The following is a 142262-nucleotide window of genomic DNA, read 5'->3' as shown; positions in this document are numbered from 1 at the left end:
ACACAGCAGTCCAGAACAGTGCACTCACATCCCTGTTATTTTACGTTACTGAAACAATTCAGTCGCCTTTCCACAATGCACACAGGCACGTACAGAGATGGGCTGGTCCCTCAGTGCTGATAAATTAGTAAAACGCGCTGCTCGGGAGGTCAGGGGTTGGGTTCATGCAAACATCCTCAAGTTTAAATGTTTCCCCAAAGCTGGCCTGAACTTTGCACGACCTTCCTTGGTCTGGAAATGCGAAGCAGCCGGTGCTCCTCGTGAGATTACCAACACGTCGTGAATCCAGCAACGTCCGCAGCACCACCAGCAGAAGTTGCTTTTCCTGGAGCATCCGGCCCTCGGCTCCAGCTGCTGACCAAGACCAGGAGGGCTGGGCTGGGCTGGGGGTTGTGGCCGAATGCCAGAAATTGCTTCAGATGGCTTCCAGGTGGTCTCTGATGGCGTGGACGTGGCCTTCAGATGTTTCTCCACCTGCTGTCAAGATCCAGAGACCACAAACAGAGGGGAGAGATTTTGTTATCGAGCAGAAGCCGCCTGCCCTCATCTCAGGTCAGTGTTTTAGTTATAAGTTGCTTAACAGCGTGCACTATTTCTGCTCTTGCTTCTAACAAGCAATTTGCCACTTTGGCTGTTGCCTGGAATGCCAGAAGATTAACAATCTCTCTCCTGGGTCCACAAAATCTCCTTTTACTGCTGAAACTAATTATGCTGTTAACCACTAATGCTGCCGAAGGAGAGCTAATGAGTTGCTAGACGGTGGGCGTTTTATCTCCCGTGCACAAGGAGCTGCAGCGACACAACGTGCGGCACCAACAGGAAACTTGTGCAGGGGCCGCAGGCTGTCTTGAAAAAGGGAAAAACAGAGAGGAGGAAAAGCCACAGCTCCAAAGCACCTCTCCCCATCTCCATCACCTGCGATGCTCAGAAGAACAGCCATAGAGATGGAAATGAAAGGACATCCCGTTGCTTTTACACCCCCAGGGCGCTGTCAGCCTTAATGAGTTAATATCGTTAAGCCCTTCTGCTATCATCAGCTGGGAAGTAGTGGAAGGGAGGCGTTTCTGAAAACAACCCCCCAAGACAGCGTTTGTATGTTCTTGGAACAATTTTTCTCCAGCTGTCTGCTGCCTCTCCACCTTCCCCCAGGAGATGTGGCCTGCACCTTGCACCGCTGCCATTGCTGCTGGTTTTATTACTACAGCCATCACCATTTCTTAATATTAACATTAAGTGGCTTGGAGAGCTAATCATGGTCCTGACCCCTTCGTGCTTGGTGTTGCACGAGTGTTGGCACAGCTGTGAGCTGCCCTGGTCCCGGGCACCCTCCAGTGCACACCGAGTAAAGCCTTGGCTTCGCCATGCTTGATGCTACCTAAAAATCCCCTACACCCGTCCGTAAAGCTTCTGTGGGTTTGCAGCCACAGAGCAGGGCAGAAGCGGTGTGCAAGGAGGTGAGCGAGCTGTCCCCTTGGGGATGCTGAGCAGGAGGATGCCCAGGAGAACCTGCATGATTCGGCTCCCCCTCGAACAGGTTCCTGCAGCAGGACAGGCCGCTTCTCCCCATCGCAGCAGCTCTCTAAATTACTAATTTAGGAACTAAATTACCACTGCACTGGAGTTCAGAGGTGAAAATCATCAGAGGTATTGGCGATACTGCAAATTTTACATTGGACATTCCTCCCCAGGCTCTCCATACAAATTCTTCCTTGTCCCCACAGCAGCACTGGTGAGGAAATGCTCCCAGGGGCAGACCCACAGCTGGGGAACGTCTCCAGCACCCTAAATCTGCACTCACACCTCCACCAAGCATCCCACCTGGCCCCACAGCAGCAGATTTCCCTGCGTGTCACCCATTTTCGACCTCCATATTCACAGTGTTAATTATGCCCAGCACAATTAGGCTCGCCCTCGCACAACAGCCTCCACGCCTGCCTGCCCTCCTGCCCCGTTCATGAAACTCCTCCAAATCCTCTGCGCCCAACTTTCCACTCCATGCAGCCTTTCCTCATTTTGAGCACAAGAACATTTTTATTTTTCATTCTTTGATGGATCGTTCAAAGGCTTCGACAGCCGTGTTTGGGTTTTTTGTAACCTTTTCTGAGCACTGCCTACTGCTCTTGTTTACAGCTGGGGCTTTTAGTTGCACAACAGTTCCTCCATAAAAGCATTAGCTCCTCGCACTTGGGTTGAATGCTTGGCTTGAATTCATGTCTTTCTATATGTTTTTATGCATTTTCTGCATCTGGCTTGGCTAGACGGCAGCTCTCTGCGTCCTGGGGAGAAATTGCCTCTTCAAGAACATCCGCTGCATTGTTATGATGAATTTTGAAGGAAGAGAATGAAGCGCGCAGAGCCAGCAAGGTAGGAAAAGGAGGTCGAAACACTTCAGAGACTCACACAGCCCTTGCAAGCTTCTGGATGTGGAGTGGGGAGCATTTGCGAGGGGGATGTTGCTGAGGGGAAAGTTGTTTTCCCCTAATTTACCCTTCCTCATTGCCTTGCCCACGTTCCCAAGGGACCTGCAGGATGCTTCCCCTTGGGAAGGAGGACTGGTCCCATCGCATCGAACCAGCAGTGGTAAAGATGTCACGAGGGAAACAGCGGGGTTGAAATGGCCCAAAAACTGCACATGGGGAGTTTTATCAGTATATGATGGTGAGCAAACCTGCAGGCGGCTGGACTTGAACGAGCCCTGACTGAAAAAGGTGGAGGGGAAAAAAAAAAATCAAAACAAAACAGCTTTTTTGGGATGGAGGGAGACACTGAAAAGCTACATTTTCCTCATTCTGGCTGGACCCAAGACAGTTTAGCCCAGGCACAGTGCTGCTGGGCCTCCTCGGACCTGCAGCATCCCATTCTGTCTGGTTTGGGTCCTTGAGCCAAAACTCCTCTCTCCTGAGGCAGTGCCATACACTGACAGAGATCAGGCTGTAGGGTAGCAGGGCAGGGACTTGTAGGGCCACACTGCCATTCAGCCCCTGTGCCCACCCCCAGACCATTACCCCAAACACCGCACAGCCTCTCCTCTCCCTGTGCCTCTTTCCCTTCTTTCCCAAGCCCCACAGCCAATTTCTGGCCCTTGGGCTGGTTTCTTCCCTTCTCCTCCTCTCCATTTGCTTTCCCGTCATGTTTCCCCTTTAGCCCATCCTTCCAGCTGCTGCTATAAGTGCTATTGCCCTCTTCCCTCTGAGCCTTGTTAGGTGCTTACACGAGAACCGAACTCTCCCGAAATGTCAGGGAGCGCCACGCGCTTGAAAATCCAGCCCCGCAGTGCCCTGGAAATCTCACTGATTACTGCAGAGGTTGTACAAACACAGGGAAATACAGCGAGCCTGCCCTCGGGTGATACCCAGCCTTGTACAACAACAAGCAATGAACAGCAAGGGCAGAGGGAAGCCATATGGGTGTCGGGTTGTGCTGTGTGCCTGGTCAGGATGGGCTGCCACCTCGAAGTGAGGTCTTCCCTAGTAGAGGGTCCTTTGCTGGAGTTTCTGCTTGTGAGATGGAGCAAAAACTCCCACCTGCAAAGAGGAAAAGCCTACAAAGTGAAAGCTGGTTGAAAGCCCTTGACGGGTCAGAAGTTGTCCCTGCACAGCAGAGGAACCACAAATTCCCAGTCCTCCCATTAAGGCTTTTCAAACCTTTTCCTCTGAGCCAGTCGTTCTGGGAACATCGCACATCCTCGGTGCCAGGGGACAAACCCTGCTGTGCAGACTTGAGGATGGCAGCCAGGGAATGGGTCCCATGACAGGTGAGCCTTTTCAGCAGGCTGGGCACGATGTTCCCCAGGGCCAAGGGTCTTCTGGGTGCTGCGACTCCCCTCTCCTGCTGCACAGCATCCCCTGTCCATAGAAAATTCCCATCCTAGAAAATCCTAGATGCCCGTCCCCATCCTAGAAAATGCCCAAGTGGCCCTTCCCTTCTCCTTGTTCCTTGGTATCTCTTTGCCCCTCTCTCTCCCTGCTGCTTGCACTCCTGTTTTTCCATATCTCCAGAGCAAGCACCCAAGGTCTTCATTTGGGATAGAGGAAGGTGCCTCCATGCAACCTCATCCATACCCGGAGCTCTCCACCAGCCTTATTAAAAATGAAAAAATTGATGACTTTAATCCCAAGAAAAGCCAGATTTCTCCTGTTTTTCCACACAAGCCAGAGAGAAACAGCCCCTGAAACTTCAGGGCTTTCTGGCCATAGCTCACATTACTGCAGGGGGAAATGGCAGGGGCTGGTTTCTACACTATTAGTGTGTGGATGCACAATGAGAGAGCCTGTGCCAGCCCAGGAGAGCTTTTGGTCCAAGCAGCCAAAGAGCAGGAGGGACCTGAAGAGCTGGAGAAGCAGGACCAGATCTCCTGCTTGGCAGCCCGGCAACCTGCTCACCCTTAATGCTTCCTCCGAATTTTCCCCCGATGTGGGCTGTATGGCCACGGATAATTGTTGACTTCACCCCTCTGCAGGACACCTGGGGTTTGAGCTTTATGGACTTGCAGGACAGAGCTCTGCTCACAGCGGGCTTGCTGCCTCCTGAGGAGTTATATTTGCTCTTCCTTTCCCCACTGTTTCCTTAACCTAAAATAAAACGTCCCAGACTGAAAAAAAAAAAAAAAAAAAAGGAGCGTGTTTTGCTCCCAGTGTCTGGACAAACATCTCACTTCCCAAGCCTTAAATAGAGCTAATGGGACGATCTGGTGGGAGCTCGCTGAGATGCTGCAGCTTCAGAGGCTCATGAGAAATGTGGGGCAATGCAGCCCATGGGTCTCCCCCATCCACCCTGCCAGACCCACAGGAGAGGGCAGCCTGGCCATACCCCATGCCACGAGCCTTGAAAAATCAGCCTTCCCCTGGCTGTCCTGCTGTGCTTCTTATTACAAACGTGTGGCTCTAATTAGCACAGCCCGTGCTGCTCACAGCCCCTCCTCGGGGACAGCTGTGGCCACAGACATCTATTTCTTCCCACCAAAACCCAGCATTCGTGTGCCAAGTCTTCTGCTGGGCGGGAGGGCTCCACGCTTTGCCCTGGGTGAGAAGCAATGGTCTGGTTCGGCATTTTGGAGTAGTTTTTTGTTGGGTTGGTGGAGAGGATCCACCTACACCATCCTGCGTGGGGATGGCACAGCTCCTGGGGTGCAGGCACGGGTCCTTCCCCAGCCATGGGCACCTCCAGGGTCCCAGCAGGGCAGGGAAGAGAAGATGCTTTCCTTGGCTCACCACGAGGGCAGCTGGTTCCTGTGGTCTGTACCCAGGCTCATCATTCCTGCTTTCCTCTTCCTCCTAATGTGACACAGAAAAGGGTCCCTCTCCTCCTCTGTGCCTGTCTGTTTACACCAGGGACTCTCAGACAAAAATACAACCCCATCCAACAACAAAAGTGCATTTCTACTACACATCATGCTGTGCTCAGCACCAACAGCAGCCCAGAGCACAGCTCCCAGTACAGCTCTGTGGCAGATACCTGTGCAGGAATCACAGCCCCATCGCCTCAAGAGACGAAGGGGCAAGCAGAAGGAAATCCTCATCCATGGCTCAAAGCCTGGCATCATTCCCCTTCTAAACCAACCCTGCAAAGTCTCGCCCCTGTGCTCTTTTATTTTAGTTGCCCTTTTATATTTTTGGGGGGTTAATCCCCTTCCAAGCTGGCCTTGCAAAAATAACCTCACTTCTGGAAGAGGAGAGCAACTGCTTCTGATTTACTGTTTGTTTACCATCAGGACTTAAATTACACACTCAGGGATGAACATGGAGGGTACCCAAATTACCCTGACTCGGCTCCATCCAGCGGGTGAAAGCCTGGGAAGAACAAGCATCATTTCCGTCAGCCCCAGGGCAAAAGTATTTAAGGGCAAGTTCTTATCCAGGGAGAATCCCACAGTGCTCTCCAAGCTGTCCTTGCAGCCAGCTGGCTGGAAAACAACCCATACCAACTGATACTGAGGCTCAGGACCATTTGGTCCCTGCTTCATTCTATGTCTCAAGGCTGAGGTCCTCGGGCTGCCCACGCTGCCTCCTCCCCTTCCTCCCATACATCTCCCTGCTGGTGGGGCTGTGTGAAGCCCAAAGCCTTCATCTATTGCAAAAACATCTGAAGTCAACACGTGCACCACGTGCTAAGCCAGGTGCCTGAGCTGCCCAGCGTGCTCTTGCGTTTGGGAAAGCCTGGTGAAGTTGTCCTAAAATAAAGCGATCTGTTTTCGAACATTTCCTTTGCGCAGCTCTTGTCATAAAGTGCTTTAAAGGCAGGCTGTAAAAGCAGGGCAATACACCCCTGATCATTAATGCACTTCCAAAAGATGTTCTCACTTCTTTGCTTTGCTTTTCACAGCCCAGACGACAAAAAGGCTGATGTGAGCAAATCTAAAATTAATCACCTGAGTGTCTTACAGGCTCCCAGGTAACGAGGGCAACTGCAAATTGCTGTCTTTGCAAGATGCACAGACCCTCGAAGACTGCTCATCTCCTTGCTCCTCCTGCTCCTGCCGTGGGTTTGTTGCTCCAGGACTAGAGCAAACCTCTTGTCCTTACCTGCAGGTGTGAGAGGCAGAAATTGGGCAGCTTCTCTGCCTCACATGGACAGGAAGAAGCTTGCAAATATTAACACTGTTCTTCTGAAGCAGGTTGCCCAATGCTGCTCCAGCCCCATTCCTTCTTCTCCAGCAGCCAGGATGCTCGAGAAACAGCCCCAGAGCCAGATGTGATGAAGCTGAAGAGCTTAGATGACCAGCAGCACAACTAGCATCATTTAGGCAACAAAATAAGACATTTAGGCATAACAGACCAGACAGAAGGGTGCACAGGGCTGGAGCATAACAGAGTGTGGAGACATGCTCAGGAGTGCCACACACATCCAGGCTGTCAGAGCTGAGCTATGCGAGGGAAGTAGGAGATTTAAAAATCAGGCATGCATTAAATGGTGAGCAGGCTGGATGTCAGACTGCTCTGCCAGCAAGCTCAAAGTCAAAAGTTTCACCTACAGAGCAGTCCATGGGTGAAGAACACCCTGGCGAGAGACCTGCCTCAGACCCAGCTGATGGAGAATTACCGTCTGCAAACACACCACCACTGACTCCTTTGGGAATGAGCGAGGGATTTAAGGGTTTTGTGTGAGCCTGAGCACTGGGACGGGTGTGATCCAAACCTCTTGAAGTTCAGAGACACCTTCCATTGACTCCAACCAGACCCCAGACCAGCCCATCTCCAGGAATCCTTACCGGATTGCAAAGTCCTTAGGGCTGCCGGGGATGTTTGAGCCGATAGGAAAGCCTTTGTAAGAAGGGATTAATTTGCAAGAGGAACTGAGAGCTGGAGCTGTAAGCCAGGGCCCTGACCCAGCACGGCAGGCTTCTTTCATTGCTACTGTTCCATAATTATTTGAGCAATGGCTACATTTTCCCAGATACTGCCTTGAAAACCTGTGGAGAATTTGATCTACGGCTTGGCAGAGGGTGCGCCTGCTGCCTACCTGCAGCAAAGGCAACATTTGCCTGCCAAGAGCATGGTCTGAATTCACTGGATTTGGGCTGGAATTTGCAATATCCCATCTGCCAAGCACATATTCAGCTTTGTGTGTGCTTTGATTAAAGAGGGAGGAGATGCCTTTGCCATAGCTGATGTCTTTTGTTGCTCTAAGAACACCTTTCTGGAGGCTCTTTCCCCGTTTCATCCAGCCTCTTCATTCTGGCAAGGTTTTCCACCCCGCTGGGTTTCCCAGAGCTGTAAACCAGTGCGGCGTTGGCAGACCTCACAAATCCATCGTGCCCAGCTTTCTCTTGTCCAACTACAAGCAGAGCTCATCTTTTGCAGACCACTCCAAGAAGCACTCGCAGGATGAGGACAGCCACCTCGCCACACCTGGAGCTCCTTCCACCCATCCCCGAGGCATTAATGTAAAACTTTGCAAGCTTCTCCTTGCCTTTCCTGTTTTGTTGCCACAGAACAGGCAAATCCCTATTGCTCCGACTTCTCACAGCACCTCCGGGCTGTGAAAGCCGTCCACCAGGAAGCATTTGCCAAAGCCCACCATCTCCAGCACCCCAGCCTCATGCCGTAAGCACTTGTAATCCTGGATATGCAAAGCCTGGTCTATGCTTGGTCCGTCTGCAAACCAGATGTCTGCAAACTTAAGATCACTTACAGGATATTGTTCCTCGTTTATCCCACATATATTTTCAGCAGAGACGGGAGGACAGGCACTCAGCAGGTGACCTGAGGAGTCAGCTCCCCATCAGACTCCACATTTTCCTAGAGAATACGCCCTTAATATCAGTTACTTATTGGCATCAGGAGATAAATGCAGACACCAGGAGTGCCATATTTTCTTGCCATTCCAACAAAACATGTAAGGAAGCAGCAGTGTAAGAGACTCCTGTGCAAAGCTTTCCTTCGGGCAGCACCTGGGGCTATGACGTGTCCCAGCTGGGTCCTTTCCTACCAAACCCACTCCTGACACTGCCCTTTTCCTGTCATCCTCCCCTTTCTATGCAAAGGCTGGAGGCTTTCCAGCCCAGCTGGGGTCACCTTCTGTGGCCGTCCGGGAGTCAGGAGAGGGGCAGCTTTGCCTGAGACAACTTGTGGCCTCCCTGACCCCGGCACCACTCAGTCCCTGTGCAACACTGTCCCACCAGTTCAGTGCCTTACAGCAAAATCATAAAAACACAGAATCACAGGATGGTTTGGGTTGGCAGGGACCTTCAGCCCATCTAATCCCAGCCCCTGCCATGGGCAGGGACCCCTCCCACTAGCCCAGGCTGCCCCCAGCCCCATCCAGCCTGGCCTTGGGCACTGCTAGGGATGGGGCAGCCACAGCTCCTCGGGGCAGCCTGCGCCAGGCCCTCACCACCCTCTGAGGGAAGAATTTCTTCCTTATATCTGACCTAAACCTACCCACTTTTAGCTGAAAACCATTGCTCCTTGTCCCACCAAGAGGATTCCCTTGCACACGAGATGCTGCAGATGGCATCCATTCAGGGCCAGCACAGGCAGCATCCCCCTGCTTTTGGCATCCCCCTTTTTCTGGAGATGAGCAGAGGTTGGCTTCCAATCGGTGCCCCAAGTGTCTTCATTAGAGGCTGCTCGGAGGCCCCAGGCTGCTCTACGGTGGTCAGGAGACTGCTGCAGGCTCGGTGTGCTTGGTCTGAGATGACAGGTCTGAGAGCAGGGAGACTGGCTTAGAGCGCTCCAGTTTGGCCACCATTTTTCATAAACTCCTAAAGCTCCTTTTTCCCCAGCCTAACCCAATCCAACACATTTGTTACTAGGCTAAGATCCAGCAAAGAGTTTTATTTTGAATGCCAACAGCAAATTTTTATGACCACAAAATAAACCTTGAAATATGATATGTTTAGATAAGTGATGGGAATGCTAAGAGACTCTCAGCAAATTGAATCAAGAGGTGTGAACAGCTCTGCTTAAAGGACATTCAAAAATAATGGCACCAGGGCTGTGCTGCGAGTTCCAGGAGGAAATATGCTGGAGGCAACAGACCATAATAATGCTGTTTGAATTATGGCTCTGCAAAGATGAGCTATAAAGGAGCAAGAGGAGACGCATAATGATCAGTCCTGAAGCAAGGGTGAGGTCCCAGAAGTTCAGACCCCAAAGAGATGCCCCAGACCTGCCTCCCAAAGGCTCCTTCCAGAGCTCCTGAGCAGCACAACCAGCTTGGAAGAGACACGATGAATCCCAAGGGGCATGCATGTGAGCTATAGCCTCTGCTCTCCTATCCAGGGCTCCTCAAAAGGCTGCGGTGGCCACAGCATCAGTCTTCTTCCCTAGGTGCTACACAGCCCAAGCAAACCCTAAACGTGTCCATGAGGTCAAGACACTCGGCAGCCCTTGACAAAGCTGCGGGGCTGTTGTGGGTTCTCTGCTAATGCAGAACAACACAAATACAGGAGACTGTGGCTGAACACTTAGAAAAGCTCAACATCTGCCCAGAAAAGAAAACAGGAGACATTTTCAGAACATCACTTGGCTTCTGAATTCCCATTGATGCCAGACTCAGGCACCAGGGTGACGCCCCATAATGTTCAGAAAATGCTGAGTGGGCAAACACCCTGCCCAGATGATGACCTGCCCTTAGGCAGGCTTTTTGCCATCCCAGGGCCGAACTGCAGCTGCGGCACAGCCCCAAGCCCAAGTCATTGTCAATTTGGCTACCCCAGGGGGCTGAGGATGCTGTGGCTCACATCCTCAGTCCCGGCCTGTCCTCCCCTCTCTCTGCTTTCTTCCCTAGGGATTTGGGATCACGAGCTTTATTTTTGAAGCAACCCCGTGGTCGGGCTCCAGCCCAGCTGAGCAGACCAGTAACAAGCTCAGCCAGCAGCCAGTGGTGTTTGTGCAGAGGGCAGAGCTCAGCTGTGCATTAGCAGAGCTTTCTCGGGGGGGTCATTGGCGACAGGGATGAACTCCCCCAGGAACCATCACAGACCTCCCCATCACGTGCAGAGGCCGTTCCGCTCACCTCGGGAAGCCGAAACAACACATTCTCAAATTAACAGGGAGCAAACCACAGGAGCGGCTGCTCACGCTGCCCCGGAGGGGAGGACAAGGTGGCAAACACCTACCAGATGCCGGCCACCTGACTCCAGGCGCGACTCGGGGGTGCTCACTGCTGCAGCAAGGAGCTCGGGGCTGTAAAATAAATCTGGGCTTTGACTGCCCGATGCTTTGCTGTAACAGTGATGTTGCCAAAGGGAACGGGAATCAGTGTCGCCTAGCCTCAAATTCAGGTGCACCACTCAGCAGGGTTAATATTTCAATTAAAGCCCCGGGTTCGGGAGTCAGTGCAGTGATGGAGAGGGCTCCACTCTTCATTTTACAACCAAGTTCAGCCCCTGAAGCCTGAACTGGAGCTAGAAACACAGTTTCTTAGATATTTTGACAAATCCATATTTTGAAGTCAGACCCAAGGACAAAGTGAAAGCCACCCCAAATAGCCCCGTGCACAGCTCCAAGACAGAAATATTCTGGCACTGAGACCCTGCCCGCGTGTCCTGAGCCTTGTGTTGGCTTTCACTGTGAATTTTGTGAAGGAATGAGCCCGAGCCTGGGACTCCTCTCTATTTTAATCCTGTTCCATCACTCCCAGCAAGAACCAGACAAGCAGCCCCAAGAAATGCCTCAGAAAGTCTGGAGGACAAAAATAAATGCCCAGACTGTGGTTAGAGGGGCTGAGCTTGGCCAAGCCAGCTTGGGCTGGAAAACAAGCGGGCTGTTTTCTTTTAAAATAACTCCGGTGCCCAGAGACACAGAAATGCTGTCCTGTGAAAGCGTGGCTACAAAAGGCAAGAGAGGAGGACAGGACCTGGCCTCGATGTACCCGAGTGAAGCTGCCATAATCCCAGCTGCTACATCGAACAGCTTCTTTCTCTCCCTTCTGCATCCTCCTTGCCCTCCTCCTCCCTTGAAGTCTCTTTCTGGATGAGCCAAAAATAAGCTCGGAAATCCTGTTTTCGCCAAACTTCAGCCACCCACAGGCTCTTTGCCCCCCTTATCCCCCAGATGCTTAAATTGTGCAGGTTAAAATAAGCCAGATGGATATGAAAAAAGCTGACGAAGCAAAACTTGTGGCTTCTCCAGACCCAATGGAGGTAAAGACTGACCCTATCGATGCTCTCCAAGCCAACACATGGAATTAAGCAACCCATGGCCAGATTTGGGCCAGGCTGTACCTCCAGCTGGTCTTGCTGACAAAGCAAACTCCTCTTGCTCTTTGTCTACTATAAATAAAGCCATAGCCCACCTAAACTCTTCCATATTCTTGGTGGCTCTTAAGAAATTCATGCAATCCTTAGTAGTCAAAATAATGAGATTGTCTCCTAATGTGAGATTTCCTTTGCAGGATAAAGTACACCTAAGGGCTGCTGATGTAATTCTCTCATACTAAGCTGATTAAATGCTGAGGAGTTAGAGCCTTTTACAATTTTATTACATTAGATTCCAGAGATGAAATGAATAGAAATGACCAGACACTGAAGGAGGCAGAAATCTGTGTCCGCAGATTTTAGAGGCTATAAATTACATTCAGCCAGTATAGCTAGGTGTCTGCAAGAACAAATCTAATAATAGAGTGTCCGTCTGTTCGACAATATGGATAAACTTGGGCTATCGGTATTGTACAGCATTAAAAGGAGAATTACAAGCAGGACCACAGAGAACAAGTAAAGGTCGTCGGATCCCAAGGATTCGTGCCATCCACCCGAGGAAGATCAGCAGCCATAAGTACTGCTTAGCAACTGACTGCAGGCTCTTATTACCACTGCTAATTACTTGTGGTGAGAGATGAAGGCTGGCTGGGCTGGACAGGGGAATCAACATGATAAATCCATCATCCCTGCCCAAAAGGTCTGAGCTGGATCCAGCTGGAGCACATCTGTATATACAGGATCGTTACGTCCTAGATTTGGCTGAGATTGGAGAGAAATGAGGATTGCAGCTCCCCTGAAGGAGCCTGGATACCTCTCAAAATCAAGGCGGAAACAACAATATGCTTCTAGGCATGGATCGAGATGAGGTTTTGACTTTGGGTGATTTGGCTCCTTTCACTAGGCTCTGACCTACATGAGGCAGCTGGGGAGGGCGATTACCACCGAGGATCCTGCTTCTGGAGCTCCTTTCCATCTTCCCTCTCAAAGAAAACTGGATTCAAAAGCCACTTCCAACCAGCTTTCGTGCATGCACTTGGTTCAGTATTGGCCACATGACCCGGTCTGTAGTCACCAGGCGGGGTAATTTATGCAACTGATCAACAAAGCAGCCAGTGTGAGTCGTGCGACCTAATGTACAATGTGAAATTTGAGGGATATTCATGCACCGATGCTTTACATTTTTCTCTGGGCATTGCCGTCAGCAAAACGCTCCGGTATTCAGATGAGGGTCCTACGAAAGGTCAAACTGAAATTTGCTTGCATATCTGAACAAATATTTGTGAACAATTTTCCCCATTATTCTCTAAGCTTTACATATGGCCCATTCAGCTGAGAAGAGTGGTCCTTTTCAGGCTGTCAGGAGGGATTGCAATGACTTAAAAGCAGCCTGAAGGCAATTAAGAAGCCGACTATTCAAATGCATTTTCTGCAAACAAAAGTTTATTTGCTATATATAGATAAATGCTGCCAGTGGGCTAATTTGGAAGCATTGTTGATTACCCATTGTAATGAGGCCTATTACATAATTAAAAGAGTTTTCTCCTAACTGCATTTTGCTGCTAATTAACATTTTATGCCATCTACAATGGACACTTTGGGCTGCATCAAAGACATTATTATGCAATTTTATCCTACGAGCAGCCTATGAATTATTAATTAATATTAAATCTGTTGATTAAAGGGTAATTTGTAAGTAAGCCAGTCATAACTACGAACATGCTTGGCCCATAAGTATTCCCATGAAATAAGCTCCAAAATTACATGGACTAAACAAAAGGTTAAACAAAAAAATTTACAAAATCCAAAAGATTTGAGAGTGTGAAACATGGGATACTGGGGGAATTTATTTACAAGGACCTCTGATGTTTGTCCAGAAATTCCAGTTGCTGGTGTTTTAATTAAATAGCATCTTCTGAGATGCTCCGTCATGTCCCGACAGGATGCATGACGTGAAGGCAATGCTCGTAGCCCTCACTCTTCCTGCACATCAAACAATGACAGAGCCACACTGCGCAGGTTCACCACAACCTGGAATTTCGGATCAGGAAATGCCCGTAACTGGAGCATGGCTGGAGGCAGTGGATGTTGTCCGGGATCGGGGAGTATCTAAAGACCTGCCTTTGCTGCAGCATCACCTTAAAAAATTAAATGTGGGCCAAATTAAGGCTGAACATGGGGACAGCTGCCTTCCTGATGGTCACCCGTACAAGTGCATTTGTCTCTATACAGGTTCAGGGTGGCCATCCATCCAACCAAGCCATTTAATTGAGGTTCTGGGCAAAGTCCTGGCTTGCTGGAGTCGGGAGCAGACTCCCTTCAATGTGAGCCAATTCATCATCTGAACCGCCCACCATGGGTGATAATCAGTGCTGTCCAGGTCCCGTAAACTTGTACCCCCACCAGCTGCTCCCCCTGTGCACCAGCTGGGTGAGGGGGGATCTGCAGGGACGTGCTGCCCCAGGGCTTGCTGATCTGCCTTCAGCTGAGGGGGAGCCACAGGGAAAGAGGGGGGCTTGGGGGAAAACTCGCACTTTGCCTCATGCTGTAGGTGAGGAAACAGGCAGACGGGGCCGGCGGAGCAGGAGTCAGTCCTCTTTGAGATGTCAGAATAAGAAAATGGAACAAGTCACCCTGAAAAGTCACACTCAGGGCATCACCAAAGGCCAGCACCATGCAGCCAAGGCTCATCCATCACACGCTGGGGCACGGCACTGTACCGTGGCTCAAAGGCAAAGGCACGGCCCCACGCGTCCTCCCCAGCCCCAGCATCTGCTCAGCACTGCTGCAGCCCCTTTGTGCTCCATGATCAGGCTAACCCCGTCTTGAGGTCGGGAACACTATAATAGCAATAGCAATAATAGCAATAGTAATAATAGCAATAGCAATAATCAAAATAATCATTGTCATCATCACCGTCATCATCCAGCAGCCTGCTGATGTGTGTGCTGTACCACAGGGTGAGGCAGCCAGACTGCTTTTTCTCCAGCCTGTCAGGAAAAACTACCCGCAGCTGTCTTGTTTACCAACACGAGCAGGCTGCGGGAGTGCCACATGTTACCAGGATGCAATCAAGCCCCATGCTTTAATTATAATGGGGGAAGCAGGGGGAAGCACACCGGGGGTGTTTGCAGCACGATACAGCCCTGACTCTGTGCAGTGGCTCGTGATGCGTCTCACACGCAGTGTGAGCAGAGTGGCATGTGACACGGGTGAGAAAAGTAGCAAAATAAGTCAAAAATAGAAAAATAGGTCAAGCAGACAGCCACGCTTCAGGTCTCAGACATATGCAGATGTCTTGGATGGAAAGGGCATTTCTGAAGGCTAAAGGGGGATCCATGACATCCCTGCCTCAAAACCAAATCTAGCATGTTCCCACTCCCCAAAAAAAGGTGAAAATGACCCAGATTTCTGGCTGAAACAGATCCCAGTGCTGAAGGTCACTCCCCTGTCCATCCTCACTGCAATAGCTGCTCTCATGGACTCACCCCCTGCGAGCGTGAATCAATTAGTCGCTGCCCTCCTCCCAAGAAATGTACACAGAGGAAATAATAGTTTGAATTCATAAGCCCTTGGATACTGAGATAATTAACGAGAGTATTAACTGCAGAGAAGATATAGCTATGTTTACATCAGCCTTTTCTATTATGTTTTCCTCGCATTGCCTTCTCCCATTATCCTGGAAGACCTGATGTAGAGCTCCTCGCAGTTATGCAGAAATGAAGCCAGACAGTTCCCGAGGTTTATGGCTCATAGAGGACCTGGAAGGCTTTTCTTTACAAGACTTTAAGTAATTTCAAAGAAGGCAGACTGGAGGAAAGAGATGGTTGCATCATTTCTTTGCGCTGTGTGTAGTCATCTCACCTTTAGCTAGATGTTTTGCACTTTGGGTTAACTGGCAGCTCCTGCCCCACATGAGAAGCAGAAGGTATCAGTGACACAGGCTCTCACTGATTTGGGTGCTTTTCTTTGGTCCCCAGCACCTTCAGCTCTGCCAGACCCCAAAATCAAGGAGTTGCTTCCCAAAACTGCAGGGACACTCATGTGGCACGCCATGGGAGCTGCACCATTCAGAGGCCGTCTTCTTCCCCGGCACATTTTGGCCATCAGGGCTGCAGAGAGAAGCATGAAAACATCAACTGGATACTCAAACAGAAGAAAAAGAGCCTATTAAATGCTGTTTTTCAGATTTTAGAAGCAGTCTCTTCTGGCTAATTTCTGCTTTATGACTGTAGGAAAGTGGAGAGCATCGGGGTCACCCATCCACCACCCAACGCAGCTCCAGCCTCAGCATTTCCACTCCTCCCTGATAGCTCTCACAACGAGACCGACCCCTTCATTTTCAAAGCCACGAAAACGCAGACGGCAGCCTCCTCTCTCATCCCGGCAGGCTCTCCGGGTGGCGAAAGCCATGCCATATTTCCTCCTTCTGCCAGACGAGGCTGTGCACTTTCTGACCCAGGCCGCTGGCAGAAAGCCAGGCCAGCCCGTGGACTGCAGCATTTATTTTTTAAATAAACGTTTCACTATGTGAGGGCCTATAAATACCCGGGCAGTTTACTGCAGATTTACCACTCTCCATTTTTCTGATCTCAGCGCTGATGCTCGAAGTTCAGCCCCCCTCCAAATTAATACACAGCAGTAGCTTTGCATGTCAATTAGAGCGAGAAGGTTATTCTCTGGCCCGACCTCTGAGATCAAGTGCTAATGCACTACAGGAAAATGCGGTGATTTATCACCCAAACTCCAGCAAGGAGCACTTTTTCCTATGAGAAGGGCTCGCAATAACTTACGTGGCACGATCAGTCATTTCTCGGCCTTCATCGCAGGGGCACTCGTGGTCTTGCGTCCGTGTGCAGGAGTATTGAGCCCCCGACAATGATTGAATGCAGCGTGTTATTATTCATTTTATGGTAGTAGCTTCGTGCCCCGGTCATGGAGCCAGACCCAGCCATGGAGAACAACAGACCTTGTGCCCGGAGACTTCGTGGCTGGAGGATGTGCTGTGTTTTCATGGCGGTGCAGGGTTGTTGGAAAGGGCACTGGATAAAGGAAGAAAAAGTGAAGTGGTAAACAGTCATGGCTGGAAGCGGTCAAAACGCAATGTTTTTAAGCCATCCCACCGCCACGTGTCGTGCATATTGGTAATCACAGAGGGGCAGGCTATAGCACAGAGCAGGAGATGCCACCGTCAGCCTCCCATGAGCTGTAAAACCAGCCCCATGCACAGCTTTGTCACAGATTGGTGGCTGGGCTCCCCAAGGGCCAGGATGAGCAGGCTGGGCTCATGTCCCACAGCTGCAAGGACGAGGTTCCAAAAGCCCTGCTGGAGCCAAGCTTAGCTGAGAATGGTCTTTATAGGGAATGTTTGGGGTCAAAAAGGAAAGAAGAAGAAAAAAAAAAAAAGAATATTAATTTTCCAGCGTTGCTTTCCTGCTCTTCCCCTTTTTTCCCTCCTTTCCTCCTGCTTCCCAGTGATGCAAAACAATTTGCTCCTCTGGAAGCAGCAGTGGGAGAGGACTCACAGGGAGGCAAGGCTCTCTGGCCAGGGAGCTCTCCACGTGCCGCTGCGCTTTGAGGAGCACAGCACCATCCCAGGTGCCTGTTAGGGTGGCTCAGAGCCTTGTTTGCCTTTTCTCCCCAGTTGCATGTTCATCTGCTTCATCTGTAAATCCCCGGAGCCTCGTTTGTCCAATTAGTGCTCGCTGAGTCTCTCGCTGCTGGCAAATAATAGGCTCTTCCATGCGCTATTGCATTACCCGAAAGAAAATTACGCAGTGGCAGTGGTGCCACCAGTGTGGCAGTGGTGGAGAGCTGAGCATCTCGGTGCCACGAGGCGTGGAAGGGAGCGTGGAGAGGCAGCTCCTGCCCTTCAGCCCCCCCTGGCACAAGCCCTGCTCGGCCGAGAGGGGACATGGATGGGGTCATTTAGGTGCTGGTTTGGTATTCTGGGAACTGGGCTTGGGAGAAAATCCTGCCATGAACAAACTGCGTTGGCTTCATCCCTCTCAGACACCCCGTTGCAGGGGCTGTAGCATCCCGCAGCTCGTCAGCAGCATTTTTGCTTTGCTCCCCATCACTGCTGCTGAAAGTTAATCACTGCACCTCCCCTCCAGCCAGACCTTTTGCAGAAGAATAAATCATTTGAGTGGGTTAAAAAAGACTCCCAAGCATTTGAAGAATGAGGACACATTTGGGGCCAAAAAAAATAATAATAATGAAAACCTTTTTTCCTCCTCCTCCTGCTGGTGCATTGACTCCAGCAGCAAGAAGGCTGTTAGCACCATCAGCACCCCGAACAGGCAGCACTGAATTTACCAGCATCAATATTGGAGGTACAGGTGGAAATTAAGCTGCAGACCTTAACATTTTGGGGCTGGGGCACCTGACACCATGGCAGGGCATCTTGCTGGAGACCCATTGCATGGCCAAAAATGCAGCATCCCGGTGCAGGAGCGAGGAGAGTGATATAACTGATGAAATCACCCATGCTGGGACATAGCAGGACCACAAAGCTCTGGTTTTCTTTCCTCTAGCCTGACATTCAGGCAAGGCTTATATATATTCCTTGACAGAGGTTTGTGAGCAATTTGACCTGTGCTAATTCTTCACCCTGGCTGGGAGCGTGCAGCACACCAGAAATCAATCTGCCCGCTCGATTCCCTGTCCAGCTGCATGCAGTTCCTTCAGAGGAGGTGAGCAAGTCCTTCCCTGATTTATCATACAACTCTAATAAGTGCATTTTATAGTTTAGGTCATATCCTTTCACGACTGTCGTTATTTTAGACTGGCTTTATAGCAACAAAAATGTGCCATAAAAGTGTCTTTCTCGAGTGGAGTCAATTAGCCCTCAGCTAAAGCCCCCCTCAGGACTTGGAAAGAAGAAATTTTGTTTGTCAGTGGCAAGTGAGACACCCAGATGATGATGTAAGTGCCTGCAAGAGGTGCCTAATGTAACTGCAGCTGCAGCTGGAGTATGTTGAGCCCGACATTGCTCACTCCCCAGGACGGGATGGATGCGCTGCCTATTCACAGCTTGCCAAATCACTTCCCTGGTGAGGGTTCTGTCCCACAGGCCTGCCCTTGGCTTGATTTTGAGTTTACATGGGTGTAAAGGAGAACAGAACGGGGCTCGGACCTGCTGGAAGACCATCCATCCACGAGCCAGCTTGGTATCAAAAAAATTCAAAGTTTCATCAAAGACTTCAGTGGACATCAGCTCGAACCCTTTGTCCTTCTCCAGAACTGGAAATAAGCCAGAGCCAGAAATACCTGCCCAAATTTCAGAATAAGCTGACCTAAAACCAGGAGTTCAACCTAAAGTAGGGATTGGTCCAAGTGTAAACTGCAAATCCAAACCCACCTGGCCTTTAGGGACAGCCTGGCACAGGAGCTAACCCCACCATGTGGCCTCCTTGCTAGGGAAACACAAGCCCTAAGGTCAACCTGCAGCAGGTCCATGGGGGCAGCCCCCAGCCCAGCACCAAATCCCCTCCATCCAGGGCACCACCACAGCCCAGCAGCACGTTGCCAATATTCTGGGAGACCTTTCTGCCATGATGCCAGGCTGCACCCTGGAACAAGAACCAGGGACCTTTCCAGCAAGGGACCAGAGGGTGAGATGGGGACCAGCCCATCCTCTGGCTTTTAAAACTGTGTTTCCAGCTGGTACAGACAGGGAAGAAAGAGCTCTATATTTAAAAGCCATCTCAAATTAGCAAACATGAGCCGAGCCAGACTGAAGGATTTAATCAGCCAAAGGCTGACGGTGCCTGTTAACCTGCTGTAAGTGGTTGCACGCTAGGTCTGTTCTGCTCTTCCAGCAAACATCTCCCTGTCAGACCCGAAGCCAGGAGATTTCACCACTCCAACGTTCTCGGAGGTCTGCCTTCACCATGAGGATCCCCTCTCCCTCTTCCCTTTGCTTTATCACAGGAAGAAGCGGAGACCCACCTACAGAGGACACGTTTCCCTGCTTTTCTGTACCCCAGAGGCACGGTAAGGATGAGCTACGAGCCACCAGTGTCTCCAAACCTCCCAGCCACCCACGGATCTCTTCCAGCTAGGAAATACTCGGTCTTCACCAGCCCACGCATCCAACGATCGTTTTGCAAGCAGGAGCCAAAGCCCACGGGGAGGTGCATTTGCTCCATTGCATTTTAAGGTTCGCATCTCTCTTCCTCATAAGCCTAAAGGCTGGAAAACCACTCCTCTACTCATCCACCACCCAAAGCTCTCCGGCAAGGGACTGAGGACACGGGCTCCCCATTTAATTAAAAAGCAGGTGAGCGTGGAACGAAAATAATTTGGCTCCACACGACTTTCCCTGCGGAGGCTGCACCCACAGAGGGATGCTGCCCCTCTGCTGGCCGGGCTTCCTCCTCCTGCTGCAGTGGGGAGCCGCAGAGCAGAGGGCAGGGAGGAGCTGGGCAGGGATTTATGGGCTGAATTTACCTCCCCCAGAGGCAGGCGGAGGAGCACCCGGCATCAAAGTGGTGTAAGGCACTTTCAGAAGCATTGGATGTGTTTTTTCAGGGTCCTGCCGTGTTTGCTGGGAGGAGCAGCAGGAGTTGACCCAGCTGATGTTGCCACCTGGGGAGGCTCTTTTGGCTCTTTTGGTGTTAGAGGGTCCTTGCTCTAACAGGACCAGGACTACATTCCCCGGGCAGTGGGAGATGCCCCACAGTTTCTTTTGTGGGCAGAAAGGAGATGCTCTGCTCCATTTCTGCTGTTATTAGTGAAAAAAAGCCATAAAATATCCCCATACAAACTAATGGGGTATAGATATATCCGTTCCCAAATACTCTCCCTTCAGCAAAAACCAAGACATCTGCTTTTGAGCCGCGAACTCAGCACCATACAGCAATTATTCCTCATGAGCCTAAATACGTACCGAGTGAGTCACAACTCCATTGTCGAGCCATTTTTGCTGTATTTTGCAAATATTTGCTCTCGAGCAAAAACGTTACGTTTGTTGCACCAGCAGACCGGTTCCTTTGTGGAAGGAACCTCACTGTGCACGAGGAGACATCTGCTGAGTGCAGATACACAAAAGACCTCAATGAGCAAATGCACACATACAGAGAGGGCTCCAGGGTGAGCTGCTTGCAAATCCCACATTGTGTCCCGGCACGGGGCGGCCACGAGCAAAGCTCCCCAGAGCCACCACTCTCCCTCCAGGCTTCTTCCAGCTAAAGGTGTTAATTAGGTGGGTTAAATGCCGTTGTCTTCACAGCACTTGTTACTGTCAGCCTCTGTTTGGCAGCAGAGAAGGAAGAGAGGCTGAGTCCGCCTGAGTTGGATCTGATTGTTGGTTGATGTCATGAGATTGTGGATACAGAGCCAGAGGTGTCAGGCACTGCGTTAGGCTTCACGTGCACCAAAATGCTCAGGGAAGTAGCGGCTCCATGAAATCAGGGGCTTTCAGGATGTCTGTGCGTGGCAGGTGTTGCAGCGTGGTGTTCTCAGCCCCCAGATTTTGGGAGGATGAGCTGAAGCTGAGCTGGGGTGGCAAAAAAAAAAAAAAAAGTCAAAACTCCATGCCAAAAAGCAGCAGCTCCCCTTTCCTTCCCAGCAATGCTCAGACCTTCAATGCATAAATCTGGGCCCCAACCCAAAATCTGAGCCACGTGGGACCAGGGAAGGACCCGCAGAGGATCCCACTGCTGCTGCCACCAACCCTACGGCAGGGCTGCCCTGGTACAAGCCAGCACGTACCCAGCCACTGCAGACTGCTTTAAAGACCAAAATAATGATGCAGGTTGTGCTGGGAACAGAGAGCGCCTGTTCCTAACGCTGCATTAAAACACCTAGCTTAGTGCTGTAACAGGTTTTTCAAACATTTCTGGCTCTGCTATAATATTTTAATAGCGCTGATAGTATTTATCATGCGGCTGGGGATGTTTGGGCTAGAACAAGCCGTGACTCCAGCTGGCAGACACACCAGAAGTCAAGGAGCTCCTCTCACTCCTCCGCTTGCACACACCCTGGACAGTCCCTGGGACGAGAGCAGCACGGAGCCCTTCGGGAAGAGCTTTTTAAATGTCCCGGATGACCTGAGCATGTAATTCAATACAAAGTCAAGGAGGCTGAAAGCCAGAATTTTTTTAAAGCAATTCCAGGACCGAAGCAAACAGGCACCGGTCCAAAAAGCTCTCTATTAATCAACATTTTCCAAAGAGGGCTCTTTCCACCAGGCAGCTCTGAGGAGGCGTCGATCAGGCGGCAGCGGTGCTTGTTTCAACGTGCGGCTCGCCGCGGGGAAGCCGAGGTTACGTTCGCAGGATATTCCCCACGGGCAGCACTTGCATTTACATCCCGGTGCAGGCAGGAACGAGGCAGGATCCTGGAGAGGAGGATTTTCCACTCGGTGATAGGCAGAGGTGGACAGAGCCCGGGGCTGTGCTTTTCCTGTTATGCGAACAAAGTTTTAGGTGGGTTTCTTTGTGTGTTTTTTTTTGTTTTTTTTTTCCATTTCTCTCCGACATTCCGGAGTCATTTGGTTGATTCAGGCTCTTTAGTCAAACATCTGAGTGCACCACACCTATTTATTGTATTTCGCCCTGGCTTCGGGATGTATAATGTGCATACATTTGCTTGCGCACATGCATCAGCCCAGGAGGAATTTTCACGCTGCTCGGAAAGTTCTCACTGGCTGGAAAGGACTGCTCCAGAGACACCAGCACAGCCCCACGAGGAGGGGGAAACAGCATCAAACAGAAAATTGTGAGCTATGATACGAGCACGGAGCATCGCTCGGGCTCCTGCTGTCATGGTCCGTCTGCCCCACCAGCAGCTCCGGGGCAGGTGCACAGCCCCTAACCACCATAGGCTTGCAGGAGACAAATCCAGGTCCACCACCAGGTCTCCTGCGAGGTGCTGCAGCATCTGAACCATACCCACCACGCAGGAGACCGTGCACGGGGTAATTGAGCTGTATTCAACAAGGAGAGCGTGCTCACCAGCAGATGAGCACGCTCCCAAGACCTGCAGCATCCACCCAGGAGGACCCAGATCCCTGGGGAAGGTGATTAGCAGCTGATAAACAGGCCGGCTGCAATTTGCCTTTTTGCATGTCGGGAACTGAGCCGGGAGGGCACAGAGTCAACATTTGGGTGGAAGAAATCAGACTTTGTCATCTCCTTTGGCCATGCACATGATGCATTTGGAACAACTGGTGCGGTACGGACACACAGGGAGGCCTGGGTTAAGCATTGCCTTTTTTTTTCTCTTTTTTTTTTTTTCTTTTTTGTAATAAAAGCAGGAATGTTCCATGATGGATTATAGGGTTTTAATGAACGTGTATGTTACAATGTCTTTGGAAAAAAAATAATGCACCAGGAAATGGCGAGGCGGGAGGTTGAGCACTGAGAGTTAGAGCCTCGGCCAGCATAGCAGGGGCTTTGGTGGAGCTGGGCTGGGCTATCAGGGCAGGAAATCCAGCCTGCCACGGGAAGGAGCAGCCAGCAGGGAAGCATGGAAAAACCTCTTTAACTAAAGGGTATGAGGCTTCTGAGCAGGGACCTCACAGTCCCCCAGGAAGCCCTGCTGTAACCACTGCTCCTTGAACCTGCCGCAACACAAACTTTTAGCAATGACAAACCCAACAAGCGGCTGATGGACGGTGCAAGGTGCATTGAGGGTCCTTCACCCTTCTTTTGGTGGCACGAGAAGTTGGGCTGGGGTCTGGTGGGGTCTGCAGGCATTTGGCATCAGCAGCTGCATTCAGAAAGCTCATTGCTCAGCTCCCCAATCTCTGGGCTCTGCTTTTTGGGATGACAGCTCGCGAGCGAGTGCCCGGGGCTGCAATATTGAAAGGAATCCGGAGCAGCATTGAATTTCGCTGGGATCTGAGCGCCGCCTCCGTCAGGTCCCTTTCCAAGCCCCACCCCAGCAGAAGCAGGGCTTTGGGAACCAGAACAGCCCCGGGGGAGCATCGCTTCGTCACCTGCGCACGCACACTTCGTACGCAGATCTGCTGGCCCCAAAATGTGCTGCTGCCAGGGCAGCCAGCTCTGCAGGACAGACAACCACCACAGGTCTGTGCACTGATGGACACATGCATCACCGACCTGCCACCGCTAATTACCTTTGATATTAGTGCTGTCGAGAGCTCGTAAGGCTGTAATCAGAAGGAAAAGGAGGAGATGGATGGGTGAAGGGGGGAAGAGTGGGAAGCGTGCGAGGCAGCAGGTCAGCTGGGCAGGCTGGAGAACATTTGCAACAAGAGACCTCCACGGGCGTCGTTAATCTGGATCTTCTAATTGGGAGTTTGGAAGAAGCTTTTTCCATCTGTTCTCAAGGAGGGAGGGCCAGGGCTGCCCAAGCTGGCCGGAGCAGCATGCGAGGGATGGCTGCCGGCCCCTGCGAGGCTGACATCAGCTCTCCTGCGAGGATTTCCACCTTCCCTCGCCGCCAGCATCTCCTGGATGCGGGACATACGACGTGGCACGTCCCTGGCCAGCTCCATCTCCCCACATCCCCAGGGGAGGATGAATTTCTAACGCTGCTTTCAAGTCTTGCTGCTGGTTATTGGTTACCGCCGTATCAGCCATCAAAGTTCCCATGAAACCAGTGAATAGGACACAAATTGCAAATTAGGCTTTAATTAGAAGCTGGCACCTGCTTTCTGACCAAGAAATACAATGAAGATGTCTATATGTTGCTATGGCAGTCCAGCAACATAGATTTCTCTTTCAGGACCCTTTGAAGACAAATTTACTCAGCACTATAAACTTGTATGCCAAAGTGATTAACACTTTAATGCTAATATCAAGCTGGACCAGTTACACACATTTTATTCATTAGAAGGCATCATTTTTCAACTGTGTCTTATCAGTATGTAAATGAGATTTTGACTCGGTCCTTGTCTGCTCCCAAAAGCACAGCCAAAGTGAATTCAATTAATGCGATTTACATCCCAATGTGACACGCGAGGCTGTGCGGGGCTTGATAAGGCAGCCCAGATGGGAGCTGGGCCCCCGGCACCGCCGTGCCATCACCCCCATCTCTCCCAGCTCCACGGGGCTGAGGATGTAAGGAAGGGAGTGGGGAAAGAAGCTCAGCTTGGCCAATCCAAACCCAGACCTTATGTCCTCATCGGTGCCCCCATTGGCATCCTAATATATCAATATCCATGAATAACTGGTTATGGTCCCTACAAGTCAGAAAATTCACAGGCTGACTGAAGAGGGTCCAAAGACTGAAGAAGCTAGGTATTTTCACCCTGGAGAAGAAAAGGCTCAGGAGGGACTTCATTGCAGTATTTCAGTATTTAATGGGCAGCTACAAAGAGGATGGAGGCTCTCTCTTCATGAGTTGCCAGATGGAGAAGACACAGAGCAATGGGTCCAAGCTGCACCAGGAGAGGCTTTATCTTGATACAAGACATTTTTTACTGTAAGAACAATAAACCACTGCAACAGTCTCCCCAGGGACATGGTAGCATCCCCATCACCGGAGGCTTTCAAGATGTAAATGGTCAGGGTGCTGGATAATCTCACCTAGGCTCCCTTTTCCCACGAAAGGTTGGACCTGATGATCTTCGGAAGTCATTCTACAATTTCATGCTACATCTCACCTCCCCACTGCCTCCCTGCTGCCCAAGCCACCGAAATGGCACCAAAGGCACCGGTGCCAGCACAGGTCACACCTGGGTAACTGAGGATGGATTCAGCCTCGCTGCGACAAGCCCTGCAGATGGGGAACACGGCTGGAGGAGCGGCTGGCATAGTGAGGCCAAGTCCCCATGAGATCCTGGCTCTCCTTTTTTGCTCATGGCACAACAAGCAGTTGGCTCCAGCAGGGGCTGTGATGGGGGATGCTGCTGGACCATCACATGCCCGACTACCGGGACTTGTCCTTCATCATCGGTGAGGTGGGACAGCCAGGGGAAACCCCAGGCAGTCGCCTGCTGGGAACGGTCTCATAGGCCCAGTGAAAACAGGAACGAGGTTGGGTCTGAGCATCCAGCACCCCTAAATGGTGTTCGGTGCCTGCTCGTGGCAGCCTGGGCTGGGGGCACGAGGCCGAGAGCCACCATCCCGCTGCTCACCAGGACAATTTGTGCACCACGCAATGAATTTTCTTGTGCTGGAATGAGCCCCTGCTAATATTTCTGAAGCAGGCAGTATTTACAGCTTTGTTTGTGCAATGCTGCTTGTGTCCAGGTAAATCACTGGTGTCTCACCTGACCTTGGGAATAAATATGAGGGAAAGGTCCCTGCCTGTGGGAGAAGCCACTGATTTAGGGCTGTGTTTGGGCAGCACCCGAACGCCTGCTGTCCCGAGCTGGGGACAAAATGAGGGCACGCACGGAGCCCAGAGCCTACCCCCAGCCCATCTGCACCTTGTCCACCCCACGTGGACGCTCATGTCTGGGCCCCCCTCTCTTCTTTGCGCAGAGTGGGAAAGCTTTTCCAGGCTCGTCAGGCAGCGAGCAGTTTGTTATCACAGCTGGGAGTGAGTTTAACCTTTTTTAAAGACAGACAGAAACTTTCCACAATAATTATTCACCTTAACAGTCTGATCATGGAGAGGAGCAAAGAGGAAAACATGTTTCTACAGAGCAGAAGCACAAGAGGATATGAATCCTGCCCCCGGGACCCCAAACACAAAGTCAATCAGTGCTAAAAATCCTCCTTGGTAGGGTCCAAAGGACAAGGCAATATGCAAGCTCAAATTATTGTCGTGCTTTAATGAAGTCATATCCAGCCAGAGCAGAATTATCTGCTTATTCACGTGAATTCACTGCGACCAGCTTACGTGCATCGTCCACGGAGGGACATGAACATAAACAAGCTAGTTGTCTGTGGGAGATTTGGCCCTTCTTGTCTGGGCACATACAAGTGCTGATGATGGGAGAGCTGACAGCCCTGGGGCAAGGGAAAGGTGAGGCTGGAGGAGAGGGACACGCTGATGGCCAGGAGATGCCAAAGGATGCCAAGATGCCACCCTCTCCTTGTCACCCACCCGGTGGCACCAGCAAAGCACGCGCACAGAGCCCAGCTTCATGTGTGCAATCTCCACTAATCACAAAAACAAACACTGAGCTGCTGGCGGCTGGAAACAATGCCTCCTTCTGGGGGGACGTTATCAGCCCCTGTGTGCCAACATCAGCACCAATTTTCAATTCTCTTTCCTACACCACTGCAAACTTTAAATGCAAAACCTCCGTTTTGCTTGTGTCACCTCAGGGAAGCATCTCAGGGCCACTGCTTGCTGCAGCACCCGGGGCAGGACCATGTTTTGCACCTACCAAACAGGCTCCAAGGGGTTGCTCTGGAGAAATTTGGGTGCTCAGCACCAATGGCCTGCACCCAAGTACCCTCCTGAACATGTTTTTAGGAAGAAAAAAAGTACTCTCCTTTGGGAAGAAAGCTGCAGGATCTTGGTAGGCTTGCATCCATGAGTCTGGACACCTAGTTTTGGTCACCCAGGTGGCACCAACCTCATCCAAGACCCAGCCTTGGTCACCAAGACCATGCCAGCTCTGGGGTAAACAGGTGCTGGCAGGGCACGGCTCATCTTGCCCCAAGATATGGGTGCAAAATGGGTCAGGTCAACACCCAGGGTCCAGCTGTCATCGAGGTGATGAGCTGAAGATGGGGATTTGCACGCAGGCACCCGGGGGTTTCCTTCTCTGGTGGCTGGTGGCACTAAGTTCAGAGACAGAGGGAGCAGTGAAAGACATTGGGAATACCACAAATCTCATTAAACTTGACACCTTCTACAAAAAAAAATAAAAGGAATTGAAGGTGCAGTTGACTCGAGGCTGGGGTTTGAACAGGGAGAGATGGGGTGAAGTAAGGCATGGCACGGCACGGAGGGCAAGGCCATCACGCAGCGTTTTCTTCCCTTCTAGCCCCCTCCAGCCACCAACTCTTTAGGGCAGTCTCAAAGCAGGGCCAGGGCATTCCCGGAACACGTGCTGCGGATAACAAAAGAGATGAGCAACATCAGCTCTTGAGTGCAAAGCGATTACTGCACAGCTTCAGGAAGGAGGGGTGCCTTTGCAAAAAAATGTGATTTTTCCATTTGTTATTTTCCTGTGTGACGAGGACATTGCAGGAAGACAAATATCACCTTCCTTTTCCCTTATAGGCTGGGGCAAATAAAACCAACATGCTGCTGACCCCCGCCAACCCCGTCCCACCTCAACTGGCGGCAGCAATGCTGCACTCATGTGCGCTGCTCCCCATGGCATCAGCAGCCTGCTGATTTATTGCAGACCCAAAAACATCCCCGCTGCCACAAAACAGCAGCTGGGAGGAGAAGGGGGGTTATTTGTAATGAAATGAGTTCAAATTTTTGGGTGCCAAGAAAGTGAGGAAGAGCAGAATAATTCCAGGCCAGCTTTGAGGCTCTAATAACTCAGAAAGGGCTCGGGGCTGGGTTGTTTCAGGGCTTGGTGCCCAGCTGGAAGAGGCTTTGAAGAGTCAGCTCAGGCACTTTCCAGGGTTTGGGGAGATTTTTATTGCATGGGAGTGCAGGGCCAACTCACAGGTACAATATGAAAAATCCATGAAAGACGAAATGCTAGGGTAAGGCATGAGTAGGTCATAATAAAGGACAAGGCAGGGACAAAGTGTCGCAGCACTGGTTCTTCAGCATTTTGGCCAAATGAGGACATTGGTGCAAAACGTGTATTGAAGTTAAATTTAAAATTTCACTCCTGTCCCTAAAAAAAAACAACACCTTATTTCAGAATATTCCTAAAGCCTACTTTATTTCAGGTGAGCCTCACATCAGTCCATCACCAACCCTAAAATGTTTTGTTCCCATTGAATTCATGTTATTCCTTGGGGAGATGCATCGGTCACAGGGTTTGCAGCTCACCCTGCCTGCTAAGGAAGCCACGGCTGCGGAGCAATCTGCCATTTCAAGCTCTTGGGATTTTATCCTCGGCAAGCTCCAAGGACAAACCCAATGGCAAATTGGGCTGGGAAGCCGAGGGCTGGGACATCACCACGGCCTGTCCACCCATCCCATGGGCAGCTGCTGCCCCATTTCCTTTGCAGGGGTTATTTTTAAGATGAGTTGACCCTTGTCACCCCTGTCCGCAGCAGGGACTGGTGGTTGGGGTGACACCGACCCACTGTGCACAACATGGGGCTCACAGGGCGTGCCGCCATCCAAAACCCCTGCTGCAGAAAGGTTGCTTTGCCTTTTTTTTTATTATTATCATTATTTTTTTTCTCTGACTTCCTTCCATGCATTCCATCCAAAAATAAAAGCAACAGCAGCTCTCTTTAGGAGCAGAGAACAAAAGAGCTGTAAAATTAGGCGGCTGCATCTGAAAAGCTGCTGTCTGTGCTGCTCAGGAGTTCGTGGTGCCCTTGCTTCCCTTTTGAAGCCTTCTTGTAAAATCCCATTATTCTTCACTCAAACACACAAAACAACTGCAGTTGGGCCCTTGTTAAAGGAATAATATCTTTGCCTCTGTGCCAGCACTCTGCCATTAATGTTTTATTGCTTTTAAAGCAGTTTATAGCCTCCCTTTCCTCCTTCCCCAAGAGGTTTTACACCTTGGAGACACGGGAGATGCTTCCACCAAGATGCCCTCCAGCCCTTCATCCTCCCCAGCCAGTGCTGGCCAGTAATCGAGGCTGCTCAGCCTTTCGCAGGACCAGGACTTTAATGGATAAAAGCCCAAAAGCTCCTGGGGACATCGGTCCTCTGATCACTGTGGTCTCCTGGGTCGAATCCAGATGTCCTGCTCTGCGCTGGCCAGCGGAGCTGTTGTGTGAACCATCCCATGGAGAAGGTGATGCTCAGGGAGGAGTACAGCCTGGGATGGGCGAGCACCACTGTCACTTCTGCTCTACTTATTAAGCAATTAACTGCTGATATAATCATCCCGCAGCAGCAATACTGTAACAGCACCACTAAGCCCCATCCTCGCTCACCCCACCACCCCAGAGATGGCAGGATGACTTTGCCTTGTGTTTATTCCCCATCTATTTTCTGAGCTTTTCCAAAGGTCAGGAAATCTTTTAATCCTCTACACTCTTCTACGGCGACTCCCTAACTTCTATTACAGCCCGTGACTAGTGGGGATGCAGCCATGTCGCCTGATAGATGGCAGCGCAGGCGGGTGCTGAGGAACCAGGCTGCTCCTGTGGGCACGAGCATCACTGGTCAAGGAGGGAGTGTAATGCCTTATCCATGCCAGCACATGCTGAAGGTGGTTTTTTGAAGCCTGTTTCCACCTGGAGGAAGGTTTTTTTTTCATAGCAGCAGTCCACCTGGCCAGGTGAGGCCGTGGCAGACAGGTGACTAGCACTGGATCTGGTTCCTGCCACAGTCATCCCATAGGTGGTCTTCTGGTGGGGGGCAGAATGGCTGTCCCCTCACCTGGGCCAGACCCTGGCCCATAAAGAAGTCATCAACAGCAGAACAGCCACCTCCAATCCATTTATAAGTCAATGATATCGCTAGCAGCATCATGTCCTGTGCCCCCAGACCGCGCCGGTCACGTGCGGGGCAGAAAAATGCAAAGCACAGTAATTATCTGTTGCAGAGCCCTGTTAATGATTAAGTTTGGGAGCTGCTAACAATCAAGCCTATTGAAATGACTACAAGGGTTTCAAAGTGTTTCCTCCGAACCATGTGACGGCAAATTGTTCTGAGTAGACGGCTCTTAATTCAAATGCTGGTTGTCATGGGGACGGGATAACACCCCTCCTATTCAAGGATGCCACACAAGAAGCCTACTATTTGCCACAATAGGCTTTTTAGTTCGGGCTACCCTGTATAAATAGCCAAAAAAAAAAAAAAAAATCCAGAAAGTGATATCGGCGCTGACCTTCCCTAACACGGCAGAGCCTAAGGGCCAGCGGGTACCGGGGCTGGAGGAGTTGCTGTGAGCACACGGACAGACAGAAGGATGGACAACGGTGGCATCCCGTGCTCTCCCTGCGCTGATCAGGCTCAGCCATGTAAGCGTGGGCGAGCAGTTTCTTTTTAATTCCCAAATGTCACCGGCGAGGTTGCCTCCCACTCGTGCTGGGACCAAAAAGCCACCCAGATGCTGCCGGGCACCGCTCCTGCAGCCCTGGGTTGGGAAACCCACCGATCACCAGATTCCCCCATTTGGAGACAACACACCTGAAAATCTCTTTTCTCACCAGTTTTATGGATAGCAGCAGAGGCCTGACAGCAGAAGAAGGCAGCCCCATGGCACAGGAGGAGGCCTGAATGCCCACCTCAATGCTCCAAAGCAGACGCTGGCCCCAGCACACCCGGGGCCTCTGCTCCAGCCCCTCCATGGGCACATCACCACAGTTCCAAGCCCACCCCTCATGCCCACCCTCCACCAATTCCCTCAAGCCCACCTCACCCCATGCCTGGGCCCTATAAGGCACCAGGAGAGACATCGGCCTACGCTCATGCCTGCCACAGGTGGATTGGCCCCCGCTGCAGATGAGGCCAATGCTGAGGGCCACAACATCACCTTTACACTTGGGGAAACTCCTACGGGACTTTTTTGGTTCATAACTGGGGCTCCAACGAAGCAGCACCTGAGAAAAATGTGGAAAAAACAACAGCCAAGAGCATCTCTTATGTTATCCTGAGCAAAAAGACAACGGGCCTACTAGAGTCATGCATGACTCACATTTCCACCAAAGCCACCTCACAGCCCTGGTCCCCTCTGCAGTGCTCCCCCTGCCCTAGGCCACATTCACAGCCCCTCCTGGGAACCCCTTTTGTGTCTAAAACATGCCAGGAATTCCTAGAACAAGGCTTCCAGGATTAAAGAGCCTTGTTCACATTTGGGGTTACAAATGCAGGACCAACGTTTGTGCAGGACTTCACGATGAATCTCTACGAGGGCAGGTGCTCAATGGGCAGAGCTCCTTGCTGCAGGACACCATTTATATGGGATCCAGGGGGGCAGGAGAAGCTCAGGGGTGGTCACTAAACACACAGATACCCCATGCAGCCCAGAAAATCCCATGCTGCAGCTCACGGACAGCTGGAAAGCATCGCTACAGCCCTGCCTCTCAGCTCTGCCCTGCATGGCAGTTGTGGGAGGTGGGGTAAGGGGTTTGGGGGCTCAGGATGTCACCCTGCCACCTAAAAAGCCTTTTTCTCCTTGGTGAAGCACAGAACTACAAAGCTCTCTGGGGCTCAGATGTGTGCGGTGGCACAGGGCTAGGGTCCTGACCTGCTTGTGCTGGAGGTGACCCCCAAAGCAGCTGGGGCTTCAGGCTGAAGGAGAAGCCACGGCAGATTTATCGCTTCCCCTGCTAAGGAAGGAGGAATACCACCCTCCTGCGTGGGAGCAGCGCTGAAGGGCAGAAGCGACCTGCGAGACGGATGACTCATTTCCATCGCCACCTCCTCCTCCAGAGCCTAGCACCCTCGGAAGAGGAGCACTGGAGGCAACTCTTCCCTTTCAGGCTCCTGCTTTGCCTGCAGGAGGACACAATGCAGAGCTGCGGCCCCCAAGCCCCATCCCTGCAGCCCACAGCAGCTCCGTTGCAATGGGGTGAACCCTCAGAGCATCGCCCTCACCCATCAGCATCACCCATGGCTGCAGGCTTGGACCACAGCAGCAGCCAGGCAGCAACCCCACGGAGGTGATTTCCCAGCTGAGGATTTCTCCCACTGCCTGCAGCAGTGTCCCAAACCAAGAGGATGTGGGGACAACTCTGTCTGTGACCGGCAGCAGGCCCCAGCCCCAAAATCCCCTCCAGCTTCTCCCAACATGCAGCAGGGGCTGCAGACAGGGGGCTCCTACAGAGCCAACGCTGCCCTCGCTGCTCACAGCTGGTGACCAAAAAACTTTAACGGGGTAGGAAAAGAATTCTCCAAACTCTCTTAAAATTAGGAGGATAGACAAAATCGGCCATACCTTTGCTCCATGCAACCTGCAAGCACTCCAGCTGCAAGAGCAAAGTGAATCAAGGGGCTCTTGGCAAAGCATTGGTGCTGCTGCTCCGGGAGATTTCGTCGGGTAGGAAACGCAGGGTGCAATCGTGCTGCTGCATTTTCAGCCACCAGCACATGGGATCTATCGTCTGCCAGCACGGGAAGAGAAATTGCACACACCAAGTCAGGAACATTGCCTTCTGTCAAGTAACAAAGCATTTTTAGTCTTCCTACCTCCAGGATACTTCATCCTCACCAGTCAGCAGCAGCAAGAAAAGACCCCAGGGTTTCACATTAAAGAGTTTGGGGCTGTGTTTTTTACTGTGGAAGAAAAGTAGTGGAAGGGGGAGAAAAATAAATGAGTGGAAAACACTGAATAATGTCAGGATGCAGCGTTTCAAAGTCTCTGTGGCTGTTGATCCATGTAAGCTTAGCTGCTTTAATCTGATCCATCGTCTCGCTTTCATAAGATGCCCATTGCTCTGCTCACAAGGTACACACTGTGTTTGTTATGCAGCCGGTGAGCAAATGGTAATGGAATATTTTAATCAGGTTTAAACAAAATTCAAGTCCACGCACCCAAGCGGGAGAGTAAGGCAAACACCAGAAAGGAAGGCTTAGCTCGACTTTCTGTCTTGTGAACATGAGATCTGCTACGGGGATGAGCAGCGTTCATCCTGGTCCATCACAGATGGCAATGCCACGTTGGTCTGAGCATCAGCTCTTGGCAGGGCACAATGCCAAGGATGGTCAAGGAGAGGCAGAAACCAACCTGGGGAAAAGATGCTGTCCCTGAGGACAGCCCTATCCACCCCTACTGACAGCCCCACCACAGGGACTCTGCTGGGTACCAACCAAGGTACTGGGCTGGGCTCACTGAGCCGTGCACCTGGAAGGTCGCATGGGGGAAGCAGCGATTTTCCAGCTGGAAAAATAGGAATAAAGTCATTGTACAAGCACGATACGAGGAGATGTGTTGACCAGGGGCCGATGGCCATCACGGCTCTTGGGTGTCTACTAGGAGAGCAACCCCAGCAACACCCACCGGGTCTTCCAGCTGGCGAAGTAGCCATCGTCCGTGTCCCCACTGTCACATCCATCCTGGCTCTGAGCCTCATGTCACCAGCTCTCTACCTGCTGTTCCTCCCCACTGAAGGCATCTGCCTGGCGGGGACGCAGAGGAGGAGCCTCCCGTCTCCAGAGGGACAGATTAAGGCAGGATTTCCCTATTACTGGGTTAGTGCTCCCCGTTTTTCCTAATTGATGCGACACACCTCCATCCTCAAAACTTCAAGGATGACAGTAATTAGCACAGCTAGTCTTTATTACTGCAATCATCTCTCCCCTTCAGGAAGTACAAGATCTAACACACCAGCCATGTAAATGAAGAATGGCTTTGCAAGGCGGGCACTGGCGAACCTCGCGAGCCGCCCTGCGATCTTGCAATGAGTGGATTAGCACAGAATACATATGTGTCCCTTTCAGAGCGAATATTTATTAAAAGTACATCAATATATCATTGCAGTGGCACACACGCAGCTTATTAGCCAGAGACCCCCTCCTGAGCTGGCTTTTGTCAGCAGCAGAGCTGCAGAGATGAGCAGTGGCTCCTGTAATTAAAAGTAGCCCTTGCATTAATGCCAATTGCTCGTATGGCAGCGCGTTGTTCCTGCTTTGATTTATCCATCCTTGGGCAACGTTAACTGCAAAGCATGAACCTAACTCCCATAGCCTTATGGGTTAAATATGTATATACACACACATATAGATGCACGCACATATAAATGTGTTGTATACGTGTGATTTATATTTCAGAGCCCCCACTGGGACAAGCTGTGCCTCACACCATAGGGGTGGGACTCCCTTCGGGCTCAGCCCTGCAGGACTCATCCCTTCACCTGCCGAAAGAAGCTGCGACACTGGTTGCACAACTCCACCAAGAGACTTGCCAAAAACCGTCAGACGCTGCAAGATTTATGATAAACTTGCCGCGACCGGCAGCAAGAGGAATCCAAGAAGAAGGGAAGCTCTGGGACGATTTCATGTCACGTATTTATGTTTACACACACGTAGAAGTACACCTGTGTGGCTCACTTTCCCCAAAAGTCATGTTTTCAGGCTCTTTTATTTCCCTACAAACACTCGTGAAACCAAGGAGCTGGCTTCTCCCCTGCAACAACAACAGGTTGATCTTGCTGGTTTTCCCCATAAGGTTGCAAAAGTGGTTTGAAAGGGGAGAGGTGCCACCATCACCACCCTCCAGCTGGGAATTGTGACAATGGTGCCCACAAAATGCCCGCGCTCTGCAGCTGCCTGTTTTCCTTCACCCAGTGCTATCACTGCTGCACGAGCCCAGGAGCTGGGAAAACACCACACAGGAGGCACGTTGCTGCCCAGGAGTCAAGTTCTGCTGCACGAGGTTTTAAAAAGCCAGGGATAAAGAGCAGACAACCTGCAAACCAGCAATTTTTTGCAACTGGCTGAAGGCTGCTCGTCCCATTCAGCCTTGCTGAAGAGCCAGCAAAGCCACAGCTTTCCCCAAACTCCCTCCCTATGCAGAGAAAAGCATCCTTGGGCCAATGGGTGATTGGAGAGAGCAGGAAAAAGAGGAACACCCAACAAATGAAAGCCAACAATTCCCCTGCAAAGCATCCCAGCAAGGCTGCAGGGAAGCAGCACTTGTAATTTCGGCTGCTGTGCATCCTTAGCCTATTTACAACTGCATCCATTGAATTAATAATGATCAGCTGGGACTGGCGTCACTGATACGAAGCCGCTCGCACTGCTCCTGAAATATTTATTGATTTTAAAGAACAACAGCCCAGTGCCCCACGCAGCTCAGGTTGTTCTCTGTGGGGTTGGATTAGAACAAGTCTACTTGCTTAAGCAAGAGATCAGGGCTCCGAGGCTGTCCCCAAACAGCACGACTGTACCATGGAAAAGGAGCTGGCTCTGAATGTGAGCATTGAAATGGTCTCAGGCTGCTCTTTCTCCCTGCTTTAAGCCTGGCTTGGGATGTGATGGGTGTTTTACCCCAATATGAGAGCAGCCCGAGGGCAGAGTCCCTGAAGAACCTCCCCAGGTCCCCGTCCATCTCCTGGCTTTGGTCCCACAGTGATATAAAGGGGACCTGCGGCTATTTGTGTTGACAAAGTCACCCCCACCTTCGATTGCTGGTGGGCAGCCTGGAAAGCAAAAGCCCGTCAGGTCCCTCGGCACATCCGAGCTGAACATTAACTCCAGATCCCCAAGTCAATAGGGATGCCCTTTTTCATCCCCAGCCCCTTCCCCAGCAGGAAGGGGGCTGCAGCCAGCTGGGGCTGGGGCTGAAACTTCAACAGTGAAAAACTGCAATAAAAGGGGAAAAGAAACAGGCTTAGCAATAGGAACAGGCCCAGTGCAAAAGCCTGCATCTCCCCCCAGTTTAATTAGTGCTTCATCGACACAAAGGCAGAGCCAGACTTCCCCCGGAGCCTAAAAATGTATTTTTAGGTGCGAAGGCTCCAAAAATAGAAGCAGCCCTGCAGGAAGCCAAGAAAAGGCTGCGAGGAGCCCATGCGCAGGTTGTGCTGCAGATACACGAGCCAAAAGCAAACCTGGGAGCATCCGAGCACAGGGGGAGACCAAAGCACACGGCCTCTGAGCAGGGGCCAGGGGAGCAACCCAAACAGGGCTATGCTTGAAAATAAAAATAATTTTAAAAGCCTTTTTTCCAACTCCAGGTGACACCACGCCTGATGGTGTTTCTCCCAGAAAGGAGATGGGAAAAAACAGTCCCAAGCTCTTATAAATCATGGTTGGAGGTATTTTGGAAGGGAGGTATTTTGTTTTCTTTCCTAGAAAGAATATCAGATGGGAAGGAAGAAAAAAAAACAATAACTTTTTTCCTCCTCTTCCAACTGAAATGCAGGAATTCAATTTTTTGAAGGGCAGGGGCGGTTTCATCTTTTTTGGCAGAGTCATTTTTCATTTACTATTGTTTTCGATTTTTTTTTTTTTTTTGAAAAAGAGCCTCATCCTGGTATAAAAAACACAAAGGCAAGTTCCTTGGTGCTGGCTTTGGCTCTTGCTTCTTCCATGAAAAAAAAAAAAAAAACACACCTTGTTTCAGGGAAAATGAGGTTGCATCAGGGCTGGTTTCTTTCCCATTTGCTCAGACCAGAGGTGCCCCTGACATCTGGTGGCTGACGTCCCCCACCACCAGCCCTGGGCACACTGCTGAAGGTTTCTCAGAGTCCCTTTCCCCCAGGAGCTCCCTTCCTCTCTGCACGGTGCTGAACCGAGCAAAGCCGAGCTGAGCAGACCAAAGGGGCCAGGCGACGAAGGGAAGATCCCACATGGGAAATGCTGTCCTCACCTGCTGCGGAGCTGCTCTTTGCATCGTGGTTACGTTTAACCAAGATCTTCAAGCCCACAAAGCGGGCAGAAAGGGCGCTTCTCACCTTTTGGTGCTCCCTTAGCAGCTCCCCCCGGGCAGGAGCAGCTCTCCCCGCTCACAGCTTCAACCACCACCTGCAAACGAGCCCCTGGTACGACCCCAGCACCCAATGCAAAGAGCAGAGCCCTGCTAAGACCAGCCTGCTGAGAGCCTCAGCCACCAGCAAACGATTCAAGGAAATCCACAGCTGGCTGCAAGAGGCACCGCGAGGGCTGCAGAAAAAGGCCAAGGCCGTACTCTGAGCAAGGGGGACACAGGGGACCCTGGGGGCACCAGCAGCCCTGGGGAGAGACGACAGCAGCACCGCTGCAAACTGCTATTACAGCAAAATTATTTGGGCTTGAATTAAAGTTGCATGAGATTTCTTTTTTTTTTTTAATCGCCATGACAAAACGCTGAGTGAGTCACGGCCCGAGAAAAGCCAGCAGCGGCTACGAGACGAAGGGGGGCTGCTCACTGCTGGGCAAGGGCAGCCTGGGGAGGAAGAGGAGGCAGCACAACTCCAGAGTGGGCAGGGGAAGGCTCGAAGCCGCTTTTCTCATTTCCATTTGGAGGAGCAGAGCGAGGGATGCCGCTCGCTGCGAATCCAGCTCGAAGCCGGGGAGCGCTCAGCGCCGCACGTGGCTGGCGGTGTGCGGCTTCTCCAGGAGCGAATCGCCCCGGCGCCGCAATTATTAAAAAAAAAAATCTATTGCCAGCATCTGAACACCCGACGCTTGGCCTTTTTCCAAGGAAAGCATCTCCGCATCCATTAGCTATTGTCTCCCTCTAGCGCGGGCGCAGACCAGCGGCTCTGCTCGGCCCCAGGGGTGCTCGGCCCCAGGGGAACCAGCAGCCAAAGCCCTGCGGAGAGGTGGGGGCTTGTAGCGGGCTGGGAACACAGGACAAGCATCAGCTCCCCCTACACCCCCCAATTTTTCAGTCTTTACACTGTTGTAGAGGAGGAGGGCTTCTGTAGTGGCCAAATAGGCAAGCTACAGCCTTCCAAATTTGAGAGACAACTGCCAGCAGCTGCGTTTTATCTTATCAAGGGCTGGAGAGGACACCCAGATGAAGCAGCATCCCCTGCCCCTCCTTGGGAGCTATCCTAGCCTCTCTTCACCCTCCCGAGAGGGGAATAGGGTTTGCTCAGCAGGGCTTTTAGCTGCCTTTAACACCTCTGTACACCTCCTAAAGCAAAAAAGAAATCCTGTGCTGAAATTTGAAGAAAAAAAAAGTCTCACGTCCTCTCCTGGGAGGATTTCTGCCAAGAGAGAAGTGAATGATGCTGCTATTCTCTCTCCTTTTAAACTAAGCTCTGCAGCTTAACCCAACAGAACTGAGGACCTGGAAACACCACCAGGTTTCCATTTCCACCGGTGAATCACCTTCGCTCCTCCAAATGCTGCACCCAGAGGCCCTCCAGGCACCACCGTCGCTTCCAGGATCATTTCTTCCTTAGCTGAGGCACCTTAAGCATCTGCAAAACAAGCTCTTTAAGAAAGAGGAGCCCACACTTCACCTGGAGCCCCATTTTCAGTGGGATGTTGCCTGTGCCAAGCTCCAGCCAAGCTGTGGGAGAGGGAGGAGGACCAGGCTCCTCAACATGCTCTGAATTTGTGGCTCAGCAGCTGGAAGGAGCAGGTTGTCTCCTGATAGATGCAGGTAAATCAACCCTGCTCCATTTACTATCTGTGCAACCCGTTTCTCATTTACCATCAGTTTTTCCACATCCAACAGGCTCTTGCAAAGCAACTGCCCTGACCTGAATACAGGGAAGACCATGATGGAAGAAATGCGCTGTGGAAGAAATGCGCTGGTGCCTACCCGCATGCTCTCCAACCAGTAATGCACACAACAAGACAGGCAGGAAGGCCATGAACACCCTTAGACCAGTTACCCATAAATATTGGGTGAACTGGTATCTGGTGAACCCAAGGACCATGGGAAACAGCTCCTTGTGAAGTCTACCTGCTGCCCACTGCTCTTCTCCACGAGGAGAAGAGCAAAGAAAGCCAAGACCCAGACCAGCCAAAAGAGAGCATCTAACACAGATTTTCATCCTAATGCATGCTAGAAAGCAAACAGGACAGCCAGGAGGATAACCAAAGCCACAAATCAGTTGCTCCACGATGGAGAGGCCCCCTCCGATTCCTTCCTTGCCCTGGAAGGATTTGTACCACAGCCCCCAGGCCAGCACTGCCCTGAGAAGCACAGAGTGGGTGCATTTCCCAGCTCCTCAGTGCCACAAAATGCAGGTCTGCTGTCCTGCACAAATGCTCCAACCAGTATCTGCCTCCTTGAGACTTGTTTTTACCACGTGAAACTGCTTTAAAGAGGAGGAACTTTCTAGCTGGGGTGCTCATGGAGATTCTGGCTAGGCAAAGCCAGAAAACAAAGCACCACAACACCCCCAGCTCAAAATAACCTCACTGACACTTTTTGAATACACCCAGAAGTAGTTTCAGATTAAATCTGCATGGATCCATTAAGCTGCTGCTTACCAACAAAACAGGCACCCCGATGCCTGCTGAAGGACCAGCACCTGACCATAGCCTGGGCAACTGTGGAGCCCCTTCAGGCCTTGGGCTTTCCTTAGGTCAAGTTGTAACGGATGGCCCTGGCACCAGAAATGCCTTTACTGCTTCAAAGCACCCATGAAACAGTTCAGCTAAAGGCCTTTGTGTTTTACTCAGTGAAATAACATCTCTAAGGAACTGACTGTTCACTTAAGTTTCAGCTGCAGTCAGTGAAAGGTAGCTGTTGTACATGTTTTTTGTACAAAGCCATGTTTTAGAGTTTTCTTTCCCTCTTCTGAGCTGTTTCTTAGCTCTCAACAAGACTTGCATCATCCAGGAAACCACCGAGTCCTTGTCAGGATGAAACTTCTCAGCCTTCTGTCTGGTCAAGGGGGCTGCGTGCCAAAAGAACAAAATATTAACAAAAAAAACACAAAAGCAAGAGCATGAAAAGCTCAGGGTGAGCAGTTTGAACCATTCTACCTCTACAATTAATTCACTTTGGCCCCCCAACTGTTTTGTTGCCTTCCCTCAGACAATCACATCCTCAAGTGTTATCCAAAACTCAGCGCGAACATCTCATTTTGCTTATTTAAGAACCTTACGCAGAACCGAAGGCTTCCTCCAAGCTCAATGAAAAGAACACAAACACCTTGAATAATAGCATCCCTTTATTTGCTGACACCATTACAAAAACTGATTACATTAGCAACCAAAAAAAAAAAGGAGTGTTTACTTGAGGTTGAAGTCAGAGGCAACTAATCCCAAAAATGTATTTAAGTAAAACAGTGTACAACATCAGTATTAAAATGTTATAGCCCATTGGTGACTTTACCGTGTTGGAGTTTTCTGAACAAGTTTTATTGAGCAAAATAAGATAAAAGATTACGTGTTTGCTGTCTCTCCAGGAACGTAACGGTCAAATTATCCAAAGAGGTTTTCTTTTTATTATAAAACTAAACTCTGGAGGTGTCTACAGAGTTGGGTTTTTTTCTTTAAATCAGTAGTCTAACAAGGATTAGAAAAGACAAAACTCTGTTCAGTGTTTCTGACAAAGTAGAAAGGGTGAAAACATAAATAAGGCTTTAATTTGGCAAAATATAATACAATGCCTTCTGCTATCCTCAAATTAGCGATTCCCCCGTGACTTCATTCTGCAAAAGAAAGACAGAACACCACATGAGCCCAGCACTTTCTGGAGGGAGCACTCAAGCAAGTCTACACCCAGCCAGCAGTTCAACGCTAACGAAGCTGCGGGCGTGAGCTGCTGGTCAGTGATGAAACCCAGCGGAGGCTGCGCTGACGGGAGGCTGAACAAAAGCAGCCCCACAGAAGCCAAGACGCAGGCAGCACCTACCTCCCACAACCCCAAGACAGTCCTACAAGACCAGCCTCACCCACCGTGAACGCCCTGGTACTGGCTGCCCACACTGTATTACAAAGGCAGGAGCAGAAAAAAAAAATCCTTAAGTTAGGAAAAAAGCGAGCCACCATCCTCAGTAGTTTAAGAGGGAGTTCTGACACGTCTTGCACGCTCACTGCCAAGGCTTCGCTGCTTCCCACATTGAGTAGTTCACAACCCGCCTTCAGAGCGGCTTCCAGCTCATCTCGCAGGGCTCACTCACAGATTCCCGAGGAAGTTCAATTTTATCCTCCCCTGAGCTAACTTGGGTCATTTCAGAAGTTTACCAGCATGATGCAGGTCAACCACAACGGCCCAGGTTTCAAAGCCAGCTGTATATTAAAATAAAAGCCTCGGTCGTGCGTCTGTAATTGGATCAAGAGTTCGTGCCAGGCTGCTGCTTTAGATATTCATTATCGCCACGACCACAGCAAGCCACTGCTGCTAACTCAGTGGAGCCCAGTGGGGTTACTTGATATCCTCCATCCCAAAGCAATCAGAGCATGGAAGCACAGACACTTTGCTCGTGTAACTGGGAAGAAGGAAACAAGGCACAGGCATTTTTTGTTGGGGACAAAACTTTGGGAAGCCTGCTGCACGGGGGTGGTGAGCAGTGAAAAGGGAGGGATAAAGAGTTAGTTACACGTCCAGAAAGGGACACGGAGTGTGAGATCAGTCCCACCTAAATGAAGTCTGGATCCAAAGAGGGATAAATCTGGCGTGTAGCAGCAGCTTTGGATGCAGTGCACGTAGGCAGTTTCAGGTTTTAACGCCTGGCTCGTTAAACCTGGACAAAGCCATCACGGACCAGCGCCCTCCCAGGCCACCAGCCGCACCTACCTACTAGCTGGTAGTGTTCCCGTCCCTTTGACAGCATTTGGCTTACTGACACGAGCAGCTTCTTGAGATGACCTACATCCTGGTTAAGATTCACCGCCACATTTAGCCTTTTATCAGTCAATTCCTGGAAGAAGAAAAATCATTAAAAACTCATTTACAATCTAATTACCAAGAAAGTCTAGAATTAGCTCCTCCGTATAAAATTACAACTCCTTGCACAGATGGGAACAATTCTTGTAAGTCAGAGGGTTATGGCCACATTTAAAGAGAACATTGTTCAAAGGCAAGAAGCCATTTCCCGTTCCAAGGAATTACCTGTACACCGGTAAGAGCATCGCTGATCCCCGGCTCTCGCCCTCCCTAGGACTGCATTGACTCACTGCTTCCAGGAATTGTGCTCCTAACCACAGCTCATCCAGCCTCAACGTCCTGCCAAGTGACCACCACGCGTCCCCGCAAGCCGTGCTCCAAACCCAGGCTGAGGAGAGCGCGTGGGTTAGTAGGCAGGTAGCTGAGCACGGCGGCAGCCCCGTGGGGAGGATGGTTTGAGCCCACAGCTGTACCAACGTGGCTGTGGGACCACCAAAGACCACCAAACGCTCAGTCTGGATGGGGAACCAGGTGGAAGCAGGCAGGCAGCTCGGGGGAGAGGTGGACAGCGATTATTTCAGCAGGCTGGCACATCATACACGCGTGTATCGCTGGCTGAAGTCAGCAGGAGACACGGCTGGCTGGCGTCCCTGCATTATTTTTTTTTTTTGTCCCGTGCCCTTTTCAAGGAGCTGGAAGCCGAACGAGCCACTGAAGCCTTTCATCTGTAGGTCTACTGCCCTCTGTGGGATCATGTCCTCAGCAGGACATAATAGCTGAGCACGAGGCAACTCCAGCTGTGAGCCCTGACAAATCCACCTGAAGGAGGTGGCTGGAGAGCCGCACCTTCCCCTGCCCACACTGCAGCATCAGCGCTCCCGTTCAGGCTCAGCACCTCAGACACGGGCTCTGCCCCCTGCCCTCCCACGGGTTCCTGCTCTGCTCCGAGCCCCCAGCAGATTCCTGCTTGCCAGGGGCACCCAGGCTCGGATAAGGACTTGGCAGAGCAGTCCATGCACCAGTCAACACGGAGAAACAAAAAAACAGGCTAGCCAGAGCTAGAAGACTGGAAATGAAGACACCAAGCTTGCTTTTATTTTTTTTTTTTTTTCTTTTAACAAGGAGCTCAACAGTTTCATATTAATAGGGAAGTACTACAACTCTAAACAGACTCTTCCCTTCTTGCCTGCCCTTCTCCCCAAAGCCAGACTTGCTGCGCTAACGCTGATCTAATCCCCGCTTTATTACCCTCATTGATTACCTCCTCCAGAGCCACACAAAGAGCTCCCCGTTCAAACCACGCATTACCGCTCCTAGGGCGGACGTGCAGATGTACCTGCAGGAGAGCTTCCCTTTGCAATTCACCAGCTAAAAATCAGCAGATCTGCCTCGGCGCCAGCGACGCGGAAGCGCCCGGCTCTCGGTGTGAGCACAGACGTTTTCACGAGCGCTCAGCACCAGCTGAGAGCAGCCTGCCAGAACGAGACCGATGCAGAACGCTGTTGCGAATCTCTCCCTGGGGTTTAAGTGAAATTAGAGGGAGTTCAGGGAGGGCCACTTCCCCGGCTCCCACTCGGCTGGGAGCACGGCTGGAGCCGCTGCGAGGCACAGGGCAGTAAATCAAACCCAAGCACCTGCCCCATTACGGAGACTACTGCGGGCTCAGGCAGGAGAACAAAGCGATATATCGCAAAGCTCTCACTCGCGTGCAACTGGTCAACATTTTTCTACTCTAAAAATCGTTGGGAGTCTGTATCAGAGTAGCTTTACCCATTTCACCCTTATTAAGGCAGGAAATCAGGGCTGTCGAGGCTGAGAATTCACTTAACAGTCTCCTAAGGTTGATGAAAGCGGACAAGCAAACACAATTAGCATCCCAGCAAATGACTGAGTCGTGGCACTGACCGATGGTGCCGGGTATAGGAGCGTGTGCGCGTTAGCGCTGGAACCAGCACGAGCAGAAGCGATGAAGGAGCCTTTCCGTTCACCCTCAGCCCTCCCCTCCTCTCCTTGCTCCTTCCTCCTCACCCCCCTCTTATTTTGTGGCTTCGCTAATATCGGTCGGTGTTTACTCGTGAATTACAGGCACATCCCCAGCCCTCCTGGGACCCAATCCTGACCAGCAATCGATGGATTTGGGCCAAACGCGCACACACGGCAGCTTCTGTTAACCCGGGGCTGTGAGGCTTCGTTATGGGGCCAATGCTGAAGCAACATTTGCCCTCTCTGGTTAAGCTGCCTCATGTTTACACACACTCCCCCTCAAATCTCCTGGATAAGCAGAGGCCTGGAGGATCTCCTGGGGTCTGGAAGATCTCCTGGGTTTCTCCTCAATTCCCACGTCCCTTTCTGCCAGGCATCGAGCTGACAGATTCAGCCCCGCCGTGCTTTCCATGTACAGCATCTCCCGTTTCTGAGGAGAGAGTGTTTCACACAGATTTGGGGAAGAGAGCACGTTAGATGGCATATAATCCTCCAAATAAGTTTACTGCCGAAGAAAGCTGCTGAATATAAACGACTTCCTTAGAGCACGCTAAAAGGCAGCCTTTAGTCATCATCCAGTCCCACGAGTGACAAGGAAGCTGATAAGAAAACCCAAATGGTCTATTTTTAAATAGAAAGAAAAGGAATCTAAAGAAAACACCGAATGTCTGAGGGTTTACGCAAGCATCGTTTCTGAATTTTGTGGTCTAGTCCCCAGAAGGAACTAATATGCTCGTTGGCGAGCATGTGTTTTCAAGCCCTTCAGGAAAAAAAAAAGGCGCTGTTGCTAGGTGGAAGTGGCTGGAAGACTTTCTTTTTTAATCGGCGAGCTATTTTAAGCTAGGTTTTTAGGCTTCCGGGGAGACAGCTTTTTTTTTTTTTTTAAAAAAAAAGCAGCAAAAAGGGTTTAGAGGAGGAGATAATGTTCTAATTTCAGCCTCTGCCGATGGCTACCTGTTCAGACAATTAACATTTCTACTAATGAAGGCTTAATTACAGGTTTATTAGGACTGTTTTTCCCACATTTCCCAGAATAAAGCAATAGATATTCTGGGGGAAGCCTGGATAGGGCTCCCACACTGCTACAGGGGAGCAATACAGGAACCAGAGGGGTTGTGCAAGGCTAAAGGGATTAAAACCAGAACTAACGAGCTCCAGCCACAGCAAGGCACATCTAACAGCACCTAGCTGAGGGTCTGCCAGCACCTCCAGCCGTGAAACGCCATGGCTGACGGCTGTAACACCACGCTCCTGGTGGTTTATTTCCAGCTGTGTCAGTTGTTGGGGGACAGCCCAGGGATGTTTGAGGAGCTCTGAGATGTGCTCGCTGCTCGTTTACGGTGGGCGCGCATCCGAAGAGGCTGCGCTGAGCTGGGAGAGCTCCGTGAAGAGGGGGAACGGGCAGGACAAGGGATTTCTCTCGTGGTTGGCTTGTATTATTACCCTGCCCCAAACCTTGCACCTGCCTTTTTAGCAACTCGGTCAATCCATAGCATCAGTCCCAAAGGCAGGCCACCAGGAACGCAGAGCAGAGAGCAAACAGTTTTCCCCTGACATGAGGAGGGCTTTTCCGCTCCATCCTGCTGCAGATAGACCCAGAGCACCCAACTGGCACCGTCCGGCCTTCTGCTGGCCACAAACACCTACCATCCCTTCCAGGAAACCAGCTCACAGGGCTGGGACGTGAGCGGTTTCGCAAGCCCAGCTGCATCTCTGGCTCTGATGTGGTCAGCCCACAACACAGAGGTCGATCAGCATCCATGACTGATCGCTCTGGGAAAGACATTTCATTTCTGCTAACGACTACAAAGGCAAAGGCTTTTCTACAGTACTCCTTAGAGGACTCCTGGCTTCCTCTTCCAGCTGATGAAACTACTTATTTTCAGTGGCTAAAGCAGTCAATATAAATTATTTGTCCTACCACCAAGCACTCGTCTCCCCCTCAAATGACAGCGTTTCCTTCCACTCGATCCATCAGAAGGAAACGGGTAATGAGTTCCATCGACACCACTTAGCTGTGCAAAATGTGCTGGGAAGACATCTGCTTTAGCCTTCCCAGCTGCCTTCTGCAAAGCTGTTCTGAAGCTGTTTTGAAGCTGACGTGAAAGCTCTTGTTTCCAGAGACGGGGAAGCCCTGCTACGAAGCCAGGATTCAGCCGCTTGTACAGGTGGCATCTTTTTAGGGCCAGCACTCTGGGAGTGCTAGCTATAGAAGCTGTTCGGTAATTGTCCATGCAAGCAGTAACCCTCGGGGACAGGTGGTGACCGACCCACCAGCATGAGGAAGAAACCACCCTAGAAAGGGTCCCCCCAGTTCCAGACCCTATAAAACCCCCTTTACCGAAGGATCTAAAAACACCTTCAGAGAGGGAGAGTCACCAATGGACAGCACGAAGCAGTGCTTGAGTTGCTCACTGATGCTCAGACTAGTGAGATTTTGCTGCAGGACCACAGCAAGGTCAGCACAAATTCCCAGGAGCCAGGACCTGCTGAGTTGCATTTGGTCACCTACCCGTGGCTAACGGCAGGCTCCTGTCCACAGCTGCAGAAGACCAGGAGGGTCATCATTCTGGCAAGAGACATTCCCATGGCACTCTAGACTGCCTCCTTTCTTTGGCATTACACACATCAACCCAACAGATAATATTTTAAGCTTAGTTAGTGATCAGATTTATTTTTAGCCTCCTTTCTTGAAGGAAGGAGTCTGGGTATCTTCCCTGAACTCTTCCCACTTTTGCCCAAACCAAACCAACAAGCCTTAGCAGTGCAGATCTCATATCCAGAATCTCCCCCTCCCTCCTCCTTGCAAATTTGAGCCATGGAAGGAAGTCGCAATCCAGATGACAGCAAAACTCCCAGCGCTTAGAAAGAGGTCGCCATCCCTGGGACACAGCTCCAGGATGCTACCCCAACAAGCTTCAGGACAGGAAGCTTCATCAGGCCTCAACGTTCCCATCAGCAGCACGTTTCTAACCAAGACATAGCTTCCCAAAGTTCACCCTTAACACGAGATTTGTGCTGCCCCTGAGTACGGTCTCAAGAGAAACACTCACCGAGTCTGTGCGAACGTCGCTGTTTTCAATAACATTGGCATCCCCAAACACTTTGCCGATTTCTCTCTCAAGAGATGCCAAGGACTCCTGGGCCTGTAGGGTGGGGAGAAAAAAAAAGAACAAGGGAGACAATAATTAGCAAAGGCTGAGAAGTGAACCCCCACCTCTCTAGGAGCAGTACTGGAGACAGGAAATCATTGTTCAGTAGGAAAGGAGTTTTATGCCAAATTTGCTCAGGGGACCAACACATTTGCCAAGATTGACATGTCTCCTTACAATCAGTACGCTGAGTGTCAGCCTGCCTGCATTTTAAAGCAATTCTACGGGGAAGCTCTAATAGTCTCGTGTCAAGTTATTAGGTAAAGAATTGCACAAATTTTTTCACGTGAGAGCAGCAGCACAGGCAGGTCTCTAAAAGCCAGATTGCAGATCTTCATTTACAGAGTACACCCTGAACCAGGAACATGAGCACTGCTCACTTCATACAGCGGCATCCAGCATAACTGTCCTGAGCAAAGTGGTTTTGAACACTATCACAGCAGATCTCCTTTGTCTTCACTTCCTGCAGAGCTTGTGATCATCTGCCCCTGTCCTATCAGACAGCCTGCCTCCTATCCCAGCAACAGCTCTCCCCCTCCAGTCCTGCAAGAACCCAGCCCCATTTCCTTGCTGTGCATCTGCTCTGCCCTCCCTTTCTGTCCTCTTCCCTTGCTGAGCTACACAGCTGAATTTCTCATCCAGCCTTTGTTTCTGACGAACACAAACTAGCCTTGTGGAATCAGGTCTCAAAGCACTGTGTGAAAGATCCCCCCCTAGCTTGACAGTTTGGTCAGAGCAAACCTTGTTTTGCCTTCTTCCTCTGCTTCCCATCACAAGCCAAGTGCTCTCCTCTTTCCAGGCCCTTATTCTCACCTTTAAGGAGAAACTCTCCTCCATCCTCTGCTTCTCACCCTCTTCTCATCTCCAAATACCAGGAGATGGCACAGAGGTGTTTAATGTCCCACTAACCATTCTTCAAGCTGCCCCGTGACAACAGCCCAGCTTTCATGAGCAGACATTGCCAGGGCACCAAGAACACCAGTGATCCTGCCAACCATCCCACTGGCCCACTGCTGACAGGTCTTTGGGTAACCCAAGAGACAGGAGAGCTATAGAAGATTCCTACAAGAGTTGCTGTTAACCCCAAAGCACTTGCAACCTTCATTTAAAGCTCGTGGATTCCTTCCCAGTTTCATGTTATACTTGTGGCTGAGAAAGCAGCCTCACTGAAGGAACAAGGTGTTGTAGAGGCTGGAGCCAGACCTCAGCTTCTCTGCAGACTATTCTCGTCTCTGTACATCAATTCTCCCACAAGAGGCCCATTTCTGGGGTGACAGCACTGAAACCTCACATGCTGAAAGATTTCCCACTCCAATCCATCTTGCAAGAGCAGCTGCTGAGGAAAAGCAGAGGTAACCCCATGTGCTTGTCCCATGAAGCTTTCCTTAGAGCTAACATTAAAGATCTGCCATCTCCTGGGCTATAGCCAGTTGGTAACCATGTGCAAATGGGCAGGTGGTTTGTTAGCCAACTTGTAACCACTGCCATTCCAGTCTGGATTTAAAAGCTTCAGGCTGTGATGTGTGTGGAGTGCTGTGGGATGGGATATTTATTAGGCTGGGTTTCTTTAAAGAATTGTCAGCCCCAAATCACCGCTTGTTCCTGCTGGCATAAAATTATCATGGACAAGAGGCATTTTCAAGAAGGGCAGTGAAACAAAGCTGTTTGTTGCATTTTTATCATTTCAAACGATACACAGGTATCTTGCAAAAGGTCTCATACCCACAGCCTCAGCTACCTGGGGAACCAACGAGTGCACCGAAACACCCCACCAGGCAGCTCGAGCCACTGCATTTCCCAGCATTTTAAAATTACGGATCCTGATGACTTGAGTAACGTTTAAGATCTGCAACTGTTAAGGATCTCTGCTTACCTTTGGCAGGTCACCAGCCACTTTCTGCCTCTCATTTTGATCAACTTTGAGTTTTGATAGTGTTTCACTTAACTGTGTTTTCAGCTGCAAAATAGTAACAAAGAAAATCAGTTTTACACACATGCAAATTTAATTTGTCTCCCTTGGATGAACCCAGTGCACACGGACTGCAAAGGGAGTGAGATTACTAAAAATTATTGCACACACTAGATTAGTCAACATATATGATGAGGTTTACAAGGACAGTCAAGGAAGAGAGATTCCATCTGTAAAGACAAATGTAAAGAATGGAAACTACAGAAGAAAAGACATGGTTGGAATCAGCTTGATTACAACTGGTCTCAACTTTGAGGCTATGTTGCCAGTAATTAGCAAAACTGAGCGTATGTAAGCCTCTCCAAGCACTCCTATCACAAGTCAGTCAAGACTTCAACTTAATTCTTAGTAAATATGCCAAAACGTAGACTGTCATCTTCCTAATTCAAGCTAAACAGTCACCTTACTGCCAAACAAATTAAAAACAACAACAAACGCCCCTCTGCTTGTCATCTTAATAAAGCACCACTTGTTACAACTCTGTTGACTTAACCAGTCTGCTAATGTCACATCAAGGAATGCATCACTGACAGGGGTATATTAAGTTGTCGATCGTGTTTAGATTCAGCCCAAGAAGTGAAACTATTTCAGTCAAGTGGGACGAATACTTTCTACTGGCTGCCCTTAAAATACGGCTTTCCAAAGAAAGGATATAAACATTTTTTTTTTTTAAAAAGAATATTTCAATTGCTCTTCAACGCAGCACACAGAATGAGCCACAGCACTTAAGGCGTGAGCCTCAAATAGGAACACTAACAAGAAGCTTGAGTGCCAATTCTGTTGGATTTGTGACTCTGAAGTGCACTGTGCTAATGTTCACTATTCCTGCTGTCAATCTTCTTGGGAGCCAGCAGGGGATTAAAGAAGTGAACAATAGGCTACTCAGAGTACCAAATTCTCACTAGTTCCCAACCTCTGCATTACACTTGTCTCATGCACGGAAGGTTTCCCCTTCTGGAGCACCTGTACTAACGGATGCTGTTTTTCTGCACTTTGGAGAAGCACTGTTGAGCTCCTCTGCAGCATCTGTTTCTCTCTCCTTGCTCACTTCATAAATTAGATGGGATTTCAAAATATATTTCCCAAATTTCTATCTCTCAGCCTCCTGCCTACTAAAAAAAAAACTCATACACTGGACAGCATTTCTGAGCCATTTGCACAGAGGTGCTCGTTTGCCACCTCCTCACTCTCCAGCCAACACAGCAGCATCAGATTGCAGAGTCAAGCTGCCCTAGCAGGGAGCTCAACTTTAAGCTTTTGTTGTTACAGGCATAATAGATTGTTGCCTCTTATATTCGAGAGGTTGGCGTTTACTGATTAACTTTAAGATATGCATTCAATTCCCATTTCCCTTGCTTTCAAAACGAGAGGCTTTGGTTGCTGAGGCAGGATGCTAATCAGTGCTGTACTAGACTTGCCAAGCATACGATTAAACTTAAGAAGATTGTGTTAGGTTTGTTTTGTTGTTTTTTTTTTAAATCAACTATTTTAACCCAGTTACATTAGTGGCAGTACCCTGGTGAGATCAGCAGCTCAGCGTGCAGTGACAAGTTATTCCGTCAACTACCCTAAAACCCAAAGACACAGTGACAAACAACCTTCTCTGATTCCGGCTCAAAAGCACAATGAAAGCACTGTTCAAGCACAAGCAGAGGAAGGACCTGACTGCTGCAGCCTTGAAAAAAGCCACTGAAGCAAATGAGAAGTGAAAAAGACTCAAACTGGAAAACCATGCATTTTGGGGGCCTATAGGTCTAGCCTCAGTTAATCCAACTGCTTCTTGAGAAAACCTGTACCACGAGCATTATTGGCTGGATAGCATTTCTAGCCAAGCGTGCTTACGTGGCGTATGCCACAAGCCAGAACAGCTATTCAGCCACAGCAGAATACCAGCTGCCGAATGGCTGGGTACTCTGAATTAATCTAACATTGTTTTGGACCAATTTCTGTATGTACAGAGAAGGATGGAAGAGCCTCTGCATAGTCAGAGCACGGTTATCACAAGCGCATCCTCAAAAGCTTTGGAAAGAACAACCAGAGAATAATCCTCAAATTCAACTGATGAGAGCACAACTTTCGCTGCTCCGAGGGCATTATATTTGCAGTTCCTTACGCTTAATATTTGCAGTTCCTTACTGTTGATTCTCAAGAAGTTTCAGGTATGAAAGTCCTAAAGACTTTTTCCAAAGTCTTAAGAACCAGACATGCTATTGTTAGGAGCAGAGAAAGAGACAAATTGTAAAAGTCAGACTACATAAATGATTGCAATGGACAAAAATATCAAGCTGAAGAGGTTAGCAGAACAGACAGGATTTGGAATAAAGTCTCCGCTTCGTAAGTATGCTGGGAGTCTAGTTTTTGCCCAGCGGAGAACAAGCTTCTTACCAAATTTAACTCTTCATTCTGTCTTACTGCTTCAGAATATGAATCATCAAGTTTTTTCTGCAACTCAGTCAACAGATCTTTGAGCTGAAATGAAGTTTAGAGTTTTAGGATTTGTCTCCTTAGGATGCCCACTTTTCTTCTGCTCAGTTATTAGTGTGTTGCTCTACCCTAAGGTCACAAGCATATAAACTCCTCAGCCGCGGGGGCTAAGCATTAGATTAGTTTGCCAGCCAACTGGTAACCAAACAAAAGAAAAAGGACAGTTTGGTCAATTATGTTTACCTCTCTGACTTCTGAAACATAAGTAGATCGCTCTATTTCTGCCTTTTCTAGTTCACTTTCCAAATGTTCTCTCTCTTTTTTAAGCTAGAAACAGAAAAACAGAGTTAAAACAGACGTTTTAAATGTCTTCCTTGCAGTAGCATTTTCTTTATTTATTATTAGCTATAAATTTCTATCAGATACTAGATGACATTTAGAGAACTCTTCAAACCTGGTGACTGCACAACACAGATTTAAACTGTTAGACTTCAAAAAGATAAAAATAAAAAGAACCATAAAAAAGAACCAAGCCCCAAATTTGAGATATCTATCTGCTTGTTGGTGAACTGCTTGGTCTCCTCCCAAAGAAAGGGCCCCACTTTCCAGAAACTCAATCCAATGGACGAGTACGGAAGTAAAAACAGGATAATTTCCAGTACTCTGCATCTATGCTTCTTAAAAACAGTGGCCAAAAGGTTCAGCTTAAACTACAACACAGGCTACGCTACTTGCAGGAGAGAAGGCCCAGTAAGTGCAGATCCATAGCATAAGATTAAATCATGTTTTGAATAACAAAAACCTTCAAAGAGAAGAACACCTGCACGTACAGTTTCGACTTCTTTGATTTCTTCTCTTAACCTCTCTACCTCGTGCTCCAAAGAAACGACCGAAGAGCGCATCTGCAGTTTTCAAGAAAGATAAAGACATCATTTAGTTGGTATAAAACAAACTCTCCATATATACACAGGCTTGCTTCTAGGATTCAGAAATATTAGGGATGATGAAAATCAGTGAACGAATAAAATAAGATGCTCACTCAAATAATTTAACGTACCCAGTCTCCATTATAACGCTTTTCCTACTTTGTCCCAACATGAGAAGTTCTCTGACATATATTTAGAGCCTAGATGCCCAAAAGATTTGGGATATAAGGACTAAAAGCCAGCTGTCCTTTAGTCATGGTAGGAAATATATTTCCTAGTCACTTAACAGGGAAGGCAATCTCCATTGATGAGCAACACGTACCTAAACCCAGCATATTTCGCCTTATTACAGACTGTGCAAGTACAGCAGATGGTAGCACATCTATAGTTCATAAGCTGACAGACTTTTATAAGACCCTCAAACAAGAGGTTTATAAATCATCTGTATGTTCGCTTCAGGCTCATACTCCAGCAATCAAATTTGCTAAGCAGAAGTACTTTAGAAACAATTTTTTTCAGAAAAGCAGTTTGACCTACTTTAACTCCAGATGAGGAAAGAAACAAGTCTTTTTTCTTGTTACTTGTGCTAGCAACGGAGCCCTCCTAAAAAGGAAAGCTTTGCAAGCAATTTCAAGTGTAATTAGTTGACCATAATGGATTAAGTGCTATTTTAACAGCTTCAAAAAAATGGTTATGATTATATGATACTTAAACCTTAATACAAGGTATCTGTATCTGTTCACAAATGGACTTGAAAAAAACAGATGCCTAACAGAAATACAATTTGAGCTGCCAGGATGAGAAAATTATATTCCAGGGCACGTTAATGGGCACTCTTAGCATGAAACAAAGTATTGCAGCAGAAAAATTCTTCTGCTATAAGGAGGAATAGTTCCTATTATATTGGTTGCAGACTTCACCCTTTTCATCCGCTGGTCATGCACGCATCAAACCACGCAGCCAGCACTGTTCTACACCAGCCTTTGTGGCTCTCAAACACCTTCTGCTACTTCAAGCAGAAACTGCCTGGCTACTGAAAAAAGCAGATCTTCAGAAATACCTGTTTAAGTTCCTTCTGTGATTCTTCAACTTTTATCTTCCATTTGCTTTCTTCCTCTTCCACACTCCTCTGTAGCCTTTGTAAAATCCCCTCCTAAAAAGAGTGTGGTTTGAAAGCTTACAGCAGAATAAAGGCAGCTTACAACATCACAAGGCACAGGTGACCAGGCATTCTGCTTACCGTCTCTGCCAGAACTGATTTGTATTTCTCACACTCCAGTTGCAAGAGTATGTGCATCTCCTCAGCCTCCTTCAACTTCTGCTCCATAGCCTGCGAAAGCAGAAAGGGGACCAGGAGAGTTGAACTTCAGCTGACAGATTTAAGTCCTGTTATTTATCTTATTTCGAATAGCAAGCTGATGGCATTCCCACTGGCAGGTCTTTCTTTCCAGCCTGTACAAGGATGCCCAAGGCAAGTGCAACGTTCACAAGTTACTGCTGTAACTCCATATCGCTTAAAAACAACCCAGTTACTTGAGAAAGGGAACAGGCATTTTGAATTTGATTAATGTTTTCACAACTCCACAAGGTCCTTTTCAAAAATGCAAATGTATTTCCAATATACATTATGCAAGTAGCTGTAAAACAACTATCTTATCGCCTGTTCACCAATTTGAACTTCACAATCCTGTGCATAATTTGTGAGATTTGTACCAGAAAACATGCGATGCCATGCAGAAGGAAGTTGTCCACTGTTTGTGCTTACCTTGACATCTTCAGATCCCGAAGCCCCTCGCAAATACTCTTTAGCCATCTTTTCAAATCCACATATCCATTCGCTATGACTCTGTTGGGAAATGCATTCAGTTAGAGCTACAAGTAACTTCAATCAATTTATCTCAAGGACATTTATCTCCCAGCTGCAGGCTTACGGAGCAGCGTTTCAGTCCCCCAGTTCCCATGAGCTAAGCAGCAGCCTGACAGCAGTTGTTCAGCTATTACTGTACGCAGCAGTCAACGGGCAGCAATCCAGGAGCACAGAGTTAAGAGAGAGACAGTTCACAGGGACCTGGAAGCACTAAAATCCAGCTGGGTCACTGAGGTCTCCCTGCAATTGTCAGGGCTCTATGATAAGTATTTCAACACCGAAGGAAACTTTTTCCAAAAGACTCTGAACCATTAAAACAGACGCTTGCCATGTGATTTTGGAAACCTCACTACGAAGACTGCTTTATAACCTTACAGAAACAGTCATTTTAAAGGACTTTCTAGTTCATCACAAGACTAACTTTAGGCCATTTAAGAATACTTTAGAAACGAATATTTAAAACCTCTACACATTACAAATCACACAGACCCCCATTTTCTAACCTTGCTTTACATCGTTCACAGTCTAACCCACACAAACCCACTGCACTTTCTTTGCAAACAACCAAAAGCCACTGAGAGTGTAAAACTGGAGGGTAGTGGCTTTCAAAGGAACTCTGGAAACAAAACAAAGCCTTTTGAATTGTATCAGCTGGCAGCAAGGCAACGCAGCCCCTCAGAAAAGAGGGGCCAGCAAAGATCTGCCCGACAGGCGAGGAAGACTGATACCCATCCCACCAGACAGCGAACAAACATGCAGCAGACTTTATCTGCCCTGAAAATTTATCATCTCAGCTAGAGACATGGTAACACGGAAAGGTAAAACAGATATTAGGGAGGTTAAAGGAGAAAAAAAGAAAAACTAACACTTTTCTCAAAATAGTTAAGCTCTGCCTCTCTTCTGCTGGCAATTACAGGTATCACCAGCAGAAAGCATTCTGGAAAACCCTTGGGGAGAAGCAGACCACAGGGATGTGGCGCAGGCTGCCAGCACAGTGGGACCCCAGCTCCCCAGCTGTATGGGATGAAGAGACTTCTCTTACCACATTAGAAGGAAGCGAGACGTTAGGGAACAGCTTCTGGAGTAGTTCTCTGGTCTCCACTTCAGCAGCTTCCAGATGCTGCTGCCTCTCCTAAAGCAAGAAAACAGCTCACATGAAACTGGGCAACATGCTCCACAGATGAGGCAACAGCCTCTTCTACACCTACAGTAAACTTGTTTAACCCAGAAAGGCGGTCTGAACTGAGAAAGGCTCTATAGGCTCTAAAATTGCCAGTAAATTGCTTCCAAAATTGACAGCAAATTGCTTCAGAATTTGGCCTTCACATTTGTTCATGCTTTTAAGCTTTTTTCATTAAGATCTCCTCCAATCTAGCCTGCTCGTAGAGCACTTACACCATCATTCACTTGTTCACAGCAGAACACAAACTACACGGTGCTGAGTGACTGTATCCACAGATCACACCAACACTTCCACTTCGGTCGAGCAACCTCAAAAACAAGTTGGGTCAATCAGTATTTAAAGACCCCACACTTAAAAACAATTTTAGGAGGAACAAATCACCATAAATTAACATCACCACGTAAAAAATGGAGAATTAATAAGTCAAAAGTAAACTTTGCGTTAACGCACATTTGAACCAGGCCAAGAAAGCAAGACTATCTTCTAAATATTACTTCTAAGTGCTTAACAGGGAGACCCTTACATCCTCCTCGTCCAAGTTGGATGACATGGAAAATAATTATTAGAGCTGTGTGAAAATCTTCCACTTTTCTTTGTCATTGCTCTGCAAACAAAAAAACACAGAGCCAAGGGGCACCACATATCCCTTGTTCCTTTGCAATTTATCTAGCATTAAGAGCAGACCAGCCACAGGACACTTGCTTGCTGTGCTTGTGGCAGGTGGGTTTATTTAGCCATACGCCACTGCTCAGCCAGGCTCCTGCATGAGTTTAAGTGCAGAAAACCTAACCCCTGCACAAAGGCAGCTTTCAGCAAACACCCACTGCTAGTATTTGATTTTCTTTTCCTTTGACATCAGTGTTACTGCTCTGAGTTCCTCTGCTGCAAGAGATCGGTGGCATTAGTAGGCTGGGATCCAGAGACAAAACGGACAGGAGACACATTAGGTTGTGAAGTTGCGCGAGGTGCATTAATTTTCAGCAATTTAGAAACCACCAGTAAGTGGCAAATGGCTGCTTAATGAAGTCTTCAGACTGCAAGAGAAAGCAGGCAAGCATTAGCACACAGCAAAAGCAGGTACACAAACTCCCTGAACACAGGGCTGAGCAAAGAGCAGAGACGTCTCCCAAACACAGACGCGCAGCCCCAAACTAGAGCTCGTCTGCTCCTGGCTACCTGACTTGTGTTTTTAAAATTATTTTGATGCACAGTGAATTCTGCACAGTGACAATCAGCACAAAGTCAGGCTCATAACAAATGCAAGCTCCTTCCGGAGCAATCCATGCCCCGTGTCATTTCAAGCATTGGGTTTGACGGGACCTGTCAAGCTTCAAATAGTTTCAAGGAGGAAATTCACAACTGTGGTGACATAGTTTTCCTGAGGAGTTCCCAGGTTTTTAAATAATAATCTAGTTCTAATTCTACATGGGGCCAATAAATTTATTCAAGCACAGAGAAAGCCCAACAGATGAAAGCAGGTTGCTCACCAGCGGTTTTTATTCTAGAACTCCTCACAAAGTGATTCACGACAGCTCTAACAATTATGCAAACAAATCAAAAGTCAGCATGCCCACAAATTAAGGATAAAAAAAATAAAAGAAACCTGAAGACGACAGGGAGAAGCAGAGGTGAGAGTATACGAATGATCACTCAGAACAGACTGTATTTAAATTGCAGTAAAAGTTAAAATGCCTCCATTCCATTAAAAAAAACAGCTGCAGATCTGCTTCTAGCTTAACGCATCGTTTCTAGCAGTTAACATTACAACCTTGGCAGTCTTGTTCACTTTGTCCTGCAGCAATTTTTCAGTTGATGCCAATGCCTCCATTGCTTTCCAGTTTTTCTCCCGAAGGTCCTAATCATTTTTAGAAAGAATGATTTCAGTTCAGCCAATATTGAAACCGTTTCCACTTTTACTTCAGAGATATATTTTGCATCACACTCCACCATTTGCATTTAAATGCTGGTTACTGCGGGATGATTTTGCTGGGTAGGATGACATACACTAGCAAAAAACAAGTGTCATGTTCAAAGAGTTCAAATGAGAAAGTGCCAATTTCTCCCCAACCTGCCCCCACAACCAAAATTGATCCCAGTGCTACTGGGCTGCAGAGTTACCGTGCTAGTGACCCCACACTTTGACTGCACTTGTAAGAAGAGAGAGGGAAGTTTCCAAAAGTAGTGAGAAACACAGACACCAAACCACAGATTACACAACAGAGTGTTAGGCATGTCGCATTGCAGAACCCAGCGTGAACCCGAATACACATGGAGGTGTACACATTTATGCCCCTGATGGCGCAGCCGGATCTAACGGCACAGATCCTGGTGCCTGAGCACGAACCTACTAAGCCAGGGCTGACTGCAGGAACACAAAGCTCAGGGCCTCTGCTCGCAGCACCTACCCACACAGCTGTGCCCAGAGAACACCCTGGGTCGCTCACCAGTACCCTCCTGGAAGGCTTTGGGCTTTTTCACCAGCAGTGAGCAGGCCGCAGGCCGGCAGGGAAGCAAGGCAGCGCTGTGCTGCGTCTTTCTTGGCAAGGTCATCAAACGTGTACTCCACAAGATGTCACGGTTATAGGGCTGAGAGCTCTCACAAAAAGTAAATGCCTTACAGCTCTTCTCTAGGAATGACAGTGGGCCTTGTGGGGCAGAGATTACAGTGCTTGGGACTTGTATTTTTTTTCTTCTCCTCTTCCTCCAGACCCTCAGAGCAACCTGCCTTAGCAAAGGACTGTTTCTGAGAGGCATCCAAATCCTAGCACATACCTACACTGGCTTTTCTTAACCACTTCCTCGTTTTGCCTGCCTGTCCTAAGAGCTGTTTCACAGGCTAAAAAAAAACAAAATTGGATAAGATTGCAATGTGGCAAGCTGGGACCTATAAATATGGTGTGCCTTTGTCAGTAACCAGGTTTGTGCTTGCACCACAAAGGGCACTGCGACCTTGCAGCTCCTCTGGAAAGGAGCCTGTAGGAAGCACACAAGTTCTACCTTTCCAGCTCACCTCTTTTCTAAGACCCAGACACCTTTCCCCTACTTTCTTTCAGTTCTTAAGCAATGCTACTTGCTCAAAAGCAACACACAGTCTCAATGTTTTCCTTGCGTACGCTCCTTGTATCGTCTCACTTTTAAGCAATAAGGCACATTGCGTGGTATTCAGCGGGTTTTATCGGCTATCAAGGAGAGAGAGCTAAGTGAGCTAAAACCCTGGATTTTAACAGCTTTCTTCCATCAAATTTAAAGATGCCATTCTCTTGCCCTCCACAGGCAATGTATTACATGGAGGTACTTCAAAGATCTATAGTGGAAGATACCATCTCTACTTCCACCCACCAACAACCCATATTGCACTGTCGGTGGCTGCTGCAAAGGAAGGCTGACTGTCCTTTGCCTCCCACAGAAGAGCAGGATTAGCCGCTCCCAGGAGTGGGAAGAGGCAGATCTGAGAGCCCTGAAGGTAGTGCCTCCTCCCTTGTACCCACACGACAAACACAACTCGGGCAGAGCACAGCCCTTTCATCCTCCCACCCTCCCTCCCCTAACCCCCTCTCCTTCCCTTGGGAAGGGACACGTTTCTGAACAGGGCTGACAAGGCTGAATCCAAGGCTGAGAACTTGCTGCAGGATGTGTCCTCCAGCCAGTCCCCTCCCTCTCGTCAATTCAGCAAGAAGCCATAGAGCTGGCAAAACTTGGAGCGCTACGGGATGCTTATTCACTCCCAAGAAAAACAAGGAGTGTCCAGAGGACACAATATGGCAGACAATTGTCAGAAATTTGTTCTTAGCAGAGCACCCTAGGCATTGAGAGGAGTGTTGTGCATGAAGGTTTGGGGGAAGGTTGCTGTTTTCTTTTCTGAAGGGAAAGGGGGGGAAAGTTTTCTTACGTTGTTCTTTTTCCTCTGTTGCTCAAAAGCATTTCTCTGACAGGCGAGCTCGTTTTGAAGACTGGTGATTTCCTTCTCTTTCCCTGCAACTCTGAATTGGCAAAAAAGAATCAAGTCAGGAGACATTTCAGACACTTCAAGTGAAGCAATGCTGCCCTTTCACATATGCTAACTTGCCTTCTCTTCTAGCAATACACCTTCTTTGAAAAACTGCTCTCCCCACTTGGCAACACTGTTTGCTTCCTACTGCTCTGTGAACTGTGGGCTGTCAGAGCAAAGCCCGTTGTAAACCTGTTGTTTGCTTACAACAGGCATCTGCACGCATCTATCAAGGCCATGGAAAGGCAACACATTAGACGAGGATAACTCAGCCAGCCCACGCTAACACAATGCCACAAAACAGGCATTGCCTGCTGAATAAAAGCATTCCTTTTCAAGCACCTAGTCCACAATTTATAAGTCACTTAACTTAAAAGAAAAATAATTCAGCCAGCAAAGAACGCATGACAGTGGCAATTTGTGTAGCACAGTATAAGCTGGCAGGGTATTAGCCTCCATATAGTGCTTTAATGCACTTCATCTCGATGTTATAGCATCCTTTTACCCCAAGACCTTCCTTGGGAAGAAATTTCTACCAGATGATTTCACGATATGAACAAGAACCCTCCACACGGCTGAGGGTCTAACAAAAAAGCTTGTCACTTACTTGAAACACCAACATTTAACTCTTCAGACATATAGCTGAGCTGGCATGCATCTAAAATTAAATCAATTGTGGCTTGCTTACTTTGTGACCATAACACATACAGCAAGCACTGCTTGCAGAAGACTCCAGCTACAGATTATTAATGTGAGCAGAATCTTTACGTTCAATTTTTATTAGATATTGAAGACATGAGTTGATTTTTTGCTTGTTTTCGTTTGTTTAACTGGCCACTTCCCACCTAAGTCTATTGTACATTTGGCATGTATTTCATACTCTAAATTCTCCAAGCAGTAAGTGAAATGAAGCACTAATTATTGCATTCAACTTCTGGCAGTACTCACACTTGCAGAAGCTCCTCACTCTGGACGGCCAGAGATGCCTACAAACAGATCAGAAACTCATTAGGAGCAGATCAGCAGCAAAGAGTGATGCAGAGAGCATGCTCTGCCTCGTTAATCAAGCATTGCTGCAGCATTAAGCAGCAGCACTCCTGGCCTCCAAGGGAGTCCTGTCCAGCCTCCTTCGGCCAGGAGAACCCTGGCTGTGCTACAGCATGTAAAGACAGGGTAGAAAGCTAGACAAGAACACAGGAGGCATAAGAAACAGCACAAGGCTGCAAACCCACACATTAAAGGGAAGCAGGGACAGACAGGCAACAGCCAGAAAAGCTGGCTTACTGCAAGTCAACACTGCAGTGTCCCTGGATTTGCATGGTTAATGCAACTACTGGTTTTCCATGGACCCACGCAGGCTACTGCAGCCCCTTTTGGCTTTTGCTCAGTAACAACGCAATTGGAAGCTGTACCTGCTTGCAGTTCTCCTGTTTTAATTCTTGAATTTGAACTTTGAAAGACTCATTTTCCTTTTGCATATCCTATTTAAAGAAGAGACACAATGTTTTACATATATGTATACATATAGCTATACACACACAAAGTACATGCACTTCCCCTTACAACACAAGGTACTTCCACTGAAACTTTACCTGCAACTGTTTTACTTGGCTTGCAATTTCTCTCTCCTTTTCCTCCAGTACAGCTTTCAGCTTCTGCATTTGTTCTTTCTCCTCTTTCAACCTACAGAGTTGTTTTGGAAAGAAAAAAAAGAGTTAAAATACAAATTGATACTAAGAGACAGACGGTAGCTGGGACAAAGTTTTCAGCAGCAGAAAACAACTAAGCTTCATATGCTATGTATAATAAGCAGCCACATGGAGAAGAAGCCATTAGAGTATGGCTCTAAATCAAGAAAACTATCCAAAACACATGCCAGCTGCAGGAACGTATATTGCAAACACCTACCTGCTAAGAACTGGAGTGAAGCAAGCCAGTCATTTCATGCGTCAATCAGCAAATGGGTTTAGTCATGACTGATCTCACTCAGAGCAGTAGTGGGAGAGGAGCAATTGATTCCCCAGGCAAGTCCTCCAAGCCAGCTGGCTCTGAAGGAGGTGCCAGGCACAGGCTCCCAAAGGTGAGGCCACCTTAGGCACCATGTGCAGGCTGTACAGGAGCCCTGCTTGGAGGGCAGTACTTTACAATAGCTGCTCTGAAGTTAGAGTCTCTTTTGGCACAATCACATACAAGCTCTCTCCAACTTAGAGCAACCAGACAAAGCAGAGTCAAAACAGAGGGAACTCTTGCAGCATTTCTTTATAAAACAGGAACTGGAAAGCTGGTCATTGCATCTCAGACTGAAATCAGCAAACCCTGTTCTTTGCTTTCACCAACTCAACTGCAGGTACTTAAATCCACATTCTTTTAAAAAACTTGCTAAACAGAAGGAGAAGTTATCACTAGACACAAAAAGGAGCAGTAGTTTCACAGGCTAGTAGAATCCTGAGCAATCATTCACTTTTACAAAGTGTATGAACATTTCCACTTAGACGCACCAGGCAGGGACGCCAGAAACTTGCTCTTACACACAGCAGCAGGCGTGCTGGCTAGTGTGTGTCCATCAGCACTAACAGCTTATTTTCGCAAAGCTCATGAAATTCTTGAAACCCTCACACATTCCAATTTAAGATAAACACCAGCACCGCGTGCATGTTATCGATAGGTACTTGAGAAACTGCTACTAAGCATACTCACAGACTCTCCAGGTCCTGGACGTGGGATGCAGCAGGCACCTGAAAAACAAAGCAGTTCCCGATCTCATTTTGATTGCACAAACAGCGCCAGTGAAGTCTTCGAATTAACAGCAACTCTTTGCAGGGGCGCCACACAGGTTGCAAGATACTTGCCAAGGAAATACCGACAAATTTGCGTCATAACAAAACACGCGTTGCTCCAAGAATATCTAAACACATGGATTTCAGAAGCACAGCTTACACCAAGCACCACAAACTTTGCACCAGCCAGTTTCTTTCCGCTCCACCTTTCCCCTGGGATAAAGGCCTGTCTAGACATCCACCCAAAATAAGAGCGCAGCTCAGCTTCTACCCTTTATCACCACCAAAATCCAAACTGAGCGGGAATACCACCTTATTGGAAGAATTTTTCCATTAACACCTGGCTTTAAGAATGTCCAATCAACTGTTCTCAAGTCCAGAGCAGAAAAATCAAGAGCCAAAATATTCCAGGCAATTGCAACTTCTGGAACAGGCAAAGGCAGGAAGAAATGACAGCAAAGCCTAACCACTTCCATGTAAGCTGCTACACAGACTAACAGCAGGAGCTCCCTCCATGACCCATACCCCTACAGGGACACACTTCAGTGTGCCAAGAAGGTACCTAGGACACAGCTATGACTACATCTATGAGCTTCAAAGTCTCCAGACCAGGGCTACTCTTTAAGGAATAGCATCATCCGAGTTAAAGAAAAGCTCTCAGAACTCAGTAACTGTGCAACACCTGCTCTGGATAAACACAGTTGAACTATTAAGCTTTCTATGCTGTAGACTACCAGTTTAGTCAAGTAGAATTTAAAATAGCTCTGTAGGTTGAAGCCAAAACAAACCCTTTAAGAGGGGTAGAGGATAAAAACAAGCATCTTCCAGTTCAACCAAGCAGCCCCCTCAATCCCATTCCCTCTGCAGGCCATACCTGTTGGAGCTGTTGCAGGTTCTGTTGTTCTAACTCCTGAACTTTACTGGTTAACTGTGCAATTGTATCTTGTTGACCCTTCGGACAAAAAAGAGTGAGAAGTATAAATGTAGTCTTTCCACAAGCAGAAATACTGCAACAGAATTTATTTCCCTAGGATACCAAGAAAGCTTACCTTCAGCCATTCTCCTTTCTTAACAATCTCTTTCTCCTTCTCTTCCAATAAGGCCTCCATGGTTTTCACCTGATTTTCCTTCCCCTTCAACCTGTAACAATACACACACACAGAATAAACCCCTGCTCTTTTACTCATTGCAGCTTGTAGCAAACAACAGCAGCCTACGTGATCAAAGGTACAACCACAATTCACCCACTGAAAATGAATGTGGGACTTCCACTTCAGTCTTAGTTAGTAGGAGATGCTACTGATCAATGGTACTGATCATTAAAGGAAAACAGACAACACACATTGCAAGGATTTCGTGTGTGCTCTCCTCACCTGAAATACTTCTTCCCTCCTCCCCAGCAAGGGACATGAGGGACTGATGACCCTGGCAATTCAATTCTTATTTATCCCCCTACCTCCAGTACAGGCATTACTAAAGTAAGCTTGCCATAGTACCTTGCCTACATGCTTCTATCCTGACTTGAATTTAATCCCACGTAGGTTGATTTGGGCCCACAAAGCCACGCAATACTTCACCTTGTTTGCTGTCTCAGACAGGATCAGGCAAATGTACTAAGGATGCATGTCTACTAAAATTGGTGTGACTAGCCTGGCTCACTTCCTGAACATTTTAACTTAAAATAGACTGGAGCAGGGAAGAGAGAGGTGCACACAGGGCAGATGAGACGTTAACAACTGTACTTACAGAGTCTGAAGTTCTTTAACTTGTGATGTAATCGACACCTAAAGAAAATAATCAGTACTTCAGTTCAATATACATTTAAAAAGATGCATAAATGCTACAAACTGCTTTAGACAGAAATAGGGGGGAAGACCGTTAAATATTATTAAAATAGGCACACTTCGTTGCAGTAATGTAAGCATAAACACACATTCTTTGTGGAAAAATAAATTATGAGAAGCCAAACGTCTCCACTATTTACTTTCATCACATTTAAAACAGGAATTCCACAGCAGAAAGGAAAACAGTGCAAATGGGAACGCAAGCAGGCCAACCATAGCACCGTTCCACTACAGGCAACAAAGGAACAAGTGGACACTGGTGACAACCATCTCACTACAAACTGCAGCTCAAGTCAGAGATCACCTCTGGTCATTTAGATCTTTATAGAAGCAAGAGCTTTTTAGACACACTCTGCAACGTCGGTGCCCCTTTTAAGTTTCCATTTTAAGCCTGAACGTGAATTAAAGAAACAAGATTGAGTGGGAATACTCCCTCTGAATTTTGTACAAAAGCCTGACAAGCTGGAGACTGGCTATCTGTGTAGATACACGTTGTGCAAATAAGCATGTTTAGTTTAGTCCTCCTCTACAAGCTCTAGACATTCCCAGAAAACACTGTTCTGCTCACAGAAGACCCAGGGGTGCGTATATACCACCTCTGGAGGAGACATCCCTTATATGCAGCTTTCCAGCAACAGCAACTCCAAAATGCATTTTGTTTTTGGCTCTGAGGCAGTTCCAGGGAAGGAAAAAACACACAAATAATTCCTCCAGTTCCCGGGAACCTGTCTTAAAGAAGAGGCCCAAGACGGAAACACTTTCTATGAAACTTTGCCTAAAAAGGACAAAATTTTAACTCTAAGGAAAACAGAAAGTGGGTGACATGTTGGAATGTAGCTAGAAAAACTGAAAAAAAGCACAGACCAAAAAAGCCACGCACCCCCAGACAAACAAGCAAGCAAGCTTCCTGCCAGCACGATGGATTAAGCTGCCTGCAGAATGGACTCCCTAAGGAAACATGGGTTCCTGTTGTTTCAGATGCTAGACAGCAGGCATGCCAAAAAAGCCAATAGTCCTCCATTTCTGAATTCCTGATAGCTAGAGTAAAAACTCCCTCTGCCAAGACAGGCTTTCTTTGGACACTGGAAAGATAATGGGCTTAGGTTTACCTAGAAACCAAAGAAAATTTGGGTCAGTAGTATTCTTCTAGCAACAGAGAAAGACCAACAAGCGGGGAAGCACTGAAAACGTTGCAGACTTCTAAGAAGTCTCAGCCCCAAAGGATGTCCTGGGGTTTCGTGTTTACTGCTGGGACAGTACATCCAGTATGCAACATACCCAGACAGAGCTGATGCTACAACGTTTTAAGTGATTTGTCAATTATTTGGCAAGAAGAGCGAAATCTCACAATAAAAGTCCAAAAAGCTTGGGCATCCATAGGAAGGTGGTTTCTGCAGGGCAGTAGCAGTTACACTACATATTTACAGCTTTATGTCCAAGAGAAAGTATAGCTCTACATTAAAGAGTTCCCATATCCAATAACATTCACCAGTGAAACAAAACTAGAACAGAAATGAGTGAGCAGTGCATCCAAGGCAAGTCTGTTTCACGCTTCTGGCACTAAGGCGTTTTACCTGTTTTTCCATCTCAAGCTGGGAATTTCCTACTTCTTCTTTCAGAGCCTCTATTTTCTGTGTCAAAGCCTTTTCAATGACAAAACAGACAGGATTGGACAATGGAAACAAAACCACCAAAAAAATGGATGCTACAAGTTCGTCACTACAGAATGCCATGCAGTAACGAATAAATGGTAGTTAATGGCATAGACACAGAAAGGAGGAAAGGTATCGCAAGGTATCGAGATAGATACCTGAACAGTCTTCTCCTTGCTTGCTACTTTAAGGATTTCAGCTTGTAGTAGTTCTTCCACTGACTTTATTTTTCCATCCTTCTCGTGGATCCTTAACAAGAGCAGAGGAACAACGTTAGTTGGCTGAACAAGTGCGCTACGTGAGCAAGAAACACTAGATTTGGTTCTGCTATCCACATCACACTGCCAGCCTCTGGAAACCATCGTGGGACTTCCCACTATTGCAGTTGCCATCTCTCACTGCAGTCCCAAAACCAGAAGCAACAAGCAGGAGAAACAAGCAAGAGGAATAAGACTGGAAATAGCGCAGAACATACTAGCTTATGTAACTAGTAGCTCATATACTAAATAGATACCTTAATTTGCATTTTTAGACAAAAATTTGATAATCTCTGGAATGACACACACACAGCTTCAGCCTTCACTCGATGTTCCAGCAATTTATTAACTTCAAATGCACACACACAAAGCATAAACAAGCTCAGTCCTTTTAGAGTACCTACTGCAGAAAAACAATTATCTGACAATTCAGAGCAATCCTTTGCCTAGTCTAAGTTAGACTTATGAATTTAATTGCTTAGCAGAGGAACAACTGGATTTTCAAAAGGTATTGATCTGACTTGACATGCTTCCAAAGTCGTGATGCTTCCTGCTGCATACACGCACACTTCATCCAGTTAAAAGTAAATTCTTTCAGGGAAGCAAAACACTCACAGTCACGGAATAAAACCAGACAGAAGTAACAATCAGAAAGTAAATTGGTGCAGTAACTTACACTTTCTGGAGTTCTTCCACCAGTGACTGGAAGGAAACCTGTTCGAAACAGATCTTTCACTTAGAAAAACTGAAGAGAGCAAAACAATGCACAAGTGCTAAGGCATAAAGCAGCGAAGAGCCTGGGCTCTTTGGCACCACGTAAATTATGTAGCAGCCAAAAGATTTTATCTACCTTTTATCCTACAAAATTAGCTGTTGGTCTCCAGTATATTGGAGTCTTTTGGGTCTGCGACAAGTTCCAGCAAAACAAAACAAAACGCCCACCCCATCTTTACCAGGAGAGGCTGAGGTTCAGGACCAGCATTTGACCAGCTAACTTTTTCATACTGGCACTATACACCCCTCTACAGTGATTCTATTCATTTATAGATTTTTTTTTTTCCTCTCTCAAATGATTTTCTAGAAGTGATCTCCTGAGTTGTCCAAGCACAGCTGGGCATCAAGGAAAAGCACTTCCTGATAGGCGTTGAGTGCATATCGAAAATGTAATACTGTGATAGAGTCACTGAACAGAGACAAAGAGAAGCCACATCCACACAGCTACAGATGGACATTAGAAAGCTCAAATCTACATACTCAAGCTAACACAGCATGAGCTTCCTACCAGCCATGTTTGTTGCACTAGGCTTCTGGAAAGACACAGACTACAGCCTTTCAGTACGTAGCACAAAATCAACCCAGAACCGCTGCTGAACTGGAACTTTTGGATCCACCACACTTCTGACACTTATGCAAAGGAAGCGTTTGACAGAAATATCAGCTTCCAGGCCAACACTAGAAGAAAACAGGATGCTTTGCCAACAGGCTTCAAAGACATCTTCACCTTTTTCCCTTAACTTTTGCAACCACAGCAAGATCCTCTTAGATTTAAGTTTAGGTGTAATCAAAGTTTTAGATGAAAAGTACTACCTGCTCTGATAGCTGAATTTGCAGACTTTGAAGTTCTTTTCTCAAGGATGAATTTTCTGTTCGCAGTGCCTTTGAAAGCAGACACACAGATAATGAAAGACTCATTTATCGGGGAAAAAAGTGTTAAGCTTGACAGAAAAGTAATTTATTTTGGAGCAAGTGAAAGACTATTTGAAAGCCTGAAAGAGACCCCCCTCTGCAGCAGTTGGAGCCAAATTATTCAGTGGAATAATTATTCAATTATTCTTCAATCTATAGGAACACTTCAACCTATAGCAAGTTGAGGGAAACACCTAGACAATGTGCTCGCGTTTTTGGCTGTTTAGTAGCCTGACAGTTTGCTAGTGTGCAACTTCTCCCAGGGGCCTCAGCAATGCACCTGGAATTTAGGAACGCTAAGAGAACATTGTCTTGCTATGTCCAGACAGACAGGACACAGCATTCCAGCAAAACTCTGCTGAAAACAAACAGGGATTTTTGTACTGGCTTCCCAGCTTTCTCATCGCTAGCTTCCTTACTCTTCTGTTTGTAAAGAAACACCTTCAGAATCATCCCAAATTGCCACTTGTTTACAATTCATTTAGCCCTTCAGATTACCAATAAGTAAAAAGATGCAATAGTCCCACAGTGCTAAGTTTTTATAAAAAAATCCTTTTCTAAAGACAGATTTGTTACAGGTTACATCAAACGAACTGTTCTGGAGACACAGAGCAAGTTTTATTCCAAAAGACATCAGGTAAAGACACTAGTAAAATCTACTCTAGACTAAGAAGAGAGAAACACTTACTGTATACCATCAGCCCTCATGCTTAGCCTCTGTTACCAAATATGTTTTAACCTTGTCTCCGGGATATGCCTCTCCTACTCACAGGGAATGATCTCAGACTGCACTATGAATGCTCAAACATGCAGATTAAGTGCTCTTGTGCAAAGTGTATTTCCCCATAAAAAGATAATATGAGGGATTTTACCTTCAGATCCTCTTCTTTATTAGCCACCTGTATGAGTCCTGCCTCAAGCAGCTCTTCAACTGTCTTGATTTTATCATCCTTCTCTCTCATGCTGAGAAATCAAAAGTGAGTATTAGGAAAATAGAGTTAACCTCTAAAGGCAGTTTAGCTTTCAACAGTAACCTTGCCGCCAACAGAACTGGATCCCTGTTTTATCCCCTGATTCAAAAGAAAAAATAGTTTCTTACCTTCTCTCCATCTGCTCTAACAAGTCTTTGTTTGCCTATTAAACAAAAAAATACAATAGGGTGATCACTAATTGGACCAATTGGTTTGGAAATTTAACAACAAAAAGAACTACGAGTATCAACTTCCCCAGAAGTTTAGTTACTGAACTGCAATCCAGCAGGGAAAACAGATAGCGGGAGGATATCTTCATAGCATGTGGGTCTAATACCAAGGTTGGAAAAGATGTCAGTCTTTTAGGAGGTACAGATCCAGCCCAAACAAGCACCCAGAAGATCTACCTCCTTTAAGCGTTTACCAAAGTCACAAGCTCCACTTGGGGCTCACCCAGCAGAGCATTCATGACTTCTCAGAGACCAACAGCGATGCATTGCAAGAGACCACACAAGAAATGTAAACCAGCTCCAAGGAAAAAAAAAAAATCAGCTTTCAGACATGACACCAAGCCAGCCAGTCCCAGTGGAATAAGGGCTGCAAATCTGGTTATCTGCCAGAAGACAGGGAAGCACTCCAGACAGGTTACTGCTGACTGGCAGATACCAGCATGGGACTGAAAAGGAAACAAGTCCCCTGTCCTGCAAGTCTTACTACTGCGTTTCAGGAAGCTCATTCCAGTGGTATAAAGTCATGGGTGTTCAGAGCTCTCCCAAGCAACGCTCAAAGAGCAGACTGGGCAGAACAACTCTGCATCTGCAGCATCCTGCACCAGCCCGTCAGACTGCTGACAGCAGGTGTGCCACCACGGGGAAAAAGATGGAAGACGAGGCAAAGGGTTGGAATACACCACAGTGTGGGTTTTTTTTCCATTCCATGGGTCCATTCTTTGGTTACTCCTACTTTGAGGATTCATTCTGGGGTGGAAGAACAGAAACAGCGTTAAGATCTTACTCTGGTCTCCCTACAGACCAAGAAGAACCCTTCCCTTCTTCCTAGAAGGGTTGGTTGCTTGTGGGGTTTTTGTATTCCATAGAACTGACATGAAAACTGGGAGAGGTTGCAGAAAGTTCTTGCTTATTTTAAGCTAGCGTACTTCAGGGGAGAGAAAAGAAGTCCACATTTTGTTTGCTTACTCTTGATTAGATTTAGAAGACAGCCACAGCTGTCCGACTTGGACTTCCCATGCATGTCTAAAACGCAGTCTTTGCACATCAACCAGCTCACCCTACAGCCAGCTTAGCAAGAAAACACTTAAGAACTTGAAAAGAACAGAGAGGATATTTGATACAACCTCAGCATACACTGGCTGTACAGGCTCAGACAGGAGAGTCTGCAGCTTCTGAACTTCAGCTTGCAGAGTTTTGTTTTGATCCTTGAGAACCTGAAATTTAAACATATTATCAGTTCAGAACTGCATGCCCAAGCTACAGCATTTTCATAATGGCAATGAGGTAATTAAATAACACAGAAGTTGTTAAAGTGAGTTCTTTGGAAGCTACAAGACTGCAAAGAGTCCTTCCTCCATCTTCTTTGCCTTTCTGTATTAATACTTCTGTCCTTATGTTCCCATAAGAACTTCAGCTGTTACCATCTTTATTCCCTGGCAGAGGATCAGACAGTACCAAGCGTAAGAGACAAGAGAAACTGCATTTTCCTCCTAAAGCAGCATCTCCAGATTTGATAGCTGCTTTTAACGAAGCACTCATCCGGCAAATCCAATGGTCTAGGATCACCTCCCTAGTTCTCTTCAGCTACCTTAACATTTATGATGCACAGCAAAGAACTGGCAGGCCAGCAGCAGAGATTTGCACAGCTCCCACACTTCGGTCCGAGCGTGAGCTCAGGAAGAGGAGCTGCTGTACCACAGCCCTTGCCTCCCTGCAGCATCCCCTCTCAGAACAACAAATGAAGCAACCCGTCGCAGAGACGGGCTGACAACTCAGATGTACAACTGCTGCTCCTGGGAAAAGGGGTTCCAGGAAAGAGCATGACTTTCTGCAGCAAGTTGTATGACGTCTGCCGGGTGAATTGCAACACTCCATGGCACCAACTGATCACTGCAGAAGGTGCCAAAAGGAAAATCAGCCTCTAGTGCACAAAACACTGGAGAGGTCGTGCCATTTAATATCACCGTATCAGTGCTCTCACCGGGAGCCTTCTTGTGAAGAATACGTTTAGCTTGCAGTAAAACCCTCTTCTCATGAGAGGAAATGCTCAGACCCAAAGCCTTACAAGGACAACGCATGCAGGAAGGGACAGCAAAGGTGAGGGTTAACAAATTGCTGTTTTGAGCTCGTTTTTTCCCCTCTTGTGTATGTGGAAAGAAAGGAACACTTGCTCGGGTAGAAGCATCCAGGGCAGGCTTATGTTTGGGATCAAAAACAGAAGAAGAGACTAGAAGTGCACAAAACATTCACACAGTACACTATAGGTTTCCAGAGTATCCTAACAATGACCATCTGCACTCAGGTCCCTGCTCACTTCCTAAGGACTGACGGAATTGCTGCCAGCTAATTTTTGGCCATTACAGAGCACCAAGCTCATTTCAGTACATAACCACCCACAACACCTCTCAGGTCTTTTTCCACTCTAGGAAAGTTCAGATTATTCCTCATCATATTCGTTTTCAGCACTTCACCTGCCATTTTAAAATACTGCATCACCTTGAAAGCCCCCTGCGACTCCTGGGAGCCAACAGCTCACACAAGGTAATCAACCATTATTAATAAACCCGCCACTTCTTCCCACTCCCCTTTCTAGATTGCTTACACACCCAGCAAACGCCTCCCTGAAGGTTCACTTTGTTTGCTTTATTGTGAAAACCAAAGTCCTATTTTGTTACCTATTCTTTTATCAGCTATTAACTGTGGAAACAGTCTTCTCTTACTCTGCGACAACTTAGAGAAACAACACGCCTTGCAAGGGACTAACATCAAAACATCTTCAAAAACACAGCTTTGATATGTGAACCAAGTTCACTACTTGCCTCCTAACAGCTTCAAAGACCTCTAGGAGATCGACGAGGCACGACTTCTCCTAGAAAAGCCTCGCTGCCTTGGCCCCTATCCACCTGCTCTGTTTTATCACCAGCAAACCTCCCAACATGATAAGAGATTCAGACTGAGTGACCTTTTTCACCAAAAGCAGCAGAAAAACAGCACTACCCAACATGCGTTTTAAAGGAGTTAAGACGACTGAGGCATCAACATTCACGGAAAGTAGGTCTAAAGCTAAAGTTCAGAAGAAAAAGCCTAAGGTGACAAGGAAGAGTTAAGTTGATCTTTGTGTACACCACTTAGAAACAAGTAGCAGCTCTGCTTTGCAGACCCCAGATGGCAGAACTAAAAGCTTTGGCAATTTAGCTGCTACCTTATGAGAAACAATTTGGAAACCGGCAGGAGGAAAATAAGCATTTTTACACCTACCTTGACAGAAAAAAATTACAAAAAAAAAAGATCTGACAGCACGATAACCCAAGCAATAAAAGCTCCCACCAAGGACTTGGAAGTTGCATTAGGAGGTAGAATGCAGAAAAAATGCAATAGTTTTTATTGAACAGCCTCCTCTTCCACATTTCTAAGACCTCACTCTTCACAACTGCAGACACTACGTTTGACTTGAATTACATCTCTCACTCAGCTGCACAGCCTGTTGCTACTACTCTGATATCCCACAGTGCTCCTGCCTTGTAAAAAGAATGCTGTAACACAGCTTAACACCTTCAAGTCAGCTCTGTTTCACAAATCAACATCATAAGAACTGCTCCACAACCTGAGAAGTCTGGAAAACTTGCTGTCAATAAGCACAAAGGTAGTTACTCCGTATCTTACCTTGAATTCTTCTTTCGTGTTTGCAGTCTGCGCAAGTTCTTCTCGAAGCTGCTCTTCAAGAGTTCTTATTTTGTCATCTTTGATGTGAATGCTGAGACACAGCAGAACAGTTAAATACATCTTACAAAAAGCATCGATTCAAAAGAATATAAAAAGCTGATAAAAACTGTTTTATCAAACGCCAGAGCTATTTATTTACCTTTTCTGCATCCTTTCTAGCTCATGTGCAGCAGCAGCCTAGATACAAAGAGGATTAACACAGACTTAGGATACATCACATGATTCAATCAACCTTTCATTCCACAATATTAAAAAGCTAGAACAAGTCATTTGGCCTCTCAGCACATGACTCACCAGCAAGAGTGAAAGGGGTAAGCTTGTCGTTATGCACTTTTACACCACCAATACATACCAGGCAAGCATGCAATTATGAAAGGGAAGAAGATCTGAAAAGGATTCATTTAACAGCCCAGATTTTCTCTAATTAAACACAGCATTTCCACCTCCGTAATGCACAGGCCACACAGCAGTAGCTGGGGAAAGGCATTTTGTTCTAAAAATGCTTGTTGTCAGGGAAGGTTTTCTGTATAGTCTTGGTTTTCGCTTTTTCAGATGGATGCTTATGAGCCCTTCATGCAATTGCCAGGTCTGTATATTCAACCACAGTCGCATTTGCTCCCGTGCAACATCCTGCACTTTGCACACCTGCAAATCTAGGTAAACCTAACGAGCAAAATGCTTCCCTAACTTGGCTGTCCAAGCAAGAAACAGATGTAGTTGGTGAAGAAGGGAGGACAAGAAGCAGGCCTCCGACCACGTACAAGAACTCCAAGAAATCACGTATTAACCCGATTCTGTAACCTCACGCCCTTAATGGGCTTAAGCACAGCTCGCTCAAAACCGCAGATCTGCCCTTGTATTTATGACGAAGTAGACAGTGGGAAGAGAATCAAATGAAGTCTTTAATGAATCAAACAGCTATTTTACCTGCTCATTTGTCAGAGCCTGTAACTTCTGTACTTCTGATTTCAAGGACAGGTTCATATTCTGCAATACCTGAAGGAAGGAAGAAGAAACACTTGCATTTTTCATACAGATGGTCTTTCAAGCATGTCCACTCTTCAGTGCAAAATATCCCTGGTCACTTTTTGCAGGAGTCTAGAGGTATTAACAAGGAAAAGCCTCAACCTTTGTTATGAATGACTTTCCAGCATCATGCATTGGTCTTGCCTGGAAGAGCAAAGATCAGCAGACTTGTAGCCAAAGGAGCTGGTTCTAGATCCAGACAGCAGCAGCCTTGCAGGCTTCATTTCATATGCACATCCAGCGAGCCCGTCCCTCTACCAGCTGGCATTTACACATTCTTTTATTATACCTTGAGCTCTTCCTCCTTGCTGGTTAAATTGGCATGTTCGTTGCCTAACGAGTCCTCCATCTGCTTTAGCTGTTTGTCCTTTTCTGCAATCCTGTACAAATGAGAAGTGATGACTTATCAGTACTAAAAGGCCTTGGATGGAAGCTCCGCATGAAGCATCAGGCTAAACACAAAGTACACGCTGGCCTTTCGGTCCAGCTCCTGCTCTCATTCCTGCTGACAATATACTTTCAGTCCAAAAGCTTTTCCATGCTTTTTAAATGCCTTTTGCTTGCCAAAAATTTATGGGATGTTCTCTAGCTCTGAAACACAGCTACCCCACCTCCCAAAGGGAGAAATCTCCTGGCACAGCAATACAGCCTGGATACAAACGTTCTCATGGTCACGCACATTCCTGCTCACTGCAGATCCCTGCACATAGCCAGCAGCAAACAAGGAGAGTCACTGCTTTCCATGCAGCAGGGACACACAATCCAGAAGCCAGACACAGAAGGGAAATCCGCAGGAAGCGTTTTCCCAGCTCCTAAGTGAATCTTGCAGCTAGAAAGTTAGAAGCACAGACAACAACATTTCCTTGGCCAGTCCCTCCCGTATGCACTGAGCGCGCACTGAGGAAAGGTGGTGTGTGTTAGAAGCCAGTGACACCTTCCAAATACCAGGGGAAATGAATGCTCACACTTTGTGGAGTTCTTCTGCCAGGACTGAAGCTGAGGTCTGCAGAAGGAAAAAAAAAACAACTGAGTAAAGCAAGTCAAAGAATCATCTTTTTCAGTGAGCCAGGAATAGCATTTTTTAAGATTTGCCTTGTTATTTTAAACTGGCACAGGCAGATTTCAAGATTTCCTGGCTAAGGAACATTGAAAGAATCTCAGCACATATTAACATCCCTTCCCTTTCTGCTTAAGGCAACATAAGAGAAGGATGAACCATCTTATTTGCCATTTTGCTCTTCAGCAGAATCAAAACAGCACGTGACTCCCAAGGACTAAATACTCTATGGGACACTGCTGTCAAACCACTCAAAGAACTAAAGAGCAAAAAATCCTGCACAGTGCATCAAGACTTGTGTTAGGAATAAAAACAGCGGCGTAAGAACAGCAAGGGACACCTTTTCCTCTCTGGAAAGAGCCTAATTCCTATGTGGTCACACATGCGTGGGCTCAGTGGTCTGGACAACCCCTACACTGGGTCTGCGCTCCAGAACAGGGCAGGAGAGACCTGGCACACAGGTTATCAAGAGGCATCTAGGAACCTCTGCAGACTGCTTTATGCCCAGTTTGGTAGCAGCTACAGAAGAGCTTCCATGCTTATTTGTGCTTCAAACATCTGCTTATCCCTACCCAGCCTCACCTTTCTCCAGAAACCCCAAATCTCACAGAGCTTGTCCCCATGGCACCCTATAGCACTGGGATTCCTGCACTGCCTCATCCAGCTCATGCCACAGAACAGAATCAGACAGTCAAAACGGAACAAATAGTTCTAGTCCCAGAAGATCTCTCCCGAATGACCTAAACTATTTCATCAACCCTTGTTTCCACAGTGGTATCCAGCCTGTCCCCATTTCCCCAAAGCAGGATTTTCACACACACTGCCCATGGGAGAAAAATAGCCCCGTGTTTTCACAGCCAGAAAGGCTACCAGGGGAAAGGCTTGTTCTTCCTTCCAACAGCTTCCTAGGGTAACCCAGACAAAAGAAAAGTTGAATTTCCCTAGGGATTTATTTTCAAAATCCTTTAAAAGGACTGGAATAAGGGGACTAGGTCATGAAGAAGCTGTAAATCCAGAGTGCCTCTTCCTTCACTACTGTCCTCACTCAGAAGGTTAAAACCAAGCTCTTCAAACGAAGCCCAATAACACATTTTCAGCCTGATGTTGAATTTATTCAAACTACATCAAGCACATCAATAATTATAAAGAAGTTGGCACCCAAATGCATATGAACAGGGAGCTCATGGTTGTGTCCAGTTGTGCCCACAGGAGTTACAGTTTTTCTGAGTTGACTTCTGTGATTTAGCTCTACAGGGAACTCAGCTTCAGTGACTCAGAAGACAAGCTCTCTGAAGTTTTACACATTTACAACAACATTTTCTTAAGGAAATCAGTAAAAATAAAATTTTAGAGGTTAAAATGGGAAATAAGAGGCTTTGTGCACTGTGTGGGGTTTTTTGTCCTTGCTTGTTTTCTGCCACCACTGGAACCAGCACTGGACTGAACAAAGCTTTATCTAGCAACTACCCTAAGTCACTACTTCTTAACCTGATGCACGAGGGAAAGGCATGATCAGGTGGTTCACATGAGGAGTGCAAAAAGACCAAAGTACCACATGAGACAGAATACATATGCATGCAAAGCTACAGAAAAAAAAACATTTAAAATGGTATTCCACCTGTGGTTATAAATGCAAGCCACAGCAGGAGGAGACAGGTGGATTTTTTTTTCCACCCCAGAAAGACAGCAGAAGCTTAAGTTTTAAGCCAGGTTAAGAAATACTACAAAAAGAGGATGCTAACAAGTCTTCACTTTCATTATTACACATCTCGCATCCAACTACAAAGAAAAAAAAATCTGCCTTTTTACAGAAAGTTCACAATTCAGGACTACAAAAGAAAGGGAAGAGGCCAAGAACAAGCTGTACCTGGGCTGCCATTTGTGAATGAAGCTTCTGAAGCTGAGCATTCAAAGCATCGTTTTGCTCTATCAGTTCCTTGTAAGAAAGCACAGGGGAAAAAAAACAGGTTGAGATCTGTAGCTAGTCAATTTTGCTAGTATTAGCTCCTAGTTGTGATTATGTTAGTAAGAACAGTTTAACATTTAGATGCCACATTTCTTGGAGATGCTATTTTTCTCCCCACTAAGATCAAGTGGTTTGTAGGGAAGAGTAGCAGCCTGCTCTGTGTCAAAAGGATTCCCTGCCACCACACACCCACTTGTTTCCCTAAAGCCAGCAAAGGCTACATCTCAGGTCCAAGATGGGTCCGAGACGGCCCCAGACCTTCTCACAGCACTCCATGCAAGTTTTCATTTCATGAGCTGCTAGATGATAGACTGGCACACAGTCCTCATTCTTTATTCAGTGGGAAAGCTTTGTGAAAACCTGAAATGCTGCTTCGACAGACACAAAGGGGGAAAAAAAATAAGATTTGTGAGCAATACCTGCACCCGCATTTGCATAGAGTCCTCCTTAGTAGCTCTCTTTTGCTCATTCTCCATCAGCTGCAACATCCTCTGCTCCAGCTGCTGTTTTGACACCATTGTATCCGTAAGTTTACTGTGCAAGCTCTGGATTTCATTGTCTTTGGCCACAAGCTTATTCTGCACATCTGCAGCAGAAACATCAGGATTTGAATTCAGAAGTAAGTATTTGAACTCTAGGGGAAACAACTTTTACTGCAAACAGGGAAGCTGATTAGAAGCCTCGTTCCAGCAAGCCAAAGTTCTGCTCATCAACATTTAACTAACTTGTATCACAGCATACTACTACCCTAAGGTGCTGAAGCAGTACTGGCTTCACTTGAGCTTTATTCAGGCCATTTACTCAACAATGCCTTTAAAAAAAACACACAAATGGGAACAGCCAGATCACTGCAGTTAGCATTATTAGGGAATTTTGTTTGATACATGCCTTGTTGTGCTGCTTCGTGTTCTGCTGTTCTTTTCCTGAGATAAGCCTGGATTTCTTCCCATCTTCTTTCTGCTTCCTGCTGCTGGACCTTTACATTGAAGACAGGGTTGATGAAAAGAAGTCTAACCTTTAATTTATTTTTGAAATATTCAGAGTTCATCTCTTCAGTGCTATTCCCAAAACATATGGCAAGGAAGAAGAGTTGTTCCTTGTTTCCTTTAGAGCACATCAGAGAGACAGAGTGCCCTGTAATCCTCCTCCTAGGACAGTTTATCCTATTAATTTGAAAGGCAAATTGTGAACAGAATTTCATCACGGGCTCTTAACAGGATGACTTCTGCAATATGAAAGCGTAGCATTTTTGCCCTGCAAGTTCAGAATTAACACTAGAAGCCAGACTAGCCATGTATCACACAAATCCACATCTTTTAATTAAAAGATGTCTCAGCCTTAGACACCAATTCTTCACCTGCAAGGGCAGGTGAGGCAAATAGAACTTCTGGTGGCCAAGATTTAATTGCAGATACAAAAAGAAGTAATGAGCTCTGAATCAGCATTCTCACCTGAAAACACCATATTTCTCTTCTGAAAAAAAAAAGCATGAATACAAAGAGACCTCTTCTTCCAAAGAAAATGAAAAAGATACATGAAAACATTGGCAGACTGGTTTTTGAAGTCTTTAGAAATACATTTCTTTAAAAATTTAGAAGTTCATTGAAGCCACAGCCCTTAGTTTCAAAAAAAATCTAATCCTGCTCAAATTGCACACCCATAGAAAAAGTTCGATGCCACCAACTACGCTTTGACAAATATATTTACCTGGGAGGGTAAGTTTCACTTCATAGTTTGTAACCAAGGAAAATACGTAGTACTGAATAGAAGTGTTAAGTAAGCCCATCGGACGGCTCTGCAATTATCTATTTTCAGGTATTTGCACATATAAAGAAAAATGAGAGATTTAGTGACCAGGAAAACTGCTAAAGTGATTCCCATATGCCTCGCATCTGGCTTGTCTCAGGACTTGGCTAAGATAAACCCTCAAGCACAACTCAGCAAGGCAGAGAAAATCAAAGTCACCTTTAGCTGAGCGACTGCCTGCTCTGCATTCTTCTTCTGGAGCTCTTCTTGCTGCAACTTGCTGCTCTTCTCTCCCAGCTCATTCACCAGCCTGGCATAATCCTGGCGTAGCTTGTTCAGTTCAGCCGACTGCCTAAAAATAAACATTTTTACAGCTTTTTTCACCCCCCCCCTCCTCTCTCCAAGAAGCATAGGCAATCACAGCTACTCAAATACCAGCATTAGGTACATATTTGCAGCCAGAGGGCTGTACTGGGTTTTAATCACACTGCTTCATCCTAGGAGAAGGACGAGGGTCAGAAACACTGGCTATCAGCGCACGCAGCAGCTACAACCCACTGAGTCAGAAATGAAGGTCAGCAATAAGCCACAAGCAAATGTTTTAAAGGAACTGATGCAAGCCGATAGGCATAATTTGGATAGCTTTATATAAGGAGGTTCAGCTGAAGGAAAGGTCTCACACTGAAATTCACGTTCTGTTCCTCTTCCCATGAAGGATTATTGATCTATAACTTACTCGAGACTATTCCTTCTGGACTGCTACTTGCATGCATCTCTTCGGATTACATGCCGCCTTGTAGACTCGACTCATTATCAGCTTGTGAAGGTATATGATGCACTCTCCCACTTGGGGAGAGACGATGCTTTTGTATAGCCCAAGATAAGAGTTTTGAAAGGCCCCCCTTTGTATATAAGCAAATAAAATGCATTTTATTTTTATATTTGCCCAAACCAAGAATTTTTCGGGGTAATTTAGTGATCATGACACTTCATTTCTACAAAAAGGGTACCTCTAAAGCCAGGTACCCTCTCCTAGCACTTGCCACATTGCAAGACACGGGCAGGGAGCAGAACGTGCCTCCACCAAGTTATGTTCCACAGTTCAGGTGTTAACAAAGGTCCAGACGGAAGCAGCATCTTGGTATGAACAACACGGCCAGAAAATGAAGTTACAGTGCTATTTCCAAGTCCTGACAGTGTTTTGACACTCTAGTCCCCAAGTGTTACAAATCAATTATCTGAGAGCCTGTGAAGTGTGGTTTTTGCTTTCTATAGGCAGGAGTCCACCAGCAGCAGTTCACCTCTGGCTACACCCCTTACTGGGCACTCAGCTTTATCACAACACATTGGTTCTTCCTGAGCTGACAGAGGACAAGCTCACAGAGATGAAACCTTGAGATGCATTTCTGTTTCTCCAAACACCAGTGGATAAATCCAGCTGTCACCCAGTCATATCACTAACTGCAGGGCGTTGACATTTTTTTCTTATTACATGACTGCTTTATAAGTTCAGAGCTGCTGTCCTCCCAGGATCCCAGCTCCAGCTCCTCCCCTAAAGCCACAGGGAAAAGGATAGACACCCTACCAAACAGGCAGAACACTTGTGCTGTCCCTCCTGTTGGACCCCAGCACCCGCTCTGCCTTCAAATTGATAGGAGACACTGATCAGTTTTGAAAGTCCTGGCTCGATGCAAATACAAGCAGGTACCTCCCCAGTCCAAAACAGCTGTGTTTCCTAGTTTAACCACAAATTCAGAGTCAGCCAAGAAAATGGAAACAGAAGGAGCAGAAGCCAGAACTCTACAGGGAAAACTTAAAAACACACAGAGCTCCAAGTAGCTGCTAACATACTTGCTCTCCATTTGATTGGTAGAAGTACTGACAGCATCTCTCAGGATACCATTTTCCTGCTTCAGGTGGCTTATTTCTGCCTCCATCTGCTCACGGAGTTGCTGGAACTGAAGGGAAGAAAGATCAGTTCACTGAAGGAGAAAAAACATTAACTTATCACAGCAGATATAACTACACAGTAGTTTAAGTAAATAACATCAAGTGGTTTTTTGGGAGAGGGACAGTTTTACCTCCTTCCACACACACCCACTCCTCAATTAAACTATGCAAATCAGCTCCTCTTGTTGAATAAAAGCAGCTTCCTTTTATTCCAGTGTATCATGACAACACTTGTTTTAAATGGCACACAAATATTACTTAGGATACTGATTACTCGACTGTGTAACTTTAGATATTATCATTAACTAGATATCAGCTTCCCTTTTCCTGAGGGAAATAAAATAAAGCCACTGCGAATTAACATTAGAAGTCAACATCTTTAAATAAATCAGAAAAGTTTTAAATAAGTAAAAATACACAGGTTATAGCACGTAAACTGCAAAAGGCTAGTCTTCATCAAATACCCTGAAGTCGAGGCTATGAAATAGATCTTTAGGCAATATGCTTCAAATGCATTTCCAGCACAGTTTGAGGCAGAGAGAAGCCCCGATGACCTAAAGCTGCTTCAGAATAGTTCAAACACTCTCAAAACACACGGTATAAAGGAAAAAAGAATGGACTTTGCATATCCAGATGACAGCACAGCTGGTCCTAAAATCCAACAGCCTGCTCTGAAAATCCTCAAGCACACACAGCATGTAATACTTTGCTCTTCTACCAGTTCCAGTTTGCAGATACAGCTGACATCATTTCCAAGACCTAGTTTCTTCATGACTGACTCATCAATGAGGATCTCGTACACAAAGAAGTCCAAACAAATGTTTGCATAACAACCACAGCAGGAGACAGCAGGCCCTTGCAGGGCAGCCACATCCAGTTCAGCACCAACACATGTGAAAAGCTGTCCCTTGGGCATCTACAGGCTTGGGAGGTTTTTTTAGTGTTTGCTTTGTGGGTTTAAAAAAAAAAGCCACACATATACAGATGATCCCAACAGAAGCCGGGGCACACGCCCTGCATAACTGAAAGCTCTGACAATTAAGGTTCAGCTTCTCTGCAACGCTATAAAGCGGCAGCAGGGGGAGCAGAACCAGAACTCCAGCTCCTCTGCACCTCCTTCCTCCAGCTTTGACTGCTGCAGACACGTCTGCAGAAGTCACACCTTGGTGCCCAGACCTCCTTCACCCTCCCCAGGCAGCGATGAGACCCTCTCACTATGCGGCTTCTTGCGTAGATGCCCATCAAGCAGTATCTGCTCTGGAGAATGTAGTTCTGCTCCAAATCTGCAGAGATGGCACTCTCCTCAATGCCGAGATGCAACAGAAGAAACAGCATTGAGGCTGGAAAGTTCACATGCTAGGCTTGATGCTGTGACATCTATGTAGGAAAAAATACTAGAATGTCGTATCTAAACTCCTGTCAGTAGGTATAGGAAGGGACATTTTTCTTAGAAAAAGAAGTCAAATTTTTTAATCCAGTGAAAAACTCTGGTGAGGTTACTCCGTTATAATGCAACTTCACGAGAGGGTAACAAGGGTCTAAAACCAAAAAGAAAGCAAGAGCATGCCCTGCAAATATTTTCGGCAAAGCACTTTCCCAATCAATGATATTTCTTGTATATTAACTTGTCTAATCACTCTATGGTACGATTTAAAAGTGTGATTTATCAGCTGCTAAATGATCCTGGGGATTAGCGTCTCTCTGAAGTTGAGTATTTCAATGAGATTTCACACTTAACTGCTTAACATTTCAGCAGAATACCACGAAGTAAAAAGAACTGGACCAGAGACAGGCTGACTAGCGCTCGTCTTTCACAGACTACGATACGGTCATCTACAAAAAGACCTTGTCCGTCCTTTAAGCCGTGAAACTGCCATGAATTTTCCTACCCTCATGCAGATGGGTCACACCACCAGCTAGCAGGACACTGCACTCAAGGCTCTGGGTGACAAGTGAAGCCAGTTTCTATGGAAGCGAACAACAGACGCTGCATCCTTTGCTACAGCAAAGGCTTCTCAACACTGATCTGCTTGGGCATGAACTTCGAGTCAAACAGTTTTGGAAAAGCTTTTACCTTCATCTTCATCTGCTGGGATTCTTGGAAGCTAACATGTATTTTACTCTGAAACGTGCCGTGCTCCTTTTCCAGCGTGTTGATGCGTTCTCTCATTTTTGCTGTAAGCAAGCTGTTCCTCTCCTTTTCTGCAACCAGCTCCTTGGGTGGGAAATCGAAGGAAAAGGTTAAGTAGTCACCTACTGGTCCCTTCTAGAGTCCAACAGACATTTTATGTTTACTAGAAATGTATCAAGTATACATCAAACCACAGTCAGCATCATTTACTCCGAAATTACAGCATTACCCCGACCAAGCTTTCAGTACCTGCATGAGAATTTCAGGTCAGCATAATTTCACATTAAAAGAGGTTTGCCAATTTAAATAGCAGTCTTCTGTTGTCTTATATCCAGTGAGTTTGGCCAGTTTATACACACAGAGTCCTAATAATTAAAGCCAGAGATACTGCACAGAGCAGACCTTAGATTTTCCTCCCAAGTACAGCAAAATGGAACAAGTCAGATAAGCTGCGGTGAAACTACAAAGCATTTCAGAGCACAATTGCTTTGTAGCAGGTTGAAAGGCAACGTTGGAAACAGTTTTGCCAGAGGAGATGGGCTATTAGCGCCCAGCAACAGCCAAACAGAAGTCCTGAATCCCACCAGCGTGACGCCACATTACAGCTTTCAAATGAAAACACACATTTCTATTTGGATTAATCATTTATTAGCCAGGAATTCAACCTGGACACCTGAGAAGCTCATAGAGCTGCTGCTCTGCAATCTAAGAGCACTTGCTATAATAAGCAAAAACATTAAGTGCAGCTTTCAGCAAGCTCCAACCACTGAACGAGGTATTTGCAGCACCTAAGCTTCAGGTGCCTCCAGCTGCACAGCTCCACGAAGCGCCAGAGGTTTCTCCAGAGGAGATTCAAAGTGCCTGCATTAGGAGTCAGCCTCTCTTCTCACAGCACATGGAGCCTTGATGCATCTTTTAAGTGCTTTAAATTGTTAGCCTGAATACCTCCCATCTCTTCAGAGTAATTACAGCTTTTTCCGTATTTTAATTTAAATAAAAGCTTTTTTTTTTTCCCCCCCTCGAGCCAACTAACTAGCTTCAGGAAGCTGTTTCTCCCAGACTGAAGTAAGTGAGATGAGTTCCCAAGCTCGTGTTCACAGAGGCATTTAGGAACTTAAGTCACAGCAAAAGTTTCGAGTCACTTCTGAAAATACACCTTAAACAGTTTGACACAGAGCCTTCTCAAATGTTAGTATCGTCGTACTTGCACCCAGTAAGATGCAACAAGAGGAAAGGCACCCGGGCATTTTCTAGCTTCCTTCTCCACCAATTTCCACCATCCATCTACAGTCCTCAGAAATCCACGCACCCTGCCAAGGCAGTGCCAGAGATGCTGGCAAGATTAGCTTTCACCCATCTTGTGTTTTGCCAAATACCGCAGAAGTCAGGCTCCTCTTGCTCTCATTCATCCTCTCCAGTTATCGTTTGCACCAACACCCCTCAGGGACACCTCTGCACCTGCCCCTCAAAGTCCCTCCATAGCTTTTGAGTGCCTTCAGAGGAACACGTTGAATAGAAAATAAGAGCTTTGTGTCACTTGAGCTGAGCTTTGTCCCTTGTTTACCCTCACGATGTAGCACTGCAGCAGCTTTGCTTTTACCTGCTTCCTCCCAGCTTCGAGGAATGCTCATTTATTTCTCCTTCTCCCTTTCCTCCCACAGCCCAAATTGCAAAAGCTAACAACGTTCCCTACTTGTCTGCAGGTCCTGCCTTGCCTTCACAAGCACCACTTCGCAGATTTCCTCCCCCCGCCTTCCTTCATCAGCTTCTCCCACACCCAGGCTCCTTCTCACACTCCCTCTGCTTCTCAGCCAGCCAGCTTTCCGTGCTTCGCTTCTGTCCCACAACCTTCCTGGTTCTAATGCCAGCCTACTTTCAGGTTACCCAAAACATAAGGATCTTTCCCCCAACAAGTCCGATTTACTACAGCATCTGCACAACTCTCCTCTCATTCTACAGTAACTACTTCCCTTTGAAGTCTTCATAACAAAAATAATCAAGTTGCATGAACTGGTCTTGACAGTGGTGCATCTGTAAATAAGCCTAAAATTAGCAGAGCTGCAACTCTGCTAAGCAGAATCTAAACTTCCTGCAGCTTGCTTCATGAAGAAACTGATGATTACTGCGCCTAGAAATACACAAGCATGCAAATACTAGAATACGTACCAAATTAAAAGCTGCACTGCAAAGAGGTGGTTTGTATTTGTGTCCACAAAACCGTGTTATACTCACGAAGGAAGTGTTTGCTTTTAGTAATCTTTTGAGAAGAAAAATAATCTCAGCTTAAGAGTGAACTATCTGGATAAACTACTGGAAGACAACCCTGCACAAATACATTAACAGCATCATAAAAATAGACAGTCTTGGTAAGCTTTCCCAACATCAGAGATTTTACCTTTTAATTTAGACTAAACTCAGCAAGCCAGCATCTGCCTGCTGCTCGTTCTCCAAGCCCCTGCTACTACCCCATCGCTCTGTACGCAAGAACCTCTTCACATTTACCTGGGTGAGCTGCTTGCACTGTTCCTTCGCGACGGCTGCCTCCTCCTTCACCACAGCGAGCATTTTCTCTTTGTCTTGCAGCTGATGTATCGCTGCAGCCGACTCTGCCTTGCTAGCCTGCAGCAGAAGCACACACAAACGGTCGTACATGCCAGGAGTACCTGCGCAGCACCCCAGCAGGCAGCAGAACAAGCCCGAGAGGAAGAAACACCCTCTCCTGCCCCCAAACAGTTCATCTGCACAGCATACATGGCACGGGCACCCAACCCTGCCGCTAATGGATCCTGCAGCACCGATTTCATTAGACCAGGAAATGCATTTTCCAAGGCACTGAAACCAATTAAGAGGATAAATGGGCTCTTAAGGTGCTTCCGCGTTGGAAGACGGCCGCTTTGGTGGCACTGGGGAAAACAAAGAAGAGCCATTAAGAGAAAGACAGGAAAACAACACCGAGATGCTGAATCATTCAATAATTGAGCTTGGAAAGGACTTTCAAGATCACCCAGTCCAACCCGCACTCAAAGCAGGTATAATCCAACCTGGATTAGGACTACAAACAATCTCCTGAAGCCTCACTACAAAGGGAAGAGGGAATGTTGATCTGCTCTCTCCTTCCTCTTAGCAGGAGAGCCTCCAGTTGACGTGATCACATCTCTGCTGGGGAGAACTGCAGCGAGTTTAGAGATGCTGCAGGAAACCGAAGCAGGGGAACGATCCCTGCAGCCCTGCACTTTTGTTCTCTGCCCTGAAAGTGAACTGATTGCCATGGGGGCAAACCCAAGTGTTTGCACTCAGACTCCACTCAAAGTCTGGTCATGGAAGAAGCAGAGAGGAGCCTCAGTCCCACAAACCCACCCTGAATTTACTTGGAAGCTCTCCTTTAATGGCACTGTTTCTGCTGTGTACTTGTGGTGGAAGGGAAAGGTTAAATAAATACTGAGAATTATTTTATCCAAGCTTCGTTCATGAACTAGTCAAGTGTTTTCTTCGGTATACAGGGAAAACTCTGAACTTAGCCTTCTTTCCATGAAGTCTGAGGGGTCAGGCAATAACCTAGATAGGAGGTACCTGAAACCCTGCAAAAGCCTTCTGCACTGCATACATACACAAAACACACTGACAGTGTCTTGAATGAGCTACAGAGAAGAAAATATTCGTTTCCACCTACAGAAATTAACGTTTATTGGTTTTATACAAAACAAGGAACCCATTTGGGTCATAAAGGTTTAGCTTTAACACCAAACCTTTCTTTAAAGGGAACAAAAACAGCAAGCAAGCTGTCTGCTGTTCCAAATAAAACAGGTGATTCCACTACAAGTGGATTTTCAGACAAGCAATGAAACAGGGGCCTGGAGAAATTGCGAAGCATCCATCCCTGAAGGTTTCCAGACCCAGCTGGACAAACCCCTGAAGAACTTGATAGAAATACAGTGTAGATATTGTTTTGAACAGGAGGTTGGACAGATTACATGACCTCCCAAAGTCCCTTCCAACCTGAGTTATCGTGTGATATGCTACTGTATTGCCTTAATTGAACTGAGACATCCAGTTCTGCATTTCTCTCCTGGTACCACATCTGCAGAAGAACAGAAGTGCAAGACCAAGTGTGACAAACTGCGTGTTACGAGCACGAAGTGACAATAGAGGAACGTGTTATGGAAGCGAGGAGTAGATACATGCAAGATATCGGCGGTCACAGTTCTCTTCTGTCTTGATACCGAGATTATAAAAAACAAAAAATAAAGAACCACCAAGCACTGCAACAGATTGCCCAGAGAAGTCGTTCAATCCCAGTCCTTGAGGGTTTAAGGCCAGACTGGATAAAGCCCTGAGCAGCCCAGGCTGACCTTGGGGATGGCCCTGCTTTGAGCAGAAGGCTGCAGACCTAGTGAGGTCCCTTCTAATCTGAAGCATCCTAAGGTCCTGTGAAAAATATCCAGAGTGGTCAGAGTACTAGAATACAAAAGCCTACAAGATGAAGTCCTACAAAACACACAATTAGCTGGTAGAACGCACAGCCACACATTGTTTTTTCCCTTAATTTCTACTATTGTTTATCCTGTTTATGCATTTGTGAAAGACTTGTAAAGTACTTGTAAAGTCACCAGATAGCGTAGGGCTGCTGTTGCTGCTCACTCTAGTGTGTTGACGTTGGAGAAGGCTATCTACCCTATACTTCATGGCTGTGCCTACCCTTCAGGAGCTGTTAGAAGCCACCACCCTGGCTAGGCAGACCATGGGATGGCAGCACGCAGCTATCCGACAACTGCTTTCCACCTGCAAAGCAAGGTCAGACCAAATGGAAAAAAGCCCTCCAAAAACGTAACGCAGAAATGACAACAAAACATCAGTACAGCTAATTTCACAGCATCTCCCCAGTTTCTGGGCATTTCACAGCTTTCTCTCCCCCACGCCCGTGGACATTCACCTTTTGTAAGGCATCATGAATCGCACCGGACTTTTCCTTCAACACCTCTACTACACAACGGGCCTCGTCTTCAGTGAAGATCATGTTCTTCATGGCCATTACGAAGTCTTTAAATTTTACTTCAGCATTTTCTGCAACACAGAAGGGAGGCTATATTTACTTTGGACTCCGTACAGAATTATTTATTTTGCCTTGAAACAGCATGTGATGGGGTATCATTACGCATTATATTTAATTTCAGTCTGAAATGCCAAGAAGCAAAAGGTCACGAGCATTCAGCAAAAACAACATCTCCGATTTAAATCTGATAACAATCTGCCAGCTGACAGTTTTGGGAAAAGAATCCCACCGCTTTGTTTGTACAGTTGGTAACATTTATAGTGCCACTACCAAGAAGATAAAGCATAACACAGATTTTGGGGGGAAAAAAATAGCATGAATGTGAGAACTTGTAGAGTTCTTCCCAGTGTATTATGACAGTAATTCAAACTGAGCTCCCAATTTAGAGGGCAGCCTGGCTCCAAAAGCAATATGCAGACGACAGCGTAATGAATTTAAGAAGCGGCACATTTATGATTACAATGCATGGAAACCAGAAAAATATTCCATCAGTCTAAGTTTGGAAATGAACTTCTGCAGCAGCAGACAAATCAGTAAGACCCATCCTAATCGCTGATTCCATAAGTGTTTCAAAAGACACAAGCAGGCAAGCGTATTTCAAATCAATTATGCTCTTCCAGAAACAAAATCATTTTTCGTTAACAAGCAGAATGCACACACAAGTCATTAGGTGGCCCCCTAACTTAAAGAAATGGAAGTACAAGACTGAGGCACGCAATATCTGTCAAATATTCACCACCGCATGAAAATCTCTCAAGGGATTGGCGAGGAAAAAAAGCGACAGAAAAAGCTTACAAATAGTTCTTGGTTCAGAGAACAACCCACAGAGCATGGAGAAGGGTCCAGCTTTCTCACCACAGGTACTACTAAATGTGCCACTGACACCAAGCCACAAGGCAAACCCAAACCTCTCCAGAGATTAAAATATGAATGAAAAATGGGAAGCAAAATGCTGGTGATACCAAGCCCCTAAGAGAAATTATTGAGCATAAACTATTGAATAACAGTCTAGGGAGGTGGGGGGAGGCCCTGAGGAATTCTAGCACATCCTCCCCTAGTCGTAAATCCAACTTAGCCTTGGCCACAGACTTCAGATCACGTCATTGCTGCATTGACACCAGTGACACTGGAAGTTTTGCCAGGAATATGCCAAAACCCTGAGAGCAGAGCCTGGTTTGCTGGGAGCCTGCTTGGCTTGGACCAGGCTGAGCCCTGCGCTCCCCGAACACAGCAGGAGCCTTGCCCTTGCACCCAAGAAGCTTACAGTTCGAATACGGGAAGATTTCTATATCGGGAGGGCAAATCCCAGCTGACACAGACGAATTAGAAGCTCACACAGAAGGTTACAGCTTGCGAAGGAAATGAGAAGGGACGGGTGCACACGAGAGGCTCTGATGCCCCACAGCGATTAATACACAGCCGTTGAGCTGGAAGCACAAAAGAAGCCTCAGGCAAGTGGGAATCCAACATAGGTACCACAGAGAGCTGCCAGGAAGTTTTTGAGTGAGCATTTTAGAATTTAAGTCTAAAAACAGAGAGTGCAGTGAATCACCAAGCAGACAGTGTGAAGAGCCAGCCCTCTGAACAGACCTGAACAGAGGAATCACTGCTCAGTCACTTGTCTGTCTCTGCCCGCCTACAAGTTGAAGGATCTCACCCCATAGCTCAGGAGGCCTGGCATCCTTTGAGCAGGTCAGTGACCTATTTTGAGGTCTCAGGTTGGGACACGGTGCTCAGGAGTCACATCAGGCCTCCTCAGGAGAGCAGGAAGGAAGCTTCCCGCTCCCAACTAACTCCAACTGCATTAAAAGGAAAATTCAGCATCTTGATGGACGCCACCAGACTCAAACACTCCAGGGGAAATTTCCATCAGGTAACCCTGTGCTGCACACATACTTGTTAGCTGGCTAGCCCAAGGCAGCTTTAGAACAGCACTGGAGCATGCAGGCTGCACTCCCAGGCACAAGCAGACTCCAACAGCCCGTGCTTGGGATTCCAGCACTGTTACCGATACCTAACCTAGCCACTGTACAGCTAGGGAACAGGAAACAAAATGCTGGCAAGTACTAGGCCCCTAAGAGAAATCACTGAACATAAATTAGAGAAGAATAGTCCAGGGAGATGGGGGGAAAGCACTGAGAAATTCTAGCACACCCTCTCATGCATCTGTGTGGTCTGTGATCACCAGTTTGCTCACTGTTCGGACACAAAAGCCTACAGTCAGCACTAAAAGGATTCAGATGAAGCAAAGCCCTTTCAGCAGTGCCAAAAACAGGGCATAAGTGAGCACAGACAAGAACAGTGTCCTGCAGCCACAAATGTTCTCCTCAAATCCTTTCTTCCTAGCAAATAAGAAAAGATTCCCCTCCCCAAATGCACAGCATACTCTCACTGCTCACAGTTTGATGCCCAAAGCAGACTGCGTTATCATTTTCTTACCTTTATCGGTTTCATTCTTCATTTTCTTGCCACTGCTCTTCTGGATCCCCTCATTCATGTTTTGTTTCACTGCTTCAACCACTTCTCTCTTTTCTACAGTGCCAGCATCGGAATTATCCATCAAAGGAATATACGTGGTTGCTTGAATAAGAGGTTCATCCACCAAAACTGTAACCAAAAGTCCACAGGGTTGGTTAAAGCTGTTTAATAATTAACTTCAATATACAGAAAAGGTGCATAACACATTAGTGAGATGGATTACAGCATCTCTAATCTCAGTAGCTAGTTATATTAATAACCTTCAAAGCTTAACTCATTAAAGCTCTCCAGGTAAATTCATTAAATAAAGGTCTCTAATGCATAAGAATTTAATAGCTCCAATTAAACTTATATTTTCAAAGCTGCCTTTCAGCATTTTAAGAAGTAGCAGAGAAGAACCTTTACATTTTGATTTCAATTTCACTTTTTCATTGAAGTTGCATACAGCATCGGTGAGACCGGTCTACTTCGGGCTGTGTATGAAATGCACGCAGCATCTCTGAAACACGAGTACAGTAAGTCTTCTGTTCCTGTTCTGTTAGAAGCTAGTACCTTACTGCCAGCATTTTCACCCAGGTTACATCACCAGCAACCTAAACCACTTCGGCAGAACATGTGGTAGGGGCAGCAATCAAGTTATTTCACATGCAGACTCAGCTGCACTTAATAAAGACCTCTCATCTGTCAGAGCAGGCTTCAGGCACCATTAATATTCAGAGAGACAGCCAGAGGTGCTGGCCGACCTCAGTCTCCATTCACACAGCACTGAATCAACGTGGTGAGAAACAGCCTCTGCCCACGGAACTGCTCAGTCTGCGCTGCTGAGGTAAAAGCAGGGGTGGGGAGAGGAAGAATGACAGAGCAGGGACAACAGAAGCAGCCAGTGACAGAGGTGGATTTGGGGGTTTGCCCAGCACACGCTGCCTGAAGCATGTGAGACGCTCTGCACAGAGCCACGACGCAGCAGGGAAGCTCCTGACCCACCCAGCCCAGCTGAAGCCTGATGGAGAACAGATGCCATGCAGTGGGCTGGAGAGCGGAGGGAAATGGGTGGGACACAAGATTGCAGGCATCAGTGCAACACAAATGCGTCTTCCTGGCTGCCAGAGAGCCAGTTGGAAAATGCTTCCGCATTCTGCCTGCCCTTAAGGAGGAAGACAGGCCAGACGGACCTTCCTTCCACGTAACCTGCCAGAGCCTCTCATCTTATGCAGCAAGCAAACACCTGCACGTACATGGCAAGCGCTGAAGTGAAGAGAGGTTTCCTCGAGCAGAAATACCCCAAATCCAACCCAGTTAGCATCCTCATTTTTTATTTTACTTCCTCTCCTTATCTTCCCCTCGTTTCATTCCCTTCCTCTCAAAAAGCCTAACATCTGTGAGACGCTCAGTGATGCAGTCTGACCTGACCAAAACATAAAGGAAGCACAGCGACCGACACCATCTACTCCAGGAGCAGTCCACCAGCTTCTTCGTCGCTGTCCCAGCGAGGAAGAGTTTAGAGAAGCTAACAAGGTGGCCTCACAGGACTCCGTGGTCACGCTCTTCCCAAATGCCACAAACACAACAGCACTCATTGTAAAAAACTGAAACACAGAGGCAGACTGAGCCAAGAGACGAGAACCAGCATCTTGGCAGGGAGCGAGGGATGACGAACAGTAAAGGCCTTGACAGCGAAGATGAGCAGTTTATGTTGGAGCAACAGCTAGCTAACAAAAGGACAATAAGAGAGGAAAAAGCAATTGGCTAAAAAAAAAAAACTGCAGTCTTGTTTGGGGCAGATGACTGCAGCCGTTAGAGACGTGCCTTGCTCCGAGCCTGGTCAGCTTATACTCTATGTCAATACGTAACTCCTCAATTCGAGTGCAGATGCTTGGATGCAAAAAGCTCAGAAAGGTGAAAGGTTCACAGAGGCATCCCATGTTCAGTGGTACTCCGTCATAAAATAAAAAACAGCCTATCAGGATTTTTCCTACCTGTAATTCCCGCTTTTTCAAATTAAAAAAGTTATCCTACAGGTTTCTTTCCCAAAAGGAAGGTGAAAGAAAGAAAAAAAGGTTGAATTGTCAGGCATGTCTGAACTAATAAGAAACCCCTGGTATTCTCACCATTATCAACTTTCTGCTTCTTTGCAGAGACTTTCTTCTTTCCTGATACATTTTCTTGCTTTATCTCCTGGTGGAGCAGGACGGGGTCTTGCTTTTTGGCAGGAGATGCAACAGAATCAGTCTTAGTATCTTGATCATCTGTAATAGACAATTGAGACAATGAAGAGCATACAGAAGAGCATGTTCTCACTTTTAAATCAGTGACTCTAATCACCGAGATCTACTCCCAGAAAAAAAAAGAAATCACGTATTAGAGATGAGAACATGAAGTTATACACACGGACAAACACACTTTTCCCAGAACAGATGAGACCCCAAAGCAGGAGAAAAAATTAGCAGAGTGAAGGGCCACAGCACCTACTGTTTCGACAAACAGGACTTATATCTGCAAGCAGAACACAGGCGATTAAAGTATCCTTTTAACAAATCCAATGCAGGTTTTACTGCAACAGAGCATATAGCATGTGTTACCCATGTCAGGTTCTCGTTTGCAGGGTGTATTCCCCCGCCCCCATCCCCACCATGAACCCCCTCATGCCTTTTACACACACACACCCAATAGCTACTGGGACCGTGAGAAGCAGAAAATAAGTGTTTCACATTAGGGAACTGTTCTTTGTAAAAGTTGTTTCTAGAGATGGGTGGGTTTTTTTGTTGTTTTTGTTGGTTTTAATCTTTTGGGACAGCTTGTGCTATGTGATATGCTTGTCAGAGCTGACACACCACACAGGGTTACGGTGTTAGCTCATGCAAGTAAGGATAAAAGTTAGTTGCGGCTGCCCTCAGAACAGCGTTTGCAGACCACATTTTCATCATGCCACAGAGATTTTCAGAGAGCACGCACGAATAAGATTTGATACTGTTTTTGCTGGTAGTGGGCAGGTCTTCCTTCTCCCTTTTTCAGGAAAAAAAATCACATCAAGCAGCAGTGTCATTCTTTTTCCTCACTCCCTATAGCAAACCTGTTACACTACTCGTTATATTATCTGCATATACTTTCACTTATTTCTGAAATTGAATTTTTAAGCTTCCACGAATGGACATCCACATATGTGCAAACAGCTCTACCTACAGTTTTCAGTCTGGTCTAGGTTGGATGCTTCAGCTGCAATGACTAGATCAGTATTCTTTTAGTTTCTGTTCCACTCCATTATAAAGGTGTAACGGGCGGGAAGCAACTTCACGTGCTTCTTACTTTCAGCCACCAAACACCTTCTGGTACAACAGGCCTGCACTTAAGCAGTGATTTATTTTGCACGCTCTGCTATGGGGGTTCCCTAGACGTCCTTCCCTATTAGAGCAAGTGCTCTTAGGGCTCTACTTTTTCATGGCTTGACATCAGAGTGCACACAGCAAGCACTTAATGACTTCTTTCAGGTAATCAAAATTTTGACAGCTTGAGAGCAAAGGAGCCAAGCCGTAGAGCAAAGCAGAGGCACAGGCTACTCCGTTTCCCTCAATGATCTCTAATAGAAGAAAGCAAGGATGGGAGGAGGAAAACCAGAGCATTGCCACCAGATGGAAAACAAGGGGGGGGAAAAAAGCAATAGCTCATAAAAAGGAAAAGGTTAGAAGTGAGCTTTGCCCCACAGAGATCAGGCAGAACAGTTCTGAGAGAGACACTCTGTGGCCTCGCAAGAAGCAGAGCACAGTTTTGGCGTTCTGTGCAAGAAGCATATGCAACGTAAGGTACCCATGCCATTTTTCTGCTTCTTCTGCCCAGGCTTCTTCTTAGATGCTGCTGATTCAGATGGTGGAGTGGGCTGTTTTGTAACAGGGACTGGTTCTACTTTCTTGCCTGAAGACTTGGATCCTTCCGACTCCTTAGTTACGTGATCATCTTGAGTTGCCTTCTGCTTCTTCTCCTTCTTCTTCCGTTCTCTGACGCCGCTAGCTGCTTCGGTCATGCTCAAGGGAACAGGAACGACGTGCTCTTCATCCGTACCCAGGGCATCAGAGAGCTTGAAGTCCCGAGGGGTACTTTCAGAGTCAGATTCATGGATGTTCCCATTCTGAGCTTCTTTCTTCTTGTTCTTCTTCTTCTCCGTTTTCTTCTTATCGCTCTTGGCAGGTGGAAACTTTAGGTCCCTTTTCTGTTTTGCAAGAACTTCATCGTATAATGTTTCTTTCATGAAAAGCCAGAAGAAGAGGAAGATAACCGTAATAACCACAGAAGGAATGAGGATGATGAAGTAGGTAGACTCGTAAAACTCCATTGTGCTTCTTCTTAGCTATACTTATAAAAAATCTATAGGGGAAAGAAAAAGAAACAAGAATTAGTTTTTTGACCAGGTTTTCATACCTTTTTCCCCTGCCAATAATATTGATAAAAAGCTCTGACATTGCTCTAGAGAAGCTTTAAAATTGCTTTTAATAAAGTTACCAAACTAATATCAAGCACGGAACAACTTTGAAGTCTTTCACCATTTGCTTCAAAGCTGCTAACCTGTATAGAAAGGAACTGTAGCTGCAAGGCTGATCCTGGATGAGAGTAGTTCTCTTTCCTTACTTTTACTCATCTTCCTCATTCTCCCTTCTGAAGTGAAATTCAGTAAGTGAAAGCTTTTGACATCAGAAATGAGAGACAACAGTTTCAGAGGCTGTGAAATAAGGACCCACACATATAGAGTAATTCTTTTTCTAACCTTTTTTTCCCCCCCATAAATCCAACAATATGATTTCAGTTTTTTATCTTGTCAAGAGGGAGTTAAATTTCAACTTTTGCTCCCAGTTTTATGAAACTCTCAGAAGCAGAGCAAGGAGGGAGAAAGGCCTAAATGTTAGTCAACCATAAAGAATCAGGGTTTTTTTTTTCGGAACTGCTTTTTGATGTCTAAAACAGCTTTAAACTCATGAAAATTCCATACGTTTATAGGAAAACAGGAAGATCTGTTACTTATTTTGTGCATGTAACAGCACAGGTCAGAGCATTAAATGAATAAAACAAAAAGCAGGAACCACAGAGTTTAAAAGAAAGTCAGAATTAAGGCTTATTTAAAAAAACACTAGTTTTGGGGCCAAGATAAGACTGATTTCCCTACTTCACAACTCTGGTCACTATGAACAGACCTGGATTTTTGCAGGAAGAATTCAAATCCAGACTGTTCCAAGGAAAAAAAAAGGCATCGATCCTTGAAAAACGCAATCAAAACTCCAATTAAGCACACACAATCGCTGATTCACCAACTCAGTTTGAAAACTGCCACGGAAAACACACACTTCAACCACATTTTCCTCTACTCAAAGAAGAGGACACTTCAACTCAAGTGTCCCTTGGGAAACCCATTCCCTTGGGAATGAAAGGCAAGGGATGTAACCCAAGTTGCGTCTCCCGTAACAATCTTTGTCACCTTCCCTGTAGCCAGCACCCAACCGCAGCATCCCCAACTCTTCCCAAATGTGCCAAATCAGCTTCCCTTCTGTGCTTCTCAACCAGCCTGGTGACAAGAGCTTCACACAGCAGGATGACCCCAAAAAGGGCAGGGGGAACTGCCCCACACTTCTAAGTTATGTTCGTTGAAAGGTTTGGGTTGGAAGGGATCTTAAAGACCACCCAGTTCCAACCCCCCTGCCATGGGCAGGGACACCTTCCACTAGCCCAGGTTGCCCAAAGCCCCATCCAGCCTGGCCGTGAACACCTCCAGGGATGGGGCAGCCACAGCTTCTCTGGGCAACCCGCTCCAGTGCCTCACCACCCTCAGAGCAAAGAATTTCCTCCTTATATTGCTTGGGGTATTTCCATCATTGCTTAGAAGAAGAAAATAGACGCGTACACTGAAGGCCCAGGGACTGCAGTCGGTAGAGACGTTGGGCAGCGCAGGGAAAGGACGGGTTCTTCTTGCTTCTGAGCAGAGGGTTACTCTTTAAATACCTTCTAGTATCACACTTCAGACTTAAATTCATCTCATGGCCGTGCTAGAACCTGCTCTTCTAAGTTGGCTTGCCGTCCTGCCCCGTTGGGGAGAGCTTGGTGTGGAGCCTGGCTCCAGCCCCAGAGGGAAGAGTTGTTCTCTGCAATAGTTTCTGCACAGAGGGGTTACTGTGACAATATATTTGTACAGGGCATTGAGCACTATAGAGAGCAAGGAGTGGGAACTCTAATTTGGCTATTAAGTTATCAAAATAAACGGCTAACCTTTCAATACACTAATTATTCATCAGTTGTCTTAACGCTAAGTCTCCTCCCAGTTTGTGTGTTTTATTCTCCGCGTGCCCAGCTCGCTGGAACGGCTTGCATCTGAAATCGCATCCAGCACGGGGTTTCACAAGGGCTGCGAGGGAGGAAAAGCTCATCTTTTGGGGAGAAAAAGCACAGATGCATGAAATTAAGCTGGAGATTTCAAAGCGATTGATAAAACCGGCTTCCTGCACGAAGCGATCTAATATTAGTTATCACTTGAAGGAAACAGATCTTGAAAATTTGCTGCAGCCAAAGTCAATATTGAGTGCTTACAGGAGAAGTTAAGCCCCAAAGAAAACATGTAACGAAGCAGATTTCTCACAAATGTGATTAAGTTGATCGTTACAGCATGTTACTGCCCCAACTACAACACCGAACCACAAGGAGCCCCCAGTGTGCCCACCTCTGCCCCGCTGACACACGAGCACACAGCCGGCTGTACGCTGACCCTTTTACACGTTGTAACGGATGAAGGCACCAAGTGATAGGACGGCCATCAAGGCAGGACCAAGACAGACAGTGACTGTAATTCTGACACTCAGAAAAACACGAGAAGTGGCATCAGGCACGATCACAGCCCAACTGCTCGGCAAACTCAGGTTCCCGGTTGCTTAAGCCCTGAAATATCTCCCAGCACCCCGTTCAGAAAACAAAGGCAAGAGTGTGTGTCTTTATGTTTTAACCAGAACCCAAAATGTCTTTGGAAGATGGAATTAAAGCAAGCCTGTTCCCGGAAAACTCGTGGTTTGTTTGTCAAAGGGGTGTGCACAAAGCTGGGGAAACCTCCAATCTTTCTGATTATCTGAACGCAAACAGAAAAAGTTACAGAAAGGTTTTTAGCGTGGCTGAGTCATCCCCAAAGGGAGCATCAGGTATGGGAGGGATGGGATAAAGCTGCGACCTGGTACAAATACTGAAATTTCCCAGCCCAGCACGAACAAGGGCGTTTAAGCATCACCCCTGGGAGCGCACCACCAGGGTCCGTGGGCAGGTGTCACAAGGTGCCATCCTGCGCCACGAGGTCCTTGTGAAGTGACACCCTCGCCACGGGGCAAACAGGCAGGGGCTTCCCTCATACAAGGCTGTCCCCTGACAAGCTGCAGTTACTCAAGGAATTTCTCCGTTCCCATTTATCCTTCTGTATTGCCTTGACAAGCCATCTAGGAAGAGACAGAAGCAGTCTATAGGGAAAAAGTCATACACTGCCATACAAGAAAGAGGACAGAGAAGCTCCTCCTACTAAACCAGGAGAAAGAGAACACTACATTAACTTGAAAACCTTCCCACGTGAGCTTAAATGCTCGCCAGGACTTGGTTCCACCACTCCGCCCATTCCTGCTAGCTGCAGACACACGAGATGCCCTCTAACCTCTCATGCCACACAGGACCGGTCACTCGGGAAAGGGGGAACAAGCCGCATCTGTCCCAGTCCGCACACAGACTCTGTTCACGTTCAGTCCAACATTTTAACAAAAGAATTGCACTTTTGTTCCCCCAAACAGAGCCCGTGCCACGGAAACTGCTTCTGAACTCCAGCGCAGCATCAGTGCCTGCGCCTGACTTCCCCTGCTAGTTAACGCTGGGCTGGGTTTCCCAACACACCCCCGGCTTTCTGCATTTACCTCTCGAGTTTCACTCGGCACAGAGAGCACATTTCACGGGATATTCATTCAGTTTGGGTCCAGGGGATTAACTCACTTAAGAAGACAGAAATAAATTACGGCTCCATCTGGCTAATGAGTCACTCGTAGCTTAGCCCCAGCACGTTACAAGCACAGCTTCTCTAAACGCCCGGGTCTCAAGATGCATGTAATCTCCGGGGATTTGTGCTTCTGAAATAAAATAACATTAAATGGGGTGGAAAAAAAAACAGGTACCGAGGCAGCCCCCGCACAGCCTTCCCCGCGATCACAGGCTTTGCTGGGCTTAACACCCAGCTCGCAGCGCAGGCATCTGGCTGGCAAGGGGACTAAATAAAACCCCTCGCGTTCAAGTCACCAGGAGCACAGCACAAAGTCTCAGAGGAATATTTGCACTGAATAAATTTCTCAAAGAGATAAGACTAACACTGTTTTTCCCTTAATCTGCACCCTGTTGGCAACACAGCTCCTATTAGCCAGCTGCGTAAGAGGATCGTCTCGAGAACAGCTTCGCTCCCAAACTCGTCTTCCTGCAGGGCTCTCAGTGGAGAAGACATCCAGCAACTTGGGCGCTACAAGAGGGAACCTGTGGCAAATGAGGGCTTGGTAACAAAATGCAACCAGATTTTAAAATTCAACAAGTTCAGCCACTGCATGGACCGGAACCAGCTCCGGTAACCCCTAAGCATCGACCTAAAGCACTGCAGGGCTCAAGCCCTAGGACAAAGGGCTGCCAGAAACCCCAAAGACGGTCCATTTAATGTCAGCACTGCTAAGGGATTAGCAAAGTCTGCAGAATTAGAACTTCATTATTAAAAGACACTATTTAAAGCGGTGCTACGATGGCACAGAAAAACACAAGGTGTGTTCCTCGCGCCCCGAGACAAGATGCTGAAGCCAGCAGAGCCTCTGCAATGTGACTTTCCGAAAGGCAGGGAGTGAAAGCTGGGCTGTCACAGCAGGCAGGGATTTCAGCTCATCAAACCTGCTCCGAGCTCGTTAACACCCGGCCAAGTCCCGCAGGTAATCAGCGATGGGAACAGAGGGAGCCAACATGACCCAACCACCTCCACCTTCCTGTGCAAGGGTCACACATTCCCAAAAAACCATGCCCTGCAAACACCGCTGAGGGACAGACTACACCCGAACCCCATTTTCAGACAGCGCGATAAGATATTGCATACGTATCTCACCTATGTCGGGAGGAGCACAGCTCCCAGGAAGATCACACCATCTTCTTACGGGTCACTGTTAAAGCCACACAATTTAGAGGTGTGCACTGAGCACCCACAACCGAGATCTCCGTCGCCCTGCCAGTTTTGACCCAGATGGCAAAGCCTAACCCATTTTTTTTTGTACGTTTTTGTATGCTTTTCAGACTCTTTTGGAGCTACGCTTCCACGCTCTGCTGGCAGAAGTCCTCCCAAAGCTCAGACCCAGGGGGAAGCACAGTGACCAGCAATGCAAAGTGAGGTCTGCAATTAAATACTCGCCCTGACAGCACGATTTATACAGCAAGAGAGGAAAGCCTCAGCCACTTGAATTTACAGGCTAAACCTTTCACATACTAAAGCAACTCTTATCTGGGAAGGAGCCCTGTTCAAGTAAAGCTTAACAGTGCTCGAAACCCCCTCTAAACTGTTAACAGCAAGAGGCGAGGGCTTGTCAATAAATCTTTCCACTCTTCACTTGATTACGCTGATACAATTAAGCCATTTGCAGAGCACGATCTCAGCGCTGCAAATACCCTCTAGGTAAATATTTTCCATTCCAAACGTGCCGCTGTTTGTACCATCTGTTGGGCTCCGCTTGACGTTAGTTAACAGAGACACGCTATTTATTATATTCCAGAAAAGAGTAACTTTGCTTCAACAGAAGCCTTCACTTTTATTTTTTTTTTTCCTCTTCCCTTTTTAAATACGTTTTTAGAGTTAACACCTTGGAAAAACGCAGCGGCTGCCGATGGGATAAAACCCAGAGCCAGAATTAACTTCAGCAAAAGCAGAGCGTGCAACCTTGCATATACCTGGGGATAAATCCTCCCTCCTCCATCCCAAAACCACACAGACCCCTCTGGTGAAGCCTCCCGGGGCTGCTGGTGCAAAGAAACAAGAGCATAAAGGTATCGGTATCACTCAGGACTGAAGAGTCTTCAGAAAATGAAACATTTCTTGCAAGAAGAAGTTATTTTGGATCAAAAACAGCTCCGAGAAATGCCATCTGGACAGAGCAAAGCGTCCTCACCCCCGCCAGACTGCAGGTTTTCCCCTGAAACCACTACTCCCTAACACACACACCCGTTAACGTGCTGTCCTCCGCCTTCGGAGCTCTCTTTCCCTTCGCCCCAGCTGCCCGTACGGGACCAAAGGTTGTGGCTTCCACCCGCAGCACTGGGGCAGGCTCCGGGCATCACCCAGCCCGTCTGCCTCTTCCCATCGCTGCTTCCAGGGAGCCCCTGAGGCTTCCTTCCCCCCCCAGCTCCTGCCGGGAGCGATAGCCGCCAAGGTCACTACCGCAGGAGCTCCGAACAGCCAAAATATCCCCCGCTGTGCCTCTCGCTCTCTGTCGCGTGCGTTGCTCACAAGGTACGGCTTAACAGCCAAAGGGCCGCACAGCCAGCCGCACGAACGCACCGGCAGTAGCTGCTCTGCTGATGTTAGGGCAAGAGGAGCCATCCGCGCACTGCTCGGCCCCACAAACCAGCTGCATCTTTTAACCACATTTTAGGAAACGCTCAGGTTTACATTTCTAACACCCTCAAAATACCGATTCGCCTGAAAATAGACCTCGCTGTTCTCACCACAGCGCTGCTCAGCTGACTTGCAATGGGCAGCCACCGGCAAGTCACTCCTTCGTAACTTTGCAATAACGCCGAGACTTGGGGTTTTCTCTCGTGCTGGCACATCGCAAGGCCATAGCAGGATTACATCCTAACAATAAGAGACAAAGCTAGCAGATTAATAGCTGCCTGAGTTTGGATTACCAGCCTGAGGAGCAGCTTTGCGTGCCATGTGGCTTCGCAACATCCAGGGGTCCCCTGCAACCCCGACCCGCCCGGCGGCACGGGACTTGGGTCAGCAAGGCAGAGGCACCCAAAATCTGCGCGCCCAGCACCTGGATGGGAGGCAAGAACCAGGCCACACCTGGTTTTATTGCGGTTAATGACCTGGGAAGTTCACAGTGGTCTGTACTAAGCCAAGTTGATGTGACAGTCCACAGCAGCTCGGGTTTCCTACACCCAAAAGCCACTTACACACTTAAAGCCATTATGTGCCCCAACAATTACGTGCCCTTTTGACGTCTGCCTGTTGTGTAAATACGTATTCCCAGCCTGCTCTCACCTGGGCTGCCCAGACAGCCCCGGAGCACAGCTCTGCCGAAATGAGGCAGGGGAATGCTCAGCCGGGAGGGCAGCTCAGTCCTTTCCTGACGCAGCACTGAGCCGCGCTAGCAGGAGCGTGGTTGTTCTCCCACACCTGCACCTACCTGGGCTCCACGAGCTCCACTTGATGAAAACAGGCTCTGCAGCACGCAGCAGGTACGCTGCTGACTGCCCCCTGGTCACAGACGTGGCTCAAATGCCGAGCAAAAAAATAAATATATTAAGACCTTCTCTTGAGGCTGCTACACCGCCTTTCATCTCTAGGCACAATTCGGCCTCCACAAGGACAAAGGAAAGCAGGTACAAGCAGCAGCTTCTCAGTACTCAAATTCCACTCATGCTTTCACAGTGACCTGCAAAGAGCAACAGCTGGAACGAAAGCTTTTCCCCTTTCCAGCGTATACAGTAAATACGGCTATCTAAACATACATTTCTGAATTATATTTTCTTGTTTATATTTAAAAAAATAAATGTAAGACAAGGAGACAGAAACAGAAGAGGAAAAGGCCTTAGCCCGGTTTTGGTTTTGTTTTTTTTTTTGTTGTTTTTTTTTGCCTCTGCAGATTGCTGTGAAACTATGAATGGAATCCAAGAACTGGGAGGCTCATTTAAGAAACAAAACAGGTTTTTATATATGAGAGCTGCAACCAGTCGAGGAAAAGCCCCAAGCGTGTTATCTGCCTCTACATCAGGCTGCCACGACCCAGCAGAGCCTCACGCACCCCAGTTTCTGTCCAGGACGAGCTCCTTGCGGTCACAGCACCGCAGCCTGTGCCTGCTGTGCGGTGCCAGGAGTTGGACTCGGTGATCCTTAGGGGTCCCTTCCAACTCAGGATATTCTGTGATTCCATGATTCCAAGCTCCCCCAGCAGTCCTGGGAGGCACAAACCGACCTTCGGTTTGAAGCGAGGGCAGAGCAGACGTCCTCGGAGGCAGAGCGACAGGAAAACCACGACAGATCGCTAACGAGGAAGCTCTACACAGCAGCAGTTTGTTTTGGGGACGCGTTTCTGAAGTTTGCACGTACCTGCACAAAAAGAATCGTCTTCGTTTGCCGCTTGCTTCTCCGAATGGCTGCCTAACCCAGCCCGTAGCCAGCTCGGTCAGTGATGTGTCAGCCTGCTCACTAGGATCTCTCCGGACGCACAAGAAATGCCGTTTTAAACCTACCACATGTCCGGCACGTCTCCAGCAGCACAGCGTTTCGCCAAATTCCTCGCCAGAGCACCAGAAAGGACCTCCTGCAAGCAGCGGGGGCGACGGAGAAGCCGAGAGGCTCCAACCTTGAAGGGCTGGCGGGCGGCTCGGGGCAATGCCAGCGCAGCTTGGCGCAGCAGAATTGATCAACCTTTGTACCTCCACGCCCCGAAGGCGCGGGGACTGCCAGAGCAGCCCCACAATCGAGCCGCGTACACCCTAACAATGTCACACCAGCGCCTTTGGCAAAGCTTCCGCCCACGGTGAAGGAGGTCTCGCACCAATGTGGGGAGGGGGAGGCGACGCGATAGGAGGCGGACAAGGAGCCTTGGAATAAACGAGGGAATTTGGAAGTTTTCCTGCAACAACCCAACACGGTTTTCCTGCGAGAATAAATCCCATTCTTAGTTAAAAAAAAAAAGTATTAACTTGGTTCATCTTAGAATTTCCTTTCCCTATAAAAATAAATCAAAGATGTTTTGAGTGTGAATACCGTCAAAGCAACTTTATCCAGACTTATTTTTAAGCGTGCGTTTAATGGATGAGAGCAGAAATCATCCTCTGCCAAGACAGGTATTAGCCCAGGAGAATCTATTTAGCATAAGATTTCTCAACCATACAAAGATTTCACTTCAGCATGCGCCTGCAGTCCTCTACCCTGTTGCAAGAGGAACAAAGGAAAAGGAAATGACTAATCAAAGCACCAGCACATTAATATTTTGGTATGTGGAAAGGGAAAATTGTAACGTGTGTTTTTAACATTCCCAACAGGAGAATGTGCTCCCATACGTATGCCAGCCACCACGTAGCCTCGGCAGCTCTAGGGAAGAGGAAAAAAACGAAGCGAGCCTCAGGCCAGCGGAGGAGTTTTGTATTTTCCGTCTCCCTCCCAGCAGCCCGAAGCTCCGGGCGCGTTGCTCAGCCCCAGCTCCATCCCGCACAACTCAAACACCCACCTGGGGCCCTTCCTGGGAGCACGGCGATGCGAGATACCCCCTCCTGCTGCTGCACAACAAATGCCTCGGCGACACCTGAATTGGCTGGAAGGGCAGGGAAAGCCCAGCGGGAAGGTGCTGAGAAGGGCAGAGGCGAAGGTGCCCTGGTGCTCTCCATCAGAAGGGGCCGGGCTGCACCGAAGCACTCCGCCTTCAAACCTTCCCTCGTGGTTATTTTGCCACAGCACCTACACAAACTGGTGTCCCAATACAGAAAGATTGGATTTTATTTTTCTTCTTCTTCTTCATGCTACGTTCCCCACAGTCCCTGCCTCCACTTGAGGCCCTTCGGGGCAAGCACGGGGACAGATTTGCTCAGCGTTAACGGGCAAGGAGCCTGAAGGACTCTTGTGATGAACTCAAAACGAGAGCTTTCCAAGCCTTACCTAAAGCAACCCAAATCAATCAGCTCAGCAACAGCCCCCGACGGTCATTTGTGCACTGGGATGGCCCAGCACAAACGCTGCTGGAGCACTGCCTGTCCGCCCGACCGCAGTTTGTTCCCGCGTGTCGTAATTAAGGACTACAATCCGCCCTTCTTCTGAAGCCAAAGCCCCAAAAGGCTCATTATAATAAAAACCATTTTAAGTACTAAATGGGAAGCCACTGTTGGACCAACCGTAATGGTTCAGATCCCCCCAGCTCTGACACTTCAATGCAAGAGATGCAGAGAAACGGATATTTAACATTCCTGCAACGAGCTCTGCCATCGGCCACCCTACGGGCAGCTGGAAGCACGAAGCTCAAGCAGGTCTTTACCCTGGCGTTGCAAAATGACAACCCCAGTCATTCCACCACCAAGATTTCCCCATTATTTCTGTTCAGTCTGCTGTTCGGCACGACTCTACAAAGCGACTGGACCGCTGACAAAAAAAAAAAGTGCTTCGTTAACCTTTCCGTGACTCAACGATCCCTTCGTTAAACGGCAGCGGACAAGAGAAGTGACAGCAGAGCTATGCTCCCTCGATGCTCCCTCCGTTTGGATTCCTGCAGGAGAAGGCTGATTGCCCTACCTTGGAAAGAGGCAACAAGTTAAAGGAGAGCTGTTAACAACTCATACAGGGAAATCAAAACTCCTAAGCGATTGTGAATCATATCAGATGCAGCTGCTTTCATGTGGTTTCTCCTAACTACCTCGAGTTAGAAGATATTATTATTTATGGCACACATTATGTCTAAGCAGCTGAGTGATTTCAGTTTTCTCTAAAGGGAAACCAAGTGTGACTGCTGCATCAAAGTTACTGTACGGGTGGCACAGATTTAGCTAAATTAGGGCATCACAAAGCAGCATTTGAGAGACCGCTATACCTCAGTCCCAGGCTAAATCTCCGGCTCAAGTCTTGATAATCCTTCAGCTCAAAAGAGACAAAATCAGCAGCTAAGATTTTTTGTCCTTCTCACCACTTACGGCATAATGAAAACACTGGGGAAAAAAAGTTTCCATCACTTGAACAAAGTTCAGAATGGTAAAAAGTTTTCAGACGTGTCAAGAGTTTGACGCTCAAGGGTATACAGCAGGTTCTCAACCCCAGGATTGTAAAAGGGCGACTTCAGCTTAGGCTAGACGAGAGGAGGAACGCGGACTTGACGTATAGAAGTCAAAGTTCCTCTGGGTTGACACAGGCATCATAAATAGAGATCTCATCAACGTGCACAGCACAGCTACCAAGTAGGGCTTGTGAGCCTCCCCAGCCCGGCGGTGCCCCTGCTCCTGCCCGCACAGCTGGGTAAGCGCTCCATCAGCACGGCTATTTTTGCCCTCAGTGCTATATGCCCTAGTCATGGTTCAGAAAGACACACAAAAAAAAAAAGATCCAAGGAGCCGTGCCCGAGCTGGCACTGCTTGCTATCGTGGCGTTCCCCTGCTCTGAACTCCTCACCCCAGTAAAAAGGGGCCGTACCCAGCCCATCAGCTTCCTCCAGCTCATACCTTGCAGGGTGGAGTTGAAGCCAGAGGACAATGCTGGCATGGGAACAACTGCGTGCTAACAGGCCACGAATGCATTTTTGACTGCAAGTTGGAAAAAACACTCAACCCTCAACACAACGAGCTGCTCAGCGTGGCCGTGGTGTACCTACAGCCACCCTACAGAGCTCCGTGGTTGAATTCACCTGGCCACGCAGCTGCTCACAGCTCCTGCCGCTCAGCTACAGGGCAAACCTGAGCCCTGGGATTGCAGGGAACACGTTGTGACTGATGCGAGAGGCCTCCGCCAGTCTTGTGCCCGTGGCAACCAGTGGGTTTTAATTCCTGGTCACACTGTCAAGAACAACAGCTGCAAAACAGGGTTGGATTTTATTACAACTGCATTAAATTTAAAATCAATTGCCAGGCTAAAACACTGTTCTTGGTGTATTCATAAAACCCTTCAAACACAGGGGATGGGTGGAGATACGTTTAGGACACAACATGGACCACAGAAGCTGCTGGACTTCCTACAGCACCGACCTGGTGACTTTCTGATCCAGCCGAAATTTGGCCAAAGGACGAACAGGATCCCGTCACCAAGACGCCCACATCACATACGAGGCAGTGGCAAAGCTGTCCTTCCACGTTCATCCTGAAGTAAGGTGTTACACAGCAGACAAGAAAGTACTCCCATAGCCAGGCTAGATCCTTTAATGCTGTCGATAACCTCACAAACGTTACCTGAAAGTTTCAGGATGGTTGGTGAACAGAAGAGGCTTTAGCAGCAATCCCTACACAAAGCACTGGCAGCGTACAAGTCACTCCAGCACGTTTCAAAGCATAAACTGGTGGCGTTTTTATCTCCATTTGAAAGCACGCTGGAAGTTTAAGAAAACTGCTGCTGAGCTGGAGTAGCTCCGCTCCTGAAACAGGCGAAGAGTTAAGGTCCCTCCCCATCCTCCTTGGGGGCAGGACACGTATTCACTGAGGGCAGCACTGCAGGCTCACGCTGTCACCCACCCAGGGTCCCCAAGGTCCCACGCGCTCAGGAAGCAGCGCGGTGTTTCTGCAGGCCGCAAGGCAACCCGTGCAGCTGGTCTTAAAGACCCAAATAGAGCAAGCTCCCCCCCAGCGCCAGGGAAAAGGCTCCAGCTCCTGCAAAGAGTTTCCTAACGCCGTTTAATTACACCTGGGCCGTGCTGGGAAGGAGCTTTCGTTAACCGCTTCCCTCCTGTAGCTGCCGGTTCCCCAGGTGAGCGATGCTGAGGCCGGCTGGCATCCCTCTGAGCAGCAGCCCAGCACGCCCCGAACAGCCCTCAGCCAGCCCTACTGGTCCCAGTCCTACACACAGCGTAACATCGGGGACTTGGTGACAACAAACTCCCCAAAAGCCGCGTGCAAAGTGCGTCTCTGAGGGCTTTCTGGGTTCCTCCACTTGTGGCCGCAATGGCTAGCCCCAGAAGAGTTTCTTACAGCGACTTCAAAGACACGTAAGTGCTCTCAGAGCACTGAGTTCAAATCAATATCCCAACGTCCTTGAGTTGTCTCCCCCAAAACAATCAGCACATTCACATTTGAACTGCAGCTTTCACTAACATACAGGTTTAAGAATATGGCAGGCTGCTTAAAAAAAAAAAAAAACCACCGAAAACGCTCAGCAAAAGGAACGTGCAGTAATTTAGGTCACTTCTTCTTTCATGCTTCTCCGGGTTCTCCCTCCCCTCGCTTTACTGCCCCGCAATCTGCTCCTCCTCTGGCATGCGAGGATTTAAGAAACATTTCATTGCAACCACACAGACGCAAGCCTAATTGCTTCCAATCGCTTACACCTCTCTTGCTCCCGTGGCCTGCAACGGAGAGGGGGGATCAAGAAATCAACTTCGAAATAGGCACGCCAGAAGCCAAGAAATTCTTCCTTTGACCCACAAACAGCAGGGGAAAAAAGGGGGAAGCCGGGGGGTCGAGGCACGGAAACGCCTCCCCCAGAATCTTTACCAGCTTCTAAAACTTTTCATGTGTAGCCCATCAGCTGGCACCCCACAGGACGTGGCGCAGCCTGCAGGCCGCGTTAGGCAAGGTGTAATCGTGCCTGAGCAACCCTCCCACCTACAGTGCTCCTCATCTCACCAAATCCACGTGCTGAAGCATGCCAACACGGAGAACACGAGTGTACCTGCTCACCCCATGACCGCTCCGCTGCTCTGCCGCCCGTGCCGGGGCAGCCTCGCCCCGTACCGGGCCGTAACCCACTCGGAGCTGCTTGAAAAAAAAAAAAAAAAAAAACAAATCCATTTTCGCGTACGCACTAAGCTGTAAAGAGGTTTGCTAAATTTAGCACGCAACCCAGTCCTGGCAGCAGTGCAGCGCAGGCTGTAGACGTGGAAGCGACCTTAAGCGGAGGTAACGAGCGAGGACCCTAAGTGCCCCCCCTCCAGCTGATGCTGGAAAGCCCACGGCACGCCGTGAAACCCCAACACGCCCGCCGTAAAACCTCCCTGAAACTCGGCAGTCCCAGGACTTTCAGATGCTACCCGGACAATGCTTTTCACTGTCCGCGCTTGGCAAGGACGCCTTTCCCAGCAAACATTAGAGCAAACAACTCCTCTCCGCTCCCAGCCTGAACACGGAGAAGCGCAGCTTTGAAGGACCTCCGCCACCGCCGCTGCGGACACGAAACGAGGCGGTGCAGGTGATGCAAAGCAGCAGCAGAGCTTTACATCAATCCACCGCAGCTGAAACCACCCCTGAGTACCTGCCGGGAGCACACAAGCCAAGGTCAGCAGGTGCGACACGGGACACAGTGCTCACGAACTCCTGTTTTTCACCGGCTTCCCATCACCACACCCACCGAGAGACCTCCTGGCGTGAGAGAAGGACGAGCCGAGTGCTCCTCCCCACGTAGGTCGAGTTAAACGAGGCAGAGGAGTCCCCTCCTGGCCCCGGTGGACGCTTCTACCTGAGCACTGCTGAGCCCAGAGCACTTCTCAGACTTGGAGCTGCTCCTCGAGAGGCTGGGGATAGCTGGCTGCAGCCCCCGTGCTGCCCTCAGCCGGGACAGAGAAGGGCAAAAGCGATGCTGCAGCTGGCTCACGCACCAGTCTGTAGGTCTACGCACCTTGTGCCGTTAAGAAAAAAGATAATCCCTAAATAAAAGCCACGCTGGCACTTATTTGAAGCTTAAAACAGGCGCCTGCCTCAGCCTTCCCTTCAGTTAAATGGGAAGGGAGGCACCTCCATCCTCCGCGCGTGGCAGGGCACCCAGATAACGCCCCGGAGAACCGGCAGCGGTGCGAAGGGGGCAGAGGGCGGGTTCCCAGCAGGAAGAAATCCACCCGGCCCGAAAGCGAGGAGAGCCCACGTGAAGCAGGGCTGAGTCAGAGCCTTTAAATACCTCTGCCACCGGGCGCTCGCCACGAGAGGCTTGGGAACTGCTCACTTCCTCCGACAGCCTGGGTTGGTCTCTTTTTTTCTTTTTTTCTTTTTTTTTTTTTTTTTTGTCCTCGCTGAATGAAGGTTTTTCAACTCGAAACTCCCCAGCAAATGGGCTGAGGGGGGGGGAAAAAAAAAAGTCATAGCCAGTGGTCAGAGTATACCAGGAATAATAAAATTATCAGCCGCCTCGCGTTATAGGCTCCCTTATCAGTCAGTCATGATTTGGTCCAACCCTGGCGCTCTCCCCAAAGCGCTGAACCTTGTGCAAGAGCTTAGTCATCATCTGCCTCGACAGCTCCGCACTTGCAAATGGATTACGAGTCCACTCATATTTTCCTGCGAGCAGCAGCATCCCTGCAACACCCCCCGGGGAGGGCCGGCAGCAGGACTGCACGTCACGGAGGAGGCAGCTTTCCCCGGGGCTGGACGGGGGCTAGAGGAGAGGATGCTTTTATCTCTTCAGCTCAACAGCCTCCCTCCTACGCGGTCACAGGAAGACAAAAGACACCTTTGAGCATCACAGAAAGGAGCCGAAAGTGCTAAATTTGTCCCTGCCCCAAAATAAAACACCCCGCTCTGAGTCCACATGGGAGAGAGTAAAAGCTATCAGCCAGCAACGCGGAATTAAGCCGGCGTTTCTGCTGCACGAAATGCTTTGGGAGGGGGTGGCGGAATTTGGAAGCGACAGAATGAGCCCAAAATAAGCCAGGCTGAGTTTGTACTGGTGGGTGGCACCGCTAAGCGAGAGGTTACGCGCTGGACCGCGTACTTCCCCTCCGCAGGATGAGGGCTGGAGCAGTTTTGGAAGCACCACGAATCATGGGCATAAATATACCAGCCCTTAAAAGCCTTCAACACGCGGGGAATCCTGAAGGCAGGCGTCATTCTCCCTAGGTCATTCAGTAAACGCTCAACGAGCCAGGCAGCAGCCAGCCCGAGAACGTCAGCTCTTCCGTTAACACCTGCAAACCAAAAACGAGAACTCACGTTTTGCTGGACACCTCCTCTGACACAGCATAAAAAAAAAAAAAAAAAAGCCCTCCTCGATGCTCAACTCATCAGTCGGCTACGCCCTGAAGAAAACGAGAAGTTTTGCTCCGTATCCTCGATCCTACAGCGTAAGAGGGCGCGGAGCCGTTTCGGGCAGCAGGCGGGGACGTGCCAGCAGTTCGCGGGCGCCGCAGTGATTTGCGAGATCGCCCGGCTCCGAGCGGCTCGGCGCAGACCGCGGGGTCGGCAGTCTCACGTGGGAGGGTGCCAGCCCACGCAGCTCCTACAGCACCCGGGCGTGCGCGGCTCCAGGAGGAGACCTCGCCTCGCCGGGCGATAAGATCGCCGCGAACGCTTGGACTTCGTAGCAGCACTTGGTCTCTGCGCCCAACGACGGGCTGCGTCCCCTCCCGGAGGGTTAGCACGGGGCACTTTTCCCATCCTGTATTCTTGTTGAAAATTTTACATCAGAAACTCAGGACCACTGAAATCCCTGCACGCCTGACAACGACAGCAGCAGTCAGCTGCTAACGCTGGCAGAGGGCAACGCGTAACAGGGATGATTAGCGCAAGGAAATGAGTAGCTTGCCACCACCAATTTACAGACACTTTCTCTGAGTTACAAATGCAGCCTCAGAGCAAGCTGGGATGAGGCTGAGTTTGAAAAGAAAGCTGCTATTTGTTAAGTCTTCTCGGGAAGAAAAGGGGAAGGAACTTCATCTACTTCTGTTCGGTAACAGGAATGCAGAGCTGTGAATTTTGATAAGCAGGACACAAAGCACCAAGGAAAACAAAGCATGCTACAGAAAACAAGGGGGAGAGCTGTAGAAGAGTAGTTATTTTACTTGTGATTAACCCCAAACCTTACCGTGCCCGTCCCTCCTCTCCCTCCGTCCCCCACACATTGCACAGCAAAATTGCAGGCTTGGCATTCCTGAGCTACTTTTTTGCACCGGCTAGAACCAATATCCTTCATATTTGTGATAGAAAGAGTTTGAAGAAACCTTCCAGAGTTTTCACAGGCATAGTTACTGCAGAAACCTCTTCTCTTTTTCCCTGTTTTTCACAGTGAATAAGAGCCTTACTAAAAATCACCTTTAGTTCGACGGGAAGCATTAAAAAGGATCACGAGATTTGCATTCTTCAGCACCCCAGATTATTACAGTTTCCACAGCCACTGTTTTCCCCTTCCAACATCCCACCAAGCTTCGACTAAAGAATGCCCAAATTTCAGGGCTTTTCGACATTTCTCCTACCAACAAGACACCGGGGCACCTTGGCCGAAGAGACAGCAAGGCAGCAGAATTTATGCATTCACAGGCAATCTCCATTCGATTTTGCTGTACCGACAGATACTGCACCAAGCCTGTCCTGCGCTCAGTACCTATTTTTAGGGCCGAAGCTGACCCGACAGTGCCCCCGTAAGCTCATTTGTTCAGATTCACTTATTCATTCTAATATAATCTAATTAGGGTGCAGCACTCCCGCACACAGGCAGCAGCGGCGACCAAAAGAGGACAAGCTCGGACGCAGGGAACCTGGGGCAGGAGCTGCTTCTGTTCTCATGTGGAAAAAAAAAAAAGCTTGTGGAGCAATTGCAGATGCCTGCACCCCGCCTCACCTCATCCGGCAACACCTGGATCCGCCCTCTGAGCCCCCTGGGCTGCTAAATCCTGGCTCTTGGATTCGCAGGACGAAGCACGAGTCCGGTTCAGCATGCGGCACTTATCGACGCAACCGCTGCTGCTCCTGCTCCAAACTAATTGGAAATAAAAGCCACAATTAAGTGCCGTGGGGGGAAGCCTCCCGTGCTCAGACAGTGCCCGCACTGGCAGGCACAGAAGCGTTCCCAAATGGGAGAGCACAGGCAACCTTCAGAAAGCGTCAACAAGTCTGCATTTTATAAGAAATGCTTTAAAGGCCTCGTTCTGGCGAGAAATGGAAAGCTTTCAAAGCTCAGAAGCAGCCACCTCTCCGCAACCAGCTGTAGTTCAGACATGTGAACAGGAAGAAGCATTTAAGTTTCTAAAAATATAAATAAATACTTTTTTTTTTTTAAAAAAAAAAAAAAAGGCATCGTGTGTTTTATTCTTTTGAACATCTTGTATAATGACGAGAGGAGAAGCAGCTTCCCAAGAGTCACGATCTGGTAATTCTCCAGTCTATCACCTCCGTACGTTTATGCACAGTCATTAGCAAGAGGTGATTTGTCTGGGACAGATTTTGCCCAGCACCTCCCTTTCTCATCCGTCTGAAGCCATCACCTGAGGAACGTCAAAGAGTTGGAGAGGTTAGTACAGGGAGCGGGCCCCCCAAAACCACTCATTTTTAAGAGCAGCCCAATCCTGCTGACTTGCCAACATAACTGAGCAGGAAGCTTAAGAAATAAACTAAGATTTGTAAAGCTCCCTTTTCTAGTAAAAAGGTTTTGAATGGTAAAAGTAAACGAGGAGAGTATCGAGGGAACAACAGGAGGAGATACAAAGACTTTGACTTGTTTAACCTATCAAAACAAGTGGCTACAAGGGGATAAAACTGCTCCCTCTAATTACCTCAGGGAGGGAAAACAACTGTTTAAACCAAATGGCAATGCTAGAACAAACACAAATTATACAAACTGGCCGTAAACTACGTTAGGCTGGAAACACCGTGATTGTTCTGAGACCTGCAGGAGGCTCTGGAGCAGCTTTCCTGCAGCGACGGCGGCGAAGAATAAACCGATCACGTTTCCCCTTAGAAGCAGTTATGTTACGAGCGGCATTCACAACACGGATGTTTGCTGTAAACTCAGAAACTAAACTTGATCAGGGGCTTTATTCTGCTCCCAGCTTCGTGCCCGGCTGCCTGCTGGCTCCATTTTTGGAGCAAATCGTGGGGATTACCCTCCTCCTACAATTTTATCTCGTTTCTTCTCCCCCAGACCACCCCGGGGGACGGCACTCGACCCACCAGGCACATCATCTGGGTACAGCCAGGGAGCGAAACTTGGGAGCTGAAGCTCTCAGCGCAGTCGATGGCGAGAGGTGGGTGTCTTGGCAGCAAAGGGGGAAGGGATTAGGAGCAACCAAGCTCGATGCTTAAAATAAAACAAATGTCCTCTCCCCCCACGTCCTTATGAGTAAGGGTCTCGGCCAACAACATACTTAATCTGTGTCCATAGCCTCCGAAATTCGCAGGGAATTTCAGTTCCTGAAGGACTCAGTTAACCCTTTGCCTTACAGTACCGACGTTCAAGCGATGATTAGACAATTTTGAACCAGATGAGCCAGAATCATCTAACCTCAAACAGAAAGAACGAACAGATGATGCAAGTGAAGGCTGTTCTAGAGTCAACCAAGTAACACCACAGTTTTACCCAGGCTTGATCAAGCCTTTGCTTTTCCTTTAAGGTGTTTGACAAACAAAGTCATTAGCAAGCTAATTTACCTAAAATAAGGGTTTTATGACAGCGGGGTATAAAGAATCAAATTAAAAACTAATTGTATACTTCATATCCTCCTACTCCTGCTATTTCTGACAGCAGAAAGCATCTTCTTGAGACTGGCTAGATAAGGAAGGGGGGAAAAAAATCTAACAAAAAAGGTTTTTCTGTAATAACTCTAACAGAGCATTAGCATTTCCATCCAAACCCCAACGTTTCCCCGCTGCAGCTACACACAAAAGTTATTTTAATCACAGTATGCAGAAAGCAGCATCAGCATATGAGGCAAGAGAAAAAATATGTGGCAAAGCGGGTTGCATAGCCTGCTCGTGGACAGAAATTACAGCGCAGTTACGGGCAGGAGGGCCGCACAGCACAGAGGTGCTTCCAGCCCAAACCAGGCACCAGGACGCTCGCCATCCACCCAGGGAACGGGTGAGAGAAGTATGTGGGAGAACGTGGAGTGCACGAACCGAAAATCCCCTCTTCACTTCCACAGCACTTAAGAGTTTCTAGCCAGGGATTTCTGCCTTGTCATACATGAGGAGATGTTAAATAGGACTTGTCAGTTATGTCTGCTAAATACCATATGGGCATTGTTGGGCAGAGGCGGCAATGGAGATACTAAAAAGAAAGGGAAAAAAAGAGGATTTTAAACAGCAAACGACTACAGCAAAGTATTAACTCAACTCCTCTCCCACTGCTCGCTTCCAGAGAGCAAGAACTGCTTTCCCTTAGCTTTTTCCATTCGTAACCTCAAACAGCACAGCCTTGAAAAAAAGGTTAAACTGACAAGATAGAAGCACGTTGCTAGAAAGTAGCGTTTACCATCCCTTAACGCAGAAAAGGAATGACACGACGTTATTCTTAACGGCCACCTACTTAATGAAAGCATTTAACCGGCTGGAATTAGGAACTGCCGTGAAGCGGGAGCGCAGGACTCTGGGGCAGCCCCACCACCGATGGCTGGGACCAACGTATGAGGTGGGGAGAGCCCGTGGAGCACCCCGAGCACCCCGCCGTGCCATAGACACGCCGAGCACCCTGCTGTGCCATGGACACACCGACTGTGTTTCGCCAAGCGCCGCCTGACGCAGCGATGCGAGGCCCACACCTCGTCACCGCAGCGTGCCCCCAGCTCCACGGGGGACAGCCTGGGGTGACCGGCACCCCCAGTACCATTGCAGCAGGGATAATTTAAGGCGTGTAACATAAAATAGCCGTGCCAAGCAGAGTATTGGGAGCGCGGGAGGCACCGCAGGGCTGCCACCCTTCCAGCTTCGGCGCCCAGCACCGGAGCTGGGACCTGGGGGGCGACCCCCGGAGCGGGTTTTGGGGGCAAAGCCCTGCACCCGCAGCCCTTGGCGGGTTACAGTGATTTAGTGCAAACACCGACGGACGGACGGAGGGACGGACGGACAGCCAGCCGGCCTCCCTCCCTTCCTCCTTCCCTCCCAGCCCTGCCGCAGCCACACGCTGGGGACAGCGGCCCCCAAACACCCCCAAGCCTCCCCCCCCCCCGGATCCGTGAGGCCTCGGCCCGGCCTCGCACCTGCCCCGCGCCCCGGCCGAGGCCTAGGCCCGCCCTGCAGGCCGCGGGCAGGGCCCGGCCCCGGCTGCTCGGGGCTGGGAACATGGCCGGGACCGGGCTTCTCCCCCCCACCCCTCCCAGGGCGGGCCGGACTCACCGTGAGGCCGGGGCCGGGCCGGGCCGGGCGGCGGGGCCGGGGCGGTGGAGCCGGGGCCGGTGCCTGCGCGGCGCTGGCTGGCAGGAAGGGAGCGGGCGGGGAACGAGGAGGAGGAGGAGGAGGAGGAGGAGGAGGAGGCGGCGCCGCACGTCCTCGGCGTTTCCCGGCCCCCCTCCCGTTAAAGGGGCGGCATCGCCGGTCTCCTGACACGCGTGGGGGTCTCCAAACGCACCCCAGTTCCCCCCATGGGTGTCCCCCACACGTGTGGGGCCCGCGAGGAGCCCCCCCCACGCTGAGATTTCCCCACACGGACACCCCCACGCAGACACCCCCCGGTTGGGGACAGCGTGGGGCACAAAACAGCCTCCCCCTTTGTGGGCTACAGGCTCCAGAAAAGGCTTTTTACGTCCGTTTTACAGATGGGGAAAATGAGGCACAGAGCGGGGAAGATGCAGGGGAAGCCGAGCTCTGACACCCTCCGGCCTTGGTGCTTGTGGAGAGCGGCCAACGCATGGGTGTGCAGGCCAGCTGTGCCCTCTTGCTCCCATTTATTTATCAACGTGAGCCCATTGCCCTTAAATTTCCCTTAATTGCCTCAAAACTGCCTGGATCTGCAGTGTAAACCCCCTGAGAAGCAGCCCTGCGTGCGGCATGCACCAGGACGTGTCAGGGCTGCAGTCAGGGTAGACCTTACAGGGATTTTGGGGGTCTGACTTGTGAAAGTCCCAGCTTTTCCTTCACCCTCACGTATACCAGTCCCAGAGTGCTCACGAGGCAGGTTTCTCTCACCTTCAACCTCACAGCCCCAAACATTAACAGGGAATAAAACAGCCCTGTGTGCACAGGAAAATTCACTCTTTTTGGCAGCATCCACACCGCCCGCTTGCAAAGGTGCGACTGTAAGGCAAAAAACCTTGCTCCTTGGCATCGTTCAGGCAGCTACTGCAGTTGCAGAGTGCAGAGCCAGGTGCTTCAGCTGCAGGAGGTGCATTTTTTTTTATTATTTTCTTCTGCTTTTAGCAACATGCAGGCAATTGTGGTGCTGACTGGAGAATGCTTTTAAATCATACGTTGTGTATCATCGCCCAATGCGTAAGGCAATAAACTGTTCAGATTACTGCAGGCTGGGAAACCCAGTGGCAAAACTCACTGGAGAGTGACCGCTGTGCAAATCAGCCAGCGAGGCTAACGATGCTGCATACCCCAACTGCAGGCAGGAAATAATGCAAATCATCGCTGAAATCCCAGCCACATTAGGCAACCACTCATGGGGAAAAAGAAAAGGGTTTTGAAATGCCGCAGGAGCCCCAAGTCATTAGTTTTGTCAGGATTTTTGCTTTCTCAGATCGCAGGAGATCTTCACTTCAGACCTGTGGATTCAGGGTAGGCCCAGGAGGACGACAAGCTGTGCGCTCAGTGGGGCTGGAAGTCAGAGAGGCTGAGTATTGCTAATTTAGCATTTTATAGGAGAGCATGAGAGATCCTTATCGATGCCAGAAATGAACACCCTGCAAGTCTCAACACCTCACTGATTCAGCCTCTCTTTTCTGGCTAGGGAAAAACAACAATGACCAAATTTTTCTCTTTGCCTCTGCTTATTTGCATTATTTTTATTGTACTGTTTACAAGCGTGAATTCCCACACTTGGTGGGAAGTGAAAATTAATATATCACACACACGTGCACCAAAAAGATTTCAACTTCTGCTAAAGAAAGTCACAGAAATTGCTACAACTTTGTTCTCAGAGTAGTAAATGAGAAATAACCCCACTGCAGAAATTCAAACTATGCAGAAAAAGACATTTGATTCAATCCAGCTGTAAGGGAATAAAAATACATCTGTCCTAAGCAGCATTTGTCAGAAGAAACAACTATGGGAACTCCTGTAGTAAGAAAAAAAAAACTCTTAATAAAAAAGAATAGACTCAAACATGGCATTGTACGTGACCCAAAATCCACCAGGCTAATAAAAGTCTCCACATAATCCACATGTTATCACAGTGTGTGTATATATATATATATATATATATTTTTTTTTTTTTTTTAATGAAGCTGAGATGGCCAAGGTCACTTTGTGTATGACAGAAAAGCCAGCTAATAAAGTGAATGGTTAGAAGCTGCCTCAGAACTCATTAAAAAAAAAAAAAAAAAAAGGAAGTCCCAATGGGAAATCCCTTTGGGAAGCCCCTTTCCTCCCCTGCCAGGGCTGCTGCTCCCATAGAAGACACCTGACCAGCATGCATGTTGGCTCCTGCAGCGCACCTCCTACACCCAGCCAGGCAGCAGCAGTTGGTGCCTGACACAGCCGACACGCCTCGTCCACCTCCTTAAGCCACACTGGAGCCCGTCAGACTGTCCTCTGTGCTAACGCGTGTGAGCAAAATAAAACAAGCACCCAAATCCTTGCAAGACCAGGGCCCGCAATCAGCCTTCACTGAATGATCCCCACTCATTTTCAAAAAGAAAAAAGAAAAAAAAAAGCAACAGCTTTCGCTGGAAGAGCTCGCTGTAACGGAAACCCTATTTTCTGTGACTCCATGGGTCATCGGGGCTGGGCCACAGAGGTGGAATTTAATTTCTAATCTGGAGTTTTCAAGCCTTCAGTATCAGATATAGCTAAAGGGATCACAGGGAGGCTGGGCAGAAAAGCAGCTTTCCAAGCAACACAAGATTAACCTCTGAATTTACATTGGGAGTTCTGTTTCAAAGCAGGTTTAAAATATTCCTCTTCTTTCTCCCTCTTTCTTGGTAGCATCATAGCAGAAGAGGATTTTTTAAGAGCCGGGCATCATTAAGCAAAGCAAATGAAGAAATGACACAGAAAGAACCTCTCCTGCTGTAAAACACTTCATGTGCTGTATCCCAGTAACAGTTTACATCTCTTCTTCCATTCAAAATTCAGGTTTCCAGGTGTTATTTACACCATCCCACATTGAACTATAGCTATATATGAACTATATATGTATATATGAACTATAGGTTTTAAATTAATACTCTTCATCATTACCTAAGGAATAAAGATATTTTTCTTGGAAAACAAAAATCAAAACAACAACAATAAAAAATAAATAAAAATAAATAAATTAGAAGAAAACCCATGTTTAGGTTTGTTAATATTAAAATATCCTGTCTGCAGCTACCCGAGGGATGTGGTCATCTGCCTGGTACCACGAGTGTCACGCTGCAGGGAGACTTTGCTCTCTGGTCCCCCAGATTGCCTCCACTGGTGGTAACAGGCACCTGCCTCCCAAGGCTGGCTGGAGGCTGGAAGTGTTTGTAAATGCCTGGGTCCGAGCAGACGGCCCGTGAACGGCAGAAGGATCACCCATGACCTGCGAGATCAAGCAACAATTCCTAGCGGTGCCAGAGCTCACTGCATATCCCACCGTGAAATGCTGTTTTAGCTCCTCATGCTTAAAATGAACGTGGATTCTTCTCTTCGCCTCTGTAGCTGATCTTTTAGATGGTGACAGGTTTCTCCCTAGCAAGCTCACCATCCTCCCATGCTGTGTCTAGACTCAGACACCCAAATATCACACTGTTTGTAAGTCCTGGGGGAAAGGAAGGGTTAAGAAGTATCTCAGGTGCTCGAGGGAAAGTAGAAAGGCACCAGAAAAGAGGCCAATTCAACAGTTTTCATCCAAGGGGGCAAAAGAAGGCCTAGAAGGTCCTTTGTAAAAAAAATCACAGAGAAAAGCATTACTGTCCTACCGGGAAAAACACAGCCATTAACAAACTGGGTGAGAGCTGGGAGAGGTGTAAGAGGTCTACACCAGCTGCAGTTAGGAATGTGTTTAAGCCATCTGTCTTTGTGCACTCCATTTGTTTGGGATCGCAGCACTGCCCATACCACTCTGAGAGTAAGGGGGCTGTACAAACACCTGGGGATAAATGTGAGCACTTTTTAATGATGATACACAAAACCCAACGGTTCTGACATGATTTGTGTTTAGAAAGCAGCCAGCTTTGGACCCTCCCCAACACAAACCCATCTGGGTTCCCAATTTTCCTGAAAGCACTGCCGAGCATACCTTAGCTCTACCTGAGCCCTGCTGAGTGTTCTGAGTGCAAACAGATCTCAGCAGAGCTGCTCCTGTATTATTGACTTGGGCAAATACCCGCTGAAGGGAGGCCAAAGCAATCAGAGCATTTAATTATTTCTGACAAGCCACAGATAAGCGGGCTGAAGAAAAAAAAAATGAGGAAAAAAATGACACCTTCATAAGGCAGGGCGCTGTGAGCAGTCAGCTGCTTCTACAGCATGCAGACACCAAAACATGTAAAGATATTAAGGCTTTCCATAATAATATATGGGATTGTATGGGGAAAAAAATAACTCATATTCCACTTGTATACATCGAGCACAGAAGCTAAGGCGTAAGAAAGCATGAAGTCGGTAGGCAAATGCCACGACCTATTCAAACATGCTCTCGCTAACATAAACTGCAGAAGCAGCGAGTGGGAACAAGGAGGACCAAAACGAGGAACCCAAAGTGATTTCAGGCTGGGTTCCTGCTTGGGTGGAAGGAGCACGGGGACACGATGCTTTGCAGCAGCACGTGCCTGCTGAGCCGCGCACGTACTGCTTCGTTACCGCTAACGATGTTCATTGGCAGGCTACAGCAGAAGGGGTAGAGAGACAGCAACATCACTGTGTTAACAGTTAATTACGTGTTAAGGCATGAAAAGGTCAAGGCAGGGGGATTGGAGCGTCTGCTGACATCTGGCAGCATTTTGGGGAAGTTTAGTTTCTCCCGAGGTCCTTGTTGACTCAAGCACGCTGATTTGCTTGCCGTTAATCGGAGGAAGTGGTAATGAGAACTGACTAATGACTGAGCTGCGCACCCCGAGGACTCATTCCAGTGTCAGTCATTGCATCGTGCTGAGCAGTCAGACAAAAGCAAGTTTTACTGGGATTTCAGCGACCCGCTAGCACCCTTCCTTGGCTCGTGGTGTTTGCACAATATTCATCCGTCCTCCCCTGTATGATAAGCCAGTAAAAACTCTTGTGCTGGTATATCTCAGCTGACACAGCAGTGAAGGCATCACAGGCTGTGCTCTAATTCCTGGAGAGCTGGGACTGAAGGTCCCAGGGCACCCTAGCACCATCGCTCATGTCTTCAGCGTTGCTGCGACCCCTGCAAACTAAATTAATAGAGGTCTGTTAACACCTGCCATATGCACACCTCTCTGCTTTTCTGTGCAAACACACTTGAGTGCCATTACTGTGTTGTTGCTCCAGATAAAGCTTGAAGGATCAGTATTTAATTGGAGCAGTAAGTTCAGGGTATGAGACATGGTGTTTGCATTAGAGCAATTTGTCACAAAACTCGGAGAGAAACATCAGCAGTCAGATGATCCATTGCACACTCACCTCATTTAAATGCAATTCAATCTAGACAGACCATTTGGCACAAAAATTAGAAAGATGACTTAACAAAAGCACTTCTGAAACCGGTTGTCAGATATATGTGTGTGTGACACTCAGGGGGGGAGCTGTCCAAGGAAGCCTGTAGCCATTAATTGCTAGGTAGCAATTAAGGTGTCAGCCAATGGTTAAAGCTCTCCCCTGCCTTTCCTGGCCATTTTAAAGGCAACACAATGAAAAAAAATAAATAAAAATAGAGCAAAGCGCTCTCCCCCACACCGCAGACCAAGCGTGAACCCTTAAGAGCACGGCTGGGCCAGAAGTGGATTTCTATGCAAGCAACACACCAAATACCTCTGCTTAATCACTCAGTTGCTCTGGGCAAATAGGAAAATGAAGTGAAGATAACTGTACAGTTCTAAAGTCACCATTCAGCCCCTCAGCTGAGACAGATGGCTTTTACTGATGTTGCTTCCTCTGGCATTCAGTGGAGGTTTTGGCAATCCTCTCTGGGTCTGGTTCTCAGCAACCCTGACGTGGGGGCAGTCAGTGCCTTCATTGCACATAATGCCCCACAGAACTGCAGAAGCCAGAAAAAAAGGCTCTCTTCCAGCCAGTTTACCCCTTTCCTGTTTGGCAGAAGTGGCTTTCTTCACTGGTCCAGCAGTCGATGCACACCGAGTGTTGGCCTCACGTTGGTCTCTACCAGCAAGCATGGGAGATGCTCACTTTAGCTGACAAACGCTGAGAGTAAACTGGTGTTTGCAAAGAGTGCCAAATCCCCCATCGCTGTCACTGGCAGGGAACAGGAGGGCCCCAGTTTGGCTGGGACAAAGACGAGGTGCCCTTACCACTGCGCGACCTGGGCGGCATCGTCTGGTGCAGGGATGGACAGATAGCACGGGGTGATAAAGGAGAAGTTACAGCCCTTCTTCTCATCACCCTGTGAATCTGCAAAATTAAACTGGATTCTGGCTCAATTTCAAATCATCCAGACCACAGTCCTGTAAGAGGGTCACTCCGAATTGACACAGGGCAAGCCAGGACCAGATGTCAAATCTAATGGGCCTGATTCTGTTCCTATTTACACCAGCATAGCCCAATGATGACACACTTAATTACTCACAATTAAATGTCACATTGCTCAGTATTACTCATTGAACAGTCATGGTGTTTTCTCTCCTTCCCTGGCAATAAGTCTAACATCTACTGTCACTGGCAGGTGTTGGCCAGGCCTAGGATGGAGTATTATGGGACAGGTAGGTATGAGAGCACGACGGACACACTTGTCAGAGACTGATGTGCTCCCTCTGAGTTCCTTTTCGGGCTGCAGCTGTCTCTGGTGAGCCTTGCCAGCTCCTGCACAGCCCACGGACCTCACTGCAGCTCTCCTGCCACCGTCCCTGACCCCCTCTGGGCTCCTGTGCAGCACCCCGCTGCACCTACATCCCTGGCACAGGGACCAAAACAGAGCAAAACCAAACAGAATGAATCCGCTCTGCAACCGGACTGATTCTGCCGTTGGTATGAAAGTGTAGAGCAATGGGGTAATTGGAAGATGCTGCATGTAGAGATAAATTGCACTTAATAAACGAGTCTTTTCTTGGAAGGTGATCCCGCTCTCAACTGCTCTTTTATCTCCTCCAAAGGCATGGCTTTAATTCTGTAGGCAGCGAGGGCACCTGCAGATGCAAGCTATACAAGAGACACCACGCTCTTCAGGGACAATTACAGCTATAAAAGTTTAGCATAAAGCTCAGGTGAGCAATAGCAGAATGCTGCCAGCCACGGGCTTTTAATTCCCAAAGTGGCTCCTGAAAAAGATAAGATAGAGCCCAACCAGATTAAGTAACTTCAAAGCAAGCAGCAAAGCATTTACGGGGTGCTGGAATAGAAGACGGCTGTCGGGAGCATTAATGAATAAAACAGGTAGAGCTTCCTCACTGATCTGTTCCTTGGCCCTTCCAGGCTTTTGGAAGTCTCCTGTGATTAGTACTGTCTGCTAACCAGATTGTAGCACCCAGATAATGCAGGAATGTGTGATACAGAAACAGCTAAGAGACTGATACAGGAAAGTTAGTAGAAGCTCTGCGGATTAGTCTTCTCCGATCGGTTATCCGAGGAAGAACGATACCGAATTGCTGTTCAAAAGGATGTGCAAAGCTCTTATTGTTGCTCTAACCACCAACTTTCTCAGGAAAATTAAGCAATTTGCTAACTGAGAACTCGTGACGCCTCATCATTACACTAACCCTGCGCTTCAGGTGACTCACCCAGCCCGAAGCTGGCTGCGCCGTTTGGGGCCGCAAGCAGCCGTCGCCTCCGGCGCGCGGGGAGGGAGCGCGGTGTCGCCCCTGCAATGAGCGGCGGCTGCTCCTGAGTCACCTCGGCTCTGTCTCGGTGTGGCTGCCGCTTCCCAGAGGGGGGAAAAAGTAAAAAAAAAAAAAATGAGGCTTGAGACAGAAAGAATATTTTCTAAGTTGAGACGGGAAAAAAATAGCTGCGCTTTCTGATGTTGTTTGACCTGGATGATCAGAAACCCAGCAGATGAGTCTCACGAGTGCCAAGTGATACATCTGAAATTAGCACCGTCCAAGTCATGGCAGGGGCAGAGCCTCCCGCTGTAGAAGGCGGAGCACCATCTCACAGCAGGCTTTTCCCTTCTCCTCCGCCTACAGGAAGGGTAAATGATCCTCGACCCACTGAACAGAGGAGGCACCAAACCCCATGACTTACCCAAAATCACAGGGGTTCAGCAGCAGGCGTCGCTTCCCACTGGTGCCCTTGCCACCTGCAGATGCCCCTATCCCAGGTGAGAAGTAACAGCGACATTAAGCGACTTGTATTTTGTGTTCACCTCTGACGTAGCCTCTCTCCATCACTTAAATGCCGTGGTTTGACGTCCCCATTTCCACTTCACGTCATGCAGACAGGTCAGACCCCAATGGTGAAGGATGAACGTATCTCCAGGGGCTTCTGCAGTTAATTATACACCTGATATTGCTTATACGCTGATATTGGCCATGCATCAAAGGACTAAATAGACTGATTAGAGAATTAGTATTATGGCTGCAGTGCAACCAGGGAACACCACAGCCACCACAGTACTCCAGTTTCCTAATTTAAGCACAGCAATTGTGTTCACGCGCCGGGGGGATGCCAAACACTGTCCCGTGGAGCTGTCTGCAACCACTTCAACCACCAGTCATCCCCAAAGGGGACGTTTTAGTTCTGACCATCGTGAGCTGGTCTGAGCCAGCTCCACCAGCCTCTGTAGCTCCCCGTGCAGCCTCTTGGAGAGCCCTCTCCTTGCTTCGCTTCCTGGCCGCTGCAGGACAGGCTGGGTAACATAGAGCAACCTGCCTGAGGCTGAATTGTTCTGGGACCAGGAGGATTTGGCATCTGAAAAGCATCAGGGCAAGGCGAGTCCCAAAAACACCATGAAACCAGCCCAGCAGGCTGTGCTGAGGAGGGAGGGATGCTCGTCAGCCACGTACGCTCTGCCTTACGGATATAGGATCCAAACCCCATCCTCCACACCCCTGGGGCGGTGAGAAGAGCCTGACAGCACCTCCTGAAGACCCTCTGCACATGCAGACCTTGACATCTTCTTCTGAAGGGTTCCTTCAGCCAAGCCAGCTGTTCACAAGCAAATCTCACACCGGTGAGCAGACCTGCAAGCAGGTATATCAATAACAGCCATCACTGCATGCACCAGCCCAGACAGGGAAAAGGACATGTCCCCTGCTGTGCCTCTGCAGAAACCCATCCATCCATCAGCACGCAGCGACGGGACGGGACAGGAGGAACAAGTCGGGCAGCCAACATCACGTCGAGAAGCGCCCAGGAGAAGCTGTGTTGGCAGCCACATCGCGCCTAGGCCCTTCCTTAGTTTTTGGGAAGTGTTGGCAGCCCCGGCCCAGCTGGGGATGGGCAACTTCACTGCAACGCCTCTAGTCTGAAGTTTGTAATTTGGGGCTGCTCTCACAGTTAGAGGGGATCCAGCTCTTGTCGCAGGACCAGCTGTGGTTTATTGCACTTGATGAGGCAGGTGGGAGAAATTAAGGGCCTGTTGCTCAGGACAAGCTTTATGTTTGCACCGTTAAAGCATCAGCCCCCTGCTTTTTCTGCAGCCCTACAGGAAGAGAGCACAGGCACCAGCTCTGCTTGTAGGCTGATGGCAAGCACAAAGCAGAGCCCCGATATCTCCAGCACCTCCCCAGGGTGAAGCACACCCCAAAAGGCTGCTTGTGTCGTCTCGGTGGGGAGCACGACCCACACGTTTCGGGCCGGGCCCTGCTTCCAACAAGCTGCACCTGGCCCCTGCTGCTGTCCCCTGCCTTAAAGCTGGGGCCGGGAGGTGCAGGTGGGGGTCTGCGCCCATGGATGGCGGCTCGCTGCTGGAGAGGTACCTGGAGCACTGCACCGGGCAGGTACCGGGCCGGGAAAAGGGGGAAAGAAATTAAAAAATAAAGTAATTTGAAAAAAAAAAAACTGCGTTGGCCGGGAATCGAACCCGGGTCAACTGCTTGGAAGGCAGCTATGCTCACCACTATACCACCAACGCGGCTCTGGATGGTTTTTTCCCGCCCACCTCCCAAGTACAGCGTCACCGTTAGGCTCTCCCCTGTTTTCCTGTGGTATTAGGGTGGCTTTTCTCCGTTCTCTGAGGATTTTTCATGCCTTTAATCCCCCAAGTGATTTATTTATACGGACGTGGAGCTGTTGGAGCACATCCAGAGGATGCTCAGAGGCTGGAGCCCGTCTGTTGTGGGGACAGGCTGAGGGAGCACTGCTCACAAGGACCCGGAGATGTAGGCACTGAGAGGGCAGGAGGCTCTGATCTCTTTGTGCTGGCTGGCAAATCGTTGCAAAAATCTTTTTTGTCTTTTAAAAACGTCCCTCCTGGTGGAAGGGACTGCTGCAGGTGGTTATAGAGATAACAGGCTGAGACTGGGAGAGGGCTGGGCTCCTCAGCTGAGCCTTGTGTTCACCCAAAGGACACAGCTTCTTCAGCTGCATGTGCTTCTTTTCACTGACTTGCTACCTCCTATCTTAAACTGTTTTACAACCCAGAAAGTATAATCCAAGCTGCTTAAATCCAGAGACCTACCGGTGGCAGTCAGCAAAGCCCTCTGAACTTGCCCCATCAGCTGTGTAACATGGTGAAGTATAACCAGGGTTTTACAAATGCAGCTAAATTTGCTATTTCAGATTTGTTGGGGTATTTGATAGCAGAAGATGAATAGGGTGCCATTAAAAAAAGCAAGATCTGTTGCTAAAAAAGCTGGATTTGATTTATGTATACCTGGGTCACATGGACTACTGCAGTGGAACCAAAATGGCTGTTTCCCCTCAAACCTGGTGATCTCAGGCAGGATCTGTGTGTAAAATCTCCTTTCTGGAGCTGCTGGGAAGGGTCTGGAGCTATGCAGCTGATGGGGCCTTCAGTGAAGTTAATTAAGCTGGAGTCTATAGTAATAACCCTTGGCAGCCAGTCCAAGATAAACATGGTCTTGTGCCCCCCTTTGGAAGTCCCTGAGCATCTGTCTAACAAGAGGGCAATCTTCCGCAGCGCTTAACCCTATAAGGGCTTTTTCTCACCAACTTTCCACGCAATTGTTCTGAGAAAGGAAGATTTGCTTTCTGTTTCTATCTACTTTAAGCAGTTTACCTGTTATTTTTTTGATTTTTTTTCAATGGTCTAAAGCTTCTTGTCTCTTGTACCATTCATCTATTAGCTTCTTTCTTTAAGCGATACCACAAACTGCTTTGCAATTGTTTTTTGACTGTTATTTCTCAAGATGTCTGATGTGTGAGCAGTCTTGCAGACTTGCAGTGACAAGGCTTTTTTTGTACCATCTTCTGCACATCATGGTTGGTAGAAAACTTTCCTAGCTGAGTCCTATATAGATAGGTCTTGGTCTATTGGAGGTCTTAAAGAGACTGTGCTTTCCTTCTCCTAACAACAACAACAAAAAAAAGCTAAAACTTAAAATACTTATTCCATAATGTATTGCTATTTGTAAGTAACCATCTACTGTTTTAAAGTAACTTGTATCTGACTTCGGTGGCTTAAGATGTGGATTGGACTTGCCAATTCTTGGGTCCTGTTTTCCGAAGAGCTGAGGGGCTGAGGTTTCATTCAGTAGTGCTCTGCCCCAGATCTCATATGGGGCTCTGCATCTAGAAGCCAGCTTTACAAACAGTTTTGAACCCCCCAGGTATTCATACTTCAGAGCTAGACCTGCTTGTATCCATATTTACACCAAGGGTTCTCTGCAAAGATTTGTCACAAGAGTCTTCCAAGCTGCAAGTGCTTTCTCCAGGCAGACATACTGCAGAGTAACTAGGTGCAGAGACCTCCTCGTGTGCAGAGCACGTGCGGCTGTGCTGTTAACTGAGCTGATTAGCGCAGAGCAGCACTAGCTCAGGGCTGCGAAGCATTGATCTGGAAACCCTGCTCCCTCCGGAGCTCAGGCAGTCGCTGCCAACTTGAGGGCCTCTGTCTTGTGTGCAGTTCTGTTCTGATTTGTGCTTCAGTTTAAGTCCTCAGTGCTAAAATTGCTTAAATGCACATAAAACCTCTTGTACGGATCATCTACTCCAAGCTGTCACCTGCTGTGGGTAGCAGCAGCAATCTCATTCTTGCAGGAAGCTTTCCACTGACTAGAGGCTTGTGCCCACATGAATAAGGGAATAAATTCCTAAACTCTTGCCTTCTCAATACCACAATGCTTTTAAAACACTTTTAATTCTTTTTTAAGTGATGCTGATAAAGGAGGGCATTAGTATGCAAGAACTTGCTTGCAAATATGTTGAATGCCTTAATCGCTTGATCTGGGAAGGATTCTGGCTTTGCTGACTGCTTCTCGCTTGAATTAGTCTGGTAACCTCCTGCAGCTGAATGCTTAATTCGCTCGTGCGTCTGTGAACTGCTGCCCTCTATTGCACAAATCTAACACAACGCTGACACTGTCCCCTAGCAGCGAGAGGAAACAGCAATATACTGAACGAGAGTGAAAGCCGGCCAGAAAATGCCAGCTGTCTTCCTTGGAAAAACTCGCGAACAATTGTTGGTTACGTATGTAACTGAGGCACGACGAAGGCTGTGAAGGGCAAAGCGCCAGCATTGTTCCTCCAATTACTGCCGGAGGTATATACACGGTTTCTCAATTTGTGGCATTACTGACGTATTCTAGACCGCCTTTGAAATGCGGTGGGAAAACGTGCATATCCACTATAAAAATCACTTGGGGGAAAAGTTATCTGTTTTTATATGCTGACAGACAAGCAAATGATACCATTTCAAATCTTAAGACTGTTCTTTCTATAATACTTATGGGGAAAAATAATTGAAACTTCTTGATTGAATAGAAAACGTACCTTAATGTAGTCTCCCAGTTGAAGTAAATGTTTTAATATAAGATCCTTAGTGACACACTTTTTCTCAATTCAAGGATGACCTCTCAGCTAGTCCTCAGCTGTTTACTCCCATGAGCCCTTATGATGTGGACCTTCCAATCCAAACTGAAGATGGATCATTTGGTTCTCAATTTAATCAGCCCAAGGAGCTTCCTGCAGACTTCTCCTCTGTGGACCTCAGCTTTCTTCCAGATATTACTCAGGATAACAAAGAACAAAACCTATCTGAGGATGGTCATGAAATGCAAGAGAAGCTTGATGGGTCAGTATCAAGAAATCAGGACAGTGGTATCTTCGTGAATGAAAGCAGCTTATCGTGCCCAGATGCAACTCAGCCATCCCCTGAAGAGTCCAGTGTGTGTCCCCCTCTGACACCAATGACTCCTGTGACCCCAGTGACACCTGCTTCAGAAAGCTCTGGCATAGTTCCTCAGTTACAGTAAGTTTATGCAGCATATATAAGTTACAGGAACAGTACCATCTTCACTGAAGATCAGTCTCGTTGAAAATTAGCTGTGTTTTGCTTGAAGTGCAAGGTATTGCTGACTTCTTGCTTAATAGGGAATGTAGCAAGTGTGGTTTGGTTTTAAATAAGCCCACCCATAAAACTAGGGAAGGGAAAAAGGGTGGGCACTGTTTATTTGTCTTTGAGAGGTGGAGCAAATGAACAGACAATCTTGGAAGGCAACTAGATGCTGTGCTGAAGAATGCAAAATAGAAATGGCATGGAACAATACAGCTTAGCAAAACAGAGGAGAGTGGACTTGATAAACATGCTGGTTGAGTAAGCATCCGAAATGCCTCTGGCTTCTTAAGGGGAAGACTTTCTCCTGGGAGACAGGAGAGGAAGTCTCTCCATAGGAGAAGCATTTGGTAGAATGATTTACTATACAGTATGCATTGCTAGTTACTTCAGTCTGCAGGACAAGACAGAAAACACTTGAAAAGGTCTCCTTCCAGCAAGGAGAATGCTAAGGATGACAATAGACTCCAAGGGTTTAAAGATCTGTCTGCTCTCCTGAGAGAAAGGAGAGTCTGAACTGAGCAAAGGAAAGGGACATGAAAAGAAGTGAGAGACCCTGGCCGCCTTTAAAAAGATCTGATCCTGTCTGGGCTAGAGCAAATATAGAGAATTTAAACCTCTAGAGACTAACGTATCCTTACCTACCTTACCAGTGCAGTAATAACTTTGAATTGCACCATTACGGAGTATTACAAAGCAGTAAAAAAAAAAAAAAAAAACTTCAGTGATGTAGTTATTGGAAGATGCACAAACTTAGTATTCAGGGACTAATAATTTTGTGCCTTGTTATATTTCCTCCTGTGGAAAAACTAATCTTGATATTGAATTACTTAAATTCTGCCAAAAGTAGCTTAGTACTAGAGTGGGGAAGAGGAAGGCAGGAAATTAGTTGATGGCAACTATTAATTGGGCTGTGACTTTGCGTTAGCTAATAATGTTGGGGTTTTGCTCTGTAATGCCTTGCTTTTGCAATAAGAAAATTCCTTTCTCATTCCTTAGGAATATAGTGTCGACTGTAAACTTGGCTTGCAAACTAGATCTGAAGAACATAGCTCTGCATGCCAGAAATGCAGAGTATAACCCAAAGGTAAATCTTGAGGGCTAAGCTTTATTCCCACTCCCAGCTCTCAGTGCTGCTGGACTCTAACATACGGATTCACCCTGAGCTCTGTACCTTTTCTACCTGATAGCTTTTCCCCTTGACCCATGCAGGAAAGTCATAACAAATTCTGCAACTTGGGTCTCTTAAAGTAAAAGAAATACAGGGGACCCCAAGGAGACTTATTTTTTTTAATAAAGCCCTTGCAATAAGATGTTACCAGACTGTTTAAGAAAGGAGGTGAGCTCGCCTTTCAGCTTGAGCCAGCTGAGATGGCTCAAGCAGCCCTGACTGAGGGAGGAAAGATCTGCCCAAAAACTCCTGGCTAAAGGAAAGAGCAACACTGGAGTTGGGCTGGTATTGCATATTTCTAGCAAGTGACCTGTATTGCAGAAATTCACTGGGAATAGGTGGGAATTTCTGTGACTTCAGACTGCTCAACAAAATGTAAGGGAACAAACAGTGGTCCCATGATGGCAGTCTTAAACCCACAGGTTGTAGGGAATTATTTACCACCCTGAAATATATATAAAACAACACTTTTGCAAAGTAAAGGCATGTTGTGCTGAGCTTTGTGGAAGCGTTAATTCTTGAGAGAACGAATAGACATGTGGTACCAGCTAAATATCTCGGCTTGACTGTGAACTTTTCCTTTGGGTTTGTAGAGATTTGCTGCAGTGATCATGAGAATCAGGGAACCACGAACAACAGCCCTTATCTTCAGTTCAGGAAAAATGGTCTGTACAGGAGCAAAAAGGTGGGTTGTTTTTTTTGCTTTTCTCTCCTCTAAGGTCATACAGCTGACCAAAAGCCTCGTTTAAATTATCTAGCAAAAAGCTTGCTATTAACTACAAGAAAAATGAAGCACTAGTCTTGAAAATGTCTAGTTTTCTTCATGACAGGAGTTCAGTAATTACTGAACCGCATGCTTCTGCCCCTGAATATAGATTGAGCCGAGCAGACATTAGCAAAAAAGCTGCTAAAATGCCCAGGAGTTGTTAAGGGTTTATTTGCATTTCTCACTGACTTTAAAGTGAGCTGGGACATAACTTGTGTCTGTCAAGTCTTTCTTTGGTGTCTGGCTTCACTAGTCAACGCATCTGCCTCTAGAGAAAATGGGAGCTGGGGAAAAGCGAAGATTTCTGTACTCTGAAGGTTTTGTATTCAAGTTCAGCAGCTATCTTTGTGTATTTATTTTTAATGCATCATCTCGTTGACAGTTCAGGGTCTTAACTTAGAAGGCCTCTTCTCTGACCCCCACCTAGCTAGATGACTGCACTGGTATCTGCAGTCTCCCTCCTGGATCAGCTTCAGTCTGAGGGATGAGACGCTGCTGTGCAATCCTTGGACGGGAAACCTCTGGGTGACATAGCGTGCTCCAGTGTGCTCAGTTAAACCACAGGAAAATGAACACCAAAGCGTGTTGTTCTTTTTAGCTCACCGAAGTGGTTTTGGGGGTAGAATCTTACTATTTGGAGCATTAGCATACCTCTTTCTGGAGTACAGATTAACATGGTGGTGGCTCTAACCTGAATTCCAGCTTCAGAGCAGAAGAAAGCACTCAACACAGCTGCTTCCCCCTTCTGCTCTTCCCTCAGTGAAGAGCAGTCACGGCTCGCAGCAAGGAAGTACGCGCGCGTGGTGCAGAAGCTGGGCTTCCCTGCCAAGTTCCTGGACTTCAAGATCCAGAACATGGTTGGGAGCTGTGATGTGAGGTTCCCCATCCGGCTGGAGGGGTTGGTTCTCACTCACCAGCAGTTCAGCAGGTATGTGGGAGGGAGAGGTATGGCACCACATAGCTTGGAGCATTGTCTTTGTAAGCTGTAAAGAAACTCAATTTCTGAAGTCGTACAAGCCTGGCAAAATAATGCAGTAATTAACTGGGTACTGAATATCAAGCACATCTTTTGCTCACCAAAACTGGTTCAGTGGACAAGTGGCTGTAGGTAATATGTTAAAATACGGACAGTAGGGCTTATTTTTTTTGCAATAACTCCTGTTCTGAGTGGGGCACAGGCCAAAATGACCCTCTGTTTAATTGCTACGGTGATGTACTGCAGCTGGCAGCAAAGCTTCCAGTGCCTGAAACTGGTGCAATGCAACAGGGATGGGCTCTGCAGAACTTCCCTCCCTGTGGTGCTCACTGCTTCCTCCTTGCAGGGATGCTGTTAGCAGCAGCTTTGGAAACCTCGTAATAGAGAGCATACCCCCTGCGTTTGAGCACTTTGGGGTAAATGGGAGGTACACCAGAGCCGGTTAAGACGAAGGGTTCACAAATTGCAAGAAGCTAATTGCTGCTTTGGTTAACAAAGAATCTATTTTGTGAAAGCTTTCTTTGTCCATGAATATTGTTTGACAATCCTGTGTTGCAGCATATCAGCTACATACAGAGAAATGTACACCAGGAACTTTTGTTTAATCCGATCAGAGTTCTACAAGTCTCCTATTATTGCCAAGTGCAATGTCAAAGCATAGGTAGTATATTTCTTCGCTGCAGACTGTGAATAGGAAAAAAAAAGATTAAACAACTCAGATTTAATTGAAGCAGCTCTTAAGCTACTTGGATCTATGGAAAATCAGATTCAGAAGTGGCTCATATGCATTTAAAAGTAGGCACAGAGAACTACCAGCTCTAGTTGGGTTTGCTAGGTTTTTCTGCAAGACATTTAGACCCTGACCTGCCTTTCTCTGGCTAGCTAGCTAAAATCTGTAGGTTGAATTACTCGGCTGTCAGCATGGTTAAAGAGTACTTCATGCATACAACACAATCAGTATTTGCATTTTACTAATCTTACCTGCTTGTTTTGAAACAGCTATGAACCTGAACTATTTCCTGGCCTTATTTATAGGATGGTCAAACCAAGGATAGTGTTGCTTATCTTTGTGTCTGGAAAAGTTGTACTGACTGGTAAGTGGTCTCTTGCTGTATTATCTGTAACCAAGTGCTACCACATCTTCCAAGGAAGTGTTTAAATTGATTATTACTAAACTGATATCTTGCTGCAGTAAGCCACTTAGCAATCTTTGTCATGCCTACTGCTGCTTATCTGTGTTTTCTGCGGATAATAATATCGGTATTGTTGCACTAGAACCTTATATTGCTTCATATAGTGTCTCAGCTTTCCATGTCATTAAACTTGAGTATCTTTATTTTATTCAAAGCGTAATGCTTTGTGTCAGCGTACTGAATCCCAACAGGAGGCTGACATGCCAGTAACCACTCACAGTTGCTTAAATATGAAATCACAATAAGCAATTTAAAATTGGACAGGAAGCAAACTTCTTAAAACACTTCACTGACAACATGTACTAAGGATTATTAAAGGAAAGGGTGGAGACGTAAGAGTCTGTTCCAGACAGTTTGGCAAACTCATGAGCAAAAGCCTTATGAGTAAGTGTGCTCAGCAAATATCTGTACCTTGGATCCCACAGCAAAAAAAAGCTAAACTGTGAGTGCATGTTTCCAGCACATTCTGTTGTAAAGCTTGTGAAAATACCTTTACACAGCTGTACAGAAAGGTAAATGGGTCCTTGTGGTTCCCAGAGGAACCTAACATTACATGTATATTTATGACAGAGCTTTGAGGTATGTGAACAGCAAAAGAAGCCGTACAGTTTCTCACAGTCATAGATCATGAGCTAATTGAACTGTAGAGCAGTCAGGATGAAGTTTAAATGCTTCCCCCTCTAATGCCCCACCACCTTCCTTGTGGGCCCACTGAAAACATACTGGCTACCCCCAAACAGAACATGTCTGGGAGTATACAAACACCCTAGAGTGCAAAGCATTCCCACAAGGACTAAAGCTAGTCCTTGCCTGTGAACACTGGGCCCAATTGTAATGACAAAATGGAATCTGTTAAGCTGAATTTCTTCCCTAATCCCAAAAGGTTCTTGTAACTCAGACGAATTAGTCACGTCTAACCATGTCCTGTGCTCATGGAAGGGGAAGAGTTTACACATCTGTCCTGAGTGCCACTTAGTCCAATTGTTAGTTCATTTAAATGCAGTTTGCTTGTAGTTAATGCCTATTACACTCGTGGTAGACAAGTATCACTGGCAAGGACTGTTCCTCCCTGCTGCAGTACAGTTGGCATGCAACACTGGTATTAAAGATTTGCTTGTGGTAATGTGGATAAGGATGGCTTAGAAATCACAGGTGACCTAACAAACCTTAAAGCTGCTTGGAACTGGGAGAGAGGAATTGTCAAACTGTGAATGAATGGGATAAATGCCCTTCATTTCTTGTTTCCATATTTCCACTCCTCAAGAGGCACAGCTGTTATTCTTAAGCAGATAAAACTGATTCTTATGACTGTCTTTATTTAAAGCCAATGTTTGGCACCTGTCAGAGGAACTGACTGCTGTTCTGGTGCTACAACATAAAACTAACCTTAGAGCAAAGCAAGCTATAAATTGTTCTCTGAGGTGGCAGAAGTAAGATGATAGAAATTCTGCCTTAAACTAATATTTGACAAAAGTTCTTAAATTTGCTTTTTAAACTCCTGCATTTCTTCATGGTTTCTAATCTCATCATTAGATTTGAGGTGCATTCAGTTATTCTCAATGCTCTAATTTTTAATGTGTTGGTTTTATTTTTCTGAATGTCTTTACAGGGGCAAAAGAGCGTTCTGAAATCTATGAGGCATTTGAGAACATCTATCCCATTCTAAAAGGTTTCAAGAAAGCGTCATAACATGGCCCATAAAGAAACTAGCAGTAATATGCGGGTTTGTAATACAAGGCATGGAATAGAAGCCAAGGGTATTCCTGGACCCAATTGTACAAGTGTGGACTATTAAGCAAATGACACTATTATGATTGCTATAAATGCTGATGCCTTGCTATAGTTCGTGAAAAGTTTTTTTGCTTGTAGATTTGCTGTCTGTGATCCACTTGAGTTCTGACAACTTCTGTCAAGCTGAGAAATTTGCCAAACAAATGCACTTTTAATAGAAAGCATAATAAGGTTGCACTTATATTTTGTAATGGAAGCCTTGTGCCTCATCCCTGTTAAACAGATAAATCAACAATGTACTTCAAACTAGCTTCATCAAAATTCTCAGCTTTAAGTACTGAAGGTTAGCTCCTGTAATGAAGTACTTTCATGTTCAAACTCAAAATATATTTTAGTCTACAACACAGCTTGCAAAATCCAGTATGACTTAATTCCAATGTTTTGAAGACAGCGAACGTGGAGGACTTCTGACTCCCTCTAGTCCCACAGGTTGGATAAACTTATTTAATGGTGCTGATACTCTTTTCAGAGAACACATTCAAGGACCCTGACAGTGTTGGAACATACCTGTAAAGGGGAACTGGGGTGTGGGGGAGAATGAAGCAAATTCTGCAATTTGTCTGACATGAGTTAACAAAGTGGTACCCAATTGCATTACTGAAATCCTCTCAGATGCTCTTCAGGCTTGCTTGGCCTGAAAAGCCAACTTGTTAATTAGGAACTACTTTTAAAATGGACTTGAAGAAAACATCAAGTCTTGGATGTTCAAGGCTTAATTACCTAGTTTATTTAATCTGAGCTCAGATAATGGCACTACATGAAAGCATTTGGTAATTTCCTTTTGTCTCTCATCTCCAAGGGAATTCAAGGCTTCCTTTGCTGAAGCTGTCATGCTCAGGTGGGTAATGTGACAAGGAACAGCGTAAAGATGATCCCTTGACTGTTCCGGTACCTCCTATGATTCCCAAGAAGCCAAGTTCTTATTCCAGAACAGGGCTGCTGGTGTTTGTGTTGTATCCTCCCCTTGTTTTCTACCAAAGGTGGGACAGATCTGTCAGGAAGCTCCGTGAGCCACTAGGGGTTGCTATTTGATGACTTAAGCGTAACCCATGCTAAAGGCTCTCTGCCATCCTCGATAGATACCCACACGATGGGCAACGGCGTAATACAGAATACAGGACAGGGCGTCATGGTCTTACCGGGCTTAGTTTTGCTGTCACCAGTTCACTTCTGACTTGGTGCGGACGTGACCTCAACTTGTCTGTAATGTCTCTCATGTGCTTTCATAACTGTCCCTTTGCTCCTCTGGAAAGAAAGCTTGAAAAACTTCATGCGCTTCCTTGTGATAAACTGGTCTTGACTATGTTATCAGCTTCTTTGTCACAATCAGACTGTGTATTTCCAAACTCAAATCTATTCTAAACACAGGCTTACTTTTCTGTTTGTTTTCTAACCCTGCGGACTTTCCACAGCTATGGGCTGAACTTTTATTTGCACTGTAGCTGTAAAAGCTGATAAGCTTGAATTACCAGAATCCCTGCAAGTGAAAAGCAACAACCTGTTCTTATTGGGGTGGTGGGAGAAAGCTTATCTAAGATGAGCCTCCTTCAAGGAATAAATCTGCTTTTTCATTAAGAGCTAGCTGAATAACTTCACCAGAAAAGTCAATGCTCTTTAAAAGTGTGGATAAAGCTTTAAAGATAAGAAATGGTCTCTGTGCTTTTTCAGATTTTCAGAGCTACTGATACCTTTGTTTGCTATGGTAACTTGTCTTAAAAACAAGTATCTTGGTTCTTTCCCTGCAGTGCTGCCCATGCTAGTATTTTGTAGCACTTAAATACACAAGGAAGGAAAAAAATAAGGGCTGGCTTTTTTAAACTGGGGCATTAGTTTTTTTGTAGTGACAGTAGTGCTTCAAGTCCTGATGCGGGGTTTCTTTACTTTGAATGCCCAGTTTTCTCACTAGCCTCCCACAGAGCGCTGTCTTGATTCTGGCTGATAATACCCCTCTTAATCTTGACTAATCTTGACTTGTGGCTCCATCCAGGGGCTGGGGCAAGGACATCTGCTAGCCTGTCATGTTTAAGGGTGTGTATTAATAGTTGTGACATCTTTTAAGCAAAGGTTGGTTCTTGATACTGAAATATTACCCAAATACTATCATATCTTTGTTAGCCATAGCTTCTGCTGAGGTACAGACCAGCGAGGGTGTGGGGTAGATGTGCACCCCCTTCACCCCAGGGAGCAGAACCCAGGCACAGACTGGAAGTGCCGTGACAGATCTGCGGTGGATGCTGATCTACACCCTTTACTCCCCCTTTTTCAGACCACTTGCCCCATTTCCTTCCCCAGCCCTCTGCAGCGGGCCTGACTGTATACCCCCCACCACCCCTGGACCGCGAGAAGCACCCACAAAACAGCCTTATATTTTATTTATTTATAGTTTAACAGTGGCCGCCTTGCTGAGGCGACCCCCCCCCCACCCCTGAGGGCCGGGCCCTCGGCGCCCTCTTCCCACAATGCCCGGCGCCACAACACGGCCCCACGTGACCGGGGCGCCCATCATGGCGGCTCCCAGCGGCTGCCGGCCGCAGCCCGGCGGGCAGGGGGGCGCCGGGGCCGGGGCAGGACCTGGGGCCGCTCCCGCGGCGCTGCGGGGCCCCGAGGAAGACGCCGAGGGCCTGTACGTGGCGGTGGAGCGGTGCCCGCTCTGCAACACCACGCGCCGCCGCCTCACCTGCGCCAAGTGCGTCCGGGGCGGCGACTTCGTCTTCTTCGACGGCCGCGACTCGGAGAGGTACCGGGGGGCCGGGAGGGGGCCGCGGGCCTGCCCCGCCGCCGGCCCTGAGGGGGAGGCCGCGGGGCTGCTCCTCAGACGCCCCCCTCGGGACGGGGGAGGCCCCCTCGGGGCGGTGGGGGCTCGCCCGGGGGTGCCGGGGGCGGCCCCTCCGGTAACGGGGTCCCGGGGAGCTGCTGGGGTTTGCTCGGGGGGTCCTCGCCTCCCTGAGCCGGGAGGGGGTGAGGGGGCCGGGGGCAGCCTGGGGGGCTGCGCCGGCTTCGTGAGTGGTACTCGCCTGGTGAGGGATAAAGTGTGTCAAGTAATAATGATTATAAAGAGTTTGGGTGGTGCAGTGCCCCGACTTTCCCTTGGTTATGTCCGTACAGGCGTAACCAGCAAACTGGAGACAGCTCCGGACAGTTGAGGGCAAAAACAATGGGGCACTGGAAATACGTCTCTGTTCTCAGAAGTATATCAAAACAGTGGTTAAAACAGTAGTTTCCTGAATTGTTAACCAAAATCAGGAAAGCACGCAAGAAAACAGCACCTCTTCGTTTCGTTCCTGTTCATACAAATGGTCCTAATCGTGGGCCCTTTACAGAATCCAGAAATATTCCACTTGAGTTAATCACACCCCTTCCTGCCCCTTTTTGCAAGGAGTTGGCTCGGCAGGAGGGCTGCTGAAGGGGTGTTGGTCAACAAGACAGTCTCACTATGTGGTTCAGATGAACATTTCCCCTCTGTAGCTCCTTTTCGGCTGCGAGACAAGCTGTCATTTCCAGCATGTCCATCCCAGATTCTTAAAAAGTCTGCCTAGCGCTGTCTCAAGAATAGCCCTAATTTTTGGCTGTGTTTGTGGTCCTTGGTTCGTAGCTTCATTAACAACTGCTGAGAGGGATTTCTTGAACCATTTTGGGAAAGCAGCGAGCAGTGTGTTGTGTGGAAGGGTCCTTGCACCAAACACTCTTTGCATCCGTCTGCTAAATATAAGAATAGCCAGGGAAACAGTGGTGTCTTTCATCCTACCTTGGTTCTTTGCAACAAATCCAGGCAGTTTTTTATGGCAGGACGGTGTTTTCCTGCCATAAACTCTTTCTGTCGGTGTTTGCACAACAGAATGCGTGACTGGACAATGATGTGCTTGTCTTACATTTAAGCAAATTGACCTTCTCAAGCATAACCCAGATATAGAAAGCCAGCTCACGTCCGGATCTGTATCTGGGTGAGTGGACCCTTAACCCGTGCCAAGTCCCATAAAAGTTGATGGGAGTGGGCACAAGGTGGCAGCCAGCGTGAATCAGCCTGCAGAATTGAGGCCTGAGTCTGCCACTTTGATGGGTTTCCTCCTTTTGCCTGAGAGGCCGGGTCGTGGAACCACAAACTGTATTTTAGCCCGTCTAAAATGGATGAAAAACTTGTGTGTGTGAGACTGCTCAGGGCTATCTGCAGTTCCCGTGAAAAAATTGGGTTTGGAATTAGGAACGTAAGCCAAGTATTTTTTCCTGCCCTTTCTGCAGCCTGGAGATTCTGGCTAACCATCAGGCTTCATTACAGAAATCCAACCGCAGCATCCGTTGTAGCGGAACCCCTGTCATCCTGTATTAACCAAGGCTCAAGAAGTTTCTCTACGCGCTGGAAAAGTGAAACCATAAAGAAGCAGTCCTAGCCAAAGCACCAGAGGCAACAGCTTGTTTAAAAAAAATCTCTTACGTTCCTCATATCTTCCTCATATCAGTGACTGCTGTCGCTGCGTCCTCCCGAGATGCATTAACTGTCCCGATCATCTCTGGATAGAAAACATTCTGAATGATTAAGCTGCATTTCTTGATTGTAGGGAAAGTCCCCTTTGTTTTTCTCCTCCCTTTTTTCCCCTTGGTCGGGACCTCGGGCTTGCTGTCTGGGTAATCCTCTCTTCTGTTCTCCAGCCTCCGTTGGGGCAGCCCCCCTGGACGCTGCGTTTCCCTGAGCTTTGCATCTCCTGCTGCTCGAAACCCTCCTACAGCGACTTCATGTTCCAGAAGTCATGGACTAACAAAACGAGACCAACATCAGCGCGATTGACTGCAGCAGGAAAAGTTCAGTGTAGGGACAGAGCTTCGTAAAGCTTGGATTTCTTCTTTTTTCAAAGATAACAGAGTTACTGATAGTTTGGAAGCGTGCTTGAAGTGTTTTATCTGCATTGTATGATTAATCCTTCGAGTGACTAATAGGAAAGTGAGTAAGAAATAGCCCGGCATCTCAGAGGGCAGTTTTCGTTCTTTCCTCTCCGTGAGCAGCGAGGGGTTTCCGTGAATTTCTTGCGGCGTGAGCACGGCGAGGGAGGGAGCAACCTTTTAAACCGCGACCGTGCGCCGTGGCGCGGTCGTGCAGGGACAGGTGCAGAGAGCTGGCTGGAGTTCAGGTTGTGTTTACTGGCGGCGGGATTTGGTCGGTTACCTTACGCCTTCTAGTAGTACCTGGGTTAATTTTAGATCAGCGTTACGGTCGGGCCTGGAGGAGGCCGGCAGGGTCACGACAAGGCCTTTGCTGAGGGAGCGGTGTGAGAAATTCGGCCGTGGGGGGTGCACAGGGACACCCCTGCCTCCCAGTTGTCTTTTGGAAGTGTTACAGGCTGGAGGAGAGCGTTGGTACCTCTCTCCTGTGAGAAGTCAAAGGGGGTTACCCGTTGTATCCAGTGATGTTCTACTCTTTTCTTGGGGTTTTTCCTCATAAGACAATAAATATTTTAAAGTTTTAACAGCAAGAATTGTTTCGGATTTCTTTTCATGGAACTATTTTACGTGCTAGTCGCTGTAAAAGCTACAGGAAGATCGTTCACGTCTAACAAAAATCACACCCTGCACCTGTGAGGGGGGGACACTGAAGAGCTGTTAGGATTAATTAGCGAAACACAGCCACAATTAAAGATGAGTAGTCCGGAAGTCCTGCGGTAAAATGATCACCGACGTTCTTCTTTTCATTAGTAACGTGTTGTTCAAAGCATCTTGTTGTTCATTTCAGGACACTCTTCTTCCTCCCAGGAGCTTACTCCAGCCGGTCACAGGCATAAATCCTCAGATCGTATTTTCCCGGTGCGTTCCCAAAGCACTGAATTGCTTTGCTTTGTGTGTTTGCAGGTAACAAAGGCCGAAGACGATACAACTGTGCCATCTCAGCCCCTGTGCTTTCTCGGAGTTGTGGTTTGTGATCAGGAGTAGTGGCTTTTTGAGACAGCGGAGTTTTCTCGTAGTGAATAGGCCCAGCAGTGGATGTACCTGTTGCTATCCTCAGCTCCTGCAGCATTAATCAATTCCTATAGATTAGGGAGTCCTTTGTTCTCTTTTTTTTCTTTTTTTACCTCTCTGATTCTGTACGTGTGGAAATAAGCCAGGTAACCGCAGGAAATCTCAGGTTAATCCAGACTGGAGGAAAAGGAAGCATCTGATGGATAATTTTAGATGCAGATTTCTCCCCTTCTCTCAGTTTACGTTTCATGGGAGTTTCTGTAAGAGCCCGTTCGGAGCTTTGTTTCTTTGCCAGATTGAAGGGCTGTGGATATACAGAGAAAAATGAGTTACGTGATGCAATGCAAATAAAAAAGGGGCTACGTAAGGAAATGGAAACGTCTGCTTAGGGGAGACCTGCTAAAGGAGTTGGTAGGAGCTGTTTGACACAGTTGCTGAAGTGCGTGGTGAGCTGTAATTCTTGCAGGCTTTCACAAACATTTCTGTCTCCCCTCACCAGCGAGAACTTAATTTAGTCCCAGACTCTTGAGAGATCAACTTTCCACTAGTGTGTCGGACACGATTTGGGAAATCAGCCTCCGTGCCCGTTAATTAACCCAGCTTTGGAAAGAAGAATCGCCGAATTTCTGCGTGCAGCTGCCCGGCGTGACCGAGTTATTTCTGGTTGCGCCCGAGGTCGGAGGTGCAGGAGGTGTGCGTTACGGCGTCGTAAACGCGAGTTGGTGCAGGGTGCTTGTGCAATTTCCACCATGACTCGTGGGTGAGGGCACGCGGGACGGACGGACGGATGCTGAGCAGCCGGGCTCCGGTTGCACCGCATTCCTCAGGCGCACGCGTGGCCTCTGGCTTTTAGAGCAGCACCTGCACTTGGGATTGAGCTGTTTTGGAAGGAAAACAGAGTTTCGGTCATCTGCGAAGGCAGCAGGCAGAAGTTTTGTTGTTGTTTTAACGCTGCTGTCATCTGGCAGGGCGATTACACACTTTGTAAAACCGAAGCCAGTCTCCGAGCTTTCAGGTTCCAGCTCTTCAAGGGAAGAAATGAAGCGTTTTGGTTTTATGGGGAATCAAATCCACGGGGTTGAGCAGAGAGAGGCCCCAGATGCCATCCTGTCAAGGCTTGCTTACTCTATGATTCGCTCTAAATAAAGCTTGGATAGCCCTGAAATAAAGGACTTGGTGGGTTGTACATGAAACTGTTAGGATGAAATAGTGAATTCTACACGTTCTAGAGAGAAATATACTGAATTCTTTTTCCTTGCGTGGATTTAACCCCAAGACACCCATTTGAGGTGCGGATCAGGATGGTGCTGTGGCATGGCAAGCACAAAGGAAAACTGGGAGGCCATGCATGGCAGAACACAGCACACACTTGCTGTTTTTAGGTTGTCTACGTCCCTTGGCTGTCTCTCTTGCTGTTACCTTTGTCACTTCGTGCTTCGCTGTAATCTCTCAATATGCGTTGCTCATACACTGTCTACTTCCAAAATGTTTCTCAATGTGCTGTGGAACATGGAGGTGGGCAGGACGTGGCTGTTCGTATTCAGAGGATGGAAACGCAGGATGATGAACCCTAAAAAACTCCCTTCTGATCACTTTTTGGCAGTTCCCACAGCTCACACATCCACTGGGACAGACCTCAAGCAGGCATTTGGGTCGGGCACTTGTGATACCGACACGTGCCCGGTAGAAACAAGTAGAAGAAGATGCAACTTATGGCTGCTAATAATAATATAAGAAGGATTTGATTGTCGTGTAAAAGCCTTGAGAGAGTACTGTCCTGTCTGGAACCATCACTGAGTAAGGTCTGAGACCCTTCCAGGTGGGAAGTGAGAAAATACAAAGCACAGCGTGTAAAAACCTGCGCTTCCCTGTACCAGAGTGGGTAGTACCACTAATGCCATCTCAGACTCACTGCATTACTGCTAATTTCTCCAGTGATTAAAGGCTTTTCAAGCAGTGTATGTTTTTCTTTGTACACAAAATATTGATGTTTCTAAGCTACAAAGCTTAGAGAAATAGAAGGTAGTTAAGGGTAATGCTTACGAGTTTGGTAATACAACATGCGGGTGTTTCCTCAGCTTAGAGGTTCTGTTGCTATTCCTGGCAGACAGGTGCTCTAGAATTCGGCAAGAGTTTCATATATAGAGCTATTGCTTACAAAGATTAAGACAGATAGTTGAGGTTTAGAGACTCCCACAAGCTTCAGCCTTTTTATTGTTTCAGACAGCTTACAATACCTTTGTGCAAAATAGCAATAAAAGCATTTAATCTCTTCCAGGTTCTCAGACAAGAAAGAAAGGTTGATGCATCTTAAAACTAAACAGAGAGAATTCCAAAAACAGTAAG

General features: G+C 47.7%; 3 protein-coding genes, 1 long non-coding RNA gene and 1 other non-coding gene across 21 annotated transcripts in view; 2 read left to right on the top strand and 3 right to left on the bottom strand.

Annotated features, from left to right (window-relative positions):
• Window positions 1–15454: 15454 nt before the first annotated feature.
• On the bottom strand, window positions 15455–21070 carry LOC121071544. The gene is made up of 3 exons (XR_005820683.1): window positions 20535–21070; window positions 16435–16683; window positions 15455–15753 (listed from the first exon to the last, which is right to left on the bottom strand). It is a non-coding gene; the product is annotated as an uncharacterized LOC121071544 (long non-coding RNA).
• Window positions 21071–40109: 19039 nt separating this feature from the next.
• KTN1 (kinectin 1) lies at window positions 40110–114880 on the bottom strand. Of its 17 annotated transcripts, XM_040557834.1 has the most exons (45): window positions 96063–96220; window positions 95701–95950; window positions 93621–94175; window positions 91928–92065; window positions 89781–89948; window positions 87222–87352; window positions 84794–84910; window positions 82235–82375; window positions 80062–80168; window positions 78430–78562; window positions 77353–77440; window positions 76884–77050; window positions 76366–76434; window positions 74407–74444; window positions 73731–73821; window positions 73343–73411; window positions 72555–72592; window positions 72356–72446; window positions 69817–69906; window positions 68591–68625; window positions 68364–68454; window positions 67393–67461; window positions 66482–66519; window positions 65707–65797; window positions 65471–65539; window positions 63799–63836; window positions 63102–63192; window positions 62927–63004; window positions 61973–62010; window positions 60868–60958; window positions 60688–60756; window positions 60224–60261; window positions 59177–59267; window positions 57056–57142; window positions 55147–55236; window positions 54003–54083; window positions 53478–53567; window positions 53298–53390; window positions 52142–52213; window positions 51555–51638; window positions 51273–51356; window positions 48792–48875; window positions 46820–46912; window positions 41694–41817; window positions 40110–40605 (listed from the first exon to the last, which is right to left on the bottom strand). In XM_040557834.1, the coding sequence occupies exons 3-45, from the start codon at window positions 94141–94143 to the stop codon at window positions 40601–40603; spliced, it is 4113 nt and encodes a 1370-aa protein (XP_040413768.1). In that variant the 5' UTR covers window positions 94144–94175; window positions 95701–95950; window positions 96063–96220; the 3' UTR covers window positions 40110–40600. The 17 variants fall into 17 exon arrangements, with proteins under 17 accessions (XP_040413768.1, XP_040413761.1, XP_040413769.1 ...); XM_040557827.1 differs by lacking the exons at window positions 95701–95950; window positions 96063–96220 and adding an exon at window positions 114762–114880; XM_040557835.1 differs by lacking the exons at window positions 95701–95950; window positions 96063–96220 and adding an exon at window positions 114762–114880 and having other exon boundaries at window positions 93627–94175.
• A 9525-nt stretch (window positions 114881–124405) lies between these two features.
• On the top strand, window positions 124406–134022 carry TBPL2 (TATA-box binding protein like 2). The gene is made up of 7 exons (XM_040557595.1): window positions 124406–124561; window positions 127589–127992; window positions 129076–129163; window positions 129841–129932; window positions 130774–130941; window positions 131989–132083; window positions 133792–134022. Exons 1-7 carry the CDS (start codon window positions 124511–124513, stop codon window positions 133869–133871), a joined length of 978 nt encoding a protein of 325 aa, XP_040413529.1. The 5' UTR covers window positions 124406–124510; the 3' UTR covers window positions 133872–134022.
• TRNAG-UCC lies at window positions 124624–124695 on the bottom strand. The gene has a single exon. It is a non-coding gene; the product is annotated as a tRNA-Gly (tRNA).
• A 2447-nt stretch (window positions 134023–136469) lies between the features above and the next one.
• Window positions 136470–142262, top strand: part of ATG14 (autophagy related 14) — a 19357-nt gene continuing 13564 nt past the window's right edge. The window contains exons 1-2 of the mRNA XM_040557594.1: window positions 136470–136710; window positions 142195–142257. Coding sequence (XP_040413528.1) covers window positions 136478–136710; window positions 142195–142257 — 296 coding nt within the window. The 5' untranslated portion in view covers window positions 136470–136477. The remainder of the gene's footprint in view (window positions 136711–142194; window positions 142258–142262) is intronic.

The sequence above is a fragment of the Cygnus olor genome, chromosome 5 (genome assembly GCF_009769625.2).
Source record: "Cygnus olor isolate bCygOlo1 chromosome 5, bCygOlo1.pri.v2, whole genome shotgun sequence".
Lineage (NCBI taxonomy): Eukaryota > Metazoa > Chordata > Aves > Anseriformes > Anatidae > Cygnus > Cygnus olor.
Note: the sequence above shows the minus strand (reverse complement) of the source record. Positions and strands in the feature narration are given on the sequence as shown.

What these genes read in the sequence shown, in the direction of transcription:
- TBPL2 (XM_040557595.1), top strand. Translation starts at nt 124,511, where the DNA reads ATGGATGGCGGCTCGCTGCTGGAGAGGTACCTGGAGCACTGCACCGGG. An exon ending in TGGAGCACTGCACCGGGCAG is followed by an intron (nt 124,562 to 127,588) that starts GTACCGGGCCGG and finishes TCTCAATTCAAG; the next exon opens with GATGACCTCTCAGCTAGTCC. An exon ending in ACTCACCAGCAGTTCAGCAG is followed by an intron (nt 130,942 to 131,988) that starts GTATGTGGGAGG and finishes GTTTTGAAACAG; the next exon opens with CTATGAACCTGAACTATTTC.
- KTN1 (XM_040557827.1), bottom strand. Translation starts at nt 94,143, where the DNA reads ATGGAGTTTTACGAGTCTACCTACTTCATCATCCTCATTCCTTCTGTG. An exon ending in GCAAGGAGGAAGAGCTCAAG is followed by an intron (nt 73,412 to 73,730) that starts GTATAATAAAAG and finishes TCCTTCCTTCAG; the next exon opens with GTATTGCAGAATATGAACCT. An exon ending in AACAGAGGAAAAAGAACAAC is followed by an intron (nt 57,143 to 59,176) that starts GTAAGAAAACTT and finishes AAAAATGATTAG; the next exon opens with GACCTTCGGGAGAAAAACTG.